General features: G+C 35.6%; 10 protein-coding genes and 7 pseudogenes across 12 annotated transcripts; 10 read left to right on the top strand and 7 right to left on the bottom strand.

Annotated features, from left to right (window-relative positions):
- Nucleotides 1-15,928: 15,928 nt before the first annotated feature.
- On the top strand, nt 15,929-17,382 carry LOC120123342. 2 transcript variants are annotated; one of them, XM_039142263.1, is made up of 3 exons: nt 15,929-16,157; nt 16,283-16,346; nt 16,461-17,382. In XM_039142263.1, the coding sequence occupies exon 3, from the start codon at nt 16,486-16,488 to the stop codon at nt 16,996-16,998; it is 513 nt and encodes a 170-aa protein (XP_038998194.1). In that variant the 5' UTR covers nt 15,929-16,157; nt 16,283-16,346; nt 16,461-16,485; the 3' UTR covers nt 16,999-17,382. The 2 variants fall into 2 exon arrangements, with proteins under 2 accessions (XP_038998194.1, XP_038998193.1); XM_039142262.1 differs by having other exon boundaries at nt 15,931-16,157; nt 16,476-17,376.
- Nucleotides 17,383-18,380: 998 nt separating this feature from the next.
- On the bottom strand, nt 18,381-20,123 carry LOC120123382 (transcription factor MYB97-like). The gene is made up of 4 exons (XM_039142289.1): nt 19,806-20,123; nt 19,356-19,726; nt 18,763-19,301; nt 18,381-18,661 (listed from the first exon to the last, which is right to left on the bottom strand). Exons 1-4 carry the CDS (start codon nt 20,121-20,123, stop codon nt 18,381-18,383), a joined length of 1,509 nt encoding a protein of 502 aa, XP_038998220.1.
- A 5,890-nt stretch (nt 20,124-26,013) lies between these two features.
- Nucleotides 26,014-28,897, top strand: LOC120123276 (GDP-L-galactose phosphorylase 2-like). Its single transcript, XM_039142192.1, has 7 exons — nt 26,014-26,904; nt 26,995-27,116; nt 27,205-27,264; nt 27,389-27,631; nt 27,728-27,913; nt 28,017-28,265; nt 28,344-28,897. The coding sequence occupies exons 1-7, from the start codon at nt 26,778-26,780 to the stop codon at nt 28,704-28,706; spliced, it is 1,350 nt and encodes a 449-aa protein (XP_038998123.1). The 5' UTR covers nt 26,014-26,777; the 3' UTR covers nt 28,707-28,897.
- Nucleotides 28,898-29,351: 454 nt separating this feature from the next.
- Nucleotides 29,352-35,648, bottom strand: LOC120123339 (annotated as a pseudogene).
- A 1,167-nt stretch (nt 35,649-36,815) lies between these two features.
- Nucleotides 36,816-38,457, top strand: LOC120123278 (upstream activation factor subunit UAF30-like). Of its 2 annotated transcripts, none has more exons than XM_039142195.1 (3): nt 36,816-36,970; nt 37,209-37,401; nt 38,104-38,457. In XM_039142195.1, the coding sequence occupies exons 2-3, from the start codon at nt 37,228-37,230 to the stop codon at nt 38,239-38,241; spliced, it is 312 nt and encodes a 103-aa protein (XP_038998126.1). In that variant the 5' UTR covers nt 36,816-36,970; nt 37,209-37,227; the 3' UTR covers nt 38,242-38,457. The 2 variants fall into 2 exon arrangements, with proteins under 2 accessions (XP_038998126.1, XP_038998125.1); XM_039142194.1 differs by having other exon boundaries at nt 36,830-36,971; nt 37,204-37,401.
- A 214-nt stretch (nt 38,458-38,671) lies between these two features.
- Nucleotides 38,672-41,159, bottom strand: LOC120123277 (GDSL esterase/lipase At4g26790-like). The gene is made up of 3 exons (XM_039142193.1): nt 40,640-41,159; nt 39,886-40,375; nt 38,672-39,059 (listed from the first exon to the last, which is right to left on the bottom strand). Exons 1-3 carry the CDS (start codon nt 41,003-41,005, stop codon nt 38,869-38,871), a joined length of 1,047 nt encoding a protein of 348 aa, XP_038998124.1. The 5' UTR covers nt 41,006-41,159; the 3' UTR covers nt 38,672-38,868.
- A 1,069-nt stretch (nt 41,160-42,228) lies between these two features.
- LOC120123336 lies at nt 42,229-49,275 on the top strand (annotated as a pseudogene).
- LOC120123383 lies at nt 42,508-45,243 on the top strand (annotated as a pseudogene).
- A 1,167-nt stretch (nt 49,276-50,442) lies between the features above and the next one.
- Nucleotides 50,443-52,328, bottom strand: LOC120123313 (40S ribosomal protein S8-like). The gene is made up of 5 exons (XM_039142240.1): nt 52,235-52,328; nt 52,062-52,134; nt 51,368-51,707; nt 50,757-50,926; nt 50,443-50,660 (listed from the first exon to the last, which is right to left on the bottom strand). Exons 1-5 carry the CDS (start codon nt 52,236-52,238, stop codon nt 50,585-50,587), a joined length of 663 nt encoding a protein of 220 aa, XP_038998171.1. The 5' UTR covers nt 52,239-52,328; the 3' UTR covers nt 50,443-50,584.
- A 5,327-nt stretch (nt 52,329-57,655) lies between these two features.
- On the bottom strand, nt 57,656-59,464 carry LOC120123338 (chloroplastic import inner membrane translocase subunit TIM22-2-like). The gene is made up of 5 exons (XM_039142260.1): nt 59,228-59,464; nt 58,381-58,445; nt 58,229-58,301; nt 58,090-58,143; nt 57,656-57,996 (listed from the first exon to the last, which is right to left on the bottom strand). The coding sequence occupies exons 1-5, from the start codon at nt 59,406-59,408 to the stop codon at nt 57,767-57,769; spliced, it is 603 nt and encodes a 200-aa protein (XP_038998191.1). The 5' UTR covers nt 59,409-59,464; the 3' UTR covers nt 57,656-57,766.
- Nucleotides 59,465-60,739: 1,275 nt separating this feature from the next.
- Nucleotides 60,740-63,025, top strand: LOC120123384 (truncated FRIGIDA-like protein 1). The gene is made up of 3 exons (XM_039142290.1): nt 60,740-60,848; nt 62,012-62,328; nt 62,393-63,025. The coding sequence occupies exons 1-3, from the start codon at nt 60,740-60,742 to the stop codon at nt 63,023-63,025; spliced, it is 1,059 nt and encodes a 352-aa protein (XP_038998221.1).
- Nucleotides 63,026-63,274: 249 nt separating this feature from the next.
- Nucleotides 63,275-65,715, top strand: LOC120123337 (annotated as a pseudogene).
- Nucleotides 65,716-67,602: 1,887 nt separating this feature from the next.
- Nucleotides 67,603-76,900, top strand: LOC120123385 (annotated as a pseudogene).
- A 534-nt stretch (nt 76,901-77,434) lies between these two features.
- On the bottom strand, nt 77,435-78,810 carry LOC120123279 (annotated as a pseudogene).
- An 8,347-nt stretch (nt 78,811-87,157) lies between these two features.
- LOC120123321 (DNA-dependent metalloprotease WSS1-like) lies at nt 87,158-88,989 on the bottom strand. The gene is given in 6 exon segments (XM_039142247.1): nt 87,158-87,357; nt 87,457-87,932; nt 87,935-88,009; nt 88,012-88,099; nt 88,431-88,626; nt 88,734-88,989. Coding segments are annotated over 6 exon segments (1,182 nt in total). The 5' UTR covers nt 88,892-88,989; the 3' UTR covers nt 87,158-87,168.
- Nucleotides 88,990-90,630: 1,641 nt separating this feature from the next.
- LOC120123386 lies at nt 90,631-92,325 on the top strand (annotated as a pseudogene).
- Nucleotides 92,326-98,492: 6,167 nt separating this feature from the next.
- LOC120123388 lies at nt 98,493-99,113 on the top strand. Its single transcript, XM_039142291.1, has one exon. The coding sequence runs from the start codon at nt 98,493-98,495 to the stop codon at nt 99,111-99,113; it is 621 nt and encodes a 206-aa protein (XP_038998222.1).
- The last annotated feature ends 27,625 nt before the right edge of the window (nt 99,114-126,738 follow it).

Here is a 126,738-nt window from a genome sequence, read left to right on the forward strand (position 1 = left end):
ACACTGTGAAGTTAGTATTTGTCTTTTGTTGTCTTTTGGTTGAAGTAAATTTATTCGGCTGCTGCCTAAACTGTGTATTCTTTAACATTGTGAAGTTAGTATTTGTCTTTGTTTTGTCTTTTGGTTGAAAGTAAATTTGTTCGGTTGCTGCCAATTCTGCTAAACTGTGTATTCTTTAACACTGTGAAGTTAGTTTTTGTCTTTGTTTTGTCTTTTGGTTGAAAGTAAATTTGTTCGGTTGCTGCTAATTCAGCTAAACTGTGTATTCTTTAACACTGTGAAGTTAGTATTTGTCTTTGTTTTGTCCTTTGGTTGAAAGTAAATTTGTTCGTTTACTGTCAATTCTGCTAAACTGTGTATTCTTTAATACTCTGAAGTTAGTATTTGTCTTTGTTTTGTCTTTTGGTTGAAGTAATGCAATCCATTCAAGTTTCAATTTGCAGAAGAAGAAGAAATAGTTTATTCTTGAAACTATATTTTAGCAAATCTTTTGGTTGAAATGAAAATCGCAACGAGAGAATGAAAATCGCAACGCGAAACGAAAATCGCAACGCGAAATGAAAATCGCAACGCGAAACCAAAAAACGCAACGCGAAATCAAAAATCGCAACGCGAAACTATAATCGCGTTGCGATTTTCATTACGCATTGCGATTCTCTCGTTGCGATTTTCATTTCGCGTTACGATTTTCTTTTCGCGTTGCGATAGTCATTTTTCACGTTGCGATTTTAAGTTCCAGAAACTATTCTTCTTATGCAAATTGAAACTTGAATGAATTACATTACTTCAACCAATAGACAAAGACAAATAATAAGTTGACAGTGTTGCAAGTTTGAAACATATTTGTCTTTGTTATCTGATGCATTTTGTGAACTATGATAGAATAATGACTTGGGTGAATTCAATGCAAGTTTGAAACATATTTGTCTTTGTTTTATCTGTTTAAATATCATGTCTGTTTATTTACTGATTTTTGTATTTAATTATTTAGCGGCCCGATAAGGTGGATGCTTTACGTCGGGTTTTTCTTGCACGACAGAGTTCACGCATCAGACGGCGTGCACGTGCTATTAAGTCTCCGTACACCCCAATAGTGCGAAGACACCGCAAGAAGAAGCCCGACTCGCCTGTCATCCCTCAAGAGTCCACTCCTATCGTTGAAGAGGCCCCTATCATTCCTCGAGAGTCCCCTCCCACCGTTCAAAAGGCCACTGTCATCGTTGAAGAGGTCCCTCCCACTATTCAAGAGCGCGATTCACATGGCGTCATATGTAAGATTCTTGAGAAACCCTCTGACGTGCCGGACATGATGGATGATAGTTGGCTCTCGTATGAGTTACCGGCCAGTACCATTCCGGTATCTGAAGTGGAGAGGAGACAATTACCGGACACAATTCTGGATAACACCCTTTGGGCTAAGACCGCAGTTGATTTTTATCTACATGAGCAGAGCAAGGGGTGTTTCACTGACATATGCAAGCTCAACGATGATATCTATTTGTTGCTTGATCGGTCTTGGTGGGGCGTATTATTAGGGGTCGAAGACAATGGCTATTTCGATGGAGGGGTAAGTCTTATATTTTTCTTATATTTCAATTTGATTATTTTTTTTAATTTATGTAAGTTACTAATATATGTCTTTTTTTGTAAAAAAGCATATCGATGCGTGGGTGTCACGTCTTCTAATAATTAGGAAACTTAAGGAAAATAAAAGAAATACACGATATACAATTATGCCAACGTCTTTTAACGCCGTTCACTTGAAGAATCAACGAGATGAGTCATTTGCGTTGGGCAATGGACAAGCTAAACTTTATCCTGCATGGTGGGAGGTCGATAAGGTTAGTATTTATTTTAGATTGAGTTTAAAGGTATTCATAAATAAGTGCGCAAATGAATGAATTATTACTTATGATTGCAGGTGTTTATCCCTGTTTTGGAACGTAAACATTAGCTTCTCGTCGAGCATCAGCTCCCATCCCTTAAGGCAATAGTATATGACACCATGATAAATTACATATCATTGGCTGATTTAAGAGATATTATTAAGGGATGGAGCTCTCATTTGGCTAAATTCTTGGATGCAATTAATTATTGGACTAAGTCTGGAAACAAGAAGCCAAAGAAGCTCAATATTACAGTTAGCAGAGACGAGACCGCACCACAACAAACGAATGGACCCAGAGGGGATTTTGGTCCTCTCGTATGCTTGGCGTTGGAGCGTTTGATCATAGGAAGTATAAAGTATCTTCCTCCCACCGATAGAGATAGAGCTGTAGTAAGCTTGTGGTTTTGCATTATATGGCTAGATCGATATATACGAGACGCAGCCTACCTGCATCCGCGTTATAAAAATATCCATAAACAATTGGTAAGTTTATAGGCTTTTGGTTTGAAAATGTTTGGTTAAGTATCTAGAATTCAATAATTTGCTGTTTGTAGGTTTTAGATGTGTAGAAAGTGTTGTTTGAGCAAATGTTTGGTTTCTGCAGGTTAATCTCAGAAGTGAGCTGCGTGAAAATGATGTATGGCTGCAAAAGTTGATTCAATAGTAGATGAGGAAATAAATAAGAATTATTGCTTATTTTTTGATTGTTTAATTGATTTGTAAAAGATGATTTGTAAAAGTTGATTTGTTTAATTGATGTGAACATAATTCTTATTTGTGCTTGTTAATTGATTAAAATGTAATGGTTGATTTTGTTGATTTCAATCTGCATTATGTTGAAGGCAAAAATGACTATCGCAATGAGAAATGAAAATCGCAACGAGAGAATCGCAACGCGAAACTAAAATCGCAACACGAAACTAAATTCGTGTTGCGATTTTCATTTCGCTTTGTGATTCCCTCGTTGCAATTTTCATTTCGCATTGCGATTCTCTCGTTGCGATTTTTATTTCGCATTGCGATTCTCTCGTTGCGATTTTCATTTCGCATTGCGATAGTCATTTCCGCGTTGCGATAGACATTAAGATGATTATGAACGTCATTTCCGTGTTACGATAGTCAAATGAATGCCTAATAATTGATAACAACTGAACAGATCATAGCAATTTTCAAACTCAAGTTACTAATACATGCCTAACTGAAAATGTTAAAAGTTCACACATAAAATCCACATAATACAACATTTGCATTTAAAAATCACCTAAGTTAACAGTCCCAAAAGGTGAAGCCGGTTGTGATTGGGATTTTAAAGATGATTGCGATTTTGATTGCCTTTTGCTTAACACCATATGAGCTTTGGATTTTGATGAGGATCCATATTTTGGTAGAGGAAAAGATGATTTTTATGGCACTGGTGATCCACATGTCAACCTTGTATGACCACTTTCCTTGCACCGACTACATGTTGATCTCTTCTTCTCTTCACCCTTAGACGGTATACGATCGTGACTTTTTGGTCGGTCAGGTAGCCTTCTGTCCATGGCTGGTGGTAAAACTGTTTGTAAGTCATCTGGTATGTCCCACTCAGAAGGATATAGAATAGGGTAGACAATCTCGCCATAAGTCTGTCGATATACTTCTGTAGTGTAGCAATTCATAGCGTATGCGCTTGAATCATCTTGGTTTAGATGAAGAGAAACTTTTATAACATGGCCACACGGATAACCAGATGTTTGCCATTTCATACAACTATACGTCTTTGCATTTAGATCGACAAGCCCATTTAAGTTATTATCCAGTACTTCAAACAAAGTGTTTGAACATGGTTCAACTCTCCATGACGTTGACTTCACAACACGTTTCGTTATCTTTTTTTCTGTCCATGGTGTAACACGATGTTCCAATGTTCCTGTAAATTTAAATAAATAATACTTAGTAAAATATATGATAAGTTACGAATTTAAAGAAATAATACCTGCATGGTTTCTTTTCTTGTAGTACCACTGTTGAATAGAGGCTCGAAAAAACTCCATTAATATAGTAATGGGTAATTTCCGGGAATGACGACTTAGAGCGTTGATTGATTCTGCACTATTAGACGTCATGAAACCATATCTTGCTCCAAGTTGATGTACTCTTGACCATATTTCAACCCCGACATCTTCTAGTGTTTGAGCACACTGAGGCAAAACACGTCTTAAACAGTTTATATGCTTATTAAAATCCACTTCCCGATAAGCTTTTACAGCCTTCCAGTATGTCCATTTGTGATTTTTTATACCAACAGACCTTTATTTTAGATTTCTATATAAATGAACACCACAAAGTCCATGAAAAGCATCTGGGAAACACCTTCTAACAGCGTTGTCAATTGAGTTTGCCCTATCGGATATGATTGTCTGATTGCTAATAGGACCTATGCAATCCCTAATATGCCCCATAAACCATGTCCATGAATCAGAGGTTTCAGATTTGCCAACCCCGTAAGCTATTGGCAGTATCCCATTGTTAGCATCCATGGCTACTGCTAATAAGTTTACTCCAAGGTATCGACCTTTTAAATGTGCTCCGTCAACTATAATAACTGGGCGCATGCAATTAATAAACGAACGAATCTACAAATCATATACACAAGAAATATAATCATTTAAATGTGAAATGCATGTAACTAACAAAAATGAGTCAACAAAATTATATTGATTTACTAACCGCAGCACCAATGGCGATAAACAACAACTCAAAGCGTCCATCTCTATCTGTTTTGATATGAGTTGCCGACCCAGGATTTTTCAGCTTTAAATTGTGACAATAAGCCGGCAGTTGGGCAAACGATGCTTCTGGCGACCCCCTCAACAATTCCAAGGCATAACATTTGGCTCTCCAAGCTTGAGAATATGAGATACTAATCTTGAACCGAGCATTCATGTCAGTCATAATTTCATGTCCCCGATATACCCTACCATTCAAAAACATTAACTCAGCCAGAAAACCACCCAACACCTTTTTGTTTGCCTATCTATGGTGAGGAAAAACTTGGGTTCTTGAACATGTATGTTTATCAATAAAAGTCCTAACTTGAAACATTTCGTAATCTTTTATCCTCTTTGCAATCATACGCCACATACAGTTTTTGTCAATCATACACCTTGTTTCGAAACGATCTTTGCTTGATTTGTTAACTTTTAGTTGATAGCCATCTTCCACACATTTCGTATACAAAGCTATCTTCAAGTCTTCCTTTGTATCAAAACAATCATCTTTCTTGATACGAATAATTTTTGTGTAACAATCAACTGCTATCTTTACCAACTCTTCTTCTGGTATCTGAAGTAATTCTGGCATATTCCAGTTATACTCCCATGGCATTTTCTTCGGGGACTTTTCTTTGGGGATTTCTTCTTCTTCTTTTTCTTCTTCAGTGTTATATGAATTACAGAATGGATGTTCAACATGTTCATTTACAGTCGTAACTTCCTCCTCATTATCATCAATAACATCTTCCTCGGCAACGGCTGTTTCATCATCAAAATTCGGGTATTGACAAATATCAAAATCATTACACGTAGGGTCTGTTTCTTCTTCTGAAAAACCATCAAAATCCGAGTATTGACCAAGATCAAATTTCGAATACTGACTAGTACTCACAATTTTTTTTGTTGGCTCATCATCGTCTAACTGGTCAATACGAAAACTGGAATTTGGTGCTGAAAGTTGATTGGGATTTGGATTAAGGAAAGGTTGTGGGTTTTGAGATTGTGTTTGGTATTGGAAATGTGGTGAAACAATATTTGCTTGGTGATGAAATTGTGGTGGAACCATTAAATTTTGAGCACCATAAACTGGGGTTGAAAAACTTAGTTGATTACTACCCGCTACTGACCCAACTTCACTACTTCTAGGTTCAACAACATACAATGTAACATCATCACTTGAAACACTAATGTAAGCAATGAATCGTTCAACATCTTCATTGTCGGCTAACAAATAAACTTTACCATTTCTCTGATAAGATAGCCTAAATCCACTTAGGGGCTCTAAATTCAATTTATTTGCAACACGTAACATTAGAGTTTCATAAGTTAACTTTTTTAATGACAGCTTTAGTTGAAGATTCATGGGTAAAGGCATATATTGTAAAATACCATGAACATTCTCCCATGACCCTCCAAAACACAAATCTATCCAAACATGATCAACATTAGATGATTTCATTTTGTAAATTAATTTACTAAACAAACGAAACTGCGAAACTAAAACCTGTTGCCGGATGGGGAAGGATGTCGTTGGATATAGGAACGGATGTCACCAGAGAGAGTGATAGATGGAGATGGAATGAGTTGTGATTTAGGTTATGAGTTGCTGTTTATATACCCAAAAAATTTGTGTTGCGAAATTAAAACCTGTTGCGAATTCAGAAATCGAGTTGCGAATTTGAAATTCAGTATTGCGATAGTCAGAATCTCGTTGCGATTTACTAAATCGCAATGCGATTTACTAAATCGCAATGCGATTACGTAAATCGCAATGCGAATTAGGAAAATCGCAATGCGATTATTGCAATGCGAATTAGGAAAATCGCAACGCGAATTTGGGAAATCGCAATACGATAGTTAGAATCGCGTTGCGAATCTGGAAACTGATTAGCGATACCGGAGATTGCGTTGCGAATTATCGATCGCATTGCGATTTAGTTGGTCATTTTGGAAAATCCAAAAAAAGTTGGTTAAAATCGTATATTATAAGGCATTTTTGGTCACTGAGGTTATTTTCTCTTAAATTAGTGGTAATAAACTGTTTGGGTCATGTTCAGTTAGATTTCATCAGGACTTTAATGGTAATTTTGTTTTAGAGATTTTAAATTCGAGTAACTGTATTTATAAAGTATGAGTTGTCAACATATAATAAAAATCTAAATAAATATTATTTTATAATGATTTCAAACTATTTAAAAAAACATAAAGATATATCAATATATGATCATTTAATTATGGGTGGTTTTATTCTGACAATCTTTTAATTTTATTAATCAAACCATTTAATTATTTAAGTATTGTCAATCGAACAATTTATTATTAATATTTAACAATAAAAAAGACATAATTATTTTAAAAAAATGGATGTAATTACACGTTTATTCTTCGATATTTACACATTCTTCAATGTTACCACAGTAAAATATAATGTTGAGGTGTCCAGGTTGTTATCTTGGCTGTTAGAATATTGGTAGGTTGTTATCCTGGTTCTTAACAGTGGAAAAATATCTAATGTAATCACACCCATCTCTCTCATGTAGCTACAGTGGCTCATGCTATAAAGCTACCTTCTCCAGCCATTGAATGCAAGCAATTCCTTTATTTCTTCATATTGTGTTATTATTTAAAACTCTACTTGCTAACATGGTATCTTTCGCTAGTTATCATGGTTGCTAGCTTCTTCTGCGCTTGTCTGTTCTAGTTGTTCAGATATGCCTCGCGACTCATCCTCTGATCCTGTGTCTGACTTCGACGGGTCTCCGGCGTTCAACTGCAAAATGTTCACTAACAAGAGGATTAGCATTGTTTTGGACAAGTTCAACTTCTTGTTGTGAAAACTGTTGAAAAGTCAAGCTTCAAACTTTATTCCACCAAAATTGTGGAATTAAATGGATGCACCGAAAGTTTAGAAAAGAATGGTGCATGGTCATACACTACAATTAGGTGGAGCTGAAATTGTTTAAATGGGTAATGGTTGCACTTTAGGGTATTTATTATATTAGTCCTTAAGCTTTAACTATAAATACCCTAGCTCATTTAGCTTCAAAATCATCCTAAATCATTCTAGCTTTCTCCCAATACTAGAGAGTTTTCTTGAGAGTTGTTTTCTCCTTTTTATCAAGAGAGAATTATCATTGTTTTTTCCTTAGTAGATCAAGAGAAGTTGTAATTCCTATTTTCTCATAGTGAAATTCTTCTAACGTTGCCCGTGGTTTTTACCATACATTATTTAGGGGTTTTCCACGCAAATTTTGTGTCTTCTTTATCTTTATTTTTATTTTCTCAAATTATCAGTTGCGATTTTGCTCTATCCGATAACTTTCTTCCGCAACAATTGATATTCGATCCAGATTTGAGTGTGTAATATATGTTTATTGTCTTTGTGTTGCCACCAAAAGGTGGATCCTCCAATATAAGAAAGTAATAAGGTATTACCCATTCTTTGAAGGTTTCAGAGAACTATTCACGATAGTGAAATAGTGGGAGCTATTCGTAATAGAAGCTATGTCAACAAAATTTGATAATGAAAAGTTCAATAGGAGAAATTTTCATTGTGGAAATTGAATATGAAGGTCATCCTGAGGAAAGAAGGTTGTCTAGCAGTTATCAGTGAAAGGCCGATAGATTTCACAAATGACAACAAATGGATCGAAATAGATGAGAATGCTATGGCAAACTTTCATCTAGCATTTGTAGATGAAGTATTGTCAAGCATCGAGGAGAATAAGACATCTAAGAGATATGGGATCATCTCACCAAACTGTACGAGGCCACATCGCTGCACAATAAAATTTTCCTTAAGAGGAAATTGTACACTCTCTGGATGCCAGAATCTACTTCAGTGACGGAGCACTTAAACACGCTTAACACTTTATTTTCTCAGATTACATCCCTAAGATGTACAATAGGAGAACAAGAACGTGTTGAACTTCTACTTCAAAGTCTACCTGATTCGTATGATCAGTTCATCATCAACTTGACAAACAGTAATGTCTCCAGTCTATTCTTCGATTACGTTGCAGCTGCTATTCTACAAGAAGAAAATCGGCGCAAGAATAAGGAAGACAGATAAGTAAATATGAAACAAGCAGAAGCGTTGACAACGATGAGAGGGAGATCAACAGAACGTGGCCAAAGCAGCAGTCATAAACATGGTAGATCAAATTCGAGAAGCAAGAAGAATTTAAAGTGCTACAACTATGGAAAAAAAGGTCACTTGAAGAAGGATTGTTGGAGTCTAAATAAAAACTCCAATCCACAAGGCAATACCGCAAACACTTTAGATGATGGAGATGCTCTATGATGTGAAGCATCAACCACCATGGAAGACATAAAAAAATTTACAGATATATGGCTCATTGATTCGGGAGCAACATATCACATGACCTCAAGAAGTGAATGGTTCCATCAGTATGAACTTGTCTCAGGAGGATCTGTGTATAGTTGCAATGATCATGCCTTAGAGATCGTTGGTGTGAGAACCATCAAATTGAAGATGTATGATGAACAATTAAAGTTGTTCGAGATGTGCAGTACGTGAAAGGCTGAAGAAAAATTTAGTATCCTACGGATTGTTGGATAATAATGCAAGCACTATTGAAACACGGAAAGGAATCATGAAGATGTTCCGTGGAGCGCTTGTTGGGTGTACCCTACTAAGAAGAAGTCAGATGTGTTTTCAACTTTCAAAAACTTCAAGGTGCGGGTGGAACTTGATTTTGAAAATAAGATCAAATGTTTCAGAACGAATAATAGAGGAGAATACACAAGCGAATAATTTGATGACTTTAGCAGGAAAGAAGGCATCAAAAGACAGTTCACAGTGGCGAACAGTCCTCAACAAAATGGAGTGGCAGAGTGGATGGACATAACCTTGTTAGAAATAACAAGAGCAATGTTGAGGGATGCATGCCTAGAAAAATCATTCTGGGCAGAAGCAGTCAATACCGCTTGTTATTTGGTGAATCGAGCTCCATCAACTGCAATAGAGCTGAAGACACAAATGGAGATGTGGACTGGTAAACCAGCTGATTATTCAAACCTCCATGTATTTGGAAGTATTGTGTATGTGATGTACAACTCCCAAGAAATTTCAAAGCTGGATCCAAAATCCAGGAAATGCAAATTCTTAGGGTATGTTGATGGTGTAAAGGGGTATCGCTTGTGGGATCCCACTGCCCGCAAAGTGATCATTAGCAGTGATGTTATCTTTGTAGAAGATAAACTACAAAGAAAAGAAGACGATAATAGCGCTGAAAAGTCAGAAACTACACATACATATGGAGAAGGAGGTTGAACAAGGAGATTTTTCTGAAGCAGAACCAGCACATGATGAACAAGAACCAGAGAGTTCTGAAGCTCCAACAACTCGTCAATCAGATCGTGTGAGAAGACATCCCAATTGGCACTCAGATTATGTTATAGAAGGAAATATTGCATACTGCCTTTTAACAGAGGACAGTGAGCCATCAATATACCAGGAGGTAATAAACAGCTCAGATGCTTTACTGTGGATGATTGCGATGCAAAAAGAAATTGAAGCACTTCATAAAAATAATACATGAGACCCTGTGCCACTACCACAAGGAAGGAGGCCAATTGGTAACAAATGGGTCTTCAAAATCAAGCGAAATGGTGACGATCAAGTGGAGAGGTATCGTGCAATACTGGTGGTCAAAGGATATGCTCAAAAAGAAGGTATTGATTTCAATGAAATATTTTCTCATATGGTTTGACTAACAATAGTTCGAGTAGTCTTGGCAATGTGTGCTACATTGAACTTATATTTAGAGCAGTTAGATGTTAAAACATCTTTTCTTCATGAAAATCTTGAAGAAGAGATTTATATGCTCAAGACTGAAGGTTTTGAAGAAGACGAAAATAAGAACTTGGTTTGCAGGTTGAACAAATCTCTGTACGGTCTAAAGCAGGTGCCGAGGTATTGGTATAAGAGATTTGATTCCTTCATTATGTGCCTTGGATACAACAAACTTAATGCAGACCTTTGTACTTATTTCAAGAGGTCTGGTGATAACGATTTTGTTATATTGTTGTTGTATGTGGATGACAAGTTGGTTGCAGGACCAAACAAAGATCAAATTGAAGAATTGAAGGCACAACTGGCTAGGGAATCTGAAATGAAGGACTTGGGATCAACAAACAAGATTCTAGGGATGCAAATTCACCGAGACATAAGTAGTATGAAGATTTGGCTTTCACAAAAGAATTAATTGAAGAAGATATTGTCATGATTCAACATGCAAGATTGTAAGCCAATTTCTACCCCTCTTCCTATTAACTTCAAATTATCCTCCAGTATGAGTCCTATCCGTGAAGAAGAGAGGATGGAGATGTCTCGAGTACTGTATGCATCGACAGTGGGAAGTTTAATGTTCGTTATGATATGCACAAGCAGTGGGAGTGGTTAGTCGGTACATGGCGAATCCAGGCAAAGAGCATTGGAATACAGTAAAGAGGATCCTGGGATACATCAAATGGACCTCAAATGTTGTATTATATTACGGAGGGTCAAACTTACTAATCAATGGGTATGTAGATTCTGACTATGCAGGGGATTTGGATAAAAGCAAATCTACTACATGATATGTGTTCAAAGTTGCTGGTGGAGCTGTAAGCTGGGTTTCAAAATTGCAGTCAGTTGTGGCTACGTCCACAACAAAGCAGAATATGTAGCAGCTACACAAGCCAGTAAAGAAGCAATTTGGTTGAAGATGATATTGGAGGAGCTTGGGCACAATCAAGAGTATGTATCTCTGTTTTGTGACAGTCAAAGCGCCTTGCATTTAGCAAGGAATCCAACATTTCATTCAAGGACAAAGCACATACGAGTTCAGTACCATTTCATTTGTGAAAAGGTGGAAGAAGAGACGGTAGATATGCAGAAGATCCATACCAAAGACAACATAGCAGATTTCATGACGAAAGCAATCAGTGCTGATAAATTTACCTGGTGTCGATCCTCTTGTGGTCCGTCAGAGACGTAAGCAACATGAAGGTACAAGGTAGAAAGAATGGTGTGAATATATGATTGTTCCAATCAAATCTTCAAGTGGGAGATTGTTGAAAAATCAAGCTTCAAACTTTATTCCACCGAAATTGTGGAATTAAATGGATACACTGAAAGTTTAGAAAAGAATGTTGCATGGTCATACACGATAATTAGGTGGAGCTGAAATTGTTGAAATGAGTAATGGTAAAATCTCATTTTTAGTCATTGTACTTTAGGGTATTTATAAGATTAGTTCTTAAGCTTCAACTATAAATACCTTAGCTCATTTAGCTTCAAAATCATCTCAAATCATTATACCTTTCTCCCAATATTAGAGAATTTAGAGAGTTTTCTTGAGAGTTGTTTTCTCCTTTTTTTCAAGAGAGAATTATCATTGTTTTCTCCTTGGTAGATCAAGAGAAGCTGTAATTCATATTTTTCCATAGTGAAATTCTTCTATCGTTGCATGTGGTTTTTACCCTATATTATTTAGGGGTTTTCCACGCAAATTTTGTGTCTTCTTTATCTTTATTTTTTATTTTCTCAAATTATCAGTTGCGATTTTGCTCTATCCGATAGCCTTCTTCCACAACAGAAACAACAAGTTCTCTTGGTTGTTCGCAGTCACCGGTTAGAGAAGGTTCTATACGGGTCCGTCCAACCACCACCTTCGACGATCACGCTTTATTCCGGTGAAGTGATGGACAAACAATGATGCTTATGAGGTTTTTGTTGCCTAGGATAGCGTCCTTGCGTCTTGGTTGCTATCCACGATAACTCCATCATTGATTCCTCAGCTTGTAGGGGTAGAAACGACATCTGAGGTATGGCAATCGGTTGAAATCCGTAAAGAAGGGTGATCTCAGCATACGTTCCTACATCTCCCAAGTTAAGGAGATTTGTGATGCGTGGGCCGCATGTGGCAGCCCTATTTCCGATTGCGAATAGATTGCCACATTACTAAATGGGTTACCGGTGGAGTATCGACCGTTTATGGCGGTCATTACTGCTAGCCATGAACCATTCACGCTTGACGGTGTTGTAGCAGTTCTTCTTGACGCTGACACTCAGCAGAAATCCTTTGATCGTTTTGATGGACTTCACATCAGTTCTAGTGTTGCTCAAGCCAAGCATGTTGCAGTAGTGAACTCTAGCTTTACGGAGTCCCCTGTAGAAACTCATCGTTCACAACAGTTTCGTAGGGGTCGAGGGAGAGGTCGTAGCAAAGTTCAATGCCAATTATGTGGGAAGAATGACCACTTTGTGGACAAGTGTTGGTATCATTTTGACAAAAAATATCCTAGTGTATGTGTATCTACAATTAGTGCTCGTTCACAGTCAGTGACCAATGCTCAAACAACCAATGTTTGCTCTTACACTGCTCCTCCCTCGTGCCATGGGCGTGCTTGTACTTATCATAGTCACTCTCGTTCTTTAGACAATACACTCCCTGTTGCTGCAACTAGTAGCCAAACACCGTGGGTGGTTGATTCTGGAGCCACGCACCACATCACTGTTGATGCAACCGTGGGTGGTCACAAGCTCATACTAATTGCCCGTATGGTTGAGCATCTGAACGTTTTTTTTACTTTTTAACACTTACTATAACTTTTTACTGAAGAGTGAAGAACACTAGAAATATGATTCAAGCTACGAAAAATGCTTTGTCTTGACTAATCCAAACCGACCTACATCATATACTTAATTTTTATGGATAAGTCTTTCAACGAGAATTTTTTACGTACATAATGACTCAAACTCGACATATATTTAAGAGATATTAAACTACTTACCGCTTGAACAAATCTCGTTATTTTACTCGACTCAATTCAATTGAATATCAACTTTTATTGTGTCCTACTCTAAGTTGGTGTCGGTATACAGTAATACAGCAAAGGTGACCCACGAATCTAAAGCTTTTACGGCCGCCGTGACCGCCTTTGTTTTTTTGGGAACAATGAATCTGGCACTGAACATGAATCTGGAATCTTATCAAATAAATTTCGGACATAAACGTGGCAAAATCCAACGAATATTGTTAAAGAGAATGAGGAAGAGATTGGTCATTGGTTATTTCAGATTTCTTACATAAATTCAATTTGTCTTGTTTCATTAGCCCATTTGGGGTTTGCTTTGACATTATGCCTCACCTTGTCTTGGATTGGCACATATTTGCCAATCAAAATTCCTTTTCATTTCGACAAATTTTGTAAAATGTCCCTCTTCTAATCATTTCTCAAGTTCTATAACTAATCTCTTTTTACATATATTTTTAGTATATGATCAAATCATTTCAAGTTAAACTAATGGTTGATGACTGAGATTTAGTTTATCAATATAATTTTTAGGGTAAATTACACATTTAGTACCTAAACTATCAGTTTTTATCCGTTTTAGTATCTAAACTTTTATTTTTTTTTTCAAAACTTAACGTTAAATTTTGAATATATGTACTAAAATGAAAAAAAATAAAACTTTAGTTATGTTTTAAAAAATTTAAAAGTTTAGATACTAAAATTGATAGTTTAGATACTAAAACTGATAGTTTAAATACTAAACACGTAGACCCTTGTTTTTATTGTAGCATTTAAAAAGAATAAAATGAAATAATTTTAAATATAAATATTATGTTTTAATTAAGGATTTTGAGAGTTTATGTAATTTAAACATTATATTATATAGAAAATAATTAAGAGCTTGATTACATATACAAATACCAAATTGAGTACAAATCTAAACCAATTTGCAAGTAGGCATGTGGACCAAATTGTCAAAATGCATCATTCAAAATTAAAATTAAAATATTTATTTAAATAATTATATTTTATCGATATTTGAATTATTGGTTCCTTATTTCGGATCAAATATTACAAAGGTTCATTATGAGATTATATTCTTAATCCAATGTGTTTCATTCACAATGTCATGATTCAAACATGTCTTTATCTAAGGGACATACGGTTAGGGATATTCATTGTTCGTTGAAAGTTGAATTAACTGGCCCAATTGATTTAGTTTAGTTAAACGGTCAGTCGTCAAATTATTCAATCGAAGAGTGACTAAATAAATTTCTAAAACTTGTTTATCGGTTAATTCAGTTAAAAATTTATTAATTAAATTACACTTAAATATTAAATATTAAAGGCTTAATCTAAATAGAAGTGCTTAAAGTTAACTTTAGGTGTCTAAAGATTTTTTTGTTAAAAATAGGTGTATAACATTTCTTATGTTACACTTTTAGATGCATGGACCGTAGTTGCTATTAAATTTGACCATTATCTGACACGTGTCAGCCATACTGAGTTTTAAAATTTTTTATTTAGAAAAAAACATAAATTTATTATTTAAACAATAAATTTTTTTGAAATTATAAAAAAAACTCAAAATCTCAAAAAAAATCCTAATTTCAATTCCCTCACCACCACTAGTTGTCACGACTGCCGCCAATCATTCAAAGTTTCAACGGCGTGTGACTGCCTAAACACTCATGACCAAGCCTTCATGCTTCTAGCGACGATTGTATACAAAAATGGGTGATTGCAGTAACTTATTGATTTTGGCTAAGGGCGATGATTCTAACGATTCAAGGAATGATTCTTCTCATCGTTCATTGAAATCCAATTAGATGAAGTGATCGATGGCAGAGGGCGATGACCAAGGCAACATTGGCTAAAAATTCTATTTTTGACATGTGTCACTTAACGATCGAATTTAATGGTAGACACCTAAAAGTATAACGTCAGAAACGTTAAATATCTATTTTTGACTAAAAATTCTTTAAACACCTAAAATTAACTTTAGGTACACTTTAAACACTTATTTTTTTACATTAAATCAATCTTAAACATATGTTTATAAACTCAAACCCATAAAAAATTTAAAACCCCATTAATGTACCAAATTCAAAGAAAAAGTACTCATAGATCATAAGTTATTTAAAAACAGTAAAAGAAAATATAATCTTTTGTTATAATGTCTAAAAGTACACATAACCTCCAAAATCCTTATATCAGATTTTTATATGGGTAAATACATTTAAATTCTCTATAGACGTAATGATTTAAATCTAAATCAACTCTGAAAATGATATTTTTAAATTATTAAGATCATTTAATAAATTTTATATATTCGTTATTATTGATTCATACCTAACCAAATAATAAAATAAATAACATGGCATAATCAAATTCAAATGGCCAACTAGGAAGTAAATGAAAAAAAAAACATTTTTCATATATATGATTCGCCCTGGGAGAATCTGGCCATGTAAGAGTATAAGGAAAGTCAGCAAAACGCACCAAACAGATGAAAAACTCTGTTTCCTTCTATTTTCTTTAAATTCACCTGTCAAACTGAGTATTGAGAAAGTAGGCACAGGGGAAGTATGACGTCTGTCTTTTTCATTAGTTCATAATTTTTTCTGCCTCTTAGCTTTCTTTTTAGCCTATTTCAGTCCATTTGCAAAACCCTGCAATCTCTCAAATTCTTCATATCAATTTTTCTATAGGTAAGCTACCTTGAATCTGATGAAGAAATCTGCTCCTTTTTTTATGGATTTGTTGAAAAGAATTAAGAAATGATTTGTTCGAAGTGGTTTTTGCTTTGAATTGAATTTTCTTTGTCATGATGCAGGTATAACATCTTTAGAATCTTGGGGAAGTTTTGCCAATTTTGAAGGTTCTCAATCCAGGAAAAGGTAGATGAATCTTTTGCTTTTTTACACCAACGGTTCCTTTTCTAAGTACCCTTTAATCTGTAAGCGTTGAATTTTGTGGGATTTGTGGAAATTCTGGGTGTTGAAGTGAAGTAGATGATGTTTTTGTAGAAATCTGGCAATGGAAGATAAGTACAGATATTCCAGGAGAAGCAGCAGTGCATTATGGAGATCATTGAGAGATGAGGATTTCGAGGAAGAAGATGTATGGGAAGTTTTCAAGGAAAGTAAAAATTCATCATTCAAAGTTGGCCAATCCATTGAACCATCCAGTGTTGCAGTTACAAGACATCTCCCAAGTGCTGCAGGAATGATCCCCAGATCTTTGTCTGCAATTAGTGATGTCGGCAGCTGCTGTTCTAGTTCAACCACTGCTCATGATGGTAAGCAGCAGCAATCATCCCCTGTAAATATCCCTGATTGGTCAAAGGTTTCTACAAAGATGGAGAATGATTCATGGCATTATGATGAAGATCATACCAAGTTTCCTCCACATGAAATTATTGCAAAGCGGCTTGCAAGGAGTCGGATTTCATCTTTCTCAGTGTTTGAAGGTGTTGGAAGGAAACTCAAAGGGAGGGATTTGAGGAAAGTAAGAACTGCTGTTTTAACAAAAACAGGTTTCCTCGAATAATGTTCATCAACAGTAATTATAACTCCATTTATATGTTCAAGATTACAAACTCTAGATATACGTTTTATGGTCTGTGTTTGATCTTTTAAAACTTTATAACTTCGTCTCTAACTAAAACATTATAAAATTTCACAAAATTCTGCGTCCGTCCTAGATCACTACAAGTTGTGGATCAAATTTGCAGAGATGAGGGTTAATGCAATGGAGGCAGAAACAGAACCATGTTCTGAGTCAATTCAAACAAGTGTCGCTTTGCAAAGTGCCAAAACTGGGACCATTACAGCAATTGATGATGTCCCTTTCTGCAGTTGTCATTTCTAGGCTTTACTGTAAGCAAAATATAGCACTGCAACTCCATTCAGCGAATAAGGTTCCTTTCATTGCTCTTCGTGTCCCTTTTCATTCCAAATTCATGAAACGACAGTCTGATAGGAGTTGCGGTTGAAATTGAATGAATGAATTAATTTAGTCTTAAAACTGTAAAAAACAAAAAGATTGGAGTAAAATTGTCGGCAAATCAGAACTATTTTGGCAAATCATCGATGGTTAATGATGAATTCGTTTTTTTTTTTTTTTTTTACATTTTGGAACCAAATTGTGAATAAACGAAAGTGGAAGGATTAAAATAAATTTTCATAAATCAAGTTTATGTGAATTAAAGTTTTAAACTCCCCTTAAATTCATCGTTTTATTTTATTATATAATATTTTTTTGTAAAATTTTATTTTAATCTCTTTATTTTTCATTTCATTCCAACTCTATTTTTTAAAAATTTGAAACACAAATGTCGATAACTTTGGTTAAATTCTACCGTTCCTAAATCCCTAACATTTTCTATCGTCGATTATTCCTAATTTTTTCCTCTACACATGGGCATGTATTAAAAAGCTAGACAAAAGGGTAAATTTTATCATGTAATAGATTTAATTTATCATTTTCGCTTTTATCATATTTTCTTACTAATTTAGCCCTCGAAGTTATTCAATTGCATCATTATATATTTTACCTCTATCTTAAACCATAACTCCATGACTTCTAAACCATAAAGTCTAATCCTAAACCTTACCTTAGGATTTATAATTTAGGGTTTTAAATTAGAGGTAAGATATAGAATGATGCAATTAAACAACTTTAATGGCTAAATCGATACAAAAATATGATTATGACAAAAATGATAAATTGAATCTAAAGAAAAAAGTGACCTTTAAGCCTAAAATGTACCTTATTTCTTAATATCTTGGACATTCTTAAATCTAATTTTATAATTTTGAATAAATTGATGAATTAAGTTTATGTTGCTCTAGTCCTGCAAACCAATATCAACAAGCAAAAACCCAACGATACTGGTTTTTATATAAATAAAGGATAAAAATAAAAACAGTTCAACAAATTCCAGGAAAGTCATGATTCCAATAATAGGAACTCTGAGATCGACCATGATCGTCCGGTGCAGTGTCGACGGGCAATAATGAAGACTTTTGATCATAAAGTTCGAGTTCAAACCCTAAATTACCATCTGTTTCGACCCGCGATTGCCAATTGGAGCCTTCATATTTGTCGATGTACCAGTCGGGAACTGCCATCGCCATGGACGATGGATTCATGTTGGAGTAATCTTCATGTTTCGGTATGTTCATAATCTGTTCCTTTGCCTTCAAGAACCCTAAATTATTGTTTCAAAGAACAGCAATCAAGTAAAGAAACTCGGTAAAATTAGATATGATATGCATGCAATGAGTTTAATTTTGAACGAAAAAGACAGACCTGAAGCTAAACAACTCTGACTGCCAATAATTTCGTTGTTGTCCGGCAACGGCGCCTGAGCCTCCTTCAACATGTCTTCCAAGAAGTCATTCTCACTGATATTCAAGCTCGAGCTATGGTGTTCGCCATCATTACTGCTATAATTGTCATTATTCCCTTTAGGATCAAGTGTAACTTTTAGTTTATTATCATCTTGGGAGAAAAATTGGTTTGAAGGGAGCTCGTTTTTCAATGAAAAATCGAATCCGGGAGTCGACATAAACTGTCCTGGATCGAAATAGGGTTCAAGGATCGTCCATGACGAAGCGAGATCGAGTATTGTTTGGTCCAACGTAAATGTGTTCGAGTACTGTTGAGGGTTCAATGAATTGTGATTGAAAGGATCGGTTTTCATCAAAAATGAAAAGGGTAACATAAAATTTGAACCGCCATTGTTGTTGTTTTCATGGCTTACGTCGGGTTTGAATCGCTTGTGACGAAGGGGATGTTGCAAGGAAGGTGGAGTTCTAGGGAAGTGGAAGTCGAGAGAAGATGGAGCACTATTGGAAGTGTTCGATGGGAAATCAGTTGAAAATGGAGGGCTATGAGGAGACTGAAGTGGAGAGAAATGGGAAGGGCTGAGAAGCAGCGGAGGCCTCGAAGGGCTTTGAAGAGACGGCGGCGGAGTTGCGGATGAATTTGGATCGTACAAATGATGTTGCGATGACCTGGCGGCCATAAGGTTAGGGTGAGAAGCCGATGATTGTAGCATTGAGCTCTGAAGAGGCTTCATCATCGGATTTTGTAACGAGAAAGGAGGGGTCGTTGATGCGATGGTTGATGGTGTAACCGGCGACCGTGAACGGTGTTGGGAAGAATATAAAGCTTGGATTTCAGGAGGGTAAAGTGGAAGACCTTGGCGTTGCCTTCTTTTCACTCTTGTGTTCCAAAAGTTCTTGATTTCATTGTCTGATCTCCCTGGAAGCTATCATCAATGGCGGACAAAACAAAAAGAAAAATCAAAATCTCAACGTAAAAAAGAAATCACAAAGATAATAAATTACCCGAGTAGCCATACGAGCCCATTTATTTCCCATGATAGCATGCATTTCAACGATGATCCTTTCTTCTTCGGGCGAAAAAGCTCCTTTCTTCAAGTTGGGCCTCAAATGGTTAGCCCATCGTAACCTACAACTTTTCCCACATCGAGCTAAACCTGCATTCTTTCGCACCGCATTCCAATTCCCTTCGCCATGAGTCCTCACGTGCTCTGCCAGAATTGCATCCTCGGCCGCCGTCCACGGTCCCTTTTTCAACCTCAAGCCGCCGCCTTCGTTTTGTGTACCAACGTGATTGTTGCTGTTGGTTTCTCCTATCATCATCTCCTTTCTTTTTCCGTCTCTAAATTACCCTGCACGTAAAAAAAATATTTTTTCTTCTTCTTTATACGTCCTGCTTGATGTTTTGAATTCTTGTCTCTGTACCCTTTTTACAGGGTTTGACGGAGGCTTGTTTTTCGTTTCGTTTCTTTTCCTCCTTTCTTTCCCCTTCTCTTTTCTTCACAAATATTGAAGAAGAGAAGGGAAAATAAAGGAGAAAAAAATTACTATGTAACTTCTAATTTTTTTTTTTGCTTGAGAAATGAAAATGAAAAAGAAAAAAAAAACAAAGTCTTTCTATGAATTTAACTCAATTAATTTTATATCTTTTCATAAATTCAAATTTTGAATCTCAATTTTTTATCTTTTAAAAAATAATATAAAAATTCCTATCTTAATAATTTGAAAAAATAAAAAATAAATATTATTATCATCCAATGAGTGATAAATAAACTTTGACACTATTTTGATTAGTAGTATAAATTTGAATCCCTGATATTTGAAAAAAATATTTATATGATTTGAATTAATATTTTTATATAATAAATATAATAGTATTAATCGAAATAAGATTTAATAATCTTGTTGAAAGTCAGTTATTCGTTATTTTAATTGTTATGATTATTTATACATTTTTAATACAATAGCCCGAGATGGGTTTTAACTTTTAACATCATAGCTTATTTCATAGATTGATGTGAGTAATAGATAGAGAAAGACTTGCAGGCAATAAAACCTCTAATGGATTTTTCATTAAAGAACTATATACATCCAGCACATGTATATATAGTTATATATAATCGTATTTTCTTCTTAATTTTTTATATATATTATTGTTATTCGAGTGTGTGATTTAATTTGTGTCACCCTAACCCCAAAATTATAGATCATATAATGCTTATTATGTATGACAGGTCATTATTTATAATTACGATACTCTTTATTTTTATTGAATTTTACTCATTTATCTTTGTTTTTAGTTTATTTTAAACTGGAGTTACGTTTGATTAATTAGTCTAAAAACTAGCATATTTAGACAGTTCAATCAATATTTGGATTAATTAGTGTAAAAACTAGCAGATTTTGACGATCCAGACAGCATCATCTAGAAGACCAGCAAAATTATCTTGAATATTTAATTAAAAATTTTACTGAAACAAGGTTATTCATAAGATGAATCAGAACTCAACCATGACTACAAGACTTAAATATTTATTTTTATCTTTTGTGATAAACCTTTAGAAGTAAGTTTTAGTTTGATTATTTTATCATTATCTTTTATTTAAAAATTAGTTATTTTATTTACTTAAAACTTCTGGTAAGATTTTTAGTTTGATTATATTTAGATATTAATTATTTTATTTACTTAGAAATTTTGGGTTATAAATACCCTTAGATTCAACGGTTGAAAGATAAATTTAAATTTAATTTGTCATTGAATTATTAAAATATTTCTTTCCTTTGATCGCCACTTTTCTTTCATTATTTTCTCCCACAATATTAAGCATGATCCAGTTCATGCTTAGCTAAATATTTCCTTAAAGTTAATACATCTTCGACTTGAAAATTGCACGTTGATTTGAAGACTGATTTTTCTTGGAGTTGAAGAACTTTTTCAAAACTTAAAGTTATTTTAGATCTAACGACGATGATAGACAGGAACTAAAGATGAAGGGTTGGAGCGGTGACCAAATCAACAACAAATGGCCTCCATTTGTATTAAAAATTCCCTGGTACTAATACTGTTGTTCAAAACTATGTCATTGTTTCCCAGAAAAGATAACTGTTACATCAGTTTACTTGATCTTAGGGAGAAGATAATGGTTTTGTCTTGGTCTGATATCGGTGCTCCGTTAACCGTCGATGAGAAGAGAATTAGAGATGCCATTGCAATGGAAGAAGGCAATTGAACTTGGCTCACTGCGGCGGCGAGAAGGAGAGGACATAAGTTAGAGAAATAGGGGTAAAATGAGTTAACTACAACCTTAGCCCCTGAAGTCTCCAGGATTTCCGAAATTGAAATTTTTTAGAGTTTAGGAACAAAACAAGAAGAGAAAAAAATACTTGAGTGATAAATTGTGTAATTTACCCAATTTATAATAGCTGGAATTAACAGAGTCATTGATCATTGACGAAAACTGTTGGTCAAAGGGTCTCATTAGGTTCTTTTTTCAAGTTGGACGCCTAGGGGTGTTCAATTTGTCAGTTTGACTAACCGATCGAGCCGAACTTTCAAAATTTTATTAACCGATTTTTTTCCGTTTTAATTGTTAATAGAACTCAATTTTTTTTAAAATAATTAACCAAATCGAGCGAAGTTCGGTTAATTGAATTAACCAAAATTTTAAATAATATATATTAATTATTAATTATTTAATATTTTCGGCTAATTTGGTTAATTCGGTATGTTAATTCAATAGATTAATTCGGCTAAAACTAAAATTTAAACACTCCTAAAGCTATTAATATATAAATAATATATTAAATATTTAAAACTTTTGGTTAATTCGGTTAATTAACCGATTTCAAACCGAATTAGTCGATAACCTAACTTTAAAAAAATCATAAATCATTAATCGATCGAACAAAAAATAATCGACCGATTAACCGGAAAAAAATTCAATTAAGTCGTTTTAGTAGGTTAATCGAATTTTTGAACACCCCTACTTGGGCCACATTGATCCAAAAAATAGGATGAAGGCCATATTTTTTTAAGTTTAGGGATTTGTGGTGCATTTTTGCCAAAATTTTAATAACTAGTGGATTAATTTTCAAGTTTGAGTTAAGTCCCTCAACTCTATATGATATATGTATATCACATATGGAATAAATATGAAGAAATATATATGTATTGTATATGGTTATAAAAATATTTTAAAGTGAAATAAAATAATATCATAATATTATAAATATTTACAATTAAATTTAAATAGAAACTCGAAAATTTGAATAGACTCGACTCGGCTCGACTCGAATTTTATAAACTCGACAAAATTTCAAGTCAACTTTGAGTAGTAAAAAATGACTCGTCAACTCGAATAGTTCGAAATTTTTTTACTCGACTCAATCGAACACTGACCCTTAACTCCAATGGTGGTTCATGGAGAAAGTGAATACCATTAGAGATGAGCATGGGTTGGGTTGGGTTGGGTCGGTCCAACTGACCCGATCTAACCCCGACTCAAAAAATATACACATTCCACCTTACCCGACCCCATTTTTAGATAAAATCCAAACCAGCCCCAAGTTGACCCGAAATAATTTATTTAATAAAAAATATTAATTTTAATAAAAAAAATATGAACTTAATTAAAAAATAATATATAGATAGGTATTATTATAATTATTGCTAAATATAAGGTAAAATTACAATTTTTTGGATCGGGTCAGGTCGGGTATTTTGCATCCTAAACTTGAACCCGACCCGAACATAATATCTAAAAAACTCGATCTAACCCGAACTTAATATTTTTATAAAAATTCGACTCGATTGAATCGGATCGGGTCGAAACTAGTCGAATTCGAGATGGGATGGGACGGTTCCAGGCTAAATATGCCAAAGCAATCAGCTATTTCACTGCATTTTTGGGGTGTAAAGTTGAAACACAGACTCCAATTTCTCTTAATCAGATGGGTAATCTGAAAATTCGAATATTCAAAATTTTAAATAGTTAAAATAATGATCCGAATCCGATTCGAAAAGAATCAAATGCCCGATTTTTTAGATATATCTAAATATCTGTTCCGAACATGCCACTTAAAAAATCTTTCTTTTTCAAGTTTAAAAAAAGCTAACTTAGATGAAGAGAAATATGCAATTTAGCTTCCTTATGTTTGAAATTTTAAAATTTAACTCAGAAAATATAAATGTTATGAATATATATGCGTATTTGAGATTGGGAGAGCGAGAAATATTGTTGGTATAAACTATTATAGATATGTTAGCAATATTATTTTAATAATAAATACTTAAATAATTATTAGAAATTATTTAGAACTTTTTATAAACAAGATTACATATTATATTAGTCGTATATTTTTATTGAAATAATTTGTACCATTAATAACTTATAGCAAATAAAATTCTCTTGTTTGCTATCTAAAATTAGATGAAATTTCGAACAAATAATTTCATCCACGAGGACCTTTCGTTTACGCTGCAGTGTTGATGAATTTATAAATAAGATTTGCACCAAAAAAATGTTAAACAAGGTAATTAATGGCCCATAATAACAGTGTAAGGCTTGAAAATGTCTCAGCTACTGGGCCTAGGGCTAAAGGCCAATCTATTAGTTGGATTTTCGGATAATCCAAAATTAAGATTTCTTCAATTCGCATCCGTTATTTTTATCGGATATTTGATCTGAATTATCCGAAAAAAAGCGGATCGAATTCTCAGATAAATTGATCAGATATTTTAAAAGTTAATATTTTATAATCATTTTATATCATTTAATATTATTTAATATTTTAATATTTAACGAAGATATAAATATAGGGAAAATTAGTTAAGATTTGATTAATGACTAAAAATTTAACAATCAATTTAAAAAAATTATCAAATTGAAATACTAAATGTTGTGTTATGGTTTTTTAGTTATCCAAATACGAAACCTAAATAACTTCGAAGAACCGATTGACAATTCAATTCTGATATGTAGCGGCAGACGAAATTTCCCATTTTGTAGGCTGCTTCGTTTGTGACATTTGATCCTATCAAGGGACACGTGGCTAATACAAAATGCTTGTAGGGCTCTTACCCTTTCCACAACTTTTGGTGAAATAATATTCGATGTATTATCCCATCAAATATATAATGGTGAAGTTTTTCTTAAAAAAAATATGAAAATTATAAAATAGTCACCCAATTGTTAAAGATACAAATTAGTCATTAAATTATAAAATGTTATTTTATTGAGTCCCTCAACTATTAAAAGTTACAAAACGGTCACCTAATTATTCATTATGTTCCAAACTCGTCATTTTTTATTAAAAATTTGACGGTATTCTCAACTGAACGTTAACATACTGACTATGATATGATAAAATATGTATCGGAATCTCAAACGATTATTATATCTCAGTCATCGTGTTAACGTCCAACTTAGACAACCACCAATTTTTTAACGGAAAAAGGACGAGTTTGGAACACAATAAATAGTCAGGTGACTATTTTTTAACTTTTAATAATCGAAAAATTTAATAAAGAATCATCCTATAGTCGGGGGACCATTTGCGTGCTTTACCCTAATGTTTTAATTGGGTTTTATTTAAATCTAACATGAAACTCATTTTAATCTAAAACTTACATTTAAAAAACAGTATGTACTGTTAAAATTTAATAAGATTATTCTTATATTTTTGACGCATCAAATTTAAATTATTTAAAATAATGATCCACAGTGTTTTTTTTACTAATCCATAATGAGTACAATGTAGTATCATTTAAAGATAATTCTAAATCATTTAATATTGAACGTTCAATCTTTAATATTTTTGATGCTCGAACTATTGATTTTGGAGAATAATAATAATTTATTTATCACCGAGATTATTTGATTCATGCCGAGCATAAGTTTTAAATATATAAGATGATGTTTTATAATACCTGTAACATACTCCATTAGTTTAAGGAGTTGTACCCCAAAATCATATGTTTTATTAATAAAAGAATACGATTAAAATAAAATGAATAATTTGACGATTTCATTAGAATATTCAAAATTTGAGACTAAATTAAAATTCAAGTTATAATTTAGAGACATTGCTGCAATTAACTCAAAAGAAAAGGATTCCCTAGTACAGATACCACCGTACATAAATTCTGGAAGGTGTTTGTTCATACCCTCTTGCGCGAGCGCTCAACCATACGGTCTGGCTGGGATCCCAAACTAGAGGTCACCGTCAACGGCACCCGCCTTGTCCCTTTCGAGGCTCGTATGGTTGAGGAAGAATAAAACCCAAACATAACTCTGGGAAATATCCTCTCTATTCCTTTCCCTTTTCACATCTCTGTCGAGTTATTAGTCCTTTACCCCTCGGAAATTAGGGCCACTAGATTCGTTCAGTACCCATTTATCAGAACTATGGCCACAATACCTTGAGAAAACATACTCCACACCATCCCCCATCTATATATCTTCCATATCGTTGCGTTAGCAGACCAGCAGAAAATAAAAAATCGGAGAAAAGGTTCAATCTTCGGGTGCACCTCAGGTGTTCGACAATCGACAATAAGTTTAATAGAAGTTAGAGAGGTTGGGTATTTGTTTAATTAGTTTGTTTAAAGGGTTTTTTTTAATTTTGGGGCAACACCCAAGGTTAGACATTGTGGACATCACGGCTATACACAAATTTTTTCGGCCTAGTTTTCATGTCCGAGCTGTACGACGGAAGGGTTGTGTGATCGAGAGAACCCCTTCGCCGCACGGTGGACGTGGAGCTTTGCCTTCCGAAGGCGGTAGTCCTTCCGATCTCCTATTCCTTGCCGGTGGTGGTATTGTCTTTTAGACTTCAGTAGCCTAATTAATTAGCTTTTAAGTCTGTAAAATAATAATATCCAAGAAGCTTGTTTCTCGTTGTCCGCGTTGTCGTTCTTGTCGGGTGTTCCTTTGTTCGATTTTTATTGGTAAAGAAAGAAGCGAAGTATTAGCAAAGATGATGCAGCTCAGTATTAAGAGGGTTCCCACTGTTGTTTCGAATCACCAAAAAGATGAGGCGGAAGAGACTGCTCGCCAGAGCGGTGGATGTGGAAAGAATTGCCTTAGAAGCTGTTGCATTCCAGGTATTTGTTATATTTAATTTGTAAACGGTGCTCGGTTGGATAGCTTTTGATAGAAATGAAATGTAATTGGAACTGGGTTTTAATTTATAGGAGCAAAGCTTCCTTTATATGCTTTCAAGAAGGAGAACAATATTGGGAATGAAAAAGATGTTCTTGAAATTGAAAACAAAGAGTCTCCGATTGCTTTTCTTGATTTCCTTGTTCTTGGGGAGGTAAAATTTGCTATTAAGCTTGGTGAATAAGCTTTAAGTTCTTCGTTATGTTTAATGAGTTAAAAATTATTTGATGGTTTTATGGTAGTGGGAGGATCGCATGCAGAGAGGGCTCTTTAGATATGATGTAACTGCCTGTGAAACCAAGGTCTTATTTTGGGCTCCCTTTCTGTTCACTTTCTTTACATGATTATCTGAGGTTGTGAAAAACATAAACTATATGGTTAATAGAGTTGTCGTACCATCTAAAATGTGTGGTTATCATTCTTTAGGTGATTTCTGGTGAACATGGCTTTATTGCCCAGCTGAATGAGGGGCGCCACTTGAAGAAGAGGCCAACTGAGTTCCGTGTTGATAAGGTTCTCCAGCCCTTTGATGGGAACAAGTTCAACTTCACCAAAGTCGGACAAGAAGAGGTGCTTTTCCAGTTCGAAGCAAGTGAAGATGGTGAAGTTCAGTTCTTCCCCAAAGCTCCAATTGATGTTGAAAATTCTCCAAGTGTTGTTGCCATAAATGTATGTTAGTCTACTTATTCAAACTATGGAATAGCATCTATTTTATCAAGAGTGCTAGACTCATATGATTAAACATTGTTTGACACAATTTGACAGGTTAGTCCTATTGAATATGGGCACGTGCTGTTGATCCCTCGAATTCTCGAATGCTTGCCCCAGAGGATTGACCACAAGAGCTTGTTGCTTGCACTCTATATGGCAGCTGAAGCTGGGAATCCGCACTTTAGATTGGGTTACAACAGCTTGGGTGCATTTGCTACAATCAATCACCTACACTTCCAGGTATCTAACCTCCTAACGGTACTCTCCATTTACTTTTAACTGCTAGATATATTTTATGTAGACCGGAAGAGAGATAGCGGTTTAACTATTGTAATCGCTGCAGGCCTACTACTTGGCTGTTCCCTTTCCTATTGAGAAAGCTCCTACCAAGAAAATTACCACTTTGAATGATGGTGTGATTATCTCAGAGCTTCTAAAGTATCCAGTCAGAGGTCTTGTCTTTGGGGGTGGTAACACTCTCCAAGATTTGTCCGACACTGTGTCTGATGCCTGCATTTGCCTTCAAGATAACAACATACCATACAATGTGCTCATCTCTGATTGTGGAAAGCGGATCTTTATCCTTCCTCAGGTAAACTAACTAGAAGTATGGTTGACACTTTTTTTATCATCTCCTTACATCTAATAGATCTTACATTTGAACTGACAGTGTTATGCTGAGAAACAAGCTCTTGGGGAAGTGAATTCAGAGCTCTTGGACACCCAGGTCAACCCAGCTGTGTGGGAAATTAGTGGTCATATGGTGTTGAAAAGGAGGAAGGACTATGATGAATCATCTGAGGAAAATGCCTGGAGGCTCCTTGCAGAGGTTTCTCTCTCTGATGAGAGGTTCCGAGAAGTGAATGAACTCATCTTCGAAGCCATTGCTGGTGGCACAGATGTCATTGAAAGTGTTGCTGTGGTTGAGGATCCTGATACCAAAACTCAATCTTTTGAAGAAGAGAATACCATCACTGATAGCTCCCACCATGCCATGGTGGTTGGGACACAAGAATGTCTTGTTTTGCAGTAAAGATAAACATTCAGGAATCGAAACCCTGTTTAGAATTTCTATGGCACTTGTAGCCTAAATAAGCAAAACCCAGTTTGCACTGTTTTTATCGACCTTGTTTAAACTGCTAGATGCTTTTTTTTTGCTTCATGGACTCCAAGTCCAATGTAATGCTTGATGTTACGAGATAATAAATGTACGTCATTGTGTGCTAGCTTTTAATTAATTTTTACTGCATTATTTCACGAACTCAACAAAATATTACATTCATTGCATAAATAATGCGTTAAACAGGATGTTAGCAATGGCCTTGCCTGGCAATGGCGATTAGTGAAGCAATAAAAAACCAGAGATAAAACATTTGTCAAGCACAAATAGAAAACTTTCTACAAATACCCATATTTATAAACTACTTAGAAAATCCACATGGAGTCCTCGTGCAACTATAACAAACACCAGTGTTCTATACTATAACTACTCAAACTTGGGATGAATGCCAAACTATAACAAACACCAGTGTTCTATACTACGACCACTCAAACTTGGGATGAATACCGGATAAGAAGTTCAATATATTTCAAGAATCATACCCCAAGCAAACGTCTGAATCGTCAAATATTTAATAGACCCTAATTCACAAATACTAACGCTTAAATCCTACTAACATAAAAAAATAGCTAGTTAGACCATAGCACCACCGGTTTGATGTAGCATTGCATCAATCTCATCCCCATCCTCCATTTCCAACTGTAGCAACAAAACACACATAAAAAGTAAGAAACAAGAAACAAAACATAAGCGTGCACACAAATATATGTAGAGAGTGAGAGACCTCATCTGGAGTCTGCTCCCCTCGCAGACGGCGACCATCAAACAGAAAAAGCAATAGAGTTGAAATCCACTGATTGTCGATCACAATAAGCATTCATGAGCTTCTTCAGTTGTGTAGATCTTTTAATCCTAAAAACACCTCATTCCCATCCTACAAACATCGCAAATAAATGAATTAGCCTTTTAACATAACATCCTTGAACATTATTTCAGCCTAGATACGCTCCACATCGTAATCTAAGCTAACTGTAGTAGGTACCGTACATTAACAAGTGTTCCCAAAATGGCGTCATTCCTAATTAGATGTTCCAAGCACAGGTGCATAATCTTCCTAAGCAAACACCCTATGTGATAAACCATTTAAAATTACGGGTACGAGCTCCATGAGAGACGATCACAAATTCAAGGAAACAAAATGCAGAGATGGCATTACTATCAGAAATTTTAACTTAAACACGCATATAATCATCATGGATTAACCTTTCAATAAAACTTGCTTCAAGGATACTACAACCAAGGTATCCAACATACAATTATAGTCCACAGAACAAAATAAATCAACTTGCTTCACTCTTTAGACAATCGCTTGCACCTTGCTATCATAGATAAGTAACGTAAAACATCATAAAGACAACAATTCCTGTAATCAAAATAAAGTACCACTGTTTTGCTACCAAAATCTTAACATATCTTATCCATTGTTAAAGTAGTTATTTTTGCATTCTTTTAATAGCCAAGACTCCCGAAATATACATAAAAAAACTATTTTTGCCTGCTTCCGTTTCCCATATTATAAATCAAATTGTTTTATTTCCCAAAAGAAAAACAAAAAACAAGTCAAACAAAAAATAACGTACCTTCCATAATAAGTGAATTTGTAAAAAAAAAAGGACGGTAAAAACCGAGAGATGGATGAAATATCATCGGCGCTGAATTAATAGAAATAGGGGAAACAAGCAAATCTCTAAAATTTAAAAAATATAATTAAAACAGTAAGAAGAAGAGGGGAATTTTTTTTTTTGGATAAGTAGAATTCCATTCATCCAAAAGAATGCAGTCAAGCTGCTACAAACATAAATCAAGGCATTATATCAGTCCCCAATCTATACACAATTGCCTATTTACAATATCTAGACTATTCATAGAGCTCCTATACAATTTAATTCTCACTGATTCTTTAACGCTACTAAAAACTGTTTCAACCGAGTAATGCACCCCTCTAAAGTGTCTACGATTCCGTTCCTCCCAAATGCAATAGATAAAGCCAGTCCAAGCCAACTTGAGGATATGCACCAGCAATGATTTACCTTTCAGGTTCAGCAATAACCAGTGCAAAAGATCGTTCCAACCAGTAGGTACCTGGTTAAGTCCACATAGTAGCAAGATAGCACACCAAGCTTCACTTGCATAAGAGCATTCAGAGAAGAGATGACTTCGAGGCTCAAGGCCAGAGCTACACAGTCTACAAACACTGTATGTAACAATACCAAACCTGGCTAACCTGTCCTTAGTAGATAGATTGCCATCCAAGAGATTAGTGAAAATTTTGGAATGTGGCCAGGAAACCACACAAGACGATGTAAGGGAACCTTCTCACTTCTGCTTCGAACCTTATCCCATAACCAGCTGGCTCTAATTTGATCCCAGTTACTACTGGAACAGAATAGTCTCACAGCCTCACTCCTCATTTTGAACAGCTTTACTATGATCCAGCTAAAATGAGACTTACAATCGGCATTCCAGAAATCGTCAATCCTGAAACAGTAAGCATTTAACCAAGCGATCCAAAGAGAACCTTCACCTGCCAAGATTTTCTTGATAAGTAGAAGACAACAAGATTTACTCCAATCAACCAGACTCCTCAACCCCAAGCCTCCCTCAGATTTCAGACAACTGATCTGGTTCCAGCTAACTCGAGCTCCTTTAGCTAGGGAATCACAACCTTTCCAAAAGAACCTCATGCAAAGTCTCTCAACATCACTAATGACCCCTTTAGGCAGGATGATTTGCCTACTCCAGTAGCTGAAGATGCTGAATAGGACATATTTGATGAGTTGTAGCCTGCCCCTAAAACTCAGTTTTCTATTAGACCACTTACAAAGCTTCTCTTTAATCTTAGTCACCAAAGCAGAGCAATCCTTGCTAGTGAGCTTCCTGGCCACCAAAGGTACCCCAATATATTTAACAGGGAGCATACAACCTTAAATCTCGTACCAGATTGGATTAGCTGAAGGACAGAGTCAGCTAAGCCACAAGCATAGAGTTCAGTTTTCTGGGCATTAAGCCTAAGACCGGAGAACTTATAAAAAACCTCCAGGGTACTCAAAACACTCATCACAACATCCATGGAACCATGACAGAACACTAATAGATCATCAGTAAAGCAAACGTTTGTAAGTGAAATTCTCTTACACTTAGGGTGGTACCTAAAGATTCCCCTTTTTGCAGAGACATCTAGCAAGGAAGAAAGAACATTCATAACCAAGACAAAGAGGTAAGGGGACAATAGGTCCTCCAGCCTAACTCCTCTAGCACCCCTAAAATAACCCACAAGGCTACCATTCAAAGAAACAAAAAATTGAGATGAAGTAACACATGCCCTTATCCAACTACAGAACTTCACAAGAAGACCTACAGCCTCTAGTACAACCATCAGAAAGTCCCAATTCACAGAGTCAAAAGCTTTTTGTAGATCAATCTTAATGACACATTTAGGAGAAAGACTTTTCCTAGAATAACCTTTAACAATCTCCTGAGCTAGTAAGGTATTATCAACAATATTTATTCCCTTTACAAAAGTAGTCTGACTAGGGGAGATTATACTAGAAAAGATGTGAGATAGTCTAGTAGTGATGATTCTAGTGATGGTTTTGTACACTACAGTACAACAAGAAATGGATCTGAAATCCTTTGCCATGCAAGCATTTAGTGCCTTAGGAACTAAGACAATAGTAGTAGAATTAAAAGCAGACAGCAGGTAGGAGGAGATAAAAAAAACCTGACTGCAGCAAGGAAATCACAACCCACCATATCCCAAGCAGCCTTGAAAAACCAAGAAGAATACCCATCAGGGCCTAGGCTTTTACCATTGCCTTGTCTAAACAAGGCTTCTTTAATTTCCTCATCCTCCACCTCCTTAATAAGCATAGCTCCAACATCAACAGGTAGAGAAAAATTCAGTAAGTCTCTCAGGCACTCCACAGGAGGACATTTGACCATTGGGTCTGCAGTACCAATGAGATTAGTGAATAAGTTCACTAACTCAGCCGCCATGTCATCAAAAAGTCTAGGAACTGTCCATTTTCAGTCACCAACATCTTAATGGTGTTCTTCTTCTTGTTGGATTCAACTCTTTGGTGAAAGAACTTGGTGTTGAGATCACCCTCTTGTAACCAATGAACCTTTGCCCTCAGCCTGTAAAATTCAGATTCTGCAATCTCTAAGTCTACCAGCTCAGCATGGGTCATTCTCTCCTCGTCCATGTTCCTCAGATCAGGATGACTCAAGTTAAACAACTGAATCCTTTCCAAGTCATCCTTTTTGCTAAGTAATCTGTTAGAAATATCAGAAAACTGCTCTTTGTTAAGCTCCTTCAACTTAGGCTTTAGCTTTTTCAGCTTTATGAATAGCCTTTGCATAGGATTTCCATCACATTGCTCATTCCAAGTCTCCTTGACAATAACCAAGAAGTCAGCACTTGAGGTCCAACAGTTAAAAAATTTGAAAGGCTTGGGCCTCCTAGCCAAGACACCCCACTGAGTCCAAATCACACCAAAGCAATGGCCAGAAACACCCTGAGCCTTAAATTCAGTAAACGAATCAGGATAAGCAGTCAACCAAGGATGGTTGACCAAAATTCGATCCAGCTTGCGAGCTAAAAATCTCTCATCCTGCCTATTAGACCAGGTGAAGGAGGGACCTAAAAAGGGGTGATCCATAGGGTCCAGGTCCTCCAGACAGCCTTGAAAATCCTCCATGTCAGGAGAATTATGGTCGCCCAGAGTCTCATAGTTAGAACTCTCTTCAGCTCGGAGGACAACATTAAAGTCACCCCCTACTACCCAAGGAGAATATCCAGCCTTATTTTCCAAGTTCTTTAAAGGATCCCATAACTCTCTCATGGCAACCCTACTATTACTGCCATAGATAGCAGTAATAAAAGTCATATGACCATTAAAAATTCCAGAAATAGTAAGAGACTGATCAGTAGTCCTCAAGACAGAGAAGGACCACTGCTTCCTCCACATAACCCAAATTCTGCCACCCTCAGAACACAAATAATTATCAACCATGTTCCACACATCAGAATAAGCAGAATAGAATTTATCAGCATTAATACTTCTAATTCTAGTTTCCAAAAGACACACAACATCAACATCCAAGTTAACCAGCCTACTCAGAACCTTTTGCTGCTTAAGGGGGTTATTAATCCCCCTTACATTCCAGAAGCACACAATCATCAGTTAGCAGCAGGGCCAACACCAACACCAACCCTTACATTCACACTTCCTTTCGCTTTGTCCACTAGATCTCTTTCTTAGTTTTGATTTCATTTAGCAGGACAACAACCCCCATGGAAGCTATTCTAACATTCCTCTGACCATCTATAACACCACCACCACCAACCAACACATCAAGTTTACTGGAGGAACAAGTATTATCTTTTTTCCTACCCTTAACCTTCTTCTTTTGGACCACAGAGTCCTGCAAGGTGGGAAAATCAGACCCAAAATCCTCTTGCAAAACTTTATGAGCAACATCCTCTACTAAGGTAGAGTTAGGCAAACAATCAGGATCAACAGTAGTAACCACCAAGTTCACAGCAGTAACACACATCTCCCTGCTGTCCTGTGAAGCAGTAACAGAAATAGTAACTTCCTGAGCTTGGCCAAAAGGAATCTCCTGCAAGGAAGACACATGAACTAACTCAACCTCACCAACTAATAATTCAGGGTTAGAACAACCAACACCAGCTGCAGGAATATCATTGCCTGAAGAACTATGAGGCAAAATAGAGCCCACATGAGGAGAGTTCGAATCCATCTTCTGTACATCACAAGGAACATAAGGTATAATGTCATTTTTCCTCCAAACTTAAACCTCCTGCTTTGAAACTGCATTCTGACTTACAACACACCTGTCAGCCAGATGACAAAAAGTTTTACAACTAGAGTAAGCCCTTGGTAGCCAAGGAGCAAAAACACCTACCCTCACCATTGATCCATCTTTAAGAACTACCTTAACCTCATTTGGCAACACAAACCCGACAGAGATTTCGACACAAACTTTAGCAAACTCTAATCTTCCCCTAGAAGCAGTTATGGAGTCCATGTATAATGGATTACCCAAAGCACTAGAGATATAGCTGAGACCTCTTATAGAGTATAATTCCAGAGGCACATTGTAGAGCCGAATACACACAGGTATGCGAGAAAGATCGAAATCCAACTTTTGCATACATGGCTCCCATTTTCTCAATACCAGAGGTTTATTCTGGACATGCCATGTCCCATTCTCAAGCACCCAGTCCCTAATAGAAGTATTTTCAAACGAGAAGACGTAAAGATTAGCACCATCAAGACTAACCTTAACAGAAGAGGATTTTCCCCAAAGAGAGCTGATAATACGCTGCATCGAGACGACGAAATTAAAAGCAACGCCAACCGCAAAGCTCCAATCAACTATACCCTCCTCAATCATTGTCAATGGCGGTTTAACAGTGGAGACCCCATCTAAGACCTTAGGAGGAAAGAAGGTGAAAGACTGCTCTTTCGTTCCAACAAATAGTTTCCTCCAATCGAGTTTCAAAGACGACGAATCCATGTGGAAGTCACCGAGAAAGCTAATAATCACCCAATATTGAAAACCCAGGACAAAATTAACACCGGAGAAGAGAATCGGAGCACACATCAGACCTGTTATCGTGCGCCTCGAGAAACCCCATATTGAATCAATTACCGATCTTGCACTTTCTATATAATTGATAAGAGGGGAAAAATCACTTGGCCTTTGACTTTGAGATTAATGTGAGCCGTTTGATCAGCGGGCTTCTTGTCTTCTTCTTGATTGGTTACATCTGACATCTTGTTTGTTCTACTTCTGGGATAAATCGGAGGGTTTCGATTTTGGGGCTCCGGGCTAGCAATATATATATATATATATATTGACTTTGGCTGTTGGAGAAACACACGATCTCTTTGGGAGGAGATTTTTGCTTTATATAGCGATTGTCGGTGAAAGAAATGGTTAGGTTTAGGGATGGGGTCAGGTTATTGGCCCACTAGACTCGATATATGTATATTTTAGATAAAATAGATTTCTAACCGAAAATAATATATATATATATATATATATATATATATATTAATATTTAAGAAATAACTATATGATTATTTTGAGTTAAATTAAATTGAATATTTTTTAAAATTTAAAATTCTTTTGATGTCATTCTTTAAAAATTCTAATCTAATTCGAATATAAAATCTTAAAATAAATCTTTAATTTATAAAGCACGTTTGAGTCAAATATCCATCTATAATTAACTAATATTTTTCCTTTTTTTAAATGTTTATTATATTATATGTGTTTACTTATGATATTGCTTTGTTAGAGACTTTAAATTTTTATTGTTTTGAAATTATTAAATCGAGTAATAAAAGGGATTGTTGTTATATCTTTATTTTTATAATTAATTTTTTATAGTTAAAATTTGTTTGGTTCTATTTTTTTCCTTTATATTTGTTATTAAATTTTGTTTTGTTTTATTTATTTTTATTGAATGGAGAAAGATGAATGAAATGAACGCTCTAATATCAATCTTATCGTGAAAGATGATCAATTACAAGAGATGGATGACTGTCATCAATAACGAAAAAATACAATACCATAAAATTGTATGTTAAAAGTTTAGTGACAACCGATACATCTATATAGTTTAATATATATAACAACTTCGGGTTTTTTTACAAGTTCTAAATGTAATTCTAATTTTATTTAGATGAGGAGGGGGAGGGGGACTTAAGAAAAGGAAGGGAAGTGTTTCAGATCCTATGACCTAAGAGAATATGAAAGAAACAAATTAAAGTTTAGATTATAACAATCCAACGATATAATTGAATTCAAAATTAAAGTTTAATATTATAATTGAAAATTTAATATTATAATTGAAAATTTAATATTATAAACAATATATTATCTAAAGTTTAGTGGCATTCGGTGTAATTTATCCAAATTTAGAGTTTTTTTTTTGCGAGTTAGTTGTTAGGTTGTCGTTTCATTAGCATCACGGTCGCCGTTTTGAAGAACCTAAGCAACGTTCTTAAATTGCCCTTGGTCCTGCTTTCGCTTCTCTTTCAATCTCCCGTTCTCGACTCCAAAGCTTGAAGTTTGGAATTCAGAACTGCTTCTATTTACGATTCTACCCCCTAACTTTCCCGCCATCCGTTTCTCTCCAGGTTAAAGACTGGGATATCTTTTAATTCAACTCTGTTAATTTTCGCAATTTAGAATTGATAACCAAATAAAATGGTTGTGAATTTGAAAGTGACGCCAACTGTTCGATAAAATTCCCCAGAAGCTTGTGGTTCTGCTTCTTTTTTTAAGCAACAAAGCATTTTTTTTTCTTAAACGTTGTTGGGCGTTGAAAAAAAAATTATTTGTTAACTGTTTGGTTTATGGTTTTTGGATTTATAGAGGGGAAGAAGGTAGAAAAATGCTGCCACAGAGACTGAAGAAGACAATTACTGATAATCCAAAGAAGCTTGCGAACTTGATTGACCTTGTAAATCTTCCTTCCCCAGTTAGAGAATTTGTGGGCCAGTCTCAGATTTCACGTTTGGGTTGTTTCATGCGTGTTTGGTCTTATATCAAAGAGAACAATCTTCAGGTAATCTTATGGCTCCTGTTTAAGTTTGCAGCTTCCTGTTTTAAAACTGATTCTTTCTTTTATTCCCCCTATCAAATGCCTATAAATAAATTACGGAGAGGCTGTATTCACCCACATATTTTCATATTATTTTGCACTCCATGACGTTGCATGTAGATTATTGAACAAGTTTCATGGTTCATTGATAGTTGCGTCTTCTTAATCTTTATTAGCATGTTAGAGTTGGATTGGTAAATTGCTGTGATGCTCAAGATGTGTTTTCAAATGATTAATTTTATTGGTAAGAAGTGTTTTTATGACATTTTCCCGTAAATGGTAATGTTTTACTGCCATTTGTGGAGATGTATGTCCATGAAGACAATGATATCTTCTCTCTGCAAGTCTGCATCATATGCAGACATGTCCCAGAAAATGTTAATCATGTCTAAGATCATTCATTTTATAATAACAAAAGTTTGATGTCATAAAGTGGAAACCGTGAGCGATGCTCTTGTCACCACCACCTGTTCTAGAGGGTTTTTAATGATTTTGTTTGACATTAAGGCTTTCTTATTTATGTTTAATTGTTTATTGTGGCTGGCATTTCGGGACTGAGTTCCTGAAGATTTTAGTTTCTTATTCATAAATTGATTTCTAAGTGTTCTTGATGTTGTACTATATATACAAATTTACCTGAAGAGTGTGCCACTTTTTCTTGATTAGGATCCAAACAACAAGAATCTTGTCAATTGTGATGAAAAATTGAAGAGTATTTTATTGGGCAAGTCTCGAGTTGAGCTAGCTGAGCTTCCTGCACTTATCAAACTGCATTTTCCTAAAGTGCCCAAATCAGCCACATGATTCAAGTATGCTCCACAGGGTACCTTACATACCGTGCCCTCGAAGATCTAGCTGCTGCTTATTCTGTACTTCTTGTAAACCAGTTGATTACTTGTATATATGCCTGATATTTGATAGTTTGGAGTGAACTTCTTATTAAAATTTGGTTTCCCTCTCAAATGAACTTTTTCTTTAAAGGATCTTAGTATGCAATGAAGAACAGTTTTTTTGGTTGATCTTATTTGTTAGTAGACTATGTCAATTTCCATGATGGGAATCTCTTAGAAAACATTTCTGAATCAAACTTTTTTTTGTTCTTCTGACAGAAAAATTATCTATTAGATGTTGAAACTTTGAATGATAATTTCATGCAAATACTCTGCAGAGCCTCATAGATCACAACAAAATGTCTTCCAAAATAATTGTTGTCTAGAGGAGATGATAATCTTTCTTGATTTAAAGTTTAAACTTGTTCTTATGTGTCTTCATCTAACATGCATTTTTTCAGTTGACTTACTGTTTGATATATTTTGCCGCATGGAATGTATTTGAAAAGGCAATAATAAGTTAGCTACTGAAATAATACCATATCTAGTTAATACTCCTACAACAATGAGGCAGTGCTTCTTCGTTTACTTTTAGTAATTATCAGAACTCAGCTAGGGTAGTTTTGACCACATAATCGGCCATAATGGCATTTGTTTTCTCCGTTGGGTGAAAGGCATCCCAGAAGACATACTTGTTGGCATCTGAACATGTAAATGGGTTCATGTTATCACACAGGTAGCTCATCTCGAAGAATCCAGTCCCACAGCATGCTGTTTCTGCATTGTCAAATCCTGTATTGTATAATGTTTATCAGAAAAAATACCTTAAGAGGAGAAATATATTAGAACACTTGCCTTATTAGATCTACACTCACATTGTGCACTGCGCACAATTATGTTCACAAGCACAGCCACACACACACACACACACACAAAGATGGCCCAGCTTGCCTGAAAAGGCTTGTTTTTATGGTGTTATTGTTGCATGTTTTAAACAAAAGAAAGTTATAATTTGTATGAAACTAGTAAATGTGAGTTCTTGAGGCTTGTGAGAGGCAAGTAACAACAAAGGGGACCTGAAAGTACCCAGTTGCTGTTTGGTTTCATATAATTTGTAAGCATGCCTGTTTTTTGAATGTTTTCCTTCTATGTGTTGTCCGTTTTATGCATAAAGACCAAGAATCATCTCAGGACAGTACAGGTAAGCAAAGTTAATTCTAAAACTCATGCAAAATCATCTATAATTATTAAATTTCTTAGGATGACATAATCTGGGATAAGGAAATGGTTGTAGATGTCCAGAGTTGAGATATGCTATTGTTCTAGCATTTAAGGGTAACTGAAAGAACTAAGTGGGCCATTTTTTGGGCTTCAACATGGTTAGTTTTACTAGATTTGTTTTCTTCATGATATCTGACCCATGTGGATGGCATAGAACAGGAATCCCATCTTTATGGAGTTTGAACAAGATAGGTGATTGATTCAAGTAGTGAATATGCCCTTATTCTAGGTATCTCCTATTCTTTATACACGACGTTAGGACCAAATTGTTAGACAGTGAAATGTTTCCATTTAAAGTAACAGTACCTAACGATGTATTTTATCGCTAACATCTTACCAAAATGACTTGGATTCTGAATCATCTCCATTAGCTTATCATAGGGGTTTGACATAGCCAGATGGATTCCATGAAGTTCTTGGTTCAGCTCTGTGATGGCACCCTTTAACTTCTTGTTGAAATCTTTAGCTACGTTGTTATACTCATTGATGCAGTCACTTCCGAAGAACATATTCGTTGTTCTTTCCAATGGTAAACAACCCATTGGAGGAAGGCCAGCAATGACTACCTTCCGAGCTCCGAGCCTGTAGAGCTCTCTGATGAAATTGCTGGCAATTCCTATTAGAAAGCTCTGATACTGGTCAACTGAATACTCTGAAGATCTGGTCGGAAGGATGTAAAAGTTCTCTAAAAAGTCATTGGTACCTATGCTTATCAGGTACAGTGATTCAGTCAAACGATTATTAGCTTCATGTTTGCCCAGATGTCTTCTTAGTTTGTCCTGATATTCTTTGTAGTTTTCCAGTTCCATCCAAAATGGTATGACAGACTGCAAATTCGAGAAAAATCGAGATGAGCTTAGTAAGTAGTAATTGATGACTTATTGTTGGAGTTGGTTAAACCTCTGAACTAGATTAAAAGAACATGTTGAAACTGAGATCTTTTCTTTCGGGCAAGCTATGGCAAGAATCGGAATGGAATTCAACAAAATTCATGGAAAATCTGATGCAAACAAAAATGTACAACTCACTGCCTGAGTTCTGTTTCACATGGTAAGACAGTTAACTTATCACCAATCTGTAGCTTGACTTACTAGCACATCGGAAGTAGCATTGTCGTAACCAGTCCCGGCTGAAGCAAAGGAGACTCCGGTAGCAAAATCTTTTATGTCATAGTTTGGATCCAGATATGCAGGTATGGACGGCTTGATCCCCAAGGCTTCAGAAATGAAGTCTGTTGCAATCCTTCCATTAGAAAAACGTCCTGTCGGCTTCCCTCCATCGTAATCCCTGCCATACGGCTCAAAATTGCTCTTTAGAACTGTAGGTACCTGGTTGTTGTTCCCTGGATCCACCGTAGAATCTCCAAAAACTATAATTGCTGGAACAGTTGCCCTTGTTTTTGATACTTGCAGTAGGATATTAACAAAGAAAAACAGTACAACAATCTTACATGCCATAATTAACTTTCATTCCAACATTTTGTGGTTTGTGTTATAAATAGAAAATAGGTGGTTGGGGAGCTGGTCTGAATGATTCTTGATAGAGTCGAATTACAGAAAGTTAATAGACCCCGAGACCAAACCAACGGATTAACTTAGATCACTCGGCTGCTCTTTAAACGGGATGCTCAATAGGTTTGAGGTTCGAATCTTGATATTTACAACCCTTTGTCTTATTCGTAGACCGAGACTGATGAAGTTTGTTGTGACTTTTAATCTCTCGAAGTAGGTAGGACGGCATTGTCTTTAAATCAATGTTCTAGAAAACTAACCAAGTTTTGGCTATGGTGAATGCTTGGCTTGGACCAACGTGGTACCTTTCGGCATATTCCTTGAGATATAATGTCAATGATAAAGATGGGAGGGATGCAATAATTCTTTAATGGTAGAGAAATGGTTTGCATTTGTAGTTGGGGAAATCTGACATCCCAAGTTATAGATATAATAAAGTCAAGCTGATACTTTAGTAAGATATACGAATTTTATTCGGTTGATAGCTCGAGTTTTACTTGAACTCACGGCTAAGTTCAAGTATTTTTCCAGGCAAAGCCAAGTGGAGGAGCGTGGGAATATGTGGTTTATATTTTTACTGTGAAGTAAATGGTGATTTGTTGGGTATGCATTAAAATGTAGTTATTAGGAGTTTGCACAATAAATTTGGTGGGTTTGGGTTAGGAGAGGGCATTTATTTTTCACAATATATAGCATTGAAAACTCAATATGACATTTATTTTTTAAGCCGTACAATCATCAGAAATATTAAAGGAGAAAATCCCATTTCTCATAAACAATGTGGGTTTAGTAAATGCGGGTTGCTGTCGGTGCCATTCACATTACCTGATCCCAAAACCACATATTCCAGGGTTTCAGTTTTCACACACACAATGGGGGTGCCCCCTTTTCATGAAATGATTTCCCTTCATTTAAAGTGACGTGTTTGGTTATAAAAGATACAAATTTAACTCCAATCTCTTAATGTTTCACTTTAATAGTCAAAATTTTCAGCAACTTTACAGACCGAAATGTCAAATTTAAATGTTATCCTTGTCCCATATCCAGGCTAAGCTATGATTTCGGTAACAATACATGTTTGTACGTCTCTAAAGTTCATTTTTTTTAAGTTTATTTAGAACATTTTAACATATTAACAACGCACACTTTATAAATGTAACTATTCGAGTTCAAATTTTTTAGTAAGAATAACATTTTCTTTTTTTCTAGATGTCATGAGTTCAAGTTTTCAAAATATATATGGTTCTTAATTGATTTAGAAAATTCTGAATAAATTATACATCTAAAACTCTAATCGAATTTGATTTTTTTAAGAAAACCTCTTATCACATGCAATCGGAAGAACAAAATATAAATGAACTGGCATTAAAATCTAAAGTTTATAAGTAAAAGAAAAGAAAGGCATGATTTTTTATACACGTATGTATATACGTATACCTATACACTTAATGGGGTATAGCGGAATTTGCGCTCGGGAGGCTGCGCCTCATCCTCGGCGGTGGAGAAAGGGGACCAGGAATCGGCCTAGGAGAGTGGGGTCCATCGACAGATCAGGATGCTGGTAGAGGCTGAGCTGTTGCTGCCGTTGGATTGAGAGTGCTTAACAGTGGATGAAGGCGACACGTGGACCCACTTCTTCTTCCACTTCCTCACGGGGCCGTTGAGCACCGCCGTCGAACCGTACCGGGAAGTAGCCCGGCCCAGCCTCGTGGAACCTATTCCATCCATTCGATGTTTTTGAACTTGTCGGCCTACTAGCTATAACCGTCAGAGAATTAACCAGACATAAGTGGATAAGGAAACCGAGAGTGATAATAACAAGTGACAGCCTTCAAAAAATGGCTGAGGTTCGGTTTCTTTGGTGATTAAAACAGGGAGACTGTGAATCAGAAGTTGAGTGGCGACTCTTTTATTCGACCCCACTTAAGAAAGTTGCCTCCTTATCAACCCACTTTACCGTTTGAGGCCATTGGAATCATATACATTTTTGAAGCTTTTTAGTTGTTTCCAGTATAATGAAAATTTCTGTATATTATAGGCTAGAGGATAAGCAAAGGAATGTGACAATTCAAAATAATGAAAACTGCATCTTAATGCCAAGGTTGTCTAATGCTGTCGTGTTGATTCCAAACAAATGAATCGTTTCTTTGGAGTGTTAGATTACTGAACTGATTTTAATATCTTGACATGATTGATACATTATGGTTGTTTCTTGCTGGTCTATCATTAGCTTCCCATATGCATCTCATGTTAATCAGTTTGCTGGTTTTTATTTCTTAATGAGGTGGGGTAGCGTCTTTGTTTTATAGGTTTTGTCGTCTAAATTGGGAAGGAAACCTGAAGACATCATGAAATTAGATGCAAACGAAAATCCTTATGGTCCACCTCTGGAGGTCATTTAAATAACTACTACTTTTTGTACCAATTGCAGGCACCATTCTTGCAATTGAGTTATCTACTTTACCCTGATTACAAATTTAGGATTGTTTGTAGGTTCTTGAGGCTTTGGGGTCCTTGAAATTCCCGTCTATCTATCCTGAACCTGAATCTCGTCAATTGCGTGCTGCCCTTGCTGAAGATTCGGGTATTGAATCTGATTATACTCTTGTCGGTTGGGGCTGCGATGAACTTATTGATCTGATCATGCGGTTAGTACCAGGAAACTTAGTTGGTGTAGCTAGCTCATAATATCTACTCTGTATGTGGCTTCAAGCATTAGATATTTCTAACTAGTTGCTTTTTTATTTTCGATAAATATTTTGTTGCAGGTGTGTGCTTGATCCTGGGGACAAGATATTGGATTGCCTCCAACCTTCACAATGTATAATTTTGATGCTGGTGTTAACGCAGCACAAGTTATCAAAGGTAGAAATACGCTTTCTACTAGTTTAGCTTTTGCATACATCTTCACCTTGTAATTATCTTTATTTGCATCTAGGGCGTGGATCGTTGTCAGCTGTTTGTATTTTCTATCTGCTGTTTTATCTATAGACATATTAATATCCCGTGCAGTTCCTAGGAAGCCAGACATCAGCTTGAATGTAGAAGCAATGGCCGAGGCTGTTGAGTGGGAAAAACCAGATGGAAGGTAAATGTTTTCAATGGCTTTCCTTTTTCTTAAATCTGAGGAACATTATCATTGTGTTATTTCAATAGGCACAAAGGGAGTATAAATCTTAAACCCTGTTTTTTATCCGATCAAGAGTGACGGAAAAATGTTTGGTGGAACATGTTTTCTATTTCCTTTGAATTTGTTAGACATGACTGCCTTTTCTTTTCCCGGTGTCTTGCTGCTATAATTTAGTTGCTTCTTTTTGAATCTCGTTTAGGTGGGGCTTCAGAAATCATTTACGGCGATTTCAGGAGCTTGCGGACTTTACTTTTAACGTGCAATGTTGAAACTGTAACTATATGTTGCTCTGATCTGTTTTTCCACGTACATATTGTTTTGATAGCTCCATTGCTTTGTTAGTGGGAATTTGGCAGTATAATTAGTGATGAAGTTCTCTTGAAGATCCTTGACATGCCCCAATACTTTTGGTGCTGGATGAAGCTTACATTGAGTTTTCAGGAACTGAATCGAGAACGCAATGGGTGAAGAAGCATGATAACTTAATTGTTCTTCGAACATTTAGCAAAAGAGCCGGTATGCTTCCGATTCCTTTCTCTGATTCTTAACGTCAAATTTTGCATGATTTTAAATGTTTTTCCTTTCTGGTGCTATGCAACCAGCTAGTTAGAACTTCCAACATCATATGCACTGTCGAATTGGTCAGAGAATGAATAATTTTTGCAGGTTTAGCTGGGATCTGTGTCGGATATGGCTCATTCCCTTTGAGCATAAACGAATATTTGTGGAGAGCAAAGCAACCATACAATGCTTCCCTTGGTACAGCTAGGTTGAAGTGGTTGAGTAAATGGCAGTAATGGATGCACAGAACCCTCTTCTGGGAGAAACCACTTGTGGCACTTTGCTGCAGAAACTGCAAGTAATGTGCTTTCTAACTTTGTTCTCTTCAACAAAATCTTTGTTTCTTGTACGTACTTGCATGCAGAAATATAGAAGGTAATATGTCCTGCAATTGATTAAAGGAAATATGGGATGAAGTCGGCGAAGAGAGAGAGACAAGATGCTTCTGCAGATAGAACAAGAGTGCTTGGATGTGTACAAGAGGACGGTTGAGCAGGTTGAAAAGTCAAGAGCAGAACTTCTTCTGACCTTGTCGGAAATACTCTTGGAGATAAAAGTTTCCTTGGCTTTGCGGGTAATCACTTAATTTCATATTATAATCGTACAAGAAGGTAACACTCTTGGTTTGGTGATTAATGTTGTTCGTAAGTTTATTGTAGGATACTGTTAAGGCATCAGGGACAATCCAGGCTGCTATAGCACCAGCGCTCGAACAGCTGTGGAAACAGAAAGCGGAGAGGGTTAAGGAATTTGCGGATGTCATATTAGTAGGGGTGTTCAACCGGTTAATTTTGTCACCGACCGAACTGAATTATCATTAATTAAATTAATTGAATTTTTTCTTTAACAATTAAATGAATTCAAAATTTTCTTTTGAAAATATTAACTGAATCGGACAAAGTTTGGTTATTTTGGTCGGTTAACTAAACTAACCAAATTTTTTAATAATATTTTTATTAATTTTTAATTAGATTAACTTAATTATAAAGAATTTTTTTTAATTTGAGTTAAAAATTTAATTAGGTATTGATAATTTAATGAATTTAGTTTAGTTAAAAAACAATCGGGTCATTAATAGGATTGAGCTCAAAATATGGATTTAATATATATATATAACATATTTCATATTTAATAATTTTGATTAATTTGGTTAATTCGTTTAATTAACCGATTTCGAACCAAAGTAATTGTTAACTAAATATTGAAAAAAAAATTAGATGTTCTGTGACCGAACTATTTCGGTGACCGATCGAATTAACCAAACTAATTTGATTCGATCGATTAGTTCGGTTAAAAACTAATAAAGAACACTATGTATTAGTGTATGGTACACATATATGTTACATTAACATGTAACACGTGAACATATGTGATAATATTATATCAACATTTGATAGTATGATACATGTCACAAATAATAAATATTTACTTTAAATAATAAATGATTTGTATAAGAAAAAATATTTTGACAAAAAATGAAAGGTTAAAACTTGAAATGTTTTTAGGTAACCACTGATTATTAGATGTGTAACATTTTTATTTAAATAACTTTGGTTATTAGTAGAAAGGGAATTAAATAAAATTTAATTAATCTATGTAACCATTTTCAAAGATGAAATTTAATGTTTTTAACATTTATAAAAAATCGTTTCTAAACGAAATCTAATTTAAAATGTATTTTTGGATAAAATTTTAATTTTGTTGAGACTTATCTTATTTTTAATTTTTTTTAATCTAATCTCTTGTTTTTTAAGTATCTTAAAAGTTTGAATCGTATTTAGGCATTAATGTGATTCATTTAAAAAAATGGAAATTAATTTGAAAAATAAAAACAAGAAAAGACGATAATCGAGGAAGGAGAAAACGACGTCGTTCTAATGTTCTCCTGCTAAAACCGGAGAAGGTGAGACGGCAAGAAGAAGAAGTGGTTTCTCAACAACATTTCCTTACAAATGATTTACTGAAATTCTCTCTAAAACCCATCTATCCTTTCTTCTCCACGCAATCAAATATTTTCCTTTTTGTAAAAAATGGCGACACTTCAAGTAACAAACCCAAAGGAATTACTATCATTAACTTCTTATTCTTCTTTGTTTTCTTCAAGACTACGTTTTTCTTCAAAATATCCGTTGAAGAAAAGCTTTTTGAGAATGCGTCACCGTTTTGGAGGGATAAGCTGTTCGTTTGCTCCAATGGAAACCGCGAAGATAAAGGTGGTTGGTGTTGGTGGAGGTGGTAACAATGCTGTTAATCGAATGATTGGTAGCGGTTTACAGGTTAATTTTCAGCTGTTTTCTATTAGGTTTTGCTTTAAATTTAGCAAATTTTGTGAAATTTTATAGGTTATTTTACTCTCCGACTCATTGTGTGTCGTTTCTTGAGGTGGATTTAGCTTTAAGTTTGAAAAAAATGGAGAATTTTTGTGGGGTTTACCATTTTCAAGTGGCTTTGCTGGTGGGTTTTAACCGACATTTTGATTTGATGGATTCTGGTTGTCAATTCGAGAATTTGGGAAATTTAGTTCTAATCTAATTTCAAGTTTGCCTTTGTATAAACTCAGTGCCGTTTTGAAATTAGTGTTAGATGATTAGTCAATGATTTTTATGTGAATTTTCCTTTGTGCTGCATTAGTTAAAAACTTAGCTCTCTTTTTCTCCTTTTGCTGAGGATTTGTTCGGCTGAATTTAAAGTGCATGTATGAAGGTAATGGAGATGATAATTCAAGGCACTTCAGTCATAAATGCATTACTCAGAATGTTTAACTTCCAAAAGGGAATTACCGATGTCATTTCTGCTTTGTTTTGGAATTTGGGTGTTGATTTCTATGCTATAAACACGGATTCTCAAGCACTACTACAGTCCGCTGCTGAGAACCCACTTCAAATTGGAGAGCTTTTGACTCGTGGACTGGGTCGAGCACTCTTGCTTGATCAATGAGAACATTGTTTTGTCTCTTGTGTTGTAGGACTATTTACTTGCTTTATATTTGATTTAACGATGTGAATCAATTGACTGAAATGTAGGGACCCGTGGAAATCCGCTTTTGGGTGAACAAGCTGCAGAGGAATCTAAAGATGCGATTGCAAATGCTCTTAAGGGGTCAGATATTGTCTTTATAACTGCTGGCATGGTTGGAGGCACTGGGTCCGGTGCTGCTCCAGTTGTTGCCCAGATAGCCAAAGAGGCTGGCTATTTGACTGTTGTTGTGGTAACCTATCCCTTTAGCTTTGAGGGGCGTAAACGAACCGTGCTGGCATGTTTGTTTGACTCCCTTCATTCGATGCTCCATATAGTGGGAGATATATAGCCTGAAGTCCTTGTCCAGTATAGAACCGATTGGGTTATGCAAAGTGCAATTCAACCTCCAAATTTTCGATCATTTAATGTCAGAATAGTTGTCTTATATCTCTATATTTGCAGGCACTGGAGGCCATCAAAAAGTTGCAAAAGAATGTTGATACTCTCATAGTAATTCCCAATGGCCGTCTGCTTGATATTGCTGATGAGCAGACACCTCTTCAAGGTGCTTTTCTTCTTGCTGACGATGTTCTGCGCCAAGGGGTTCAAGGAATTTCAGATATAATCACGGTCTCTGATTCTTTCACATACCTATCTACATTTTCAAATATTCTTAGATTGAACTGTTTCTAGAGGTTTTTAGATTTTTCTTGATAATTCTTGTTAGACATTATGACCTGTGGCATGCAATAACTATTGAATATATTTGTTGATTGCATGAATTGCCATCTAGGCCATAAATGATTAAATGCTCGAACCATTTAAACTTGGTTTAATAATTGTTTTTCCTGTTTCCTATTTTCTGGTTTTGAGCTTTGTCACTAATGGAATTTCTTCCTTTCTTTTTGCAGATACCTGGATTGGTGAATGTGGATTTTGCAGATGTTAAGGCAGTCATGAAAGATTCTGGAACTGCAATGCTTGGGGTAGGAGTTTCCTGTAGCAAAAACTGCACCGAAGAGCGGCAGAACAAGCAACTTTGGCTCCGTTAATTGGATCATCAATTCAATCAGCTACTGGTGTGGTATATAATATTACTGGAGGAAAAGATATAACCCTGCAGGAAGTAAATAGTGTGTCACAGGTACATATGGTGTTAGGAATTTCTTCTTTGCCTATTCAATCTTATCATGTTTATGGAAAGTGAAACACATTTTGGCTACATTCTCTTCTTGATCTGCATTAGATTTTGCTGATTTTCAGGTTGTGACAAGTTTGGCTGATCCTTCGGCTAACATCATATTTGGTGCTGTTTTCGATGATCGTTACAACGGGGAGATCCATGTGACTATTATTGCTACGGGCTTCTCACAGTTGTTTCAGAAGACACTATTAACTGACCCCAAGGCTGCAAAACTGATTGACAAAGTTGCAGGAGGACAAGAAAGAAAGGGGATATCCTTACCCGTCAAACCGTCATCTGTTCCATCTGGATCACCCCCTCGAAGGATGTTATTCTAATTTCCTTGATCTCTTCGTTCATATACCTGCCTTTATCCATATTTGTGTAAAGATCTTGAAGCTTACGAGTACTATTAGTTGCCATTTGTTTTATATGATTGTGTTCCTCAATAATTAACGGTTTTCGAGTAGGCCAAAATGTGTCTATGCTTGAATCCCGAACTAGTATGAAGAGATGAGCCTGAAATGCTTCTACGTATGAGGTTGTGGATGTTATCACATTGATTCAATCCATGTTGTTTTGCTTCTTCTTGAAGTATCCGTGTTCAACATTTTTGGAGAATTAAATAATTCTTATAGAACCAAAATGGCATACAAATATATCTATAATCAACGATGACACATTCAAAACCACTTCATACAATCTAATCTGATGTTCTTGTAAGTTTCACATCGATGTTCGAAATGTTCATGAATCGAATCAAAACAATTATACATGAACTTGTTTTAAAGCTGATCTTAGACCTGGCATCACTCAACCCCACCCATGTCAAAATTTTGAAACAATTTAGAACATGGAATTTGATAAAAAAAAAATAGTCGGATCAGGCTTAAATACCATGCCCCGGGTTGGCCTATTGTAGACCGAGGCAGGTAATCCGATCCCCGGTGACCTCTACTTAATGCTGGCTACAATGCTTTAGATTCGTCAACAAAAGAAATAATATATGATAAATAGTTAAAATTTGTCTACAAGACTTAAATTACTTTGTAATTTACATTGGAGTGTCTTTGTTGGTTGATTTTTCTTTGTATTTTAATGCACAACCATCTCTTCTCAACCCAAATGAAATTATAAATTGAAGCACCCAAAACTATTAATAAACATTGATAACTAGTTGTGCTCACATGTACTATATTTATACCATATTTACTATATTAAATGGATATATCATTTTCCATAAAAAAAGGAGATATAATAATTTTAAATATATATATATATATATATTCACAATTTGATATTTTTCTTCTTCCTATTTTGCATCTTATGTTAAGGTACACATATTTTCTCATTCTGCATTCTAAATCAAATTGTACTAATTTGTAAATTGAGCATTTTGTTTGATGTTTTTTAATGAGATTATAATTAAAAATTAGTAAAAATAATGCTGCTATTACAATCACCCACACATACGGATAGCACTTTCAATCATTGCAAGTATATAAATATGAAGTAAATAAGCCGCATTTCTGAAGCTTAAGATCATCTAAATTCAAATACAACAATAGTGCTGTTGAATAGCAAAGATTCAAATTAAATGTTCAATGCCACCACACTTTTAAATGTTCTGAAAATGTTAAATAAAGCAAAAAATGGGCAGCATTTTGCTAGGAAGATGAAAAGTAGGAAAAATTTAGGCAGCCCCCTTCCCCTTCTTTCTCTGGATCTTCTTCATGTAGAACTCCAGCTCTTTGCCCTCCAAAATATGCCTGTCGAACCCCCATACCACCTCATGTTAGAATGAGATCGATAATAGCTAGTAATAAATAGTTAACGAATACGAAAGCTATTAGTATAAAATATACCCATCAGCACGGCCACATTGACCTGGCCGTGAAGAGATGCAAGCCAACAAACGGCCACTGCCAAATTGCTCCTCAATGTGAGGATCAAGCTGGCGATTCTGCTGACGTTTATCCAGCTTCCTCAAGACATGGTTGCTCTTCTTCACCTCTTCAGTAGCAGTTTCAGCTTCCTAAACACAAATTAAGCAAAACAAGTAAAGGTGTAAACAGAGAAACACTCGGTCTGATATTAAAAACACCAAGGACAGGTCTTTATTCTCGACCATACATACAATACTATTCTACATTGATCCATAATTTCTACTTTTAGAGACCCAAGTCGGAGAAGGTGCAGACACCAAGAGATACGCATATGCAGCATAATGATGATAACCTCTGGGTCAAACAATCTGATATTGTGTTCAAAACCAGTTGAGACAAGTGGAATGAAGCATATCAAGGTGCATGCAAAGAGGGATCATATCAAGGTCCAATTACAACAAAACAAAAACAAAGCAACAATATTAACTAAAATGACTGTCAAATGATTGAAACATCAACATATGACTGATATGAGTGATCTACAGAAACATTATCCATGTGACCCGAATGTAAAAACAAACATTCCCTACCTCTCCTTCTTTCTTGGCAGCTGAAGCAGCCGCTGGTTTCTTCTTGCGACCAATGTCAACACCATAGTGCTGGAGATACCACTGCTTGAAGGGAGCAGCATCAACTTGAACAATAGCACTCTTCACCAGAGTTTGAGTACGGACAAGCTCATTGTTGGATGCATTGTACACAACATCCAAGATTCTGGTCTTCCGGGTCACCGACTCACTTCCCCATGAGTAGTTCCCAGTATCAAGCCTCAGTGCACGCCACTTAACATTTCCGCCACGAACCCTAATCCTCCTGACTGTCTTGTTGCTAGACAGTTTTGTGTTTGCAGGTTGCCTTCCAAGCTCATACCTTTACAAATAATAAAACAGCAAAGCTTAAAAACTACATAAACCAAGATTGAAAATACTACGTAAAAAAACAATACAATAAGAAAGGAAACTAGGGAAGATCCCAGGCATATAAAAAAACAACAAAGGATCAACTTTTACATCTAAAAATATCCCAATAGAGTTCACTAGAATTGTTCTAAAATTGAAAATGAAATAATCCTAAATCTAAAACTAATGTCCAAAAACCAAAACACAATGCAAGTAAAATTAGAAGAACAAAAACCCATTTTATAATCATTCTAAATAAATCATGTTTCTAGTCAAGAAAAGTAGGGACACGAAACAAAAGGAAACAAAGGGTTTCGCTTAATACTTTCTCTTCTTCCTCCAAGCCTTCTTCTTTCCACCAGTGGCACGCCTCTTGTGCATTGAATCACGAGAAATACCTATAATATAAAGACATTAAACTTATTAAGCAAGAAAACTGATTAGATAATTACATAATTCAAAGAGATGTATGCAACATTAGATGAATTTGAGACATACCCATTTTGGCTGAACAAAAGAAAGTTCTATGCTTCCTTGGGGTTTTTTTTATTTTTGTGTTAAGCAAGGAGGCGGAGGAGTCTCAGTGGAGACTTGAAGCACGTTTATAGGGGGTGAAGCCCTAGTGTTTATGAAATTACTTTTATATCCTCTATAGATTTTGGTATGGTTAAAAGTTTCCTTGTGGGCAGTGAAATTTATGAGAGAGCATCTTTATTACAGGCAGCCCATAATTTTTTTGAGTAAACTACACGGGAGATCACTAAACTATGGTCATTAATTGATATTGCCATCGAATTATTTTTTATCTCAATTTCACCACCAAATTTTTTAATTGATTCAATCAAACCACTCTCCGTTAAAAAAAACAGACTTGCTGACGTGTACGTTAATAAAATTGGTATAATTATATATTTGGTCTTTAATATTTACATATTCTATCAATTTAGTAACTATTTTAATTCAATTAAAGAAATTTAACTATCCAATTAGATCATGACACGTGTCAATACATGATTAAAAGGTTTTATTTATGAATTTTAAATTATTTAATTAAGTGATTTTATAACCAATCAGGTGGTGACACGTGTCACCACCCTGATTGAAATAGAAAATTGAACAAGAAAGATGCCCCCAAGGAGATTTGAACCTGCATCTAAAGGGGAGAAGAATAACCAAGCGCCCAGACCACTGGGCCAAAGCTCTCCAATAATTCTGATTTACAATAATTTGTATTTGACTTGTACATATAAACAAATTATTTGGTTAAATAAATTTCAGTTCGATTAATGGTTCCAGAAAAAAATAATGTTAATTCGATTCGGTTAATAATTTTCAAATAAATTTCGGTTCGATTAACGGTTAAGGATAAAATAATTTATTTTATTCAGTTAATTAGGTTAATAATTTTCAAATAAATTTAGATTCAATTAACGGTCAAATAATTTCGGTTCGATTAATGGTTAAAGAAAAAAATCAGTTGATTTGGTTCGATTAATAATTTTCAAATAAATTTCGGTTCGATTAACGGTTAAAGAAAAAATAATTTATTTTATTCGGTTAATAATTTTCAAATACATTTGGGTTCGATTAACGGTCAAATAATTTCGGTTCGATTAATGGTTAAAGAAAAAAATTCGGTTAATAATTTTCAAATAAATTTCGGTTCTATTAATGGTCGAATAATTTCGATTCGATTAATGGTTAAAGAAAAAAATTCAGTTCATAATTTTCAAATAAATTTCGGTTTGATTAACGGTCAAATAATTTCGGTTCGATTAATGTTAAAGAAAAAAAATTCGGTTAATTTGGTTCGTTTAATAATTTTCAAATAAATTTCGGTTCGATTAATGTTAAAGAAAAAAAATTCAGTTAATTTGGTTCGGTTAATAATTTTCAAATAAAATATTTTTTCTTTAACTGTTAATCGAACCGAATTTTTTTCTGTAACCACTAATCGAACTGAAATTTATTTAACCAAATAATTTGTTTATCTGTACAAGGCAAATACAAATTGTTGTAAGTTAAAAACATTGGGGAGCTTTGACCCAATGGTTTAGGCGCTTGGTTACTCTTCTCTCCCCTTAGACGGTTCGAAACTCCTCGGGCGCATCTTTCTTGTTCAATCTTCCATTTCAATTAGGGGTGATGACACGTGTCGTCATTTGATTGGTTATAAAATCACTTAATTAAATAATTTAAAATTCATAAATAAAACCTTCAAATCATATATTGACACATGTCATGTTCTAATTGGATAATTAAATTTCTTTAATTGAATTAAAATAGTGACTAAATTGATAAAATATGTAAATATTAAGGACCAAATATATAATTATGCCAGTTTTATTAACGGACATGTCAGCAATTCCGTTTTTTAAGGGAGAGTGGTTTGATTGAATCAATTAAAAAGTTTGGTGGTCGCAAAATCGATTAATGATCATAGTTTGGTGGTCACTCGTGTAGTTTACCTTTTATTTAGAAATAGGATAATTTGATTTTTTGGGATCTAAAATATTTTTTACACTGTATAAAATTCGTCATTTTGAGGTGAAGAATTTTAAAAAATATACCCCAGATGAAAAGTTTGAATAAAATATAATTTTTTTATTAATTTTTATCACATTGGCGATAAAAGTTTGAAAAAAAAAATTTACTAAAATTTATCACCTTGAGATGACAAATTTAAATAAAAAATATTATTTGGATTAACTCGTCACTTTTACTTGACAAATTCATTAGATACTAAAACAAATATCATATATATCAAATTAAAAGTATGTGCTTTAGAACTCTAATTTTTTTTTCTCTCCTAAATACGATATTGAACCAATTTCGCCTCTTTTAAGTCCACTAAAATGTTCGGCTTCATGATTAATTATATTTCTTAGAAAATAATTTTTGAAAATAATTTTACGTTGTTTAGGTGATATTGTGTAAATTATTTTTCATTAATTGGTAAATTGTTTAGAATTTATTTATTATAAATATCAAATATAATAAATATTTTTTTATTTTTTAAAATATAAAGTAATTTACCTAATATTAATTATTTCAATATTTATTATTAAAATATTATATCTATAATTTTATAAATAAAAATATTAATATTTTTTTATTTTATTAAAATAAAATTCTTATAAATTATAATGACTATTTATTAAAATAAGAATAATATATGATTAATTATATATTTTTTTAAGAACAAAGGTCTCATTAAAACCCCTTTTAAGCTTATAAGGAGAAAAGAGTGCCCTGTGTACTTGTATTACCATAAACATAATCGTTCGATACAACAGACGATATAAGCTCAAGACAAACTGAGTCAAAATACATAGCATTACCAGACCTAAGAGCCCACGTAGCTAGAGTATGGGCCACAAAATTACAAGATCTAGGAACATAGCAAATCCTAAAGTGGATCCTAGCCTTTAGTGTCTTACAAGCTTCCAAAAGGTGGTAACCCAACGTGGATAGATCATCCTCATGTCGGGAAAGCTTGTTAACAACGAATGTCGAGTCTGATTCGAATATGAGATGAGTCCAACTATACTATCTAGCCAACAAAAGAGCAACATTGAAAGTGTGAATCTCTTATATGCCAACTTCGACACAACCTAGCGATGTCGCAACCATCAAGTATCTGGCCGAGAGAGTCACGAGCAATAACACCAACAGATGTCATCCTCCCAATGGTTTAAAAAGCACCATCCAGATTAATTTTAACATAATCAGGAGGGGGAGGTTGCCATTTCATCTGGCTTAGTAGCGACGACGTTTTGAGAACAAAACGCTCAGTCCTCACTCTTCTAACGCTTGGTTCCTGTTCGATAAGAATTCTTGTTGCAAGGACCTGACATTGATAGCCAGTATCCACGGGGTTGCCACTTGTTTCCATGCACTTTGGAATTCCTTCCATTCCAAAGATTCCAAAGGAGAACAAGAAAGCAAGCTAGGTCATCAATCTTTATGGCAGAGATTACCAAATCAAGCCAATCTAACGGAGAAACAAGTTGAATTGACAAAAATGCACACCGTACTCCGGCACAATGACATGTCTCTTCATCCATTCCATACATTAGACAAATACCATCACTTATTCCGGCCTCAAGCAAACGTTTACTAACTGATAAACCATTATGAGCTACTCACCAAGCAAATATCTTAATCTTAGGTAAAACATACAATTTAGCTACTAATTTCTAAACTCTAGATGTGACTGTCATAGAATGAGATGGTCGTTGAAGCCATTAGTATCCCGAACGAACGGAACAAATACTTGAGCCATGGTAACCCCAAATAATTATATCCTCATTGGTTGAAGCAATGTTTGTTTTCAAAATTAGTTCAAAGTCTATATGATTAAAAATTTGATGTACCCTCGACTCATTCTAAGAAGTCGTTCCAAGCCCGAAGCTATTGCGTAGGAAGATAGGAATAGTCCCTTGAGAGAGAGATTAACTTTGATCCGCCCCAATGATCTTTCCTCATGTGAATATAGCTACTTTGTCCTACTCTCCAGAACAATGCACCCGATAAAGCTTGAATGGTTTTGTGGATACCCTTCCAAGCATAAAAACTCCTATCGCCCTTAGGGGCACGTAGTATGTTGCAATTTGGATAGTACTTTGCTTTCCAGACTTGCTCCAACAAACAATTAGGATGATGAACTAATCTCCGTATTTGTTTATCGAGCATAGCCAAGTTAAAAAAGCGAAGATCCCTTAACCCAAGCCCCCTTGACTCTTCGAGGTACAAATTGTTGACCACGCCATTAACGACCATCCACGCTCTGAGATCTTACTTGTCCACCAAAATCCTTGCATTATGCCAAAGATTTCATTAAGCAAGTGTTTAGGAATCATATAACAAGACATCGCGTGTACTGAGAGAGCCATGGATTTTAGAAATACTTCCATATCGTCATAGGATAACAACCACTTGTCTATCCACTAACGTGTTTATGAACCTTATCATGCGGATATTCAAATGTATTTTTTCCCAATATATAACGGAAGTCCCAAGTAATGGCCTAAGGAGTCGACAACCTCTATACCAAGATATTAACCATTTGTGTACGATGTTCTGGTAAGGTTTGTGGGCTAAAGTATAACACTAATTTTAAGAAATAATAATATTATATTATATTTTTAGAAATATATTTTAAATATTCAATAATATTATTTTTATAAAATAAATAAATAATATTAATTTTATTAAAAATTTATTTTATATTATTAAAATAAAACTATAATATTATATATTATAATAAAATAATTATAACATTAAAAATATAATATTGTATTATTAAAATTATCAATAAATATATTTTGATAATTAATATTTTTTTAAAATAATATTAAAATAATATATTAATATTAAATATATAAAATAATAATATTTAGAGTGTTTATATTACGAATCAAAAAGTTCGTAAAATGATTTACAGAAAATCATACCGCAAGTTATTTTCGATAAAATGCAAAGCAAATTCAGTTGACTAAAAAAATGAATTACATTAACATCTATTTTCCGCCAACCAAACACTAGAAAATTAAAAAAAAATCAAAAAACCAATTACAAAGAAGCAAATAGACCATAAATATAACAAGAGTTAATTACTTCAAACGTGCTCATATTATATAATTCATTTTGCATTATTTTTCAAAATTTAAATTATTTTAATTCTTTCTTTAAATTATTAGTTTATTTCAATCAAATTCCTTTGTTAATGAATTAGTTTATTCTAACCAAATTACATTACATTAAACTAAATAATATTGGTAAGTTGAAAGCATCGTGTAGTTATCTATATTGATGATTCTGGCCAGTTCATTAGATTTGATGATGGAGATTAAGTGGCATTGGAATACAAACATATGGTCCATTAATAAGCTTGGTAATCAGACGGACCATAAATGGGATGCAACAACACAAGAAAGAAGCAATTTCAGATTTATGCCAACCAAAATCTTCGAATCTTAAACACTTCTACAAATGACAGGAAAAATAAAAATGCCCTGTAGGAAACCTTCATTTGGATTTTACCAAGGACTTGCAGAACGAAGAAAATGCCCCTTTCACCTCATCTGGAAGGGGGATCGAAAGAGATAGTGCTAAAGGATGAGGTCCCGTGTGGTGCGCGTTCCCATTTCTCGCAGAAAACGAATGTGCCAGCGCTGGTTGCTGTTTGTTAAGCCCTTCGATGATAAATGAGAAGGCCCCAAAGGTGAGACAGCTCTGTAGAAGTGCCTGGGGTGCACCTGCATAACCATTTCAAGCAAAGATGAGGTTGAAGCTGAAACGGTGAAACCTATACTTTTACCGGAAAAGAATGAACCTCGAGGTTCTCGTACCTGGGAAACTTAGAGTAAGTCCAGTGCAACATCCAGCTACACCGGCATTAATAACTGCATGGAAAGATAACATTACTATATGCAAACCAAGCACAAAAAAAAAGAGGCAATGTTACCCTGGTTTTTTACAAAGGCATACCATCATCTTTTCCCCGCAGCCTCTTCAGAAAGCAAACAACCAAACTGTGTACGCCGGACAAAACTGCAAATGTCTATAAAGAAATTGGAGATTTGTTGAGGGAAAAACTACAAAGTTAACAGCATTATTTAAGGATCCTGAGATTCTCATACCTTGGCATAAGATCCTGCTTCCACAAAGGATCCTTTAAAGCCTTTCTTTTTAATCAGTCCCGAACCTAAGACAGATGCAAAAAGATAAAATTAAAGAAGGTATTGACTTGATTTCAACCAGACAAATGAGCTACAAGCCCACAACAAATGTTAATGTCTAGTGGAATCAAAGGATGGACTGAGGGAGCTAGCAGGGACGGTCCTGAAAATTTCAAAATCTCATATAATTTAAGTAATTTCTATGTATTTTCTATTGTCCTCCTAAAATTTTATAAGCTTGCCACCTAACATAAAATCATATGTACATCCAAGAGTAGAATGTCCGCCCAAAAGGTAACTCAGTCACTATACGCCAAGTCCTAAACTTGAAATGCCAGCCAAAGTCATGACATTGAACATGCATTTTTTGGACAACCTAGAACGTAAAAGACTCGATCTTTTTATGTCCTAGAGTACCCAAAGGGGTAATGTTCAAGCATAAAGAATCCCCAAAGGAAATTGTGCAATCAATATCACAATTCGAAATGCTGAAAAACAGAATAATCCATTGTTCATATATAATGACTATCTTCTCCACTCAACCGCCATTAATATTCCATATGAGTTTCAACTCCTATAATATTGGTAAAAAGTTCATATGACCAAATCTAAAAAAAAGAAAAAAAAAAGGTTTTTGATCTGGTTCGAGATCAAAACTAAACTCACCCAGAAATTCAATGATTTCTTTTCAAAAAAAAAATTCGTACCTTCGTGATTTACCGAACTGTCCAAGAACGTCAAGAAAACCAATAGAAAGAAGAAAATAAAAACATAAGATATTTTCAATCTAAAAGTGAAAAAATAATACCGTAGCCAAAGATGGAGCCCATGAAGGCACCGGCGGCGGAGTCTCCCGCGAATTGGAAGAGGCATACGGCAGGGGATTTGGAATTGGAAGGAGTTGGGATTATAGCTTTTGAAGGATTGGGATTAGGGTTTGTTTCAATATCAGATTCAGCGGAAGAAGCTGGAGAATCCGAAGCAGCCATTTTTGTCCTAAAAACTATATCAGTTATTTCTCCCTCTCAACGTATCTTCTTTCTTTTGGAAGAAGCCCGATATTTTGTTTCCCTTATCTGCAAACGACAGCGTTTTATGAAACTTCCTTATTTATTTTCTTTTTTCTTTTTATCTGTTTATTTTCTTAAACTTCCTGTACTATTTATATTTATTAAACTCTACAATCATTGAGATTTTATATTAATCAAAGCATACCTTAACACAATATCTATGAATAAAAATAATGAATTACATGATAATCAATATTTGGAAGAGGCTCCAACCCATGTCCAAAATATATTGGTCACTGAGTTTGAGATGAGTTCTATCCTCTTGGAAAAATTAGACATATTCGTGTAAGATACATACTTATATCCGACACTGATATATATATATAGTCTCAGAAACATAGTACACATATCTGTATTATTTTCTTTTTGAACAATGTATGGTCTGATTTCTTTGGATGAATTAGTAATGTTCTTGATATATTGCTCCAAATTCAGCTCTCCATGCCTGATCATCATCATATGGAGTTGCACTGCTGTTCTGCGTTGCTACATCTGAATCCTCTCGGTATAATGGTAGCGTGCAGATTCCGGCAATCTGCTCTCTGCAAGGTACTGTTTCATGGTGACCATTTCCATCTTGTGTTTTCTTTTTAGCTTCTCCACTTGCTTCTTTAACTTTTCGTTCTCTTGTTGAACATTTTCAAACTTCTCCTGCTAAAAAACAAAAGATTAGTTAGGATCAAATTGTGAAGTTTTTTAATCAGTAAAAATATTTCGAAGTTTTTGCTTTGTCACCTCTGCAATTGAAGCAGCTTGCTCAGCTTCTCTTAGCCTAACAAGGAGTTCTTTGATTCTCTTATTGAACAATCAAAGAAAACACTTTTGAAATGGGAGGAAGAGGGTCCATCAAGAGAATTTGCCCCCTGATATGGGCATAAGACTCATTAACCTCATTAGAGACTGAATTGCATGCTCTTGTTGTTGTTCAGCAATCATACGTTGTACACCTCCACAAGAACATTGGAGACAACTACATAACTACCGAATCGAAAACTCGTCCCAAATAATCTTTAATTGAATATAGTAGTTACTTATTTACATATGATCTTGTACGATCTCACAGAAACGCTTCTTCAATTGAAACAAACGTGGATCGTTCGATTGTTAGAAATGATCAATTAAATCTTTCGACATTTCTATTGCAGTTGTATAATAAAGCAAATTTGCAGCAATATCTTTGGAAACCGAATTTAGAAACACAAAAAATCACCAAATTGTTGGCTCGTGTCCAAACATTGAACTGATCTACCATGGACGAATCAAGAGCCTCAATCAAACCATCAACAAAATCAAGCTTGTTCTTGGCAGAAAGGACAAGCACCATCGATCTTTTCCAACTATGGAAGTTGTCGTTGGAAAGTAACTGGGTTACCAAAATCATACTGAGATAATTGATGCAAGTGATAGGGATTGGCCCCATTATCAAAGCTATCATTCAAGGAATTAACCATTGTGAAGTGTGAAAAGTAAAACTAATGATACCATATAACGAACAAGAAAACAAGGATGAAGAAAAGCTTTTAGTTTTCATTCAATGAAGAAAGGAATACAAAGTTGTTTATATATACAACTATAATACCTTAACTAACAAAGCTTCAACAAAAAAACTACCTAACGATAAAGGTTAACTAACCCAACAACTAGTTACAATTATAACCCAATAGAGTTCTCGAAGTTTGCAGAGTGAATCTGCATCTATAACACCGCTAAGATTGAGGTAGCTTGTAGATTGCACTCCACAGTCCACGCCATTAAGCTTATGCAAGCATGGATTGTGTGACAACTCATTCCATCGAATCTCAAGATGGTTTTATGAATCAATAGATCTAATGAAGCTATAAAAGGAATTGGATTCTCGTAACTTACCTCTCATGCAGGCTTCGATTAATGCAAAAACAGATCAAGCCTCCCTTTCTTTGCATTTTTTAGATCATCTTCCATCCTTCCTCCTTATTTTTCATATATAAGATAGAGGTACATTGTCTTGGTTACTATCTGCATGTCGCTATTAAATGACATGTTTAAAATTAATTTTATAACAGTAGTAAGTAGGATGGAATCTAAACTTCTTAATCTATCCTTGTTAATATTTAAGTGTCTCAACCAACAATCAATTGGTCTAATGGGATGAGACATTAAGTCTCTTAAGCAAGGACAGGAGTTCAAATCTTTGGAGCAAATTGGGTTGGGAGGTCGCCCTCGCCTCTGCAGTACCCGATCTGGATTAATTGGTCAATAGATCGGATACCAATTATTAATTCAAAAAAATATTTAAGTGTATAAACTTTATCAAAATCCTTAATTTTAGTTCTAATATACCTTATATAATTTAAAGAAATAAACATAGAGATCAGTAACAATTCAAGAAAAGTCCAGCCCAAAATAAAACCTATTTCTCAACTTCATGTTACCCAACCCATAAAGAATCAGATATTATTTTAACTGAATTGTTTTTATTTCTTAACTTTGGGGTTTTATTTTATCTTTTTTTTGTGCTGTTTGACACAATTGATCTTCTAAAGCAAAGTCTTCGGAAAACATATCGGTGAAGCCGTCGCTGAGAGCAATTGGATCGGCGATCGAACTCATCGACGTCAAAAAAGAGGAACTCAAGAAGGCGTTCGATGACCTCCAAGCCAAATCTCTGCACCTCTCTTCTTTCTCTTGGTCCGACCTCCATGCTCACTTCACCAAAATTCAGAACTCGGTGACTCAACAGTTCCGCATCCTCGAGTCCCGCGAATCCTTTCGCAACCCAATTGATGGCTCCCCGTTTCGAAGTTCACTTAGTGCTCAACTCAATCGTCCCCTAAACAGAGAGACCACCGGCTCCCAACACGTTAACGGAACAAAACCGAGTAGAATCGTTCACTCATATGGCCGCGAATCAACCATTAAATCAGCTTGTACCGTCAAATGTTGAGAAGCCATCGTCGTCAAATTCCGTGGGCGTGCAGTCTGATGGGTCGGTTCCGCCGTCAGGCCTCGCTGGCTCAGTGGTGACTCGACTAGAACTGAAGGAGTTTTGTGAGAGAATGGATGGGAAGGGGTTGAGGAAGTACATATACGACAGCGTAAAAGAACGGGGAACTATCCGAATGGAGCTTCCCGGTTCATTGAGGAGTGCTGCGGATCCTGGGGCAATGGTTTTGGATGCAATTGAGGGGTTTTACTCTGGGAATTCGCAGTCTAAAGATGATACAGAACCAGGAATCCTCGAATTAAGGAGAGTTTGTGTGTTTTTATTGGAGCAGTTAATGGAAACTTGTACAAGTATCGATGAAGAAGTGAGGGAGAGAGCAAAGAAGTTAGCTTTAGACTGGAACGGCAAGGTCAAGTTGCTCAAAGATAACTCTTTGGAGATATTTGTTTTTTTGCATTTAGTGGCAACTTATAGTTTGGGACCTATGGCTGATAAGGAGGAGCTTGTTGATTACTTCTTTACCATTGCTAAATTCCAGCAAGCTGCTGTATTGTGTAGGTCAATTGGTCTAGCGGAGAAAATTCATGGTAAGGTTATTGCTTTCTTAATTTGAATGCAATTCTTATCATGTGAATTCGGTTTATTTGATTTTGGGATTGAGTATTTTGCTTGCTTTCCTATGTTTATGGGTGCAAATTTTGTTAACTTACTCGGTAGCAGTTTGTCTAGTCATGTATGGTTGATTTAAATTATTTGTTGTCTGAAGGAGCTTTTAAGAATTGAAGTTTTAATATAGGTATTGATATGTCATCATGTCTAGCTGTTTAAGGTATATGATTGGTGGTTGGTTAGGTGTCTAGCTACTGTATTGTGTAGGTCAATTGGTTTAGGGGAGAAAATTCATAGTAATGTTTTGATTTTTTTTATTTGAATGCAATTCTTATCATGGGAGTTTGGATTTGTTTGATTTTGGGATTCAATATTTTTCTTGCTCTCATATGTTTTATGGGTATATAAATTTTGTTAACTTACTCTGTAACTGTTTTTCTTGTCATGTATGGTTGATTTAGATTATTTGGTGTCTGAAGGAGCTTTCAAGAATTGAAGTTTTAATATAGGGATTGATATGTCATTATGTCTTGCTCTTTAAGGTATATGATTCATGGTTGGTTAGCGATGTCTTGGTTGAATTTGGTTATTTCTACATTCACATCGGCTTATTTAATTTCTTGTTGGTGTTTATGCTTATTTTCCCACCATTTATATGTTTTTAAAGTTCTCTCACTAGATACATTGATAAAATGATCTTTTATTGGTTTATTGATTACATGGGGTTCAGTTGTATAATTTCTGCATCAGCATTGGAAATACAATTTTTAAATCCTATCTGTTGCATGATCTTTTTTTATTCTGGTCTTGGGTGCCTTGAATTTTGATGTGATTGCCTACTTAGGCAATGGAGGTTCTTTATTTTTTTGCCATATTGGAAAGGAAGTATCTAAGTTTGGTCAAGTTTAGACAGGAGACTCACGTTGATTAAAAGTTTTATTCTTAGAATGGTTTACAGTTCACTCGGCAAGAAGATGAAACATATATAAACACAATGATTTCCCAAAAGACCAAAATAAGTTCATGGATTAAGATAAGAAAAATGGAAAATATGGGTAGACCTTTTTGTTCAATCGAATCAATATGTGCATGTGTAATTGGTGTAGCATATTGTTATCTCGTTTAAATAATCAGCTCAAGTCGTAATGGTCATTGATAATATATTTCCATAGGATTTACATAATTTTTACCCCCTTTGAGATTTCGAATTCTCTCCTCCTCTTACCGGTAGATCTGATGAAAACAGCCTTGCCTTATGCGTTGCAGATTTGATTCAAAAACTGGTAGATGATGGGAAACAATTGCTTGCTGTGAAATTTATATTTGAGCTGGGGCTAGTAGAAAAATTCTAACCAGAACATCTTTAGGATGCGTATCTGGAGGAGACAAAGAGGCATGCTATGCAAGTAAGTGCGAAAGGAAAGAACTCTCTTAAGTCGCAGGGAACTTTCATTTCCTGCTAACTTTTCCAAGTACGAAACTTCAGTATTCAATTTTTTTTCCTTTTACTAATTTCAGTTTCTCGTGCAGAATATCGCCGCCGACGGAGAAATTGGTGCATTGAAATCTGTCATTACAATAATTGAAGAGTGCAATCTAGAAACCGAATATTCGCAAGAGCCCCTTCTGAAACGTATTGAGCAGCTTGAGAAGCAGCAGGCAGACAGAAAATCCCCTGCAACCCCTGCTGCTTTGAAGCTTCAGCAGCAGCAGGCTTTTCGGAAGGCCATTCAGGTGGCAGCAGCAGCTTGACGGGCAAGGAAGAATAAGAAGAAGCAGGCACTGTCAAAGCAGCAGCAGGGTGGCAACAAGCGTCCTAAAACAACTGCATCTGTTGTTCGCGTAATACCCTCATTGAGTGCTGCTGGTTCGGCTTCTGCGATTCCTCCATTCCAACAAGCCCATCTTCGGCCAGCTGGTTTATTGGCAGATCATTCTGCTGCATATTTACGTTCACCAGCCCCTCCTTTTGGCATGCCATGTTCTACTCCTGTTGCTAATCCTTATGCAGGCCCATCAGCTCGGATGTATGGCATGGCAGGAGCCCGTATGGGTTTCCCTTTGAATCCAAACCCTGCTGCATCCCATTTATATAATTATGACAGGCGGCCTATTTATGGTGCATATGGTATACCGCCCCAATACCATCCATCTTACCCTCCACGGTAGCTCATGGTATGCTTCCTTTGCCAGGGCATCAACCATTCATTGATGTAACTGGATTGTATTGCATTCCATTCTGTGTTCACTGTTGTACTCTTGTTTTTACGGATAAATCTAGACATACAACGTTGCTTGGGATTTGGAAATCTTTCTATTTTGGTTGCCCTATGCAATATATATTGCCTTAGTTTTTCTCAACCCCTTCTGTCGAGACTGCTGGCTTGTCTAGACAATGTAGTTAGCATATTTGCTGTCCTACACCATGGGGTTAACCCCATCCAACTTCGTTTCTTTTCATCACCTCACCGAGTCCTACCGAGTTTTTCTTCTTCTTTCTTACAAAAGTTTTTTCTTTCCATAATTGTAGAGTTCATTGTTCTTAGATTTAAGCATTTAATGAGTGACCATATATGGTAACATCTGATAACCGAGTGTTTGCTCATCTTGTACTTCTATTTGGTTAATGTAACCAAATTTGAGTTAATGAGAGGGTTTATTGTTGTTGGTATTTCTTAATGATGTTATCTTTTTTTTTTTCTCGGTATCGTTATTTATGACTGTCTGAGTTGCTGATAATAGTTACAAGATTGCTCATTTATGAAACTTGCTTTACTATGGAGGATTTCCTTTCTTCTTTTGACTTTCTTTGTCGGGGTTTTTGACAAGGTACTCTGCAATCCGATCGGAGATTAATTATTATTTAATAATAAAATAATATTTTCATTTAGATTTGTATATACTTAAATACATCTTTAATAGACATCAGTTTTAAGAGCTTGTTCAAGATAATTTAAATGTTTAGGATTTTAATAAATATTTAAGCTTTATGTATACGTATTCCTTTGTCTCATTTTTTTCAGAACAAAGTTGAAATAATATCCACCTTAACCTTTTTGATACAATGCAGCCAAATTCTTACATAATTCTTACATTGGTCCCATGATCTTAATTACATGTCCCCTATATTAATGCTTATTTTATTACAAGCAATAACTTTATACAGTTATTTTTAAAATAATATTTAGTAAAATTAGGATTTCAATTAAAGGTTACATTTATTTAATCGAATCAAAATTAAGATTAAATTAATATAATATATAAAGATTAAAGATTAAATTTGTAATTATATTAATTTTTTAACAGTTAAATCATCTTTTTTTTTTTTTTGAAAATAACGGCATTCGTTAACTAAAATTAGCATCCGAAGAAACCACCGAAGTAATGCAGTCTGGTATTACAGATTAAAAACGTAAATGTACAGCAGAAATAGAAGCATAATTGGCTAGAGCATGAGCTGTTCCATTAGTCTCCCGTCGAATGAATCGGATAATGATGTGAGGATGATCATCAAGGAGTTGTCTGGCTTCAAGAAGATAAAACCTAAATTCGATAACAGATTTTCAAGTTGCTGGACTGAATTCATTCACTTTCAACCGTGACCGCTGATAAACCCATTTCCACTGCCATACGAACACCATGAGAGATGACCAAAGCTTCGACGATGCCACAGTGACGAGAATGCGGAACCGGGATGGCTCGACCAGCAACTACCCCACCTGCACTATCACGAAGAATGACACCAATGGCTGAAGTAGCAGGTGGTCACGAAGAATGACACCAATGGCTGAAGTAGCAGGTGGTCGCGGGTAAGCGCCATTAACATTAATCCTGAACGTACCTCCCAGTGGTTTCATCCAACGTTGAGGAAGGAGACCAGCAGCAATGGAAGCAATTGTCGATGCAGAAGCTATTCAGTAGTGTTGTATGCTGATTGAAGAGCATCAGCCGAAACTAATAGTTACCATCCGGGGAGCAAACGATCTTCATGAAAGAGCAGATTCTGACGATGCCAAATCTTCTAAAGCAGGACTAGAAGAGTAATAAAAAGATGAACATGTAACAACTTCATCGTATGCTCCAACCATGCTCCAAAAGAAGAAATCCCACCAGGAATCCGAATGTCCCTAAATCCAGCTTCAAAGAATATGGGAGAGACAAATGGACAATCACGCAGAGCATGAGCGACAATCTCCTTGGTCGAACCACACAAACAACCCGTAGCACCAACTTGAGCAAGTCGATAGCCCACAGGAAGGGCCTCATGAGCAGTCCTCCACCCAAACATGCGGACCTGTAGCAGCTTAGGTAAACTCGAAAGATAGAGCCAGAGTCGCGATTGTTGAACCTCAGGCGTGGTCTGCCTAACTAGCCATTTGTAACATGGAGGTACTGAATAATTACCCGAAGACTGTCCACTCCAAAGAAGCTCATCATGATGGACAGGGGAGATATGACATTGAAGAATGGTTTGAGCATCTTCGGCAGTGAAAACCCGTTCAACTAAATTGGTATTCCAGCGTGGAGCGGCATGGATCATAAAATCACCACAAAGAATGGGATGAGAGGTACAATCAACGTATGTTGATTAGAAATGAACAGGGTGAGTCCCCCATTAAGCTCGATGCAGCAAAGTTGTACTATCAATACCGATCCTCCAATGAAAACCTGTGCTCAGATGTTAGATGGCCACAGATAAACTTCACCATGCAAAAGACGGGTGATCGCAAAGGGAAGCTTGAAGTATATGGCTCATCGGAAAATACTTCGCAGCAAGCATACGAGACGCCAAACTATGGAGTGTTGAATTATTCGCCACAGTTGTTTGCCCAACATTGCAACATTAAATGAGCAAAAATCATGAAAGCCAAGTCCTCCCAATAACTTCGGTTGACATAGCGTTTGCCATGCAATTAGAGGTCATCCCCGTGATGAGGTGTCATCAATCCAAAAATACGATCGTAAAAAAGCAATGATATCCGAAAGCACTCCATCAGGAATTAAATAGCAGCCCATAACATAGGTTGGAATCGCTTGACCCACTGCTTTTATATATACAGCTCGACCACCATAGCTAATCAAGTTCTTGGTCTAGCTTCGTACTCTTGCGGCAACTTTATCTTGAAGAAAACCAAACGACTGAGTCTTATTTCTGTCGATGATTAAAGCATCCCCAGATACATACCCGGATCAACTACATAGGAGACACCTACTAATGAACAGAGTTGATTTTGCCGTTCAGGAGATGTAGAAGGAGAGAAATATATGCTGGACTTTGCAAAATTCACCTATAAAATAAGGATAGCACGCGCATGAGCAAATTCAGAATCTGAATTTTGCAAATACAGCAAACAGTCATCCGTGTAGGAAAGATGGGTAATACGTGGACCATGCCGACTAACTCGAAGACCCTGAATACGGTTATGAGCTTGTTCCCATTGTAACGAAGATGATAGCCCCTGAGTGCATAGTACAAAGAGAAATAGGGGATAGTGGATAGCCTTGTCGAAGTTCGCGTGTCAGAGTAAAACAGTCATTAAGGCAACCATTTATTCGCACCTGGTACGAGACTGTTGTGACACATGACATTATCAATGTAACCCACTGCTTCGCAAATCCCAAACGGAGAAGTATGGCTCGAAGGAAATACCACTCCATCCGATTGTATCCTTTTTCTCATGTCAAGCTTTAAAGTGGCACCTCGGGAAACACCACTATTGTCGTGCTTTAAATAATGAAATAATTCGTGAGCAATGAGCACGTTATCCGTAATCAATCTACCGGAAATAAACGCACTTTGATTATCAACAATGCAATCAGTTAATAGCGGGAACAAACGATTAACTAATGCTTTCAAAAAATTATTTTTTTAAATAACATTTCAAAGTGCAATTGGGCGAAATTGCGACATCTGCTCAGGCTCATTAACTTTCGTAATGAGCACCAACACGATGTGATTTACATCAGCCAGAGGTTGACGACAATTAAGAAGATCTAAACAATAGTTAATGACATCATCCCCAATTAAAGGCCAAATGATCTATAAAAATTCTCCGGTAAGCCATCAATTCCCGGTGTCTTCTAAGGGTATATTTGAAGAAGATATAGTATGGATCTCCTCTTTTGTAAATTCTTGCGGCAGCCGGTCATTCATTACTTCGGTGACGACTAGTGTGACAGTGGAGAAAATGAAATCCGATGAAAGAAGATTAAATGACGTAAAAAGAGTTGAAAAACATCCCACAACTATAACATGAATGTCTTCTAAATCATCAATCCGAATGTCAAAATTTAACATCGATGATGGAAATAAAAAGCAATAATAATTAAGCGGCCGTAATAATTTTCCATTTTTAATTTATTTAATTTGATGATAACTCAAAATAAAAAAATAAAAGAAATATTGTTAATTTAATTATATAACCCCTCATTTTTTCCTCTTTCTTACAGGCATAAAAATCAACTCCATTTTGACTCTCTTTCTTTCACTGCTTGCCCTATTTTAATTAGTTGACGATGGAGGAACAAATGTTATTTTCTTCTTCTTCAGCTGCTGCTTCTACTACTCAGCACGATCTATCGACTTCTGTTGCTTCTGGTAGAGCTTGGTACAAGTTTGTTGCTCCGGCTAAGATACCCGATCTCAAGGTCGGCTTGTATTACGATTCCACCTTTGCTTAGTCCTTCTTCTTTCTTGGAGTCTCGTGTTCTTCTTTCAGAAGTTAAGGATAGAGCTCGGTTTTATGTTTTTTTAGGTTGGATCGGTTTTGGGTTATGTTTGTATCCTGAGAAAATAGCGGATATTAGAGAATTAATTATAACAGATTTTATTTAAATTTTAAATTATTGTAATCAATTATAATATCCTCGTGATTAGTTGTAATCCCCTAACTCTAGGCTATCATCCTATTTATATGCATTGTAATTAGTTGTAATCCCCTAACTCTAGGCTAGTTTCATATTTCTATGTACCATATCTTATGTATATATATATATCCACTATTAATCAATGGAAAACTCCATTGTTTCTCAATACTCTTCTCTCTATTTCAACATGGTATCAGAGCTATGAAGAGAGATTGCTCAAGTCAGATGTAACGTGATGAGATGCTCCACTATCTAGCACCCAAGTAGGTGTAGTGTTGTTGCCCATAATAGTATGATCGGCTCGTGGTTGCTAGGGTGTGGAGGGACGATATCCCTGAGAGCCTTGAGGACGAGATGTTGGTGATTGTTGATTAGTGACAAGTCGAAACATCGGGCATCGTTTGACAGTGTATCCTTGAGTGTCGCATGCTTGACAACGACCCAAATAAGGTTTGGGTTGGCGTTGATCATGAGGAGAAAGTATAATGGTAGGGTTTGATTATTGTGAATTGGTGGCTGATGGACGCCAATTTGGACAATTTCGAAAAGCCATGGGATTTGTCGTGGCTAGTAGTGATAGGGAAGGTGGTTGAGCGGTTTGAAGAGATGTTTCTTTGTTGAGAAGTTTCTCATGAAGTTCAGCAAAAGAAATTGGCGTGTCACGGGCATTAATGGCATCAATGACAGATTTATACTCATCACTTAGTCCTTCTAGAACCCGATCAATAAGATCATCATCATCAATTGGCTTCCCTAAGAGCAAGTTCATCGGCACGAGTCTTTATCGCCTGCATGTATTCACTAATTGATTTTGAGTCCTTTTTACACCGCTTTAATTGTTCCTTCAATTGTTTAATATGACCACGAGATGGTTTAGCATAGGTATTAGCTAAGGTTTGCTATGCATCAAGGGAAGTGGTGGTGCGGGCAATAAGCGGTTGCAGTGAAACGAGATGGCACCAAGGAGAGCGCTAAAAATGAAACGATCCTGACGTTTCCAGGTTGTGTATGCCAGATTTGGAGATGTAACACCATTGACGGTGACGGTGGGTTGTGGTGGAGTTTGAGTGCCATCAATAAAGTGATGAATATCATAACCTTCAAGAAGAGATTGGTTTTGAAGGTTCCATGTGAGATAATTAGTGGATGACAATTTAGTGATATTAGAGAGATTTATTGTAAGGAGAGAATGTTGAGGATCTTGAGAATTTTGGATAGTAATAGGATCGTTGGTGGAAGAGGAAGTCGTATGGGAAGCCATTGAAGGGACTAGTGGCGTAGTTTTAGATATATGTATATGAAGGATAGTGCTGTTTTTGAAGGAAAAAATAGAGATGAAAAATATGCTCAGGAAGATGAGGCTCGTGATACCAAGCCCTTGATCGTTTCCTCTCCACCAATGATATATCACATCTTACTACACCCCCCATACACCAGAACATAATGGTTTTTCTGAACGACGTCATCGACATATTGTTGAAACTGGTCTATCTCTCCTTACTCATGCATCAATGCCTTTAACTTATTGGACTTACGCCTTTGTCACTACTGTATAACTCATCAACCGTATGCCCACACCCACATTACATCTTTTCTCTCCTTTTCAGAAACTCTTTGAGTCTCAACCCAACTACACTAAACTTCGGGTGTTTGGTTGCTTATGTTATCTGTGGCTTCGTCCTTATTCTCAGCATAAACTTGACTCTCATTCCACTTTTGTGTCTTTCTTGGCTGCTCTACCACAAAGTGCATATATCTGTCTCGCTCTATCCACTTCTAAAATTTACATTTCTCGTCATGTCAAATTTCTTGAAAACTCTATTCCCTTTAGTACTCACCAAATCCATCTATCGCGTCCCACCCCAGAGACCATTTCCAAATGGCTTACTCCGGTCCAAATTTTACCAATTTCAAGTGGCTCACTCAATACACCTCCACAAAGGGATTCCTCATGTCAACATCCGTCATAAAATACCCAAATAGACCACTATCCTTCCTCATCAGTCGACCGTCAATCCATGTCCATAGACCTCCATTTACCCGAACACAACTCAGTTAATCGCCAAGAAACCATTATTGACTATTTACCACTAGAACCACACAATTCTGAGACCTCTTCTTCTTGAATCATAGTGCAACCCACCCATCAAAATATCTATCCCATAACCACTAGATCGAAAAACAACATCCACAAACCCATAACCAAAATGAACCTCACTGCTATCATTTCTCAACTATCAAACATTGAGCCTCATACTGTTTCTCAAGCCCTAAAAGATCCTAAATGGAGAAAAGCTATGAATGATGAGTTTGATGCTCTTGTTCGGAATGGAACTTGGGAACTTGTTCCATCTACTTCTCTGCAGAATCTTGTTGGATGTAAGTGGGTTTTTCGTATTAAATGGCTTCCTAATGGTTTTATTGACAGGTACAAAGCTATATTAGTTGCCAAAGGCTTTCATCAGCGACCTGGAGTGGATTATCATGACACTTTTAGTCCGGTTGTCAAGCCGACAACAATACGACTTGTTCTAAGCCTTACACTCAGTAGAGGTTGGCAATTACGACAATTAGATGTTAATAATGCCTTTCTTCAGGGCCATCTTTCCGAAGATTTCTACATGGCCCAGCCTCCAGGATTTGTTGATAAAGACAATCCAACACATGTATGCAAACTAAATAAGGCTATATATGGACTCAAGCAGACCCCACAGGCTTGGTACCTTGAACTTCGCCAATTCCTCATTGAGTCTGGGTTCACAAACTCTCATGCAGACACTTCCCTATTCATCTTCACTCAGGTGACACTACTATGTATCTACTTGTTTATGTGGATGACATTATTATCACAGGCACCAACACCAATATTATTCAGCGCTACATTGACCTCATGGCACAAAGATTTTCAATCAAGGATCTTGGCACCTTGTCTTATTTTCTCGGCATTGAACCACTCCATCTGATCTATTTACTCAAAGGCGCTACATCATTGATCTTCTTTCCCGGACAAAAAATGATTGGTACAAAACCTGTTGCTACACACTTGTTACAGATGAAAATCTCACACTTCATTCAGGAACAGCTCTAACTGACTGCACAGAATATAGAACAATTGTTTGCAGTCTACAGTATCTTTGCCTCACTCGCCCAGACATAGCATATGCTGTTAACAAGCTTTCTCAATTCATGCATCGCCCGAAGTCTGAACATTGGAATGCTGCAAAATGACTGCTTCGATATCTATGTGGCACATTAACTCATGGATTATTCCTTCACAAGGAAAATCCACTTTCCCTTCATGCCTTCTCAGACGCTGATTGGGGTGGAAACAAAGATGATTATACCTCAACGAGTGCCTATATTGTCTATCTTGGTCCTCATTCTATTTCTTGGTCATCCAAGAAACAACGTACAGTTGCTCGATCCTCTACGGAAGCTGAGTATCGATCAGTTGCCGCTACTACTTCCTAACTCAATTGGATTTGTTCCCTTCTCACAGAACTTGGCATCACTCTTCCTACACCGCCTATTATCTACTATGACAATGTTGGTGCCACCTATCTCTGTTCTAATCCAGTCTTTCATTCGCGTATGAAACATGTGGTACTTGACAATCACTTTATTCGAGGTCAAGTTCAATTAGGTGCTCTTCGTGTTACTCATGTTTCCTCAACAATTCAACTTGTCGACGCTCTTACCAAACCGCTTCCACGAAGCCGATTCCAAGATTTAAGGCACATCCTTGTGATTAGTTGTAATCCCCTAACTCTAGGCTAGTCTCCTATTTATGTGCCTTGTAATTAGTTGTAATCCCCTAACTCTAGGCTAGTTTCCTATTTCTATGTGCCTCATCTTGTGTATATATATCCACTATTAATCAATGGAAAACTCAAGCGTTGTTTCTCAATACTCTTCTCTATTTCAACAGCGGAAAGTTGGCTACTTTATAAAAAATTCACTGTTAAATTTTTTTCTTTTATTTTTAAATAAGAAAACACAAGTTTCTTTGTGATTAATCGAGGAATTTAACAATGTGAGCTTCAAAGGTTTGATTTTTATTTTTTAGGTAGCTTTAAGTGGGGATTTCTTTTTGGGCTAGGTTTTTGAATAACGTGATTGGATTTAATTTTCAGCGAAAGAGATGCTTAAGAAACAAACTGGGTTGCTAAATTTGTTATTTATGTGTTCTTTAACATGTTTGATTTTATATTTGAAGTGGTTCATGATGTTGGGGACTTTAAGGAAAAAATAAAAAAGAGAAAAGATTCGATGGTTTGATATTGCAATTATTAGATAAATTATGAGATATGGCACCTTAGTGTCCATTGATTTATATATTGTGGAATAAGGAATAAGGCTTTTCTATATGTATCTATATATTTAATGTGTTTTAAGTATAAATTCTTGATTGAACTCCCTTTTTTTGCAGCTTTGATTTTCTTTTAAATGATACCGTTGTTTTATTCACATAAATAACTTTCCTCTTTTGGTAGTGTGGGAACTGTGGCTTTATATATTTTTGGTGTTTGAACTGTTGTTATAGGTAAGGACATGCTATAGAATTTTCCCATTTTACTAATGTAAGGATATGGAATAGATGCTGGTTGTGAGCTGGAGTGGGTTGATGAATTGATGCTTGTTTAAAGGCAATTGTTTGATATTAATCAAGGTGCTAGGAAGCAGTGGAATGAATGGGTGGAAAACAGAATGTAGGTGGGTTAAGATGAAGAGACATTATTGATCCCTACTTAAAGGAGGATTTTATTATATTAGTTAAGCTCTAGGTTCACTTAATGGAAGATATGACATCACTGAGTTGAATTTGCAAGTTAGGGGATTGGTAGGAGGTGTTACAAATCTGTTTTCGACCATCTAGTGTAGGGTTAGCTGGAAGTACATGAATACTTATTGAAAGGATTTTGCTTTTACTCACCTTTATTCGGTTTGTTTTGGAATCAACCCCCCCCCACCCAATTTTAAGTTATTTAAGGCACTAAATAATCGTACTAGAATTAGTTTGTTTAATCTTAGATCGCTACCTGTGTTTGTACTTTATATAATTATATGCTTGTTCATGCTGATTATACTAGTCACTGGCAGTTTATCCGTTGTTCACCAGGGAATGAAAGTGAAGTAGGCTTGTAAAACTACATCGAGTAATTTTGTTGTTCTGCTTCTTGTTCTTCCAGGCAGAGCCTTCACCAACTACTGTTTCTCTCATTAAGCCTCAGGCAGTGCATGGCTCTGTCGCTTCTAGTTCATATTCAGAGACTTCTGTGTGTTCCAATGCTATTGACGAAAGAAATCCCAGCTGCTTTGAGTTTAGACCCCCTCCTAGATCAAATCCGGTAATTTGCCCCCCGAAATTAATGGATAATCAATTTCTATTTCACTACAGCCTTAGGTGTATGGTTAATTGTTCATATAGAATCTTGATTTAGCATCCTGCTATCTCTCGATATTGGCATCCTTATCTATGTTCATAGTGACTCACTGCTTGTATGGTATATATATCCTCCTTGTCTAAAGGTTTTTGCTTTTTCAAGGCACCTGCAGATATAAACCATCTTTGAAGCGAACAATCTCTGCAGATCCAAGGTCAATACCAGATTGTATCATTTACTCCATCAGCTCCAGTAAAGAGTGAGATGGTTGGCTCTTCGAATGAATTGAGTCTCCCTCTACCAGTTCATACAACTACTTCTGTGGCTAGTGTTCCTGCTGAAGTCGATGTAGACGAATTAAACCAGATTGGGAACCAAAATAATGGGACGCAGTCAGGGCAGACTGATCATAGAGTAACAGGCTCATCCATGATATCCGATGATGGATACAACTGGAGAAAGTATGGACAGAAACATATCAAAGGAAGTGAATTTCCACGCAGTTATTACAAATGTACACATCCTAATTGCGAAATGAAAAAACTATTTGAGCAATCTCACGATGGGCAGATTATGGAGATAATATACAAAGGTACACATGATCATCCTATACCTCAGCCTAGTCGCCGATATTCTTCTGGAAATACCATGTCTGTACAAGAAGAAAGATCTGATAAGGTGCCATCTTTGACTGGTGGAGATGGTAAGGAGTATTCTACTCATATAGTTTCTGTGTGTTTTGGCCCTGTTTTAACTTATGAGTAATCTTCCCCCCGCCCTCCTGTTTTAGACAAGTCATCCAGCATGTATGGCCAGATGGCTCATAATATTGAGCCAAATAGTACAGCAGATCTATCTCTGGTGACAGCTAATGATGATAATGTGGGTGATGCTGATGCTGATGATCCTTTCTCTAAGCGAAGGTATTGTTACTGCCACTGGAGGCTTAGCTTTCTACCCTGGTTTTGTATGCTTGCTAAGTGATATTATTCAATTTGAGCAGGAAGATGGATGGGGGATTGATATCACCCCTGTGGTGAAGCCAATCCGGGAACCACGTGTTGTCATACAGACCGTGAGTGAAGTTGATATCCTGGATGATGGGTATCGATGGCGCAAATATGGGCAAAAAGTAGTGAGAGGAAATCCTAATCCTAGGTACATATCATGAAGATTTGATTAAATGATAATAGTCATATGTTTCAAGATAAGGTTTTTAGAACAGTATATTGGTTGGTTGGCATGAAACTCCCATCGGAAGCAAGCTGGCTTGTGCGCATTGTAGAAGGCTACATATGTTTCTCGGATCTTCTATTCAGTTTGGGCGTAATGATATTCGTATTTTGTTGCTTTGCTTATTTAGATTATAATTTTGCAGACTTAAAAGCACATACTTTAGGATCTTCAATTCAGTTATGACCTTATTGTTTTATCATGGTTTATTACATTATCTGATCTTATTTCTATTTTCTGCATACTTTCTATGTAGGAGTTATTATAAGTGCACAGCTGCTGGTTGCCCTGTTAGAAAACACATCGAGAGGGCATCTCATGATCCGAAAGCTGTTATAACCACATACGAGGGAAAGCACAATCATGATGTCAAAGCATAATCTTTATATCATATTAAAGCACCACGTTTCGTTTCTCTAAATTCTTGATTAGATTTTTCAAAAAGCCTTAAATATCATAAAGCCTTGATTTTGATGCTTGATCTTTCTTCTCTCGTTGCATGTTGTTTATTAGGTTTGATGAAAAGTTATTTTTTAGCTTGAATTTTTTCTTTTCAAAATTCAATTTCTTTGAGATAATAAAAGTTAAGATTGAGTTCGATGTGTTCATTGAAGTTGCGATGTTATCGTGAACGATTGTTGTTGTATATTGTGAGATAGACATCCAACATTCTCGAACAGTAATTTTATTCAACTTTTTAATATTGATTTTAAGATGAACTCAAAACAGAAGGGTTTTGTAACTGATGGACAAAAAAATAAATGTAAAGAATCATTCATGAATGCCAATTCTTGAGTACCATAACTTGAATTGGCATAATTGGATCATAAGTTTAAAAAATATGTAACAAGATTATTATTATGTATTGTACTTGTAGCAAAGCTAACTTTAATAAACAGCTTAAGTAAGCCGGTTTAGTGACCATGGGATCAGCTAGAAACTCTTCCATTTGCTAAAGGAGAGAACTTCGATTCTCTCTCATAAAACAAACAAAAAGGCTCCAAACCAATTCCAAAAGCATGGAAAATGGGGGGGGAAAAAAACATTGTACTTCTAAATAACATAATCAGACCATTCAGTAATGTGTGAAGTATGATCCATGATCAAACTCGGAATATTGTCAAGCCTACTGGGGTTCTCTTTCCCTCCGATCAATCTAGCCGGATTCCCGACCGCAGTAGTCCTCGGAGGCACTTCCCTTAACACCACAGAGCCAGCACCAATCTTAGCTCCATCACCAATCTTGATATTCCCCAAGATACAAGTACCAGCACCAATCAAAACTCCATTTCCAATCTTTGGATGCCTATCACCACAAACCTTACCAGTTCCCCCTAATGTCACATTATGCAAGATCGACACATTGTTCCCAATCACAGCAGTCTCTCCAACAACAACACCAGTAGCATGATCAAGAAATATCCCATCACCAATCTTAGCCCCAGGATGAATATCAACAGCAAAGACCTTGGAAATCCTGTTTTGTATCAACAAGGCCAGAATTTTCCTCCCTTGTGACCATAACTTGTGTGCTATCCTATGTGCTTGACATGCAAGGAATCCTTTATAATTCAAGAAGCAATGCACATGGTTTATACATGCAGGGTCCCTATCTTTAATAGCTTTTAAATCTTCCTTTACAGCTTTTAAAATCCCATTATCTTCCAAAACAATCCCTATGAAGATATCAAACAAAGTACGACTAGGAAGACTTGAATTGCTTAACTTGATTGATAAATGATTAGCTAAAGCACTTCCTAGTGAATTCTGAGACAAAATCGAGCTGTAATAATAATTTGACAAGATGGGTTCTTGTTCAGCCTCTAACCTTGCTTCTTCTTTCAACTTCAGCCATAAAGCACCAATCTCTGCTTCTTCTTCTTCTTCAACAGAAAAATCTGCAATTTTCTCTTGTATGAATGCAATTCGTGAGGTTTTCACTAAAGGGTATGCTTGAAACATGGTCAGTAAAAGTTGGTCTGCAGAAATTTACAGACTTGTAATGGATATCACCAGGTTGACACCTGTTTGAACACTGGGAAACTTGGGGATTGTCGATTGTTCTTGAGGTGTCGATACAAGGAGCCATGGATTCGAAATGCTTTGTGGGGATGTTTGGTTTATGAGAAAATTGATGGAAAAGAGTCTGGGCGAGAGAGAAGCGGAGAACTGTTGGTATGTGAAGGAACAGGCAAAGGATGACGTGTCCCCAACACTTTCATGGAAAATTCAAAAACTGAAACTTTTCTGGGAAAATGTTCAGCGTCCTCCTGCTTATGATTTAAGAGACTTTCTTGTGGCTTTTGTGTTTCTTCCGTGATTTTCCGTGTGACGAGGGACATGATTTTATAGGAGTGCTAAGCTGCCCCACCAAAAGGGTAAAAACGATATTTAAATATATAAATAAATTCTTTACTCAATCCATCGTATTCAACTTCTTTAATAAAAAAAACCCTTCATATTCAACTTCTAAAATAAGTACAAATCAAATAATTTTACTGATTAAAAGATAATTATATATTAATTTAAAAAATTTATAATTTTAATAAAAAGAATGAATGAAAAACAATTCGATCTATTTAATTGATTTGTAGAGAACAAAAATTTAAAATATTAATTTAAATACTTGGATCTATTCAAAATTTATAATAGTGGAGATTTATTTCTTAAGGAAATAAAAAAACAACAACCATTTTTATTAATTCTAAAAATCGAAAGGAATATATTACCGACATCCCATTTTATTCGTATAACTATTGGATTTTTATATGGAAGTAGAACCCCCTAAGATTGCCCTTTGCGTGTGAAATTTTATTAATTCTAAAAATAGTATATGATGATTAGACACTAATATCTATTTAATTCTTTTAATTATCAATAATGTATATATATTTTTACAGGTAGTGACAGATCAACACCTTATTAAGAAAATATACGTGTGAAATTTAATTTTGAAAAATGGGTTTAGCATCAATGCTGCAAATTGTTGACAATAAAGGTCAGCATCAAGTGGACGACATCCTATTCACATGTTAATACGTGTGAAATCTTAAGATGAATGTATGGGAGGTTCTGCTGTAAGACACTTCAAATAAGATTAATAAATGGCGTGATCGGTAAAAAATAATTACAAGTTAAAAACGCTACCTATAATGTTATAAATTGAAATCGAAAATTTTATCAGTAACATAATATATTACACTAAAATGTTATACAGAGTAAGAAAATAGTTACAAACGGTAAATGTCATGAACACTGAGAAAATAAGTTAAAAGTTAAAAATATTATGAATATATATAAAAAAAAATACAATTGCGCCAATGATGTCATGATTCACGTTCACTGAGAAAGCATATCCCATCTTACTTTCTTAATGAATCATAATATTTTTGGCGCAACCCATTTTATTAATAAAAATATTAACATTCCATATCGTAATCTATTTTTTTTTGAACCGTAACATTCTTAGGTGAAACCCATTTTTTTAATTAAAATGTTGACATTCTATATCACAACGTATTTCTTAGTAAACCATGACATTCTTGATCGCTACCCATTTTATTAATAAAAATATTAGCATTCTAGTCGCAACATATGTCTTAGTGAATCATTACATTCTTGAGCGCATCTCATTTTATTAATAAAATATTAATTCTACATCACAATCTATTTCTTTGTGAACCATGACATTTTAGGCGCAACCATATTTCTTATATGTATTCATAACATTTTCAAATTTTAAGTTATTTCCTATCGTGAGAAAATCTAAGACTCCATCAACTTAAATTTTAGTAACATTTTAGACGTAACTTAAAATGTTAATAATATTCATAATATTTATTGTTTATAACTTATTTTATTACTATTTATAGCATTTTAGGTGCAAACCTATTATATTATTATATTTATAACTTTTCTAATTCCGTCTTATAACATTTTATATTCCGCTTTTAATATGTGAAATCAGTTTTTTGATTACATCTTTTAAGTTATTTTAAAATAATTACAATATAATATATATATAAATTAACATTTCAATCCATTAAATCATTTTATTAAAAAAATTTAAATTTTCGATTGTGTCATTTCTTAATTTTATATTAATCTATCATTAACGTTACTTGCTTTGGCCAAGTAAAGTCAGATTTGAAAGAGGTATGACGAGGGCGATGACGTGCCTTAGAAAATAATAATTGTGCTGAGATAAAATAATTTAAAAGAGAAAAGGATAAGAAAGACACTAGGGGTTGGGATGTGATACGGTTAGCGTGACTGCGTGAGAGACACGTCTCATTCGAGTTTGAAGAATTCCATATTATAGAGTTTGAGCTTCTTATGCAACTCGTTACGTCCTACTTTGAATTCAACCGCCAGATCATACCTGGCTTGCCTCTTCTTTTTCTTCTTTATTATCTTATGTACATATATTTTTATATTAAAAATTTACAGAGTAAAATACACGTTCAATATTTAAATTATTAATTTTTTAAAATATATTTAACGTTTAATTTTTGTTTTTTTTAATACTTAAAAACTTAACGTGTTATGTATTTAAATTATCAGTTTTAATCTTATTTATTACCTAAACTTTTATTTTTTTTAAAATTTAACGTCAAATTTTTAATGGGCACTAAAATGAAACAATAACTAAATGTTAGATATGATTTAAAAAAAATTGAAAATTTAGGTACTAAAATAGATCAAATTCGATAATTTAGGTACTAAACATGTAATTTACCCAAAATTATATTTAATACTATTAATTCAAATATTGACTCATTAGATATCATAAATTAAGAGAAAGTATCTCTGTCATTTACACTTAAAATAATAAAAAGAATGGGTTTGAGAATTCACATGATACATTGAATATATATAATAAGTTATTTCTTAGCTAGTCATAGTAAATGAAAAATATTACCATTCATACATTGAGTATATATAATAAGTTTTTTTAATTAATCATTGAATATCCGATCTATTGATCGATTAGTCCAGATCGAATATTGTAGAGCTGAGGGCGACCCTCTTAATCTAGTTTGCTCTATTCGCAAACGTCAGAGTTTAAATCATTGACATTACTTAAGAAATCTAATGTCTTATCCTAACCTTTAAACCAATCATTCAATATATTTAGTGTCCATACTAAATCAATTAATTCATTGTTGATAAATATATTAATGATTGATTAATTATTCGGTGGGTATGTAATCATTTGGAAAATATAATCCAATTACATGAAAGTTGTAAAATCTGGCCGAAGGGTTTTTAATCTTAGCAGATAGTGACAAGGAACACGTACTGAATGAGAAAAAGATTTGTGATCCGTACGAACTTGGATTTGTTTAAATGAAACGTAAACGTCATTCGGATAAATTGATTCGTCAATGTTTGATGGTATAAGGATCAAAGAAGATTCCTTTGTTTCCGGGAATGTTTAGGGAGGAAAAATGTCAACCCACCCAATTTAGGGTTAAATTATTCTTAATATTAATTATAGGTATTAAATTAAATTTAATTAAATTCGGAGATCAAATTAAATTTTTAAATAAATGTTAGAGTAAATTCAGAAATAATAACAATTCGAGGACCTATGACACAAATTTGTCATTTTCCCAAATTGTGGGTTAAAACCTCAAACTAAACTTTCTATTTTATGGAAGTGTAAGTCTCTCTCCCTTTCGGGATTGTCTCTGGAAAGGCGGATTAATATACGGTGTTACCGGATACATTATAATATATTTACAATATTTGGTTTAGCGTTATCGGAAATGTTGAGTAATAATAATGTTGTAGGTCTAAATCATGAAGAAATATTAAAAAATTTGGCAACCGGTAAACTTAGCTTGTCGGTTTGTGTCGATACAAATGAAAAATGGATAGCTCCATAGCAATATTACAGGTACAAATATGACAAAACCGGTCCCAAAATAACAAAACCGGTAAAACGCTACCGGATATGTGTCGAGTGTCGATAATTTAATATAAGTATCGAAACTTTCTGAATTTAAAAGAGAAGAAGTTATAGCGCCTATAAAGTGTCGATACTTTTAAAAAATATATCGATCCACAACAATATAACATGTAAAAATATGATAAAACTGGTCTAAAAATGACAAAACCGAAAAACAATGACAAAACCAGAAAAAGTTACCGGAAAAATATGATATCACGTGAAGAGAAGAGCTTACCAACCAATATGTCAGATTCATCAACATTATGTACTTCTTGGCATTCATCGGTTGGTTTAACATTGTCTGCATCAGTATGATCCATGACAAAAATTTTGTTGTGCAATTTCAGTAGTCCCAACAGGAGTTGATGAAGATGTAAGTAAAGGATCATTGAACAACATGTTTTCAGTGGTGCTTTCAATAGGATGTGGTATTGGTAGTGGTAGTTGGAGGGTGGGTACAACATTAAATTTGCAGGACATATTAAAGTATGTACAATAACTACAACATTCAATAACTTTAAAGTAATAGGTAAATTTACAATGTATGTGGTAAAAATATACTTTTTAATGAAAAAATTAGTAAACACAAAGATTTGTTTCGATACATATGTAAGAATATGTGTCGATACATTTTCAAAAAGTATCGACCCCAAAAACATCGAAACAAATAATTATAATGTAAGATTTAAATTAACAATTTAACCAGTATACATATACCGGTTGATTATAAAACAAGTCAACATAAAGTATCGACACTTTTTAAGTTTGTGTCGATACTTTTTTCCAAAAGAAAGCACAAACAGGTTCACGCATAAAGTGTCGATACATTTAAAATTGTATCGATCACAAAAACATCGAAACCGATAATAAAAACATCGAAACCGATAATTATAATGTAATAGGTCAATTTACAATGTAACCGGTTTAAATTTATCAGTTTTATGAGAAAATATGTCAGATAAGTATTGACACTTTGTAATTTGTGTCGATACATTTTGTCCATAATGAATGCCCAACGAGGTGCAAGAATAACGTGTCGATACATTTAAAATTGTATCGATCCCAAAAACATCGAAACGAAAATTACAATGTTATAGGTAAGTTTACAATGTACCCAGTATAAATATACCGGTTTTATGAGAAAATAGGTCTAAATAATGTATCGACACCTTTATAGTTTGTGTCGATACTTTTTTCCAGAATGAATTAGGAATGCCCAACGAGGTGCAAGCATAAAGTGTCGATACATTTAAAATTGTATCGATCCAAAAAACAACGAAACTAATAATTATAATGCAATAGGTAAATTTGCAATGCTACCGGTATAAATATATCGGTTAAATGCCTATTTTATTATATAAGCGCTACCTATTACATTATATAAGCGCTACCTAATATGTTATTTTGCTTGATAATATTTCCGGTTAAATGATATAACATAACCGACCTAAATTTTAACCGGTCACTTCTTTAACCGGTCACTCCGTTTTTTAGCCGTTTTTTAGACGCCGCACAGCAGAATCACCCATCTCTATCTAATCACCCTTTTTAGAAACTTTTAGCTAAGAAACTTTAAACCACGTTTTATAATTGATTGAAACTCCGTTTACGATACCTCCTGTATCGTTGGAACCCTTGTGTTGTTAGGAGTCTATAGGTGTTCATTTTGTCACATGTCTATAGCTGTATCATTTATTGTCATGAACCGAGTTTAGTAAGTGTCTCAAACCCCCTTAAAATGATTTTTATAAATTTTTCTACCAAAACCGCCACTGCAAGCGCCCCTAATCGCGTTGACCGGTTAGATCGGTCTAAACCGATTGGACCAATATGAACCGTCGAGATGAGCCACTGAGCTGAGTCGAGTTGAGCCACTGACTCGAGCCACTGAGTCGAGCCGCCAAGCCGAGTAGTTAACCGTCGTTGACTATTGTTAACCGTTGACTTACTATTGACCGTGCGTTAACTTTTTTCGAGACCACCTACATTAATGTTTTTCGATGTCTCAGGTCCGTTTTTGGGTTCATTTGCCAAATTCGAACCCGATAAGTTATTTTTCAGTGTTTTATCTTCCGATTTGATTAAATTTCTATGTTTAATCTCTATTTCTAATGTATTTTTTGCCATGTATTCAAGATATTATAGGACATCAAGTTCAAGTTCAAGAATGATAGAGTGGTGTTAAATGACTGACTAGTGTAGTACGAAAATCGAGGTAATACTTTACTACTCTATGCACGATATATGATACATATGGTAATTGGTCAGTTCATGATTGAATATGAGTTGGATATGTGTTACGGTTGATTATTTAAACCTACTTTGATTCAGTATAATGTTAGTAAATGATTAAGACTTGTATGACTCGTATAAGAACTAGAGGATCAATATAAATTTTAAGTTGAGTAAAGTTAACATCTGAACCATAAATTCTAATTTTTCATGTTAAGAGTTTATATCATAAATATTTGGATGAGAAATGATGAAAATACCCTTAAGATTAAAAGGACGTTGATTGCTTCTAATAGTGAAATTAACTGTTAAATTTATAATATGTTTGAAAAAGTTTTGACAGTCAATCTCTAACCTCAGAGAAGGCACATGACCTAAAATTTTAATTTCTGAGCAACACCTGAAGATTATTTATCGAAAACACTCTATATGACTAGATTTATCAAAAGGATCAAAATACCCCTAAGCTTTAAAATGATGGAATTACCCCTCATATTCTGGAATGACCTGAATACCTTCATGGCTAGTTAAGTGATGTCTTTGGATAAGTTAGGAAGTATCGATAAAACTTAAAACATTATAACAACATAAGGATTATGGAGTACAACCTGAGTATGAATATAGTTTGCATCTCCTTGGAATTCGTTAGGAAACCTCGAAATACTATAAATCCTTTTGACCCTTATTAAGTTGAATTACTAAAATTTTTTCGAATATCAAAGTGATTAAATGTCTTACTAGCCTAATATTGAAATTTAGAATAACTCTGGGTCACAGTTCCAGAGTATCTATACAAGATATTTGAATCTTAAATGGCCCTAATGTATCCAATCTTAAATTTCTAACCTAATATTAGTTATTGAACCCCTTTTAATAGGGTTTCAATTTATGAAATCAGTTCGAAATCTATCTAAAGTTATGTAATCTCTTTTCTTAAAATTATCATTATTTCTAAGAAATAAATTGGACCCTCTAATGTTCCATGTGCATTTGATTATTTTCTTTATTTAAAAACGAGATTGTTTTTTTCTGATTTTAAACTATGACTATGATTTTGAAATAAAACACAATATTTGATTTCTGTTTTTTGGTACAAAATATATCGGGATCATGATTTTCTAATATTATGTTTTACTGTCTAAGGTTGGTTATTATTGGAGGAAGTGTCTCAAGCTTAGTCTATGAGTTGTAAGACCTTACCATAAGCTCATCTGCTTTGTGCACAGTGTAAGCCCTGACCACAGGTTCCTATGCTTTGTGCACAGGGTAAGTCCTTACCGCATGCCTTTATACTATAAGTGTAAGGTCCTTACCCAATGTTTCATATTGGTGTATGGTTCAGGGGAACCTACACTTTTGGTGTTAGGATGGAGGGTGTTATGATTTTTAAAAGTAAAATCTACCATCTCTTTAAAAGTCTGTTTTATGAAATACAAATTTACAATTGGAATTATATGTACTTTTTCTTTGCATGATGAAACACATTAAACTCTTCAACTCAATCTCTAAGATCATGTGTATAATATCTTTCGTTCTAGATACTTCCCCGAATGATACTCTGAGGATTAATTAATAAATTTCAAGACTTTTATGGAGCATGTAGATACCTATCACTAAGGAAATTTTCATGTATTACCATATATATGTTTGTCCTTTAAGCATATTTTAGTAGTTTTGTATTACTCAACTTACCAAAGCTCATTCTATTACTTATCATTTCAGATTAAAGGAATTGATCATGTGCTTTTTGTCGACATCAATGGAAATTTCATTGGTGTTGCTTGTGGAGTACAACATATGTAATTAAAGGGCATGTAGGTTACAATTTATTTTCATATTAGAGTATGAAACTTGTTTTATATTGCATATTATCGAATTCTGTTTTAATGTCGAAAAGATGTCTAAATTTATTGATATACTGAGAGGTTCTTACAATTTCAAAATTTTATTGGTTTAAAGTTTTGGTTTTCTCATATTTTCAGAGTGGGTCGCTTTGGTGGCCTAATGACACTAAATTGCATTGGGTCCTATATCGGTATGAGGGTATTAAAAAAAAGAATTGAGTTGGCTCAAGAAATTAAGATCACAACTTTGAAAATTCATATTTGATTAATCTATGAAGAGGTCAATTTTGCATACTTTGAATTGGAACCAAAATATGTGGGTTTAAGATGAGAATTTCCACAAAATATGTGGATATAAGATTAGACAAGGGCGAAGCACACTATTAAGGCTAAATGAAGCTGAAATAAATTTTGATCATTGATATTTAAAAATTATAAAACAATCATTAAGCTTTGATTCGATTACGAAATGATTATCACGTCGTTAGATTCCGTTAAATGCCCCCTACCACTCTAAACCGATCAATAGAACATGAAGCACTGTAATAAGCAACCATAAAAACGGTTGAAAATGTTTCATATCAACTGACTTGGATAAAAAAATGAAGAAAATTGGATTGATGACATTGTTTCATGTGCCAACATTGGGCGCTGGAGTCGATATAGGAGGGCCATGTGAATATCTCCATCGATCACATGCCGAGCATTTATCCAGTTTCACACATTCTCCAAGGTGCAAAAGTTGCAGGACCAAAATTTGTACTTGGTGCCGATGTCTCGGAGCCTTTCGGGAAGCAACCTCACATATTGGGGCCAGTGGCTGCAACATTTTAACATCAAGAAATGTGCAAAGGAAGTTCCTATGAGAATCACTAAGCAAAGTATATGAACGAAGTGATATTGAAGGATGAACACTTACAGGATTCAGCAAAGTACATGACTTGCACTCCCACATAGAAGTTTCCCCTCGCTTTTCTGGAGAATCGTCATTAAGCACGGGGACAGATGACGAGGAACTTGAAGATATAAGGTTATTGGATTTGCAGCTTCGTTTAAGAGATTTGGCATCTTGATTAACAGCAGATCCAGATACCGGAGGTGTAGTTAAATCCACAAAGTTGGATTTTGGTTTATCTTGCCCGTGGCTTCGTTTATGAGAGGTTCCACCGAAAGCACTTCTGCTGGAAGCATCTTTCACACCCGATCTCTCTGCTCCCTGATCCGTGTCCAGATGATCATGCAAAGTGTCAGCACTTTCTTCATCCTCAGCAATCTTGGAACAATGGGAACCGCACCAGATATCATCTTGCAATCTCCTTTCTGCAGCCATTGCAGCCGCTTGTACAGGACTAAGTGCATTCTTAATGGTGCTGTCACCGCCAAGAAGTTTAGGCCAGAAGGTAATAGAGACCCCAAGCACGCTCTGTTCTCCGCTGCAGTTAATGCAGTCTGGCAAAGAGACGAGAGTGGAGTTGTCGGGAAAATCCACCCAAGCGTCTTCCAGGAAGATCAAACCCCTCCCCTGTTCCAATTATTCCTTTTGACATGAGCTCCTCACATTCCTGCATCAATATAACAAGGGGAAAAAATGCAAAGACATGAAGAAAAAAATAGCATGCTGCCCTAATTAAATATAAATTTTCCAAACTACTTTCATAAATAACGATCTTCGGGATATCTCTATGAACACCTAATAATTGCTTTCTTAATGATCTGATCCTGAAAGCCCAGAATCTCTCATTTAATAGCTTTCTATGGTTCTAACACAATAGCACGAACTTAGACAAGTCTTAAAAGGAACATTACTAGACAAGTTTCACATGAACCATCCATAGAACAGCATTTGGCAATGGAAAATGATGATTAAAGACTATCTAAAAGAATGAAACGGACCTTTCTAAGTTCATCCCAAAGCCTGTAAAAACTAGCATTATGAGGACCATGAACATTATGGCAAAGCTCGTGAAGCATTGTATCGAGAACTTGATCAAAGGGATAAAAATCCCAATCCCGGTTCGGCCTCCTCAGCCTTAACTTCACGTGGATGCCACCTCCAACATTCAACCCTAACAAACGGGGATTGTTCGGACTATAAATAAGAAGAAGAAAAATCATCGTACTGGAAAGTGTGGAAACAAATCATTTCCTTTAACAAAATAAAAGGTAAAAAACGAAAAAAATTTGAAGGAAAGGTACCAGAATTCTGAGAGGAGCTTGACTCTCCATTTATGCTTTCGCATGATGGGTTGAACTTGTTTGGCGATTTTCTCTAATATTTTTTTGGCTTCTTCTTCTCCAGGTTTCCTTTTCAATGTTTTGATTTCCCAAACCTTGTGTAAATCCCCCAAATTCATTTTCTTTTTCAGCTATTTTGGGCAAAATCAAAACCCTAATTCAAAAAAAAAAAACTTGATTTCCAAAAGGATGAAACTTGGGGGATAATATGCGAACCCTGTGGGGTTTTCTTTTTGTAGCGGGATTTTAAATTGATTTGCGTGGGAAGAAGATCTCTGTTTGGATGCAAAGATTTGGCTTTACCGAAAAAATTTAATTTGGCAGAATTTGGAATAAATCGCAACGCGAATTTGGACTATCGCAATGTGATTTATTCTAAATTCGCAACGATTGGTGGTATTGCATTTGTTTCTTAAGAATTTTCTCTAAAAAGATAGTATTCACGCGGACGTGTCGAAGACACGTATTACCACGACCACGACCACGACCACGACCCCGACCCGACCCGAGACGAGACGAGACGAGACGGCGGCTGCGGACCGCGAGAGTCTCCCTTGTTCTCTATCACTCAACAAGGAAGTGAGAAAGCCAAGCCTTAAATATCATTCCCAATAGTGTTTCCAATACTATGTGGGATTGAGCATTACCAACACTTGTTCCCAATACTATGTGGGATTGAGCCTTAAATAGTGATATTATTTTTGAATGTTTTGCTTAAAATTGTAATAATCACGATTGATTGTAGATTGACTTTTAATTATGACATATTTAATCGTATAATACTAATGCAATTGGTTGCTGATTCAGTTATTTTAAGGTGCATGATTGTTAATTATTTCCTGAATAATCACATTGTATTGGAAACAAGTGTTGGTAATGCTCAATCCCACATAGTATTGGAAACACTATTAAGAATGGTATTTAAGGCTTGGCTTTCCCACTTCCTTGTTGAGTGATAGAGAACAAGGGGGACTCTTGCGCGCCGCCGCCGCCGCCGTCCGTCTCGGGTTGGGTCGTGGTCGGGTCGTGGTCTTCGACACGTCCGCGCGAATACTATCTTTTTAGAAAAAATTCTTAAGAAACAAATGCAATACCACCGGTCGTTGCGATTTTGGACTATCGCAACGAATTTGGAATAAATCGCAACGCGAACTTCAACTATCGCATTGCGATTGTCCAAGTTTGCATTGCGATAGTAGAAGTTCGCAAATCTGGAAACTGATTTACGATACCGGAGATCGCGTTACGAATTATCGATCGCATTGCGATTTAGTTGGTCTTTTTGACAAATCTAAAAAATATTGGTTAAAATCATATATTATAAGGTATTTTTGGTCAATGAGGTTATTTTCTCATAATTTAATTACATTCAAATCGATAAAGCTTTAATATATAGTTATAATTTACATCACTAAAACATTTGAGTTTTGAAAGGTTCATTACAAGTTTACTATAATTCAATTATCTTAAATTAAATTATTTTTTGGTGAGATTAAAATTTTGGTAAGATTATAAAATAAAATTTTATTTATAATTATAAAATTAAATAAAATATTTCATTAACTTTAGGGTAAATAACACATTTTTATAACAAAATTAAATAATATATATTTAAAAAATATTTTTAAAATATTTTACCCTACAATAAAAAAACAAAAAACAAAAGTAAAAAGTTATCATTCAACACTTTAATTTATCTATTTTTCCCAATCAAAAGCTAAAAATCCGTTAAAAGCCTGGATTTTTCATAAGAAAACCAAACGGTAGAAAAGCTGGAGCTGATAATCGTTATGGTATGATATAAGCCAAAGCGGGTCTCTTTTGTTAATCGTTTTTTAGCTGAAGAACAACAACAAAGATGGGGGATAGCAATATTGCTCTATCTATACCGGAAAAACCCAAGCTTTTGCTCTCAACAAAGCTTCCACTCTTCTGGGTCCTTCTCTGCCTCAGCTGCCGCCGCTACCGTCGCTGCTGGATCCCCTTTTGCCTCCAGGTTCCTTTTTGGGTATGTTTATTATATGCATGTATTTGTTTACTTCGTTTGTTAATTTGCTCCGTTGACAGTGGCCATTAGCAGAACATTTTGGCTTTTGATGTTGTTTAGGCAACTGTATCAGTGTCCATGTCATCATGTGTATGTGTATGACTTGCTGAATTTTAGGCAGTTAGGTGTTTTTTTTGTAGGGTTCATGTACAATTTTTTTTCATGTGTATATATATGTATATACATGTTTCTGAAAGTAAATGCCATCGTATGTGTGTATAAGTAACAGACTTACAGTATGCCTTGTGTATTGACAAACGAACAGTACTGATTTCGAGGATAGAGTTTATGTTAGAATGGTTTGATAGTTTCAGCATTGGGTTTTTATTACCGTAGTAGGCTGCTAGTTTGGTTCACTATGTTCTGATTATTTAGGAAATGTTGAAGTAAATATGCTAGATTTTCGCACATGAATTTGACAATGTTTGCCTAGTGATTGTGCTGCAGTTGTCCCAAGGTTTCTCATTGTGATGCTGGTGCGGCATGTCCAGATTACGTTTCAAATATAAAGAAAGCATCCGAAGATATCATTACGAATGCTAAGAACTTATAGGATGATGCTCTTAAATACTCTGCGAAGGAGTATAAGGTTGAGTTGAAGCCTCTTTATTCAGCCTTTGAGTTGAGACCACTTGCTATGAAAACTTTGAGGTCATTTCTGATGTTCTATTTGCCTCTATTGGAACCTGCTACAAATGTAGACGAGGATGACGATGACGACTTCCTGAAGGACTACCCGGAAGAACAACGTGCAGATTTAATTGTTCCCTTTAAAAAGTCGGTGAAGCAAAAAGTTCGTTAGGTGAGTTGTTTTCTTTTGGTCTCTCCTTTGACCTTGTTTTTATGATATCCTGAAGTCTGCCACTGAGCCAATTGCTCGATATTGTTCATCTGCTTCTCACTTTATTGCTTGTATCTGATGACGTCTTATATGTTTTCTCAACGAGATTTAAGCAAAAGCCAGTTGCTTGTATCATTCATGAATAAAAGCAATTAAAGTTCATATACATATATGGAATTATGCAATTAGATGATAATTAAATTCATATTTATGCATGAAGAATATGTGTGATTCTTCTTTAAGTGGTGTTCATCAATAAGCTCCAATCATAAGTCTTTCTGTCGTAAATTATTGAATCTTCGTATTTGAAGCACATTGACTGCAATTGACAACATTCGTTGTTTTAAGCAATAGCTCAACTTTATTATGTTTTATGACTTCTCAGACTACTGTTGTAACGACAAGAAGGGTTCTTGAACGACTTGCTGTTATCTATGTCCGTCATTCCACAAAGGCATGGTAGCGGGTCAGTGGTTGTTTATTGTTATTTCTTTCTATATATATATATAACTATCATTATTTGAAGTCTTCTTGCTGATAATTATTATAAGCTTCTAATGAGTTTGACAACATAAGCAGATGTTCCGAAATCAGCTGTCCGGAAGTCCCAAAGGGGATTGCCTACCACAGTGTACTTCTTCAGGGTTAGCAGAACAACTTTCTAAGGTCAATAACATTACCGACTTGTCCGCTTATATTGTAAAGTAGTTGCTTTGGCCTTGTAACATCTCTTTTTCTCTGTTTTCCCCATATTTATTCAGGTCAACTTCTTACAGTTGTGGCTGCGGGACTTGTTCAAACTGGTATTGTGATCTACCGATTCTTTGCTCGCATAAAGGATTCGGAAGAGGATGATGGGGTCAACACAACAAAACAAGCCAAACTTATTCGAAAGAAGATTTCTGGTATTGCCATGATTGATATTTGTTTTCATTGGAGCTGGGATCGGTGCTACATGTTGAAAATCAATGCACCGAAAGTGCATGGTTTGAAGAAGAAAAAAATATTAAATTTTGTCAACAATTGTAGGCACCGAAAATTAGGTGTAGAAATTGTTGATTTTTTATATGGGCAAATTACAAACTCTAGTCACTAAAATTTAGGGTATTTACAAATTAGTCCTTAAGTTTCAACTATAAATATCCTAGCTCATTTAGCTTCAAAACCATCCCAAAGCATTCTAGCTTTCTTCTAATTCTAGAGAGAATTTAGAGAATTTCTTGAGAGTTATTTTCTCCTTTTTATCAAGAGAGAATTATCATTGTTTTTCTCCTTGGTAGATCGAGGGAAGTTATAATTCCTATTTTCTCATAGTGAAATTCTTCTACCGTTTCCCGTGGTTTTTACCCTATATTATTTAGGGGTTTTTCACGTAAATTTTGTGTCTTCTTTATCTTCATTTTTTATTTTCTCAAATTATCAGTTGCGATTTTGCTCTATCCGATAGTCGTCTTCCGCAACAATTGGTATCCGAGCCAGATTAGAGTGTGTAATATCTGCTTATTGTCTTTGTGGTTGCCACCAAAAGGTGGATCTCCAACATAAGAAAGTAAGAAGTTATTACCCGTTCTTTGAAGGTTCCAGAGAACTATTCACGATAGTGAAATAGTGGGAGCTATCCGTAAAAGAAAGTCATGTCAACGAAATTTGATATTGAAAAATTCAATAGGAGAAATTTCTCATTGTGGAAATTGAAGATGAAGGTCATCCTGAGGAAAGACGGTTGTCTAGCAGCTATCAGTGAAAGACCGGTGGATTTCACAGATGACAACAAATGGATCGAAATGGATGGGAATGCTATGAAAAACTTTCATCTAGCATTAGCAGATGAAGTATTGTCAAGCATCGAGGAGAAAAAGACAACTAAGGAGATATGGGATCATCTCACCAAATTATACGAGGCCACATCACTACACAATAAAATTTTCCTTAAGAGAAAATTGTACACTCTCTGTATGCCAGAATCTACTTCAGTGATGGAGCACTTAAATACACTGAATACTTTATTTTCTCAGCTTACATCCTTAAGCTGTAAAATAGAAGAACAAGAACGTGTTGAACTTTTACTTCAAAGTCTACCGGATTCGTATGATCAACTTGACAAACAGTAATGTCACCAGTCTAGTCTTTGATGACGTTACAGCTGCTGTTCTACAAGAAGAAAATCGGCGCAAGAATAAGGAAGACAGACAAGTAAATCTGCAACAAGCAGAAGCGTTGACAACGATGAGAGGGAGATCAACAGAATGTGGCCAAAGCAGTAGTCACAAACATGGTAGATCAAAGTCAAGAAGCAAGAATAATTTAAAGTGCTACAATTGTGGAACGAAAGGTCACTTGAAGAAGGATTGTTGGAGTCTAAATAAAAACTCCAATCCACAAGGCAATACTGCAAACACTTCAGATGATGGAGATGCTCTATGTTGTGAAGCGTCAACCACCGTGGAAGGTAGAAAGAGATATGCAGACATATGGCTCATTAATTAGGGAGTAATATATCACATGACCTCAAGAAGAGAATGGTTCCATCATTATGAATCTGTCTCAGGAGGATCTGTGTATAGTTGCAATGATCATGCCTTAGAGATCATTGGCGTGGGAACCATCAAATTGAAGATGTATGATGGAACAATTAAAGTTGTTCGAGATGTGCGGCACGTGAAAGGCCTGAAGAAAAAATTTATTATCCTACAGATTGTTGGATAATAATGTAAGCAAGATTGAAACACGGAAAGGAATCATGAAAGTGTTCCGTGGAGCGCTTGTGGTGCTGAAAGGTGAAAAGATAGCTACAAACTTGTACATGCTGAAGGGAGAGACTTTGGTAGAAGCAGAAGCCTCTGTTGCCTCATGTAGTTCAGATTCGGTAATGCTATGGCATTAGAAACTTGGACACATGTCAGAACAAGGAATGAAAGTCCTTGTGGATCAAAAGCTACTTCCAGGCTTAACAAAGGTATCACTTCCTTTGTGTGAGCATTGCATAACAAGTAAGCAGCACCGGTTGAAATTCAACACATCAAATTCTAGAGGTAAAAGTGTTCTAGAATTGGTTCACTCTGACGTATGGCAAGCACCAATTACATCCCTAGACGAAGCAAAATACTTTGTCTCATTTATTGATGACTACTCCAGGAGATGTTGGGTGTATCCTATTAAGAAGAAGTCAGATGTGTTTTCCACTTTCAAAATCTTCAAAGCACGGGTGGAACTTGATTCTGGAAATAAGATCAAGTGTTTCAGAACAAATAATGGAGGAGAATACACAAGCGAAAAATTTGATGACTTTTGCAGGAAAGAAGGCTTCAAAAGACAGTTCACAGTGGCGAACACTCCTCAACAAAATAGAGTGGTAGAGCGGATGAACAGAACCTTGTTAGAAAGAACAAGAGCAATGTTGAGGGATGCATGCCTAGAAAAATCATTCTGGGCAGAAGCAGTCAATACCGGCTGTTATTTGGTGAATCGAGCTCCATCAACTACAATAGAGCTGAAGACACCAATGGAGATGTGGACTGGTAAACCAGCTGATTATTCAAACCTTCATGTATTTGGAAGTATTGTGTACGTGATGTACAACTCCCAAGAAATCTCAAAGCTGGATCCAAAATCCAGGAAATGAAAATTCTTGGGGTATGTTGATGGAGTCAATGAGTATCACTTGTGGGATCCCACTGCCCGCAAAGTGATCATCAGCAGGGATGTTATCTTTGTAGAAGATAAACTACAGAGAAAAAAAGACGATGATAGCACTGAAAAGTCAGAGACTACACAGATACATGTGGAAAATGAGGTTGAAGAAGGATATTCTTCTGAAGCAGAACCAGCACATGATGAACAAGAACCAGAGAGTTCTGAAGCTCTACCAACTCGTCAATCAGATCGTGTGAGAAGACGTCCCAATTGGCACTCAGATTATGTTATAGAAGGAAATATTGCATACTGCCTTTTAACAGAGGACGGTGAGCCATCAACATACGAGGAGGCAATAAACAGCTCAGATGCTTCACTATGGATGATGGCGATGCAAGAAGAAATTGAAGCCCATCATAAAAATAATACATGAGACCTTGTGTCACTACCACAAGGAAGGAAGCCAATTGGTAACAAATGGGTCTTCAAAATCAAGCGAAATAGTGACGATCAAGTTGAAAGGTATTGTGCAAGACTGGTGGTCAAAGGATATGCTCAAAAAGAAGGTATTGATTTCAATGAAATATTTTCTCTTGTGGTTCGACTAATAACAGTTCGAGTAGTTTTGGCAATGTGTGCTACATTGAACTTACATCTAGAGCAGCTAGATGTTAAAACAGTTTTTCTTCATGGAAAACTTGAAGAAAAGTTTTACATGCTCCACCCTGAAGGTTTTGAAGAAAAAGAAAAGAAGAACTTGGTTTGCAGGTTGAACAAATCTTTGTACGGTCTAAAGCAGGCGCCAATGTGTTGGTATAAGAGATTTGATTCCTTCATTATGTGCCTTGGATACAACAGACTTAACGCAGACCCTTGTGCTTATTTCAAGAGGTCTGATGATAACGATTTTGTTATATTGCTGTTGTATGTAGATGACATGTTGGTTGCAGTACCCAACAAAGATCATATTGAAGAATTGAATGCACAACTGGCTAGGGAATTTGAAATGAAGGACTTGGGATCAGCAAACAAAATTCTAGGGATGCAAATTCACCGAGACAGAAGTAATAGGAAGATTTGGCTTTCACAAAAGAATTACTTGAAGAAGATCTTGTCAAGATTCAACATGCAAGATTGTAAGCCAATTTCTACCCCTCTTCCTATTATCTTCAAATTATCCTCCAGTATGAGTCCTAGCAGTGAAGAAGAGAGGATGAAGATGTCTCGAGTACCGTATGCATCAGCAGTGGAAAGTTTAATGTGTGCTATGATATGCACAAGACCAGACATTGCACAAGCAGTGGGAGTGGTTAGTCGGTACATGGCGAATCCAGGCAAAGAGCATTGAAATATTGTGAAGAGGATCCTGAGATATATCAAAGGGATCTCAAATATTGCATTATGTTACGGAGGATCAAACTTATTAATCAATGGGTATGTAGATTCTGACTATGCAGGGGATTCGGATAAAAGCAAATCTACTACAGGATATGTGTTCAAAGTTGCTGGTGGAGCTGTAAGCTGGGTTTCAAAATTGCAGTCAGTTGTGGCTACATCCACAACAGAAGCAGAATATGTAGCAGCTACACAAGCCAGTAAAGAAGCAATTTGGTTGAAGATGCTATTGGAGGAGCTTGGACACAATCAAGAGTATGTCTCTATATTTTGTGGCAGTCAAAGCGCCTTGCATCTAGCAAGTAATCCAACATTTCATTCAAGGACAAAGCATATACGAGATCAGTACCATTTTATTCCTGAAAAGGTGGAAGAAGGGACGGTAGATATGCAGAAGATCCATACTAAAGACAACATAGCAGATTTCATGACGAATGCGATCAATACTGATAAATTTATTTGGTGTCGATCCTCTTGTGGCCTGTCAGAGACGTAAGCAACATGATGGTACATGGTAGAAAGAATGGTGTGAAGATATGATTGTTCCAATCAAATCTTCAAGTGGGAGATTGTTGAAAATCAATGCACCGAAAGTGCATGGTTTGAAGAAAAAATATTGAATTTTGTCAACAATTGTAGGAACCGAAAATTAGGTGTAGAAATTGTTGATTTTTTATATGGGCAAATTACAAACTCTAGTCACTAAAATTTAGGATATTTACAAATTAGTCTTTAAGCTTCAACTATAAATACCCTAGCTCATTTAGCTTCAAAACCATCCCAAAGCATTCTAGCTTTCTTCCAATACTAGAGAGAATTTAGAGAATTTATTGAGAGTTGTTTTCTCCTTTTTATCAAGAGAGAATTATCATTGTTTTCTCCTTGGTAAATCGAGAGAAGTTGTAATTCCTATTTTCTCATAGTGAAATTCTTCTACCGTTGCCCGTGGTTTTTACCCTATATTATTTAAGGGTTTTCCACGTAAATTTTGTGTCTTCTTTATCTTCATTTTTTATTTTCTCAAATTACCAGTTACGATTTTGCTCTATCCGATAGCCATCTTTCGCAACACTACACTTCTCCGTCATTCAATTGGTCAATGGATCAGTAAGTTAGTCATCTACACGGATCGATAATAGTTACATTGTTATTGATTTTGCTTACAAGTTTAACTGTCTTGCAGTAGCATCATTTTAAATTATGCATTTTTTTCCCTTTAGGCTGTGCTGCTGGAGACTTGGCTGGGCCAATTATAGTTTCCGTTTGCCTCGAGAAAGCTTTTCACATCGACCTCTAGAACACATCAAATTTCACATTTGCATTTTTAATACCTTCTTTTCTGAGAATTAAATGAAATTTTACCAATAAAATACACTCTTCATTGTAGTTTTTTCTGAAGCAGAAACTGCTACTCGAGCTGCTAACCCGAAAATTTTCCCGTCCGGGGAGGATTATTTTTCTCGGATACCATTGAATTCTTCATTCAACTCTTGTATTATTAGTCTAATACAAGAAAGCAAAACGAAGTTAAAAGTAATGCGTTAATGGCATAGGAGAACAGACCCTTTCAATGAAAAAGAAAGCAAAGAAATGTGGCAGAAATTGTGAACACATGTATTACATAAATTAACCCTTACAGTTAATATTTTCAGAAACATCAATTATAAGATAATGACAAAAAATATAAGTCTATAATATTAACACATTCGGATTTTCTCGAAAATAATTTACATATAAATGTAAGAATTTGATCATAAGCCATTCCAACTTCACAACACCAAAAGAGATTCAGGAGTTTGGAAAAATGGATCAAACAGAAAACCAGAAGCAGAAATCTTTGAGTCAGTTTCTGAAATCTGGGTTTCATAGAAGACTGACTCATTTGTTTCTCTCAGTTTCAGTCTTTTCCCTGTTCTTTTCCTATTCATATTGGCTTTCTTTGCTCCACTCCTTTAGCTTCAACTTCCATGATTCACTTCCTTTCCAGTTGTTTAGCCATGCCATAGACAAAAACTGCATATTCCTTGTTTGCAATGGATTGCTTGTTTTTCTTGCCAAATACTCAGGTCTAATCTGTTCTTCATCTATGTACAATGATGATGATGATCAATCTTTCAAGAGCTATGAAGATGTTCCACGTGCTGATCAGTCGCTTGATTTGGAGCCAAAAGCACCATTGTTGAACGATAAAGCTGCCTTGGGGAGCACCGTTGACGAGGCAATAAAAAACAGCGTTGAGATAGTAGAGGAAGAAGATAATAAATGGGGTTTGGAGATACCTGTGGAAGAAGATGAGGAAGACATTGGAGAAAGTGAAAACAATGAAGAGGAAGAAGAAAATGGGGTGCTGAGTACAGAAGAGCTAAACAAAAGGTTTGATGAATTTATCGCAAAGATGAAAGAAGAACTCAGGATCGAAGATTGACAGAAATTAGTCACTGTTTAAAGATGATTCCAATAGAAACTTATGCGTTTTCTTTGTTACGTATTTTTTTAGGGGATTGTGGCTGCAGTTGCATGTAAGTTATCAGTTAACGTGTTCTGTTTATGCAATATTTAGCTTTTGGTTCAACTACTCACTTTGCTAGAGGAGAAGAAGAAGAAGAAGAAATTAGGTATGAAAGGGAATACCCCTAGGCTCCTAGGTCCCTTCGGTTTCTATGTTAAGCATTGAAATAATATTGATTTAGTGTTCCATTTCAATTAGGCAGAAATGACCTTTTGAAAATGATGGCAATTAAGGCTAGCTTCTGTTGTCAAAGACTCAAAGCTACTGTTTTACTTGTAGATTTATTTTGATTTACTCTTTAAGGTTTAGGTTTTAATCCAATTTAATTATTTACTTTAGTTCAAATTAATTCACGGAATAAGTAAATCGCCATTCCCTAAAACGGATTATATTTATGTACACAGCGCAAAACTAGTAGGATAAACCTGTCTAATAACTGCATTGTTTAAGAGCTTCAAGATTTTCCATGTATCAACATCGAATCTGCAAATTTGATCATATATTAAAGAATCCGATATGTCGGGTTTTAGGGATCCTTTTTGAAGCCACAAAAGCTGACACTTGGTGTGGGGTGCATTTCCTCCAATATGCAAATTTTCAAAGAAACAATAATGGCATGGAATCAATGATTCACGTCTGTCCTAATCTTAGATCCTTCCTTTAAAAAAAATCAAAGACCAAGAGATGTTAAAAGCTGAAAACACAATGATTTTGTTACAACAAATAGGCACAAACATTTGTTCCTGCATAGATTGAAACCTGTCATCTCCTAACATTGGACACTCAAAAGAAAGTGGCCGAAGCCATTATGGTCCCTTTACACATACATGGCTAGAAACCGAGGACCATTCGTTTTCGATGCCCTTATGTTGATTTATTCAACAAACTGTTGATACTTGAGGTCGGATAAGGTGAAAAACTCGATCCAACCCGACCCGTTGTCATCCCTATACATCGAGAGCGTGGCCGGGCATTGCAGGCCTCTTGTTTCTTTGAGTTCTTAGCCCAAGTTCTTTTCGGCTGTTGCCTGTTGTTCTGTAAAAGATTTCTCATAAATTCCAAATTAACTATTGAAACCCTGAATATAGACTACACCAAGTGTATAATATCATTGATCATCATGGCAGTGCATTTCGTCATCGGGATCTTCGTGCTGTGTACCGTCGAAAAAATAGAGTTCAATGATGCATTCTATTGTGCTGTTAGCACCATGACGAAATAGAGAGCTTCTTGAGCGCATTCGGTCGAGCGTTCGGCATGATATGGATATTCACCGGTGTTGAAATTTCAACAAATTATTCGGTGCATTAATACACCGAATGTGCAAGTGTGCAAGTGGAATTGTGGAGTCAATAAAGTAGCTGCAAATTGTTGAAATAATAAAGGCATAACTACCAAATTGAGTCCCTAAACTTTAGGGTATTTATAAGATTAGTCCTCAAAGTTTCAACTATAAATACCCTAGCTCATTTAGCTTCAAAACCATCCCAAAGCATTCTAGCTTTCTTCCAATACTAGAGAATTTAGAGAGTTTCTTGAGAGTTGTTTTCTCCTTTTTATCAAGAGAGAATTATCATTGTTTTCTCCTTGGTAGATCGAGAGAAGTTGTAATTCCTATTTTCTCATAGTGAAATTCTTCTATCGTTGCCCGTGGTTTTTACCCTATATTATTTAGTGAAATTCTTCTATCAGTTGCGATTTTGCTCTATCCGATAGCTTTCTTCTGCAACAATTAGTATCCGAGCCAGATTTGAGTGTGTAATATCTACTTATTGTCTTTGTGGTTGCCACCAAAAGGTGGATCCTCCAACATAAGAAAGTAAGAAGGTATTACACATTCTTTGAAGGTTCCAGAAAACTATTCATGATAGTGAAATAGTGGGAGCTATCCGTAATAGAAGCTATGGCAACGAAATTTGATATTGAAAAATTCAATGGGAGAAATTTTTCATTATGAAAATTAAAGATGAAGGCTATCCTGAGGAAAGACAGTTGTCTAGCATCTATCAGTGAAAGGCCGGTAGATTTCACTGATGACAAAAAATGGATCGAGATGGACGGGAATGTTATGGCAAACTTTCATCTAGCATTAGCAGATGAAGTATTGTCAAGCATCGAGGAGAAGAAGACAGCTAAGGAGATATGGGATCATCTCACCAAATTATACGAGGCCACATCGTTGCACAATAAAATTTTTCTTAAGAGGAAATTGTATACTCTCCGGATGTCAGAATCTACTTCAGTGACGGAGAACTTAAACACACTGAACACACTATTTTCTCAGCTTACATCCTTAAGCTGTAAAATAGGAGAACAAGAATGTGTTGAACTTCTACTTCAAAGTCTACCGGATTCGTATGATCAACTTGACAAATAGTAATGTCACCAGTCTAGTCTTCGATGATGTTGCAGCTGCTGTTCTACAAGAAGAAAATTGGTGCAAGAACAAGAAAGACAGACAAGTAAATCTGCAACAAGCAGAAGCGTTGACAACGATGAGAGGGAGATCAACAGAACGTGGCCAAAGCAGCAGTCACAAACATGGTAGATCGAAGTCGAGGAACAAGAAGAATTTAAAGTGCTACAACTGTGGAAAGAATGGTCACTTGAAGAAGGATTGTTAGAGTCTCAATAAAAACTTCAATCCATAAGGCAATACCGTAAACACTTCAGATTATGGAGATGCTCTATGTTGTGAAGCGTCAACCACCGTTGAAGGAAGAAAACGATTTGTAGATATATGGCTCATTGATTCGGGAGCAACATATCACATGACCTCAAGAAGAGAATGGTTTCATCATTATGAACCTGTCTCAGGAGGATCTGTGTATAGTTGCAATGATCATGCCTTAGATATCGTTGGCGTGGGAACCATCAAATTGAAGATGTATGATAGAACAATTAAAGTTGTTCGAGATGTGCGGCACGTGAAAGGCCTGAAGAAAAATTTATTATCCTACGGATTGTTGGATAATAATGCTAGCAAGATTGAAACACATAAAGGAATCATGAAGGTGTTCCGTGGAGCGCTTGTGGTGCTGAAAGGCGAAAAGATAGTTGCAAACTTGTACATGCTGAAGGGAGAGACTTTGCCAGAAGCAGAAGCCTCTGTTGCCTCATGTAGTTCAGATTCTGTAATGCTATGACATCAGAAACTTGGACACATGTCAGAACAAGGAATGAAAGTCCTTGTGGAGCAAAAGCTACTTCCAGGCTTAACAAAGGTATCACTTACTTTGTGTGAGCATTGCATAACAAGTAAGCAACACCGGTTGAAATTCAACATGTCAAATTCTAGAGGCAAAAGTGTTCTGGAATTGGTTCATTCTGACGTATGGAAAGCACCAGTTACATCCCTAGGCGGACCAAAATACTTTGTCTCATTTATTGATGACTACTCCAGGAGATGTTGGGTGTACCCTATTAAGAAGAAGTCATATGTGTTTTCCACTTTCAAAAACTTCAAAGCGCGGGTGGAACTTGATTCTGGAAACAAGATCAAGTGTTTCAGAACAGATAATGGAGGAAATACATAAGTGAAGAATTTAATGACTTTTGCAAGAAAGAAGGCATCAAAAGACAGTTCATAGTGGCGAACACTCCTCAACAAAATGGAGTGGCAGAGCGGATGAACAAAACCTTGTTAGAAAGAACAAGAGCAATATTGAGGGATGCAAGCCTAGAAAAATCATTCTGGGCAGAAGCAGTCAATACCGCCTGTTATTTGGTGAATCGAGCTCCATCAACTGCAATAGAGCTGAAGACACCAATGGAGATGTGAACGGGTAAACCAGCTGATTATTCAAACCTCCATGTATTTGGAAGTATAGTGTACGTGATGTACAACTCCCAAGAAATTTCAAAGTTGAATCCAAAATCCAGGAAATGCAAATTCTTTGGGTATGCTGATGGAGTAAAGGGGTATCGCTTGTGGGATCCCACTGCCCGCAAAGTGATCATTAGCAGAGATGTTATCTTTGTAGAAGACAAGCTACAAAGAAAAGAAGACGATGATAGCGCTGAAAAGTCAGAGACTACACAGATACATGTGAAAAAAGAGGTTGAACAAGGAGATTTTTCTAAAGCAGAACCAGCACATGATGAACAAGAACAGAGAGTTCTGAAGCTCCAACAACTCGTCAAACAGATCGTGTGAGAAGACGTCCCAATTGGCACTCAGATTATGTTATAGAAGGTAATATTGCATACTGCCTTTTAACAGAGGACGGTGAGCCATCAACATACCAGGTGGCAATAAACAGCTCAGATGCTTCACTGTGGATGATGGCGATGCAAGAAGAAATTGAAGCTCTTCATAAAAATAATACATGGGACCTTGTATCACTACCACAAGGAAGGAAGCCAATTGGTAACAAATGGGTCTTCAAAATCAAGCGAAATGGTAACGATCAAGTTGAAATGTATCGTGCAAGACTGGTGGTCAAAGGATATGCTCAAAAAGAAGGTATTGATTTCAATGAAATATTTTCTCCTGTGGTTCGACTAACAACAGTTCGAGTAGTTTTGGCAATTTGTTCTACATTGAACTTACATCTAGAGTAGCTAGATGTTAAAACAGCTTTTCTTCATGGAAATCTTGAAGAAGAGATTTACATGCTCTAGCCTGAAGGTTTTGAAGAAAAAGAAAAGAAGAACTTGGTTTGCAGGTTGAACAAATCTCTGTACGGTCTAAAGCAGGCGCCAAGGTATTGGTATAAGAGATTTGATTCCTTCATTATGTGCCTTGGATACAACAGACTTAATGCAGATCCTTGTGCTTATTTCAAGAGGTCTGGTGATAATGATTTTGTTCTATTGTTGTTGTATGTGGATGACATGTTGGTTGCAGGACCCAACAAAGATCATATTGAAGAATTGAAGGAAGAACTGGCTAGGGAATTTGAAATGAAGGACTTGGGATCAGCAAACAAGATTCTAGGGATGCAAATTCACCGAGACAGAAGAAATAGGAAGATTTGGCTTTCACAAAAGAATTACTTAAAAAAGATCTTATCACGATTCAGCATGCAAGATTGTAAGCCAATTTCTACCCCTCTTCCTATTAACTTCAAATTATCCTCCAGTATGAGTCCTAGCAATGAAGAAGAGAGGATGGAGATGTCTCGAGTACCGTATGCATCAGCAGTGGGAAGTTTAATGTTCGCTATGATATGCACAAGACCAGACATTGCACAAGCAGTGGGAGTGGTTAGTCGGTACATGGCGAATCCAGGCAAAGAGAATTGGAATACAGTAAAGAGGATCCTGAGATACATCAAAGGGACCTCAAATGTTGCATTATGTTACAGAGAATCAAACTTACTAATCAATGGGTATGTAGATTCTGACTATGCAGGGGATTTGGATAAAAGCAAATCTACTACAGGATATGTGTTCAAAATTACTGGTGGAGCTGTAAGCTAGGTTTCAAAATTGTAGTCAGTTGTTGCTACATCCACAACAGAAGCAGAATATGTAGCAACTACACAAGCCAGTAAAGAAGCAATTTGGTTGAAGATGCTATTGGAGGAGCTTGGGCACAATCAAGAGTATGTCTCTCTGTTTTGTGACAGTCAAAGCGCCTTGCATCTAGCAAGAAATCCAGCATTTCATTCAAGGACAAATCACATACGAGTTCAGTACCATTTCATTCGTGAAAAGGTGGAAGAAGGGACGGTAGATATGCAGAAGATCCATACCAAAGACAACATAGCAGATTTCATGACGAAGGCGATCAACACTGATAAATTTACCTGGTGTCAATCCTCTTGTGGCCTGTCAGAGACGTAAGCAACATGATGGTACAAGGTAAAAAAAATGATGTGAAGATATGATTGTTCCAATCAAATCTTCAAGTGGGAGATTGTTGAAATTTCAACAAATTATTCGGTGCATTAATGCACCGAATGTGCAAGTGTGCAAGTGGAATTGTGGAGTCAATAAAGTAGCTGCAAATTGTTGAAATAATAAAGGCATAACTACCAAACTGAGTCCCTAAACTTTAGGGTATTTACAAGATTAGTCCTCAAAGTTTCAACTATAAATACCCTAGCTCATTTAGCTTCAAAACCATCCCAAAGCATTCTAGCTTTCTTCCAATACTAGAGAATTTAGAGAGTTTCTTGAGAGTTGTTTTCTCTTTTTTATCAAGAGAGAATTATCATTGTTTTCTCCTTGGTAGATCGAGAGAAGTTGTAATTCCTATTTTCTCATAGTGAAATTCTTCTACCGTTGCCCGTGGTTTTTACCCTATATTATTTAGGGGTTTTTCACGTAAATTTTGTCTCTTTTATCTTCATTTTTATTTTCTCAAATTATCAGTTGCGATTTTGCTCTATCCGATAGCCGTCTTCTGCAACAACCGGAACGTCTTGTGTAGGCCAGTTGTTTCTCTACATGGCAGAGGCTTATACAGATATTGAAGAAAAGAAATTTTTAAGGTATTTGTGTTTGAACTGTAAATTATGGGAGGAATAATATTATTATGAGTCACTAATTACTTAACTACAAGTAGTTCATATTGTATATCTTTTTTACTTTTTTTAAAATTAGGGGCTTATTTTTTTTCGTCCCAAGCAAAAAAAATGAGGATCGGACCTACGTCCAACTTAATGTGACATCAAGCTTTTAACCAAATATGATGAGTTTAAAATATATGAATAGTTGAGTGATCATTTTGTAACTTTTAATAGTCGAAGGATGATTTTGTAACTTTTAATAATTTGAAGACTAAAAAGTAATATATTATAATAGGGGGATCATTTGTGATTTTACACTTATTTTTATTAAAGATAAATATAAACTATCAGACTGCTCTAAACTTATCCCGCCTCTACCCATATAAGTAAAGAGGGATCATGGACATTTCAACGGTAAAAAGAACGTCAATGGATCCTCAATCATATCATTAAAATTGTCGTTTTTTCAAAATAAAACAGTAATTGTTTTTAACTTTACGATAAATTATATCATTTCTCATTGAATTTTACTATCTCCTATTTTACTCACCATACTTTTAAGGTTTTCAATTTACTCACAGAACTTTCGAATTGCTCATGTATGATCATTTTAGATTATTTTATTATTATTTTTACATGATGTGACATTTATTATTATTATTTAATATAAAATAATTTAAAATATAAAATAAAAACAGAATACTGTCGGATACCATTGTCGACCGTCGTAGATTGTAGTTGTTCAGTCTTAAATTTCATGGGTCACTTCGCCTCAACACCTTGAGTCCAAATTCAACATCTATTTTGTCGGAACTTGCTCCGAAGTCCACGAATTGAAGATTGAAAGTACAAAAGTCGAAACATTTTAGTTGAGATTCACGGGATTTTAGACATTTTTCTAGTGAAACAACCACCAGATTCAAACTCAGGGGTCGAGATGAACAGACCCATGAAATTTGGGACCGGATGACCATCATCTATTACGGTCGAAGGTGGCCAGCGATGACTTATGATATTTTTTGTTTTTATTTTATATTTTAAATTATTTTATATTGAATAGTGATAAAAAAATGCTAAGTCGTACGAAAATAATAATAAATAAATTAAAGTGATCAAAATATGAGTAATTTAAAAATTAAATTAATAAATTAAAAAAATAAAAATACGGTGAATAAAATAAAAAAAATATTTTAAAATAAGGTTTTTGTAAGCTTGTAATTATATAACATAAAAACCCTTAAAAGGAGCCTTTCTTTAGTCTGATTCCACAGTTTGTTACACTCCTTTTCAAATTTTGGTATCGAACCTTTTAGCTGTGTGATTTATGCAATTGGTTCTTTGTGTAATGGTGCAAGAACTTTGCCGAATTGAGTACAGTATCAGACATATGAATCACTTCAAAGTTCAACGCAACTTGAAACTTTCCAGAAAAATTTTATTCACTTGTGGTCAGCAAAAATTGGAAAAAAAACTAACAGTAATAAGTGTCTTTAAATACGTATTAGTGTTTAAAAAAGTTTCCCTTGAGAATAGATGTTTTATGGTTTTTTTATATTTTAATATAATTATTGTTATATTTTTATTTTATTTTTTTGTATTTTTTAATAATATTTTTTTCAAAAAAGAAAAAAATTGAAAAAAATGAAATCCCTTTCTCCTCAAAGTCCCTCACTCCAGTCGTCCCACCGACTCCGATAATAAACGGTCATCATGATCGAATTTTGTTTGGAACACGATAAGGAATATAAGGTGATGGCTATAAAACGTACGGATGGCTGTAAGAGTCGAAATCGTCGAAAAACTTAAACGAAAAACAGGAAAATTTGACAACCTTTCGTGGCATTTTTCATGATGATCGATGTAGTTTCACGGTGGATAGCTGACTGAGTTTTGATCGCAACGATAAGATTATTTTAGTGGTGTCAACGGTGATATCCACATATCTGTCATAACCGTCTTTCGATTGGGTCCCGAATTAGGCTTCGACTTGAGTTGATTGGGTTAGAGTCGCCACTGATCACTTTAAAAAACATTTAGGTGGACCGGACACCATCTTACCTGATCTGCGCTTACCAGAAATGTGTCGGGCTCGGGAGTCGGTTATGATCAAGGAATGATTAACACCCTTGAACTCCCCTTTCGGTACCATTTAATTCATCAGTTGTCTTTAATTACGGAAATTAAAAAAAATTAAAACATCGATCTAAATAATTACATTTGATTGGTTGAAATTACTGTTGGAAAATCAAAAATGTTAGATGGTAAATAAAAAAATATCGAGTAAAAATAAATTAAATAATAAGAAAAAAATGTTGAAAGTTTTTCATTTACAGGGTCAGCTCGGGCTCCAACCAAGAGGGCTTTTTTCTCCATGAAATCAGACCGTGACCTTTGCATGAAGGAATTTTAAGTGGAAGATTACTAGGTGACAAGTGTTGAAAATTATTGCATTCCACCGAAAGGTGGAAAGTTATAATTAAAAAAATATTAAAATTGTCAAACAATTGGGAGGGCATCGAAAAGTGGTTAGGTTTTAGTTGAAATTGGACAATGGTAAAAACACATTTTTAGTCATTGTAATTTAGGTTATTTATAAATTAGTCCTTAAGCTTCAACTATAAATACCCTAACTCATTTAGATTCAAAACCATCCCAAAGCATTCTAGCTTTCTTCCAATACTAGAGAGAATTTAGAGAGTTTCTTGAGAGTTGTTTTCTCCTTTTTATCAAGAGAGAATTATCATTGTTTTCTCCTTGGTAGATCGAGAGAAGTTGTAATTCCTATTTTCTCATAGTGAAATTCTTCTACCGTTGCCCGTAGTTTTTATCCTATTTTATTTAGGGGTTTTCCACGTAAATTTTGTGTCTCTTTTTATCTTCATTTTTATTTTTTCAAATTATTAGTTGCGATTTTGCTCTATCCGATAGCCATATTCCGCAATAATTGGTATCAGAGCCAGATTTGAGTGTGTAATATCTGCTTATTGTCTTTGTGGTTGCCACCAAAAGGTGGATCCTCCAACATAAGAAAATAAGAAGGTATTACCCATTCTTTGAGGTTCTAGAGAACTATTCACGATAGTGAAATAGTGGGAGCTATCAATAATAGAAGCTATGTCAACAAAATTTGACATTAAAAAGTTTAATGGGAGAAATTTCTCATTGTGAAAATTGAAGATGAAGGCCATCCTAAGGAAAGACGGGTGTCTAGCGGCTATCAATGAAAGGCCGGTGGATTTCGCAGATGACATCAAATGGAACGAGATGGACGGGAATGCTATGGCAAACTTAAATCTAGCATTAGCAGATGAAGTATTGTCAAGCATCGAGGAGAAAAAGACAACTAAGGAGATATGGGATCATCTCACCAAATTGTACGAGGCCACATCGTTGCACAATAAAATTTTCCTTAAGAGGAAATTGTACACTCTCCGTATGCCAGAATCTACTTCAGTGACGGAGCACTTAAATACATTGAACACCTTATTTTCTCAGCTTACATCTTTAAGCTGTAAAATAGGAGAACAAGAATGTGTTGAACTTCTACTTCAAAGTCTACCTGATTCGTATAATCAACTCATCATCAACTTGACAAACACTAATGTCACCAGTCTAGTCTTCGATGATGTTGCAGCTGCTGTTCTACAAGAAGAAAGTCGGCGCAAGAACAAGGAAGGCAGACAAGTAAATCCGCAACAAGCAGAAGCGTTGACAACGATGAGAGGGAGATCAACAGAACATGGCCAAAGCAGCAGTCATAAACATGGTAGATCGAAGTCGAGGAGCAAGAAGAATTTAAAGTGCTACCACTGTGGAAAGAAGGGTCATTTGAAGAAGGATTGTTGGAGTCTAAATAAAAACTCTAATCCACAAGGCAATACCGCAAACACTTCAGATGATGGAGATGCTCTATGTTGTGAAGCGTCAACCACCGTGGAAGGAAGAAAACGATTTGCAGATATATGGCTCATTGATTCAGGAGCAACATATCACATGACCTCAAGAAGAGAATGGTTCCATCATTATGAACCTGTCTCAGGAGGATCTGTTTATAGTTGCAATGATCATGCCTTAGAGATCGTTGGCGTGGGAACCATCAAATTGAAGATGTATGACAGAACAATTAAAGTTGTTCGAGATGTGCGACACGTGAAAGGCCTGAAGAAAAATTTATTATCCTATGGATTGTTGGATAATAATGCAAGCAAGATTGAAACACGGAAAGGAATCATGAAAGTGTTCCGTGGAGCGCTTGTGGTACTGAAAGGCTAAAAAATAGCTGCAAACTTGTACATGCTGAAGGGAGAGACTTTGGTAGAAGCAGAAGCCTTTGTTGCCTCATGTAGTTCAGATTCGGCAATGTTATGGCATCATAAACTTGGACACATGTCAGAACAAGGAATGAAAGTCCTTGTGGAGCAAACGCTACTTCCAGGCTTAACAAAGGTATCACTTCCTTTGTGTGAGCATTGCATAACAAGTAAGCAACACCGGTTGAAATTCAACACATCAAATTCTACAGGCAAAAGTGTTTTAGAATTGGTTCACTCTGACGTATGGCAAGCACCAGTAACGTCCCTAGGTGGAGCAAAATACTTTGTCTCATTTATTGATGACTACTCCGGGAGATGTTGGGTGCACCCTATTAAGAAGAAGTCAGACGTGTTTTCAACTTTCAAAAACTTCAAAGCGCGAGTGGAACTTGATTCTGGAAATAAGATCAAGTGTTTCAGAACAGATAATGGAGGAGAATACACAAGCGAAGATTTTGATGACTTTTGCAAGAAAGAAGGCATCAAAAGACAGTTCACAGTGATGAACACTCCTCAACAAAATGGAGTGGCAGAGCGGATGAACAGAACCTTGTTAGAAAGAACAAGAGCAATGTTGAGGGACACAGTCCTAGAAAAATCATTCTGGGCAGAAGCAGTTAATACCGCTTGTTATTTGGTGAATCGAGCTCCATTAACTGCAATAGAGCTGAAGACACCAATGGAGATGTGGACTGGAAAACCAGCTGATTATTCAAACCTCCATGTATTTGGAAGTATAGTGTACGTGATGTACAACTCCCAAGAAATTTCAAAGTTGGATCCAAAATCTAAGAAATGCAAATTCTTGGGGTATGCTGATGGAGTAAAGGGGTATCGCTTATGGGATCCCACTGCCAGCAAAGTGATCATCAGTAGAGATGTTATCTTTGTAGAAGATAAACTACAAAGAAAAGAAGACGATGATAGCGCTAAAAAGTTAGAGACTACTCAGATACATGTGGAAAAAGAGTTTGAACAAGGAGAATCTTCTGAAGCAGAACCAGCACATGATGAACAAGAACCAGAGAGTTCTGAAGCTCCAACAACTCGTCAATCAGATCGTGTGAGAAGACGTCCCAATTGGCACTCAGATTATGTTATAGAAGGTAATATTGCATACTGTCTTTTAACAGAGGACGGTGAGCCATCAACATACCAAGAGGCAATAAACAACTTAGATGCTTCACTGTGGATGATGGCGATGCAAGAAGAAATTAAAGCCCTTCATAAAAATAATACATGGGACCTTGTGCCACTACCACAAGGAAGGAAGCCAGTTGGTAACAAATGGGTCTTGAAAATCAAGCGAAATGGTGACGATCAAGTGGAGAGGTATCGTGCAAGACTGGTGGTCAAAGGATATGCTCAGAAAAAATATATTGATTTCAATGAAATTTTTTCTCCTGTGGTTCGACTAACAACAGTTCGAGTAGTCTTGGCAATGTGTGCTACATTGAATTTACATTTGGAACAGCTAGATGTTAAAACAGCTTTTCTTCATGGAAATCTTGAAGAAGAGATTTATATGCTCCAGTCTGAAGGTTTTGAAGAAGACGAAAAGAAGAACTTGGTTTGCAGGTTGAACAAATCTCTGTACGGTCTAAAGCAGGCGCCGAGGTGTTGGTATAAGAGATTTGATTCCTTCATTATGTGCCTTGGATACAACAGACTTAATACAGACCCTTGTGCTTATTTCAAGAGGTCTGGTGATAACGATTTTGTTATATTGCTGTTGTATGTGGATGACATGTTGGTTGCAGGACCTAACAAAGATCATATTGAAGAATTGAAGGAAGAACTGGCTAGGGAATTTGAAATGAAGGACTTGGGATCAACAAACAAGATTCTAGGGATGCAAATTCACCGAGACAGAAGTAATAGGAAGATTTGGCTTTCACAAAAGAATTACTTGAAGAAAATCTTGTCACGATTTAGCATGCAAGATTGTAAGCCAATTTTTACCCCTCTTCCTATTAACTTCAAAATTATCCTCCAGTATGAGTCCTAGCAGTGAAGAAGAGATGATGGAGATGTCTCGAGTACCATATGCATTAGCATTGGGAAGTTTAATGTTCGCTATGATATGCACAAGACCAGACATTGCACAAGCAGTGGGAGTGGTTAGTCGGTACATGGCGAATCCAGGTAAAGAGCATTGGAATATTGTAAAGAGGATCCTAAGCTACATCAAAGGGACCTCAAATGTTGCATTATGTTACGGAGGATCAAACTTACTAATCAATGGGTATGTAGATTCTGACTATGCAGGGGATTTGGATAAAAGCAAATCTACTACATGATATGTGTTCAAAGTTACTGGTAGAGCTGTAAGCTGGGTTTCAAAATTGCAGTCAGTTGTGGCTACATCCACAATAGAGGCAGAATATGTAGCAGCTACACAAGCTAGTAAAGAAGCAATTTGGTTGAAGATGCTATTGGAGGAGCTTGGGCACAATCAAGAGTATGTCTCTTTGTTTTGTGACAATCAAAGCGTCTTGCATCTAGCAAAGAATCTAGCATTTCATTCAAGGACTAAGCACATACGAGTTCAGTACCATTTCATTCGTGAAAAGGTGGAAGAAGGAACGGTAGATATGCAGAAGATCCATACCAAAGACAACATAGCAGATTTCATGACGAAGGCAATCAATGCTGATAAATTTACCTGGTGTCGATCCTCCTGTGGCCTGTCAGAAACGTAAGCAACATGAAAGGTACAAGGTAGAAAGAATGGAGCGAAGATATGATTGTTCCAATCAAATCATCAAGTGGGAGATTGTTGAAAATTGTTGCATTCCACCGAAAGGTGGAAAGTTATAATTAAAAAAATATTAAAAGTGTCAAACAATTGGGAGGGCACCGAAAAGTGGTTAGGTTTTAGTTGAAATTGGACAATGGTAAAAAACACATTTTTAGTCATTGTAATTTAGGGTATTTACAAATTAGTTCTTAAGCTTCAACTATAAATACCATAGCGTATTTAGCTTCAAAACCATCCCAAAGCATTCTAGCTTTCTTCCAATACTAGAGAGAATTTAGAGAGTTTCTTGAGAGTTGTTTTCTCCTTTTTATCAAGAGAGAATTATCATTGTTTTCTCCTTGGTAGATCGAGAGAGGTTGTAATTCCTATTTTCTCATAGTGAAATTCTTCTACCGTTGCCCGTGGTTTTTACCTTATTTTATTTAGGGGTTTTCCACGTAAATTTTGTGTCTCTTTTTATCTTTATTTTTATTTTCTCAAATTATCAGTTGCGATTTTGCTCTATCCGATAGCCGTCTTCCGCAACAACAAGTAAAGCTTTGATGATGCCATGGTCCAAGAAAAAGTACTGAAATTAAGAACCTGCACATCATCTAAATTTTCGTTCACAAATTCACCACCAACCACGATCATCCTATTCCCAACAACGGTAGATGCATGATTAAAGTGTGGCACATGTGCTTCCACGGAAACCGACAACACCAACCAATTCTCGGAGCTCCCTGATGAATTAATCTCCAATGTAGTAGCTCAGTGGGATTCAAGTTCATCAGAATGACTACCAGCAGTAATAGCAGATTCAATATTTGCATTGTTGCTTTGTTTGGGTGGTCTCGTCGGACTTCTAATCCCATGGGCAAACTCCGAAATCTGTACTTTCATTACCCTGCCCAGCTTCATGCATCTACGAGAAAATCCAAAAACTCGAGGCATTAATGGCGAGCGGCAGTGGGTTCCATCTCTCCATCTTTTCTCTTCAATTCCTTTTTTGCTTTGTTATTGCTCCCGTCGCTTCCATCGACCTCGACCTCGACCATAACGGTGACCACCGTTTATTACACCTGATATAGTAAATGTAAAGGCACAGAATCAAAAAACAAAATTGTGAGAACTGTGAAGATTATGATCAAATACTTGGTGGGCAACTTCGAGTGATGAGCCGGAGCCAGGAATATGAGATTTTCACCATCCTCAAAATGATATATGCAAACAATTAACGAAACTAAACAAACGATCCGTAATGAAGAATATGAGAACTACACAAACAAACAATTTCAACGTTATTCCATCTCTGCAGTTGAAGACCCAAGCTGCCCAGAAAATGATACAATCCTTCCCTTCAAGCACTAACCTGACCAAAGAGCCACTTGCGTATCCAAGGTTCAAAACCCCAGTGATGTGGCGAAAGGTAAATGCATAACTTGTAGATAACTTAGTTAGGCTTAAATATAATATACATTTTAAACTTACAAAAAACAATGAATTTGTGTAATTCATATATTCTTTGGAAATTTCAATTTACTGCTTGATAGCTTCTGCTTCTTTGGAATTCCATCTTTTGCTTCAGTATGTGCTCGTGGTCTGGACCTTGGGGACTCTCGATGAGAAGTTGATCTGCATTGAAATGTGCAACCACGTCCTTCAAGACCTCCCTTCCAACAGTTATTTGACCACCGTCAACGGTGTACATGGAAGCGCCGAGGATACTGGCGACCGTACCGAGACCGAAGTAGCGCGCGCGAGGTTGGTCAAAAGAGAGACAACGGCTTGGTTGCTTCCCCTTTGTCTCTCCCTCTTGCTTTCTTTTCAGTCCCTTCCCCCCCTACTGATCACTTGAATTTATTTAGGATAAAAAGTTGTTGGGAGGTTGCATTGGCCAGAGATTCTAGCCAGATTTTCAGGGGTTTAGTGGAATGGTTAAGATACTTGGGGGTTAAACATGAGGCCATTTAGATCATGCCTCAGCTGACGTTGAGTTGACTCAGCAGTCATTTCCTTCAGCATAAGTTGATCACTGGAATGTTGCATGGAGGGCTACAAAATAATATAAATTAATAATAATAATAATAATAATGATAATAATAATAACATAATATATTTTTTTCGGATAAAAATGGGTGTCTACACATATCGACGGTGGCCGATCCGTGACGAAAAATGTAAAATTTGAAAGATTTTTTTAAATTATAATATTGAATTTTTTAAATAAAAGAATTTTTAAAATTTTATAAACGTGATACGAGTTAGATAACAGATAAATTTAGGGACTATTCTTTATGCACTAAATCATATTTTAAGTTATAGTTTAGATACTTATTTTTTATTTTATTTTTTGTATTAAGCTTGATTTTATCGGACTTTGAGATCACAATAAAGTTCGATAGTCAGACTTTAGATCCTCGCCTCTTTGTTCTAATGGAGTTTTGCATACCCTTATTCTACATCTTCATCAGCTTCCTCGTTATGTTCTTGGCAATCAAGAAATCAAGAGCTATGAATTCAACTTGAAGGGTGATTCCAGGGCCGTGGAAGCTACCTTTGATCGGAAATCTGCACCAGCTCGCCGTTTCTGATTTGCTCCATCGTACCCTACGGGACTTGGCTACCAAACATGGCCCCATTATGCACCTCCAACTGGGTCCAGTTTCCACTGTGCTCGTTTCTTCCCCAGAGATGGCTAGAGAGATTATGAAAACTCATGATCTCGTCTTTGCTTACAGGCCTTTCCTTGTTGTCGCCATGATTACTACTTTTGGGTGCACTGTGTCGTAACCGGTTTTCGTCCGGGCACGAAAAATTAAATTTTGGCGGGGAAATTGATGTGAATAAATAATTTTGAAAATAATTTGAGAGTCGCCATCGGCCTTTTGGGTCAGGTAGGTCGAATACCTAAAAATTATCTTTTAAAATTTTTTTTAAGAAAACATTATTTAAAAGATGCACTGATCTGCGTTTTATAACCAAAAATTCATTCTTTTTAATAATAAAAAGGGATTCGTGGTCGGTTACGTTTAGGGAAGGATTAGCACCCCTACAACGCCCAAAATTGGTACTTTTTAATTATAAATTGTCTCTATTATTAAAATTTAAAAATTCAAAAATATATTTAATTTATAATCTTATTATTTCAAAATTATATATAAAAAAATATTTATTTATTTAAAAATATCCGAAAAGAACTTCTAGGTGCCTTAAGACAGTTCTTTTCTTTGATATTGATAAATATTAATTTAAATACTATTGTTTAATTTAAAATACCAGAATAGGACATCCAGTTGTATTAAGACTGTCCTTTTCTTCGATAAAATATAAAAAAAATACTATTTATTATATGGATATTTATAAAAATATTTAACAATATAATAAAAATATTACTAAAACAACATATTTTAGGCAGTAAAATGAAAACATGTACATAACTAAATTATAAAAATAAAACTAAATCTAATTACTAATTAATTGAAGTTATAAGGATTAAATATTTTATTTTCTAATTTAATAATTTAGTGACCAAAATGAAATTATCTAAAATTCGACTTTTATAATAAAATTAATTAAAAATATGAACTAGGGATAAAAAATTTATTTATTAAAATTAAGGGATCAAATCTGCTATTTATCCTAAATATATTATTTTAATAAAAAGGACTAAAATGAATAAAATTAAAATTCAAAGACTGAATTAAAATTATTATAAATTCAGTTTAGTGACCAAAATGTAAAATTTACAAATACGAGGGACTGCGGATGGGGTTTAACTATTTTATAATTACGCGCATAGTCCTTCCCGAAACGACGTCGTTCGGGAAGGACTATAAATGGTCCAAACCGGCTGGCCCGAAGGGCCAACCATTTCATTTCCTTTTTTTTTCTCTCTCTAGCAGAGAGAGTTTTAAAACTCTCTGCCTTCTCTCTAGCTTCCCTCATCGGAGGGAAGCCGGTCACTGGTCGGCCACCGTGTGCCGCCGTGAATGTCACCGCCGGCCACCGCATCCGGTGGCCGGAAAAAATTATTCTTATACTAATAGATAGATCGGACCGTCCTAAGGACGGTTCCGATGTTCTTTTTCCTTAAATGGCTCCCAATCGGAGCAGATCTGTAAATATACCTTCGGTATTTTTGGTTCTCCGGCGATGTTCAGTGTTTCCGGCGACGGTCAAGGCTTCCTTGGTAAGCCTCTTCTTCCTTTTTCTTTCTTTTTTTTTTCTTCTGGTTCTTTGCTGCTGAGATCGTTGGTATAGTTTGTTTGTTTTTCTTTTCTTTGTCTTTTTTTTTTCTTTCTCTCCGGTTCTGTCTCTGTCTCTGTCTCTCCTTTTTTTTCTTGCAGGTGGGGTGGTGGCTTTTATAGCCACCACCGTTGTAGCCGTCGGACCGGTCCGAAGAAGGGCTCTCGGTGAGTCACCGGACTACCAGTGGTGACTCACCGAGTAGCCATGGCGTGGACGGCTGGTATGATCTTCTGGAGCCTTCATTCGGGACGTGGCAGCGGCGGAGGCGGCGAGAAGACTGTCGGCAGCCGCGTGGAAGCTGGGGCGGCGCCGCGTGGCCCTAGGGTATCAAACCCTAGGGTTCCTCTCTGGAGCCATGTGGACCGTTGGATCGTGCCAGATCCAACGGCTGTGATGAGGCGGCTGAGGATGATTAGGGTTAGGAAACCCTAACTGGAAACCCAAATATTTAGGGTTTCTGGTTGGATTTGGACCGGTTTTAATTGATTTGTAACTGGGCCGGTTTAATTGTAATTGGTTTGTAATTTATATGGATTTAATATATTTAATAATAATAGTAAAAATAATAATAATAATAATAAAAAAAAAATAATAATAATAATAATAATAATAATAATATTAATAATAATAATAATAATAATATGGATAAAAAAAATAGTATCTTTAGCTGCCCCTCTTTGCCCATTCTTGTGTTAACAAGAATAGGGCAAAGATGAAAAGATAATAAAATTTTTTATCCATTTGACTTTACTTTGATCATAATGGAGATATTGAGTAAATTCTTCTCTCTCTCCAAATAAGTTCTTCTTATTATGAACTTTCTGCTGGGGATGATGATGACCTCCTTTCTGTGATAGAATCATTCAAAAGGTTGAATAAGCTCTTGATGAGTTCTTCTCATTATGAACTTTCTCTTCTTTCTTCAGATAATATCAAACAAAGGTTGAACAAACTCTTCTCATTATGAACTTCTTCTTCCTTCTTCAGATGAGTTCTTCTCATTCATGAACTTTCTCTGGCAATGTTGATCCATCAAATGATGAATTTAAACAAAAAGTTGAACAAGTTCTTCTCATTATGAACCTCTTCTTCCTTCTTCAGATGAGTTCTTCTCATTATGAACTTTCTCTGGTAATGTTGATCCATCAAATGATGAATTTAAACAAAAAGTTGAACAAGTTCTTCTCATTATGAACCTCTTCTTCCTTCTTCAGATGAGTTCTTCTCATTATGAACTTTCTCTGGTAATGTTGATCCATCAAATGATGAATTTAAACAAAAAGTTGAACAAGTTCTTCTCATTATGAACCTCTTCTTCCTTCTTCAGATGAGTTCTTCTCATTATGAACCTTCTCTGGTAATGATGATCCACCAAATGATGGATTCAGGTAAAAGGTTGAACAAATTCTTCTCATTATGAACTTCTTCCTCCTTCTTCAGATGACGAGTTCTTCTCATTATGAACTTTCTCTGGCAATGATAATCCATTAAGTGATGAATTCAAACAAAAGGTTGAACAAATTCTTCTCATTATGAATTTCTTCTTCCTTCTTCAGATGAGTTCTTCTCATTATGAACCTTCTTTGGCAATGATAATCCATCAAGTGATGAATTCAAACAAAAGGTTGAACAAATTCTTCTCATTATGAATTTCTTCTTCCTTCTTCAGATGAGTTCTTCTCATTATGAACCTTCTCTGGCAATGATAATCCATCAGATGATGGATTTGAACAAAAGGTTGAACAAATTCTTCTCATTATGAATTTCTTCTTCCTTCTTCAGATGAGTTCTTCTCATTATGAACCTTCTCCGGCAATGATAATCCATCAAGTGATGAATTCAAACAAAAGGTTGAACAAATTCTTCTCATTATGAATTTCTTCTTCCTTCTACAGATGAGTTCTTCTCATTATGAACCTTCTCTGGCAATGATAATCCATCAAGTGATGAATTCAAACAAAAGGTTGAACAAATTCTTCTCATTATGAATTTCTTCTTCCTTCTTCAGATGAGTTCTTCTCATTATGAACCTTCTCTGGCAATGATAATCCATCAGATGATGGATTTGAACAAAAGGTTGAACAAATTCTTCTCATTATGAATTTCTTCTTCCTTCTTCAGATGAGTTCTTCTCATTATGAACCTTCTCTGGCAATGATAATCCATCAGATGATAGATTTGAACAAAAGGTTGAACAAATTCTTCTCATTATGAATTTCTTCTTCCTTCTTCAGATGAGTTCTTCTCATTATGAACTTTTTCTGGAAAAGCTGATCCATCAAATGATGGATTTGAATCTTTGCTAAAATCTTTGAAATTCCTGTTAAAATTTCAACAAGAATAAAAATGAAGGAAAATGCATCTATTTTTGCAAATGCCTAAATATGATGCATGAATGTTAAGTTGTTTGATTTCAGATTGGTGAATTGAGTATTTCTTCAATTGTAAAAACCCAATATATCTTTCTTCTTTGAATCAGAGAATCTATCATCTTTGACTAATGTAGATGTAGATATAATGTCACAAAACCTCATGAGAATAAAACTCAATAGTATAGGCTCTTGAAAAGCTTGCATTCAAGCAACATTTTGAGTTTGATAACAATTCATCTGATTATGAAGTGACCTTTCAAGATGATTTTACAGATATCGATAGTTCTTCTAATACCAAGAAATCTTGAATTTTGATTCTGATGAAGAGAATAAACTGTTATACTTGACAAAAATGGGATTCTCAGATGCTGAAGCTTCAATAGCCATGTAGAGACGTGGTCCAAATTCATCAATTGCAGAATTGGCAATTTTTATATGTGTTATGCAAATGACTAAGGCTGCTGATGCCCTTCTTCTGGTAAAGATAGTAAGTCATTATGCAATGATCCTAATTACAAGCAAAGGCAAAACTTGGGCTATGATTTTTGAAAAGGAAGAAGCAGAGGAAGCTTGAAAAGAAGCTTCTTAATGAAGATAATCATGCAGTTCATCTTTTAATTCCAACGATCAGTTCTGGTTCCTACTGAATCAGATCAGATAACTCAAAGAACACTTCCAGAAGATGCTATGAACACATTTATGTTCCGAATTCAATGATTGGTTTTGCCAAATCAGATCAGATAACTCAAAGAACACTTCCAGAAGATGCTATTGAGCAAATTCATCTTCCAAATTCAATGATTGGTTCTGCCAAATCAGATCAGATAACTCAAAGAACACTTCCAGAAGATGCTTGATTCTGTTCAATCAGATCAGATAACTCAAAGAACACTTCCAGAAGATGCTATTGAGCAAATTCATCTTCCAAATTCAATGATTGGTTCTGCCAAATCAGATCAGATAACTCAAAGAACACTTCCAGAATATGCTTGATTCTGTTCAATCAGATCAGATAACTCAAAGAACACTTCCAGAAGATGCTTGATTCTGTCCAGAAGTATGTTCTTGATGAGTGCTGAAAATGGAATCTAGTATGGGTTGGAAGGAACAAAGTTACTCCACTTGAACCTGATGAAGTGGAAATGCTTCTAGATTTCCTTAAAGGCCATACACAAGGATCTGTATAGAAACGTATTTCCCAGTGATATCAACATCTTGTTTCCTTTTGCTGGAATCAGTACTGCAAAGATCGCCTTCTACTGTCTTAGTATATCTTTGAAAACAGATGTGCAAGAACTGAATGGTGATTGGTTGGAGCAATTGATGAGTAGATTTGGCGGATTCGACCTTGTTGTCGGTAGCACCACTTGTAACAATCTTGATGTTCATGGCTTTAAGCTAGTGATGATTTGCCTACTTTGTATTCCATGTATTTAAAAGTATTAACATAAAGTGATATTCAGAAATCTTTAATTTATTTCAAAATTATGTTAATTCAATATAAAAGAATAAATTGAATTTCCAAAAATAAATTGACTCTCAGATAAATTGAATTTGCAATAAATAGAATTGTATTCAAAGTTCTGGCAAACATAATAATGATAAAAATTCAAATGTCTCAACAAATTATAAGCATAAATATTTCTAAATTAATCGCATTGACACAATTTAGAGAAATGATGTAAGCTTTTGTCTGGAAGATCTCAAACGTTGTCGAAATGCTTGTAAATGTGAAGTTTCTTCCAAACTGTTAAAATCTTAAGAGGGTTCAATTGCCAGATGCCTAATATCAACCTGCATTTGAGCCGCCTTTTCAGGTTTTCAACTCAAATCCTTCCTTTGGTTACAAGATGCCCTTTACGGGTTTTCACCTTGTCCCCCTTTTTCCTTTTTTTTTTTTTTTTTTTCTTCAAGCATAATATTTCTTGACAGAATCCGAGTTTATTGGATTTTTCAGAATTTTTCCATCCATTTCTACCAAGATCAACGCTCCTCCGGAAAAGGCCTTTTTCACAACGTATGGCCCTTCCCAATTAGGCATCCATTTCCCACGGAAATCTTTATGTATAGGCAAGATCTTTTTTAGTACTAGATCACCCTCTTGGAATTCTCTTGGATGTACTTTCTTATCATGAGACTTCATCATCCGTTTTTGATACATCTGTCCATGGCAAATAGCTTTCAATCTTTTCTCTTCAATAAGGTTCAATTGATCAACTCTAGCTTGGATCCATTCAGATTCATCCAATTTTGTTTCTCTCAATATTCGGAGCGATGGAATCTCAACTTCAATTGGTAAGACTGCTTCCATCCCGTAGACTAAAGAAAAAGGCGTTGCCCCAGTAGATGTTCGAACAGTAGTTCGGTATGCATATAGAGCAAAAGGTAACTTCTCGTGCCAATCTTTGTAAGTTTCAGTAGTCTTTGTAATGATTCTCTTGATGTTCTTATTTGCTGCTTCAACTGCCCCATTCATCTTTGGACGGTATGCCACTGAATTTGCATGTTTGATCTTAAACTGTGCACAAAGTTCGGTCATCATTTTGTTGTTCAGGTTTAGAGCATTATCTGTAATGATCCTCTCTGGTAGACCATATCGGCAAACTATCTCTTTCTTTATGAACTTGCAGACTGTGGATCTCTTAATATTGGTGTATGAAGCAGCTTCAACCCATTTGGTAAAATAATCAATTGCCACAAGGATGAAGCAATGTCCATTTGATGCTTTTGGTGTGATTGCCCCAATGACATCTATTCCCCACATAGAAAATGGCCAGGGTGCTGTCATTACATGTAAAGGAGATGGGGGTACATGAATCTTGTCTGCATATATCTGGCATTTATGACATTTCCTTGCGTAATCAATGCAATCTGTGTACATGGTAGCCCAATAATATCCATATCTCATTATTTTTCTGGCCATGGAAAGACCATTTGCATGTGTTCCACATATTCCACTGTGTACTTCTTCAATGACGTTTCGAGCTTCGCTGGTATTTAAACATCTCAATAGCATTTGATCATTGCTTCTTCTATACATAATCTCTCCATCAAGAAAATATCCAGCAGACATTCTTCTCAAGGTTCTTTTATCAATTTCTGATGCATTTGGTGGATAACTTTGATTTTTGATATATTGCAGGATATCATGATACCATGGTTTACCATCTACCTCTTCTTCCACACTATAACAATGTGCAGGAATTTCATATACTTGCATTTTGATTGGCATCATATCAACTTTCTTAGTTGCCTGAAACATAGCAGCTAATGTAGCCAAAGCATCTGCCATTTGATTTTCTTCTCGAGGGAGATAATTGAAGGTAACTTTCTCAAATTCTTTTACTAATTCGAGTGTAAAATTTCGGTATTCCAACAATTTGGGATCTTTTGTTTCCCATTCTCCTCGCAATTGATACACCACTAAAGATGAATCTCCATATATCTTGAGAAATTTGATCTTTCTTTCTATAGCTGCTTTCAATCCCATGACACAAGCTTCATATTCTGCCATGTTATTGGTGCAAAAGAACTCCAGTCTACTTGTAAAGGGATAATAAATATTTTCTGGAGAAATTAACACTGCCCCAATTCCTCGTCCCAAAGCATTAAATGCTCCGTCAAAATAAAGCTTCCAAGTTGCAAATTCATCATTTGTTCTGACTTCTTCATTCATGGATATGTACAACAGATCTTCATCGGGAAAATTGAAGTTCAAAGGCTGATAATCATTTGATACACGACTGGCCAAAAAATCAGCTATGACACTTCCTTTTATTGCTTTTTGGTTGACATAGATAATGTCAAACTCAGATAATAACATCTGCCATCTAGCCATTCTGCCTGTCAAAGCTGGTGATTCCATTAAGAACTTTAAAGGATCAAGTTTGGATATCAACCAAGTAGTATGGTATAACATATATTGTCTGAGTCTTCGAGTAGCCCACACCAAGGCACAACATAATTTTTGTATTGGTGGATACCGAACTTCACAATCAGTAAATTTTTTGCTCAGATAATAAATAGCTTTTTCCTTCCTTCTTGATTCATCATGCTGTCCTAGTACACATCCCATCGAATTTTCGAAGACCGTCAAGTAGAGAATTAATGGTCTATCAGGCATTGGTGATACTAAAATTGGGGCATTGGATAAGTATTTCTTAATAATATCCAAAGTTTCTTGACATTCTTCATTCCAAATTTCAGGATTGTTCTTTCGAAGTAATTTGAACACTGGATCACATTTGTCAGTCAATTGAGAAATGAACCGAGATATATAATTTAATCTCCCCAAAAAGCCTCGAACTTCTTTTTTTGTATTGGGCGGTGGAAGATCTTGAATTGCTTTGACTTTATCTGGATCAATCTCGATTCCTTTTTTGCTGACCACAAATCCCAAAAGTTTCCCAGAAGTTACCCCAAAAGTGCATTTAGCAGGGTTAAGCTTTAATTGATACTTCCTCAATCTCTGGAAAAGCTTTCTCAGATTTTGAATATGTTCTTCTTCCGTTCTGGATTTGGAAATCATGTCATCTACATATACTTCAATCTCTTTGTGCATCATGTCATGAAACAAAGTTACCATGGCTCTTTGATATGTTGCCCCTGCATTTTTCAATCCAAATGGCATCACTTTATAACAGAATGTGCCCCACATGGTTATAAATGTTGTTTTTTCCATGTCTTCAGGATTCATTTTTATCTGATTATATCCTGAAAATCCATCCATAAATGAAAACCATGCGTGCCCTGCAGTATTGTCCACCAGTGTATCTATGTGGGGTAATGGAAAGCTATCTTTCGGACTAGCTTTGTTGAGATCTCTGTAATCCACGCACATTCAAACTTTTCCATTTTTCTTTGGTACGGGAACAATGTTGGCTACCCATTCTGGGTATTTAGATGCCTGTAGGAAACCTGCATTGATTTGTTTCATCACTTCTTCTTTGATTTGCAACAACATTTCTGGCCTCATTCTTCTGAGCTTTTGTTGGACTGGTTTATATTCTGGATTGATTGGAAGCTTATGTATCACTATATCTGTGCTCAAACCAGGCATATCTTGATAAGACCATGCAAAGATATCTTTGAACTCTTGAAGGAGATTTATCAATTCTTGTTTTATCGGGATTGTCAGAGTAGTACCAATTTTCACCTCTTTTCTGTCTTCATCTGTTCCCAAATTCACAATCTCAACCCTTTCCTTGTGGGGTAGAATTTGTTTGTCTTCTTTTTCTACCAATCTTAATAGTTCAGTAGGAATATCACATTCCAGTTCATCTTCACAACCATTGATTTCTTCCAGACATATAGGCTGCTCTAAATTTATCACTGGATTAAATTTAGGAATACACATGCTATTAACACGGTGACACCTGCAAATTTAAGTCGGAACATTTCCGAAAGAATATAGTAAATTTATGAAAATAAATAAATGTAAAAATGTAAGAAAATGTAAAGAATGATTGCCATCTGAAGATTTTAAAGAAAATTTCTTATATTTAACATAATTTCTTTTACAAAATAACAAAAAGTTTTTCATATTTTTGAGCTAAACATAAAGATTAGTTCTGAATATTACTCTGCGTTAATATTAAAAACTATAGGAAGATCTTCAGCGGTCCAGTTGGTGAGTGTTTCTCTAGGAAGACATGGTCGAATCCTATCCAAGTACTTGCCAGTCTTGTTGTCATTCATGATCATGTTGATAAATAATCCATTCATAGCTTCTTCAACTATGTCTTGATCTTTCGTCAACTTCTTTTCTTTAAAGGCTTCAACAAGCTGCTGTTCCACATTAATTGTTCCCCCTGATCTGAATATGGTATTCAACTGTGGGAAAGGCATGTGTTTCCAAAGGATTTCTCCCCCTTTCAATTTTGCCTTTCTGTCTTCACATCTTCTTTTCATCTCTTTGTTCTTTTGCTGAAGATTGGGCTTAAACCCCAGCCCAAAACGGTCTTTTTTCATCTTTATACTGATAGGAACTGAAATCCCTTGAAGATTCTTTCCTAGACCTTTCCCAGCTTTAGCTCCGATGCCTAAAGTTTGTTGTACCGTCATTTTGGTGCAATCAGACAGTCTGGGATATGGAATTTTGCTTCCTTCTGCAATATAGGTTGCATTTACAAATTCAAGAGCTCGAAAAGAGCATTCAAGAGCCTCATCATTGGTGTCGATATATGGAACATCGCTTGTTACAGACGCAATGATTTCTTCTTCAGCACTGACGCATATTAGTTGTCCATCAACAACAAATTTCAATTTCTGATGTAATGAAGAAGGAACGGCTCCTGCTGAATGAATCCATGGCCTCCCTAATAGACAATTATATGTGGGGTGGATGTCCATCACCACAAAGTCAATATTGTACACGACTGGGCCGATTAACAACGGTATTTCCATTTTCCCAAGCACTTCTTTTTGAGTACCATCAAATGCTCGTACCACATTATGATAACTCTTCATGTGTGATTGATCCAGAGGCATTCTTTGAAGTGTAACTAGAGGCATCAAGTTAAGAGCGGATCCATTGTCAATCAATACTCCTGGCAACACATGACCATGACAATGTGTAGTGATGTTCAAAGCCTTTACTGTCCCCATTCCACCTTCCGGTATTTCATCATCCGTGAACGTTATGTAATTGTCAGCGGCTATATGTCCCACAATTCTGTCAAGTTTATTGAGGGATATATCTTCAGGGATAAATGTTTGATTGAGAATTTTCATCAAAGCATTTCTATGTGCTTCTGAATTCATCAATAGATCAAGAATAGAAATTCTCGCTTGTTGTTTGTGTAGTTGTTCAACCACACTATACTCACTATGTTTCAAAAATTTCAAAAATTCTTGAGCTTGCTTTTCTGTCACAGGTTCATTGAATGCTGGAAGGGATTCATCTTCAAATACCTTCTGAGGTATTGCCACAGCTTTTCCTTTTGCTTTCACTTGTTCTGAAGCATTGGATGTTTCGGGAGAGTAGCATCTCCCACTTCTTGTAAAGAAACCGACCTCGCTCACTGCTTCAGACGTCAATGTAGTACTCAAACTCTGTATTTTTTCTTCTGTTTTTTCTAAAGAAACAGGTCCTCCTACCATTGAAATATTGGTAGTATAATTCCAAGGTACCCTCCGGGTATCTTTGTATGGAAATGGTAGAGGAGTGGTAATAACTACTTTTGGCTTTATTGGTGCAGGAATCACCGTGGATGATTTCACATTAATGATCACAGGATCATTTATTCTTTGATTTGGTTTAGAATCCTCTGATGAGCAAACATCATCTTCTTTTTTTCCGGGTTCTTCTTCAAAGAATTCTATTTCTCTGTTATTCATCAATCTTTGCACCAAATCCCTAAACTCAGGACATAGTTGAATTTTATGCCCTTTCTCCTGATGATATTC

Source organism: Hibiscus syriacus, unplaced genomic scaffold, assembly GCF_006381635.1.
Source record: "Hibiscus syriacus cultivar Baekdansim isolate YM2019G1 unplaced genomic scaffold, ASM638163v2 tig00110392_pilon, whole genome shotgun sequence".
In the NCBI taxonomy this organism is placed as follows: Eukaryota; Viridiplantae; Streptophyta; class Magnoliopsida; order Malvales; family Malvaceae; genus Hibiscus; species Hibiscus syriacus.

What these genes read in the sequence shown, in the direction of transcription:
- LOC120123338 (XM_039142260.1), bottom strand. Translation starts at nt 59,408, where the DNA reads ATGGCTGCTTCGGATTCTCCAGCTTCTTCCGCTGAATCTGATATTGAA. An exon ending in AAGCAGGATCTTATGCCAAG is followed by an intron (nt 58,302 to 58,380) that starts GTATGAGAATCT and finishes ATTTCTTTATAG; the next exon opens with ACATTTGCAGTTTTGTCCGG. An exon ending in GCTGCGGGGAAAAGATGATG is followed by an intron (nt 58,144 to 58,228) that starts GTATGCCTTTGT and finishes CTTTCCATGCAG; the next exon opens with TTATTAATGCCGGTGTAGCT.
- LOC120123384 (XM_039142290.1), top strand. Translation starts at nt 60,740, where the DNA reads ATGGACGAATCAAGAGCCTCAATCAAACCATCAACAAAATCAAGCTTG. An exon ending in ATGGAAGTTGTCGTTGGAAA is followed by an intron (nt 60,849 to 62,011) that starts GTAACTGGGTTA and finishes GATCTTCTAAAG; the next exon opens with CAAAGTCTTCGGAAAACATA. An exon ending in AGACCACCGGCTCCCAACAC is followed by an intron (nt 62,329 to 62,392) that starts GTTAACGGAACA and finishes CCATTAAATCAG; the next exon opens with CTTGTACCGTCAAATGTTGA.
- LOC120123313 (XM_039142240.1), bottom strand. An exon ending in GCTTGGAGGAAGAAGAGAAA is followed by an intron (nt 51,708 to 52,061) that starts GTATTAAGCGAA and finishes TTATTTGTAAAG; the next exon opens with GTATGAGCTTGGAAGGCAAC. An exon ending in CTGCCAAGAAAGAAGGAGAG is followed by an intron (nt 50,927 to 51,367) that starts GTAGGGAATGTT and finishes ATTTGTGTTTAG; the next exon opens with GAAGCTGAAACTGCTACTGA.
- LOC120123277 (XM_039142193.1), bottom strand. Translation starts at nt 41,005, where the DNA reads ATGGCATGTAAGATTGTTGTACTGTTTTTCTTTGTTAATATCCTACTG. An exon ending in ATGCTACTTCCGATGTGCTA is followed by an intron (nt 40,376 to 40,639) that starts GTAAGTCAAGCT and finishes TCGAATTTGCAG; the next exon opens with TCTGTCATACCATTTTGGAT. An exon ending in TCAGAATCCAAGTCATTTTG is followed by an intron (nt 39,060 to 39,885) that starts GTAAGATGTTAG and finishes TATACAATACAG; the next exon opens with GATTTGACAATGCAGAAACA.
- LOC120123276 (XM_039142192.1), top strand. Translation starts at nt 26,778, where the DNA reads ATGATGCAGCTCAGTATTAAGAGGGTTCCCACTGTTGTTTCGAATCAC. An exon ending in ATTTCCTTGTTCTTGGGGAG is followed by an intron (nt 27,117 to 27,204) that starts GTAAAATTTGCT and finishes GTTTTATGGTAG; the next exon opens with TGGGAGGATCGCATGCAGAG. An exon ending in GGATCTTTATCCTTCCTCAG is followed by an intron (nt 28,266 to 28,343) that starts GTAAACTAACTA and finishes TTGAACTGACAG; the next exon opens with TGTTATGCTGAGAAACAAGC.
- LOC120123388 (XM_039142291.1), top strand. Translation starts at nt 98,493, where the DNA reads ATGGATCAAACAGAAAACCAGAAGCAGAAATCTTTGAGTCAGTTTCTG.
- LOC120123278 (XM_039142195.1), top strand. Translation starts at nt 37,228, where the DNA reads ATGCTGCCACAGAGACTGAAGAAGACAATTACTGATAATCCAAAGAAG. An exon ending in TCAAAGAGAACAATCTTCAG is followed by an intron (nt 37,402 to 38,103) that starts GTAATCTTATGG and finishes TTTCTTGATTAG; the next exon opens with GATCCAAACAACAAGAATCT.
- LOC120123382 (XM_039142289.1), bottom strand. Translation starts at nt 20,123, where the DNA reads ATGATGATAGGAGAAACCAACAGCAACAATCACGTTGGTACACAAAAC. An exon ending in GGGCTCGTATGGCTACTCGG is followed by an intron (nt 19,727 to 19,805) that starts GTAATTTATTAT and finishes CATTGATGATAG; the next exon opens with CTTCCAGGGAGATCAGACAA. An exon ending in TCCCATTTCTCTCCACTTCA is followed by an intron (nt 19,302 to 19,355) that starts GTCTCCTCATAG and finishes CACTTCCAATAG; the next exon opens with TGCTCCATCTTCTCTCGACT.
- LOC120123342 (XM_039142263.1), top strand. Translation starts at nt 16,486, where the DNA reads ATGGAAGATAAGTACAGATATTCCAGGAGAAGCAGCAGTGCATTATGG.